The sequence below is a fragment of the Apostichopus japonicus genome, chromosome 16, assembly GCF_037975245.1.
Source record: "Apostichopus japonicus isolate 1M-3 chromosome 16, ASM3797524v1, whole genome shotgun sequence".
NCBI lineage: Eukaryota > Metazoa > Echinodermata > Holothuroidea > Aspidochirotida > Stichopodidae > Apostichopus > Apostichopus japonicus.
In genome coordinates this window covers 16,407,677-16,537,486 of record NC_092576.1, presented here as the reverse complement: position 1 = coordinate 16,537,486, position 129,810 = coordinate 16,407,677, and the positions used below count along the sequence as shown (strand labels likewise).

At 35.9% G+C, this 129,810-nt stretch overlaps 2 protein-coding genes across 11 annotated transcripts; both read left to right on the top strand.

Annotated features, from left to right (window-relative positions):
- The first annotated feature begins 14,353 nt into the window (after positions 1-14,353).
- Positions 14,354-68,283, top strand: LOC139982980 (neuronal acetylcholine receptor subunit alpha-9-like). 4 transcript variants are annotated; one of them, XM_071996277.1, is made up of 8 exons: positions 48,767-48,950; positions 57,049-57,152; positions 57,445-57,590; positions 58,961-59,005; positions 63,685-63,794; positions 64,372-64,561; positions 65,637-65,988; positions 66,966-68,283. In XM_071996277.1, exons 2-8 carry the CDS (start codon positions 57,092-57,094, stop codon positions 67,649-67,651), a joined length of 1,590 nt encoding a protein of 529 aa, XP_071852378.1. In that variant the 5' UTR covers positions 48,767-48,950; positions 57,049-57,091; the 3' UTR covers positions 67,652-68,283. The 4 variants fall into 4 exon arrangements, with proteins under 4 accessions (XP_071852380.1, XP_071852378.1, XP_071852379.1 ...); XM_071996278.1 differs by lacking the exon at positions 57,445-57,590 and having other exon boundaries at positions 48,770-48,950; XM_071996280.1 differs by lacking the exons at positions 57,445-57,590; positions 58,961-59,005 and having other exon boundaries at positions 48,770-48,950.
- Positions 68,284-83,027: 14,744 nt separating this feature from the next.
- On the top strand, positions 83,028-116,600 carry LOC139982965 (neuronal acetylcholine receptor subunit alpha-9-II-like). 7 transcript variants are annotated; one of them, XM_071996215.1, is made up of 8 exons: positions 83,028-83,199; positions 96,999-97,103; positions 97,750-97,895; positions 104,415-104,459; positions 108,285-108,394; positions 108,957-109,146; positions 109,922-110,273; positions 110,891-116,600. In XM_071996215.1, the coding sequence occupies exons 2-8, from the start codon at positions 97,043-97,045 to the stop codon at positions 111,169-111,171; spliced, it is 1,185 nt and encodes a 394-aa protein (XP_071852316.1). In that variant the 5' UTR covers positions 83,028-83,199; positions 96,999-97,042; the 3' UTR covers positions 111,172-116,600. The 7 variants fall into 7 exon arrangements, with proteins under 7 accessions (XP_071852316.1, XP_071852319.1, XP_071852318.1 ...); XM_071996217.1 differs by lacking the exon at positions 83,028-83,199 and adding an exon at positions 83,328-83,636 and having other exon boundaries at positions 97,670-97,895; XM_071996216.1 differs by lacking the exon at positions 83,028-83,199 and adding an exon at positions 83,328-83,636 and having other exon boundaries at positions 97,642-97,895.
- Positions 116,601-129,810: the final 13,210 nt, after the last annotated feature.

The following is a 129,810-nucleotide window of genomic DNA, read 5'->3' as shown; positions in this document are numbered from 1 at the left end:
ATGGTAACGAATCTCCATGATGACCACTCATGAACGACCCTTCGACCGCGGACCGGCAGTAGGCTATAGTTGCTGAAAAACCTGACGTGACATAGCGCATAGGCCGAGATATGTCATGATATTTCAAAGCAACTTACCAGATTGTCTTTTTTCTTCTATTTCTCTAAACTATTTGATGACCATATCAAGACATGGGATCTCAAAATAAAGGATGTTGTGAAACTTTAGAGCAGCTTACAAGGCCTGGGAAGTGTTATTTCCAACGATCTAGGAGGTCTTTATAGCTGAAAATTTCCCGTACGCTGAGCGCCAACCCATGGTGGCACTCCACTCAGGTAGAAACAAGACGCCCTCCCAGGAATTGGTCAACCCCCCCCCCAAGCGCCCACCCCCTCCACTGGAACAATCCTGGCTACTTCACTGCATGTACCACAGGTTTATCTGATATCAAAGTGAAAGCGGCTTTCCACAAGAATAAAGAAAGCAAATCTACATTTTTGTGTAACACCTACACAACTCAATCCCCACGCAAAGAAGACTACCTACGTATAGTTTTCATTGAGGATTCCAATATTTCCTGCAATAACATATGGAAAGTCACTCCTGTTATCGTGGCGGAGCTAGGGTATTGGTAAGAGGGGGTGAGAATGGTATGTATGGGCGCTTTCGACTTTATCGAAGCGGAGCGCCACCACAGGTTGGCGCAGAGCGTACAGAAATCTTTTGAGTAAAGATACTCCCTATATGGCAGGAAATGACCCTTTCCGGGCCTTGCTAATTTGCAGATAAACGAAGAATAAATAGGTGTCATCGCCAACGAAATGTGACAAATGTCAATAGGTAGATGAGAGCGCCATAAAAAAGTCAATAATCGCGAATAAGTAAAAAAAGTGATAAATAGCTGAAAAGGGCGCCAGCAGTCCATATGAGTCCGTTGGGGGGGGGGGGGCATCCGCCCCCTGACTGTATTGACGCTCCGCCACTGTTGGGAGCTCAGTGTAGGAAGAGAAGGGGGGAGAGGGACGGTATTTTTTAACGGTTTGGGTGAGCGTCTGCAATGATTCGTAATGACATTATCGCAAGCGTTCAACATGCTCAAATAAAAAGAATGAATGAGAAGGAATTCATATCACTTTTCAATCATTTTTTGAAACAAATTGAGCGAGTTGATCGCTAGTAATCTTGAAATTGGTTTTATCACGGTCATTGTCATGTTTCTCATATGTACCTTTCACATATAAAAGAATTCTGTACGTAATGTTATCAGAAATACTTTTAAAATGACACCAAAGAGATTAAAAATTCTTTTCGAACTTGTTAATAATATTGTCTTTTAAGAGACACCGTAGAGATTAAAAATTCTTTTCGAACTTGTTAATAATATTGTCTTTTAAGAGACACCGTAGACACGTTGCTCGGTTGGGTTTACTGCAATAGTGGCAAATGGAGACCAATATCCGCACTTAGTGGACCTAATGTTATAGTCGTGCATTGACCTTGAACAGAGGGGCCTACCGTGAAAACGTACGGAAAATTCATCCTTTTATATCTCAGCGAGACAATTCCACTGGATACAATAATACGACTCAAAAGTCCTTACATGTGGTCATCATAACAATCACAATAAAAGATATGTATGAAAAGCAGATTAAAGATATGATGGAAACTCAAATGTGGACCAAAAAACGATGTCCCTACGGATGCCGTTTAGTGACATTTACATAATTTGTGTGTAGTAGGTTTCTTAGCTCTTTTGTGGAAAAACTGTGTAATATGCTTAAAGTTGGGAGTTCATCCATGCTTTAGATTAATGAGAGACATAGATCATCACGTTTTATGAGGAGGGAGGCTATTTTTAAAAATCTGGGTAATAGGTACTGTAACTCTTTTCTTGGAGAAAGCTTGGAATATGCGGATAAGGAAGAAAGTTTCGAGTTCCTCCCACGCATTAGATAAATGAGGGACCTAGTTCATCACGCTTTGCAAGGATATCTAATATAATAGGTGTAAGAGAGTGATTGTAATGAAGGGAAGGGGAGAATGGGGGGGGGTAAATGATGTTACCAGGGGGACCTAATAATTTGTCCTAAATGAGATTTAAAAAATTCATTAATGTAAGTAAATTTCATTACTGCCTGCTCTCGCTGATTTCTTTTAACCCTATAGAGCGGAGTGTGTGAGGTGAAGAAGGGTAGGGCAGGATGGGGGAGGGATGATAAATGACGATGTAACCAGGGGGCTGATAATTCGTTCAATAAGAGATTTGAAAATATATATATAAGTTTATATCATTACTGCCTGCTCTCACTGATTTCTTTCAACCCTAAGTTACGCTTATCGGAAGACTATACGCCGATAATACAATTCTTTAACAAGGAGATGATTCTAATTTATTAAACTGTGTAACTTTCACTAATCTATTTGGAAAAAATATGCTTTTAAGTTGAAAGACTCAGTTAGGATCAATTAAGTAGAACAAAGATCGTTGCGTGCTGCGTGTAACGATGAAGTTTCCTACATTGGGATGGAAGAGTATCAGGGAGTGTAAGATTGAGTGGGAAGTTAAATGACGGTGTAACTGAGAAATTAAAAAAAAATCTTAGTGATAAAATCATTATTGCTTGCTCTTTGCTGATTTAACATTAGAATAAGTGTCTCTAATCATTAGATATTCCTTTAACATACGAGGTTCGGTTGGGGAAGGGGGGGGGGGACACTAGACGGATTGACGGGGAAGAAGATTGGGAGCCAGTGGCGGAGCTAGGGATATTGGTCAGAGGGGCGAGAAAGGTCTGTACGGGCGCTTTCGACTTTATCTAAGCGGAGCGCCACCACAGGTTGGCGCAGAGCGTACAGAAATCTTTTGAGTAAAGATACTCCCTATATCGCCGGAAATAACCCTTTAGGTATAGGTGTCATCGCCAACAAAATGTGACAAATGTCAATAGGTAGATGAGAGCGCAATAAAAAAGTAAATAATCGCGAATAAGTAAAAAGTGGTGAATAGCTGAAAAGGGCGCCAGCTTCACATTTGAGTCCGCTCCCCCCCCCCGCCTGACTGTATGGACGCTCCGCCACTGCCTGTTATGACATTAGAAACAAATACTGATATGAGATGAGTGTGGTATATACCTACTGACGACTGATAACAGTATTATAGTGCATGTTCTAGCCTTTTGACATCGTATGAATCTAGCAGACAACGTACAGGTACCGTCTGGTACCATTATCCGTTTTGAGTGCTATTTAGGGGTTCTAGGACAAAATCCCCCCGGACAAAATCCCCCCGGACAATATCCCCCTGACCCATACAAAGCCTGCCTGCAACAACCAGGGATGGCACAGGTGTGACAGTCAAGGCATGGGACATTGCACTGGTTAGGGTACCGTTCAGGGGATTGGTCAGGGGACTGGTCAGGGTACTAGTGAGGGTACTGGCGAGTGTTACTGTGAGGGCTCCTGTTAGGGTACCTGTGAGGGTACCGGTCAAGGTACTGGTCATGTGACTGGTCAGGGTACCGGTCATCATACTGGTCACTCTACCAGTCAGGGTTCCACTCAGTGTACTGGTTAGGGTACTGGTCAGGATACCAGTCCGGATACTGGTCAGGGGACTGGTCGGGAGATCATTGAGGGTAATTGCGAGGCTACCTGTTAGTGTGGCCATGGGATATAGCTCCATGGTGTGACATTTAAGGGACCGGTCAAGGTACTGGTCAAATTACTGTTTATTGTACCAGTACTAGTAAGGGTACGTGTCAGAGTATGTGTCAGAGTGCCTTTCAGGATACCAGTTGGGATACCGGTCGAGGTACCGGCCGGGGTACGAGCCGGGGTACAGTCCAGGGTACTGGTCAGGGAGGGGTACCGGTGGGGGTAACTGTCAGGCTCACTATTAAGGTACCGGTCGGGGTATGGTCGGAGTACTGGTCCGGGAACCACTGAGAGTACCACTGAGAGTACCAATGGAAATACTGGTGAGGGTACCGGATGACGGTATTGGATGACGATACCGGGGACCGGGATGACACATTTTTGTAAAGAATTGATGGGATTTTTCATAGCTTGGGGAGATTTTGGCTTGGGTGGATTTTGTCCTAGGGGGATTTTGTCCAGGGGGATTTTGGCTCTGGGGGATTTTGTCCTAGGGGGACTTTGTCCGGGGGGATTTTGTCCTGTCACCTTATTTAGGTATTAGTATTGGACCAAAAACAGTATTAATGTCGGCACGAAACAAACGTTAAAGAAAGGTCAAATGTTGTTTGTCCATCTCTAACATCCCTGGTGGAACCATGGAAATATTTGAAAATTGTCAGCACTGTGGCAAGTCCCCCAGACATTTTGATATGTTACCATTATAGTTAACAAATTGGGTAAAGCCTGTTCAGGGAATGATGATAAGCAGCCCCTCCACTTTTATGTTTTTGACAAAATACTATACACTCAAAGCCAGATTTTTAAAGCAAAAAAATTATGGCTCAGGAACTAATGGTATACTGGCAGTTTTGAACTAAAATCGACAGTGAATATTACATGAATTGCATCAGAACATAATTTAAGTAATGCATAAATGCATGCGCAGTTGCAACTGTTCACTGTATGTTTATTTTTTTTTCACTCCTCAGAGGAATACTGCTACAAACAGTCAAACAACAAACAATTTTCAATTGATCAGGAATACAACAGAAAGTGTCCATTTCTTTTCACTACTGTACAGTATACTGTGTTGCTGACTCAAAACATAAACAGAGATAGAGGCAGTGAATGCGATTGCTTAAAATTCATCAAAAATTGTTGACGATTTGTTTTTTTAAACTTCTACCCAGAAATCTGGCTTATTACCACTTACAGTAGTGGAGATTAGCATGATATTAAAAGACGAGACACAATAAAAATTGTACAATCATATTCAAGCAGTTGATTGTATTTTCAATCCCAGTTTATATTTTCCACAAGATTTATTTCACATAAACCAGGATACTTGCACTATTTCATGACCTCAATTTACTGACCTCTCTCATACATGAGAAACATTTTGGGAACGAACTTATACCTCAAGTATTTATCTAGACTTACCAGTATAGGCTGTATCTAATACTGTAACCAATGCAAATTGCCACAATATCATGGAGTTTCCATGCTTGGAGGGACAAAATTATACACTATACCCCTGGATTGCACAATTTCATACCTATAGTTACAAGTGTTGTGGTTTCACAGTATGTTTCATTGGGCTGCACTAGGTTTCCATGACATTGGTGCTAGTTGCATGTGCCTTTGCTGTATTCACTCCCCTCAAAATTTAATTTTGTTTAAAGAATAAACTGGTTCTTGGTGTAATAAAAGACCACAAGCTTTCAGTAATTAAGTCAGGCCTAACATTGTAAACTTTTCCCATAGCATAACCCCTGAACCCCACTTGTAGAATTGTGAAACTGTGGTTCAGAAACAATGCAGTGTACCCCTGGAGATTTTGAGGGATAAAAGTTTGAAAGATTTTTATAATAGTAATCTGCTTAACAAATACCCTTAGTCCTGCACAAGTATCTGTGTGGTGGTTGTTGAAAATTACTGTACTATGGCTTGCAGATCTTGTTTGGAATACAAAATTAAAACATCTTAAAACATGAGAAATGCATTTAAGAACAGTTAAAGCAAGGTACGGCAGCAAAATATCCAGTAACCTCAACACTTAAGCATCAGGACCACTTCAGTTGTATAACAAGTTCCATGTTCTTGACAAGCAGCTGCAAATGTTCCCTAATACTTACAAAAACATGTAGTGCCACAATGTCACCAAACTAAAATATTTCAAGAAGTACATTGCAAAAGAATGAGTCCATTTATACAGTTAAATATGTAGAAGACTTCCCATGAAGACTGGTCTGCATTCTCTTGGTTCTGTCTGCTTGAAGCTTATACTATTAATTTCCTCTATCTTTTATATGGTGTAACAGTGTAACATATCCTGGAACTAGTTAGTTTTCTGTTACTGCTCTGCATTTATGTGAAGCAAATACTGCATTACTGTGCCAATCCAACAACTATTCCCAGCAACTTCCTAACTCCATTGAAAGATGTGCTGTGTCCCAGAGGATATACATGAGATGTGTGAATCTACTTCGCGATTTACAGGACATACTTTTGCTTGGCATCGGCTTCTATGCAAGCTTTTAATTGATAAGCCCAAAAAGGAGCTACTGTATACCACTATGTACAGCATGATGAAAAGCTTGGTTGATGATTGTATTCACCCCACTGTAAACTGTGTGATAATCTTGCCTGGCATTTCTAATTAGAGCATATCCTTTGCTGTATTAGCCTGTAGATCTATCCATCTGTTGGTACAAAAAGAAAAGCTTTCTCTTAAAGATATGCTGATTTGGTCCCAATTATAGCACGCGCAATATAGCTTGGAATGTTTTGCGATTACCTATTAGACCTCACATGACCTCACACTCTACAAATGAAGAAAACAATGAACTGCTTTACAAAACTAAATCTCCTGTAATTCAGCCAATATTTTAATCATCTCACAACCTTTCATATGTACTATTTTCACTGTAAATTTCAATTCGTTTATCCATCCCATTTTGGGCCCATTAATTCTTGATTCATCTTGCCTTGTATACAACATTACACATTTTATTTATGCAGCCATGCATTCAATTCGAGCTGAAACAGCTCCCTACCATAGCAAGTGCTTTTAAAAGTTGCAAGTCATTCAAGCTTTACCAATTGTAAAGGTTTCAAAATTTAAATATGCATGTACATTTTATGTGGACCTAGCCTGACAATTTGGTGTTGTCTTGCATTGACCTTTAAGATTAAAAACCAGAGAGTGGATATAGCTCTAGTGTAGTTAAATACTATGGACATAGAGGAAAAGATACCACCACATTAACCAGATCATACAAAAGTTTTCATCCCTTCTGATTGTTTCTTTCTTCATTCCATAACTTTGGAATAAATTACCTCAGATGTTACTCGTATTTGAGGTAATAGAGTCCTATGGTATCAAGTTTATGCGATGTCAAACCTACAGAATATTAACTTACTTTTTGGTTAATTTAGAAAATATCTTCCATTTTGCTGTCAATGATGCAGTAGGTCACCACATCAGTCTGTCCCAGGCGGCATCTGTGCTCTAGCTATGATTGCAACCGTTCCAATATTGACTTTTTCACTGCATGGCAGCTACATCGTACAGTGTTATTCCCTTGGATAGTGGGCTGTTGTCATTCATCTTGAGATTGAGAATGTTGATCATCAAATTTGTCTGAGAAAACATTAACAGTGCCAATCAAATAAATATCAAATGGTCAGAGTGTAGATGTGCATTATTTCAATTTTTATTGTACACTTCTCTCCAATATATTTTGGGCCAATACAGAGCTCAGATCTTTAACACTGAATATTGCACATTTAGTCAACTTGGTGGATCTAAATAGACTTAACAAAATGACTTACAGTATATGCAAGGGAGGGGATAGAAGGCTTTATCAAATTTTTGTGTTATATATATTTTTGGAGGATGTTAACTTTTAATTAGGTGCACTCAGCTTTTGTAATAGTTACATTATGGAAATGTACTGACTCAATAACCTTTTGGATGTATGGCATTGTTATTTTGTACAAATTTTGGCTAGTTATAAATAAGACACTTGAAACACAATGCATCACTTGAGAGACTTAGATTAAAGGTATTCTGCATTGACCCAAATTTGATGCTGGATTTTCTAGTATTATATCCTTTAACTGTTTTTATTGATACCCTCACTGGGATATTCAGACATCTTACAGTACAGTGGTGTTTAGAATGTCTGAGAATATTTTGGAGAGTAACGACTTCCAAGAACTTTTTGAAAAGTTCTAGCAGTTATAGCATCTCTTATTCAATACAGGCTACTTGTAAGTTGCATTTGCATGGTGACTTCAGTCTCTAATAATCTAGGCATAGCTACTGTACAGTATAGTAAAGGCTTCATAATTGACGCACCCCTGTAATTGACGAACCTTAAATTATTACTAGCAACGATACAGCAGGCCACCTAAACTTTTTTTGCAGTCAAACAGAATTACATATTTCATGAGTTTGAATCCATTTGAGGTATTTGCTGACCAAATTGTGGTATTTTTTAAGCTTTTAACACCCTCCCCCCAGTTTTGCACGTTTTTTGGCCATTTGGAAATCTTACACCCTTAAAATACCCAACATTACCTCAATATGATAACACTACTCTCTGGGACATGACCTGTCAGAGCTTAGAGGCTCAGAGCATAGCAAACAGCATCTAAAGTCAATGGATGTATACTAAGGCCTACACTACAGTTAGCTTATCGACAAATGTGTCAATTTAGGGGTATGAAAGAACTTGACACGGCAGACATTTTGTGGTCAAATTCTGCTCAATTGTACGGTGCATAAGCACAGAACCTTAAATATTTTGAGATCAGAACATTTCTGAGGAACTACACATATGAAAAACACATACAGTTGAGTAATTTGGATTTTTCCTTGATAGATATCATTGATCAAATCCTTAAGTGCGTCAATTAAAAGCCCACCATGCTACAGTATCTGGTCATGATTAGGGCAATGTACAGTAACATAATTGTCCAGCAAAATCTAAGGCCATATATGATACATACTGTACACGCACAGTAGGCTAAGAAGTTAAGCTGACCTACTTGAAATCTAATTTCTCTGGCAGTTGGTATTAATTTGTAGCTCAAACTACAGACCAGTTTACCCTTGACCCAATGCTAAGGTAGTGTTAGGACTTGGACTATGGCCCTAGACTACAGTCGAACGTAGGCTAGGCCTTACAAGTTTTAGGCTAGAAGCTAGTCTAGACTATAGTATTGAAATATGGGTATGAACAAATAACGTGAAGCTGTATGCAACAACGTTATAATATCAACGTTATTAATATCACCAAACTTTATTGACTAATCTCATGGACCTTACCTGAAGTTGTTGGTGAGACGTTTTCGTGTTAACGGTACTTTTTTAAGAAAAAGGCTTGCAACAAGGAAAGAACCTGGGCACGAAAACCAAACTTCCCGGCGAACGACTGACCCGATCTCAAGCCCAGTCCCCTTACATCGGGAGGGAACAGATACTACACATCATCTTATATTAGCCGAAACTGTTATTGGGTTGCATGCAATGCAGCCTACGGGTATGCTTTAGCGTTAGCCCTGGCGTATACAGTGTACACAGTGTAGAGCGTATACACTGAATACAGGCAACTGCGGCGGTCAAGAAAACTACGGATGCCTGTACGTCAGGTCAACTTATATACCAACTGGGGGATATACTTTGAGAGCAAGACTTAGGTTTACCGTAAGGGTTTGACCAATTGGATTTTTCCTTGCCAAATGACCCAAAAAGTAGGTAGCAACTTATAACGACTGATATGCAGTCCTAGTACCATAAGGTATACTGATGTAAAATTTCAAGTTGATCCAATCATTTCACCTCAGGTAAACCTAAGCACCAACTTGGAGAAGTAAACGTAAATACCAATCCAGTGCTATATATATATATATATATATATATATATATATATATATATATATATATATATATATATATATATATATATATATATATATATATATATATATATATATATATATATATATATATATATATATATATATATATATATATATATATATATATATATATATATATATATATATATATATATATATATATATATATATATATAAAAAGTGTGGCTTTACGTTGTGTCTCTCAGTAACCAAAATGCTAAAGTTTGTTATTCAATACTAGTATTCTACCCTGGCACATGTGATTTATGCAGTTCCTGTCTGGTAACATTTTATATTGCGAGAAATCAAAGAAAGAAGAATGAAGTTTCTTAACTACACATCAGCTATATTTAATTTAGATAACAATATACTTTTAGAAAAAGTAAATGCTGCTGCTGCAAAAAAATGAGTTTACAAGAATGGCTAATAAGATTTACAGTGATCAGAATCACCTTCCGTATACTGTACTAAAAAGTCTCCTGCACAAATCGAGCAGAAATCTAAAAAATCCCCACAAAATACCGAACGTAAGGTTACAGAAACTCATTTATTTACCGCGCTGCTTTATACATTCCATTCGAGCACTTAGAATGTTTGTTGTAGAATGTGTGTTAGAACGTTTTATATATAAACTTGTGTATAAATAGATGTATTTTTTATGATATCCTTTCATCTTAACATTTTCCCCTTCTATATTAGTTATTCTTGGACTGTTTGTTGGAGTATGTTTGTTATATCGTTTTATGTGTAAATGTATTGATATGATATCCTATCATCTCAAAAAAAATCACCTTTTATATGAGTTTTTCTTGTTGAGGTATTATATGACTCCTCTCAATATTTTTTTATGTAAACTGGAAGGAATATAAAAACAACACTCACTATAGTACAACTTGGAGACTCTTGAACAATGGCACAGTTGGTCTATATTTTCCTTCTGAGGTTCTCACGAGGTTGGGTTGGATATTATGAATGTGCCGGTGAACGTAAGAAAATTTCACATTCCGTTTAAAGGGATAGTATAGTGGAAAAGCTTCCCAAATTTTTGAAAGATACTCAGAAACTATTGTCAGAGACAACTCACGTAATACCCTAACTTGAAAATGAAGAGTTGTACATAATTTTCCGTAGTCTGTGTGCTTAATAAGAGTTTCGACTTAACAGATCACGTCACTGGAACTATTATTTTTGCAGCTGCATGTGTTCACATTTCATCATATCCCCTGTCTATGTCATGCTTTGTAGAAAATGGCCGGGGTTCTTTTAAAACAAATAGGACCAATATGCTACCCTTTCAGCAGCCGACTCTTCTTGTCCTCCCTACCTCAACATTCTTCTATCCGACACCATCCATGTCACCAAAGTGAAACATACTAAAATACTCATATCCGCCCAAAACCCATACAAATTCCTTGTCTATTTTATACATTGCATAACATTTTGGGCGTTTTTTTTTTAATTGAATAAGACCAATATACCACCCTTTCAATAGCCGGCTCTGCTTGCCCTCTTTACTGCCTCTTCTCATCATATCCGACCCCATTCATGTCACTCAAGAAAAAAATACTAAAACACGTATGTTCATACTTGCGTATAACCCATTCAAATTTGTTGTCTATTTTGAACATTCGTCACTACGCCAGAACGGGGATGAAGTGTTTGGGTTGTGTATTAGTGACGTCTAGAGATCGTGCACTGACCTAAACGGAGTGTGACCACTCCAGATTTGGCAGTTTCCCAAGATCAGGCCCCGAAAAATCCCCCCAAAAAATCCCAAGGACACTGTACTGTATGTATATCTAGCAATATCTAACTATATCTAGGGATGAAAATCCCAAGATCCTCCCTTAACTGAAGACAGATAGCGAATCGAAGCCTTCAATGTGTAATGAACTTGAAACTGTGCGTCTTTCAAAATGAAAGGAATGTAGGGCATTGCGCAATAAACAGATACAAGTTATTTATTTCACTCTCATTGCAATTATTCGAATTTGTAAAGCAAACAGCAGACATCACATCAAATCAGTGAGCATGAAAATGGCGTTCCAGGATAAACAGCATCCAACCTGTCTATGTGTGTAGTGTTCGGTTTCAATAATGTCTTGTATTTTTTCATTTCCTTCAACGAAATTTTCCAGTAGCCGTTATAAAATGTTTAAGTATTTGTACACCAATAAATTTACTGTGTCTTATTTTTCGAAAATACCCTGACGTAGATTCACCTACAAAAGCAATCATCCACAGTATGTATGTATGTGTGTATGACTGGTGACAATCTTCAAAGAGGTTATGGATGACAAAAAAATATTGGGAATACACGGTTCTCAGGCAAAATTGCCAAAAATGGTCATTTTCAAGCCCGAGAAGTACCATTTCCTGGTGATCTTGGGGGTTCTTGTACGCTGCGCGCCAGCAGATGGTGGCGCTCCGCTTAGATAGTAAATCGCGCTCCCTGGACACGAAAATCCTGGATACGAAAATCCTGGATACGAGAGTGGCTGTTGACCAACTTTTAAGGGCTTGGCTCAATTTGTCTACTTTTAACAAAATCCTCCTACAGGTAACATCAAAAACTGTCATGTGTACGTCTACAGAGGCAGGAAAAACATTCATGGTCGTCCAATTAATGTTAACTTTCGTTATTTTCAGTGCAATTTTACAAGTTTATACTTGCTAAAATCCCTTAAAATTTTTTTGCAAAATGACTATTTCTTTTGTAGCCAATAAATCAAAACAATACAACATTAATTAAATTGTATATATTGTTTGTGAAAGATCACACGAAAAGGTTTCTTTAAACGATTCATCTTCCAGTCTTGGTAAATACAATCTACAGACCCCTTTGACTGCAAGCACGGATTGTATAAAGGCAGCTTGGGGTTGAATCGGGATCAGCGATGATATTTAACTTCCGTTGTTGATTAGTTTCGCGCGTTATTTGTTCGGAAAAGCAGCCACTTAGTTTGTCGGAAGGGGCTTAGAATTATGACATGCGGGTGTGGGGTAGCCCCTCCCTTTGAACAGTTTTGCTAAATGAAGGGTGCTCACACCCTCTAAGTAGTTTCAATTAGCATCAGCACTGAACATCAAAAGACTTGTGGTTCGCGGATTGCTTTCCTGTAAGAAAACTCACAATGCAGTTCGATGATTATTGGTTCTTACACCGAGCAAGGGGTCTAATGTAAACGGTCCTCAGTTGCGAAATCCTGTCCTATTCATTTCAGATAGAGCTACGTTCAGATATTAAGAGTTCAAATGGTCATACTTGGTACAAATTCAAGTAGGGCATTACATTTAGGTCTACACAGGGGTTACATCAGTTCATAGTGATGTCGCAGCAGTTGAACCACCTGTAGTAAAATTTGATCTCTGAAGAAGTAAATACACAGAGGGATAACGTTAACCCATTAAAACAACTAAAATGTTATCACAAGCATCTGTGAAGCCGTTCGCTGAGAGACGCCTGCGTATGAATTGTTGTCCTATGTTGATTTTTCCTGATAAAGTATGACACCAGCATATAAAAGAAAGCTATATAGATCGATATCATGTAGCCCATGTTGTTTCATTCTTGATCTCTAAAGTCTGGGGTTTGGATGAGCTGTGGCGTCTTCATAATCGGAGCATCATGTTTTTCACTCACTGCTTTCTGCTATCGTTAATGTGTATTGTATTTACCTTACCTTTCGGTGAGTATATCAATAACTTTCTCCAAATCTATTTATTTGTTGGCTTGAAAAAACTGTTCGTTATTACCAATACATGTTAGCCCTGTTAGAGAATTTCGATGTGGATTTCTAATGCATGGAACACTCAGCTCTTTGGTGAAAAAATAAAATTGTAATCTGTTCGTAAGGAAACTGTTTTGAAGTTTTGCGAAGATAATAGGAGTACTTTTCATTTAAGTTGACAAAACCCGTATAACCATAATAATTAGTATACATAATAAAGATAACTATGATAAAAGCTTCCTCAAACATATAAATAATATAGTATTCTATGTGGAAGTTATCACAGATTTAATGTTCGGTCATACATAAAACGGAGGACGAGCTATTCTAAATATGACATCATCGAGTCATTTGTGCTTCAATTGAAGGGATTTTAGCTAAATAAATGACTGTTTTTTTTCTACCATACTGTATTTCTTAAAATGGTGTTTGTTTTAAACTCAACTATATTTACATACTACCTTGAAAACGTGATATTAAAACCAATGAAAATTAAGTTTCAGAACCAGGCGTCACTATGACACTATGACAGATTTCAAAATGGCATCCCTTAGTAAAGAATTTTAAAGTCGGTTTTCTCCGGGGCATTGTTCAATATAGCTTAAAATGACTATTGTGTATGTTTCCCATTTAATAAATCTTTCATTTTACCTATCCTTCGATAGTGGAGAGTGCTGACATGACCACTCGAAATTGGTTGTATCGCAACCTCACCGACACAAACAAGTATGTGAAATATTTGAGACCTGTGAATGATTCACACCAAACGGTAGAAGTTGGATTCCGATTTGATCCGTTTATACATTATTGGTAATGTTTAATCTATATATATATATATATATATATATATATATATATATATATATATATATATATATATATATATATATATATATATATATATATATATATATATATATATATATATATATATATATATATATATATATATATATATATATATATATATATATTATATATATGTATATATATTTATATTATATATATGAATATTATATATATAAATATTATATATATATATTATTTCATTCATATAAATGTACTAAGACACGCCCATTTGTACAGCGTAGTAGTTGGATCTCTTCTCATCTCACACCCAGAACGTATGGATATATGAATGGATATGGCTATTGAATTACATATATGCCAAATGATGTTAATACTTACAATATTTATATGCACGATTCAAGTGCACATTCTAAACGGCGCTAAGTCAATACTAGCCACAGTTAGCAACAGTTATGCGGGAACGTTGTCTCCGGAACTGTACATTAAAACATGATGGATGTATTGGACACGAACTGTAATGCCTTTCCTTTTAACATATTACGACATACGATCAAGGGGAACTGTCAATTTAAGTCATCATCACCAGGCCTGTATAAAGTATACAGGCCTTTAAACAGCATTCATGTAAAAGTATATATTACAACGCGATGCATGTTTCAAATATTTCACTCGAGACCAGTGGCGGAATTAGGTATTATTTTTACCAGCTCAGTGATCCAGTCGATGACGCTGGGTATTGAGATAAGGGCGTATTCTGTGCCGCAAGTGAAACTAACACTTTTTTACGATAAACTAGTAAACCATTCCGCCGCTGAATGAAGCCAGGAAGAAATTCCGATCCCTAAATGAAAAATCCAATAAACCAAAACATCGCACAACGAAGAGGGGAAACGTATTTGCTAATAACGAGGAAATGAGTAAAAACAGTTGTCATTGGCGAAGGGTATAATGCTGAAATGTTATTGTGAAAATAAATGGTTGCACATTTATTCTTTGTTAGATGAAGTTGAAATCGGCAGAAAATTTGTTGTAGGTACGATATTATATATTAATAGTAGTGCTTACTGTGATGCTAATACTTAACTTTGATTATAGAACATTTGCGGTATTTGTGTTGCTTATTTCTTTCAGGATTACATGAATCAAGAATTGCAGTTAAGAGGCACCATGGTCATGGTTTGTTTGTTTTCTTTATTATGATTAAAACTGAGAAATGTTTCCAGTGACAGAAAAATTGTTAAACATTTTTGCTTATACTTCTTCGTAAGAAGTCCCTCAAACTTATATAACTGACAAATTAGCAGTGTGTGTTTCTACCTCTATCTCTGCCTTGACCACTATCGCTATCTCCATCTACCCTAATATATATTATATATATATATATATATATATATATATATATATATATATATATATATATATATATATATATATATATATATATATATATATATATATATATATATATATATATATATATATATTTATATTTATATACAGACTTGGTATGACTTTCGCCTTTCTTGGAATCCTGATGAATACGATGATATACGTACACTACATAGAACTTCCCGTCAATGAAATATGGCAACCGGAATTGATTTTGTATGAAAGGTAAGATGCCATTCCAAATCGGAATACCTTTTCTCCATTTTCTTTCGTGTGCTGTTTTTTAATTAACTAAATGGCTCCTATAACTTGCAAAATACTTTTCAGAGTTGTTCAAATATATATCAAAGTATTTTGAAGGTTTATCTTAACCGCTGTCTATCCAAATGTAAGGAAATGCTAGGTATAACATAAATCGCTCGCAATCCCTAGAGACTTGATTCAAACCTTTTCATCCAAATCGACTTATATTTGGGCCTCTTTACTTTGGATTTCTGTTGTAATCACATGACGGGCAATGTTATGAAGTAATCACTGACCACAGGTCCTAATCCCTAACCTTTTTTCGTCCTTCTCCTTTCTCATTCTTCTGTTTCATTTTTGGAATCCTCAAAGCCAAGTATCATTATAACAAGTATACTTTGCATACTTTCTCCTTAACCAACAGACAATAACTTTATCACCAAAACGATAATAGAGATACTTAGCAGGAGTGAACAAATTCACAGTTCACTTTATCAAATCGACCCAGTTTGCTTCCAAATGGAGCTTGGATGCTTATATGTTGGTTTCATCAATGTGTTGCCTGTTGTTGTTTATTTTCAGAATGTCAAAACACAACGATGAAAGTTTCCAAACGGAGACCGATGTCGTAAAAGTATATAACACTGGTAAAGTAGACTGGGTAACCATAGCGTCGACGAGAACGTTTTGCTCGATAAACGTGGATAAATTTCCAAAAGACAAACATACTTGTGACGTAACGTTTACAACATGGCTGCACCAGGACAATGAGGTAAATATTGAACTATCTTTACAGGCTTAATGAAAACAGAGAAAGTAATTTATTTGTGAACATAACATACTATTGATAACTCGGTCACGAAATGAAGTACGGTTGCCTAATTCTTCTAGAAATCATAAATATCGTTTCCATTGTTTTAGTTTTGCCTTGTTGAGTACAATTTTGTCTATTTCATTTGGAGCTGTCTTTTTTCTAGTTTTTTTTTTTTTTGGTGAGGAAGAATTTTTGATACAGATAACCACATCATTGCTGAAGGATATTGTCAATAAAAGACATATCAAAAACTTGCATCTTTCCGTCGTTGAAAAAAAGCGTTCCAAAATGTAATTCAAGTTTCGAAAACTGTTTTTTTTTCAAGTAACTCATAGCGTAATCGTTCTAGTACGTACTAACAGAGGAGTGGGGTGTAATTTGGTTTTACAAACATAATCTGTAGTTCAGTATTGTAGCAATTTGACTCACAACGTTATGAACCCTCAACATTTATATGAAAGAAGTCACTTCTTCTTATTATTATTATTTCTTAATACTATATTCTGATTCTCATACTTCTTCTTTATCATCTTCTCATTCCATTTCTCTCCCTCTATCCCTCTCCCTCCACCTCCACCTCTCCCTCTCCCACTCCCTCTCCCTCTCCCTCTCCCCCTCCCTCTCCCTCTCCCTCACCCTCTCCTCTCCCTCTCCCTCTCCCTCTCCCTCTCCCTCTCCCTCTCCCTCTCCCTCTCCCTCTCCCTCTCCCTCTCCCTCTCCCTCCACCTCTCCCTCTCCCTCTCCCTCTCCCTCCCCCTCTCCCTCTCCCTCTCCCTCTCCCTCTCCCTCTCCCTCTCCCTCTCCCTCTCCCTCTCCCTCTCCCTCTCCCTCTCCCTCTCCCTCTCCCTCTCTCCCTTCTATACCTCTTCCTATTCCTATACACATTCATCATTATATTCCTATTCCTATTCCCATTTCCATTCCCATTCCTATTCCTATTCCATTTCCTGTTCATATTTCTATTCCTATACACATTCTTCTTCCTATACATATTCCTATTTCTTTAAAGCATCGAACTTATTTTGATCTTTTATATTTTAACTATGCAGCAAAAACTACACATTTTGGGCAACATGGATTCATGTGAATTTGAGCATCTTACTTGGCGTTTAATATTTACTGATCTTGGAGGTAATGACCCCCTCTACAGATGCGACCACTACCTTAAAAACCAATCATATGTTCGGTACATCGCCACTTTGAAAAGACTTGACCCAACATTCGGCATTTTCACCTTAGTGGCACCAAACATATTGGTATCAGGTTTGAGTGTGATTACTATCTGCTTTAAAAGAGGAGACAGCAACGGACCAGCGTTTGGTATGATGTGCCTTCTGGCTTTAATCATTCAACTTGGGACACTATACCAAGTACTTCCTGATACTGCATTCTCTAAAGTGTGTAAGTACATTTCCCCACTGCACCGTCAATGGTTTCTCCTTGTGATAGTGTATTATAATAGGGTATTTATATCAGAAATATACAACTAAAAAATATGAATGCATTTCAAAAAAATAAATAATATTGCTCAAGTTAGACGAAACATTCCGATGTTTGAAGCGACTTGGGATCAGGCCATTTTTAATGTGGACTAGCACTTGACCACTCCGGAATCTGTCATACTACGCTGGATTCGAACATACGATTTAACATAATATATGGCTTCAATAAAATGACTACTCTCTAATCAAGTGTGTTTATTGAGGTTGAGACATTGAACTCGTTCATCAACTGATAAAGTGAAGTGTCTACAATTCTTCCCACCCTTCATCGTTGGTAGCACTTACCTGAAACTTGATGAATAAATGCGCATTATTAGGTGTGACAAAGTGGTATCATAGTGAGTGTGATTACCCGTTCGGAGTAAGGGTAAAATAGTTGCATTTTAAAGTGTTGCGAAAAAAATAAATTCACCTTTTAAGTCCTCTTAAACCATAAGACCAAGGGACTTGATTTTGCGAGTCTGTCATATGATCAAACTTCAGCCAACATAGGTAAAAAAATAGCATTTTGGTCATGACTCGAAAACAAAATGACAAAATATCGGTACCATGGCGCCCTTTTAGGATAAATGACTTTTAAGATAGCCCTTTGTTGTCATTGAAATTGTTTCCCTTGTTGGTTTGTCAAAATATATTTTTGATGGTATTTCTCTGATTTTTTTCTCTGTTTCTGAGATCTATTTTGGCTTGTCATTTTTTTGTCGAGATATACATTTTGGTGTGTCAAAAATATTCCTACTACATAAGAAAACGGTTGATTCAGTGTGTATGTCAAGAGAAACGAGAAGATATGATATATAAACAGATGTGCCTACAGCAATGTTTTAAGTAACCTTAAATATTGTGTATGTTCTTTTCTATGACTTTTTCAGGTCAATCCATTGCGATTTTAACTATTGTAGTAGCTGCGGAAACAATATTTTCTGTAATAAATATGGGCACAGAAGATGACAGTTGGGTTGTTTCCAAGATGACGGACCTCCATAGCTTTGTCCTCGAGAAGAAGGAGTCCTGGCACAACAGACATAAGAAGAAACAGTATAAGAAATGTCCTAATTCCAGCGACGACACCGTATTGGAAACCAGAAACACAAATCGTGACATCGAAAGTTCTGAAGATATTCCAAGTTGCTCAAACACTCCTGAACATAGAAAAAATACTAATCGTAAGGTCTCACCAAAGGCAATTTCCAGCGAAGACACCGTACCGGAATCCCAAAACACAAATCTTGACAAAAAAAATTCGGAAGATAATCCAAGTTGCTCAAACAATCATGAACCTAATAATATGGAAGACGAAAGTACATGCACTCAAAACGTGATACAAAAGCTAACGTGGTTTAATATCAAGGTAGTTGTAGCAATTGGCTTTTTCGTAGCCATAGGTGTGATCAACGTTGATATGCTTATAAGTCTGAGCAATTAATAACCATGGTACATACAATAAAGATAGACCATATTCACCTACTAGAAAGTTTGAGAGCTCCAGGGCAACTGCAGACAATCTGTTTAAGAGAACTCAACTTTCTGAAACATATGCTTTTTATAATGTAATTAAAAATGAACGAGCCAACAATGTAGCTTTCTGTTGTGTTGTGTGTTTGATGAGCAAAAACGTTACACCGCACACTGAATCAAGGAGAACATTTGACCAAGACCGATTATATGTACTATACTTTTAAATTGTATATAGGTGACAATTCATATGTTCATCGGATAACAAATTTAAGAAATATGTTAGAAAATAACTAATGATTACTTATGCAGTAAGGTTAGTATTAAGGATAACCTTGTTTACTTTTGCAGCAGTTTTCAATTTAGAGTATGCAAATTACTTTATGAACCATTTGTTATATTTGATCAAATTCTTTAAGACCAATCAAAACGTACATTGAAAAGTGAAAAAGTATCTCATTGATATTTTTCCATCAAAATTATGATCTTTCTATTTTATAGAACGTGAAATATTGTTTGCTTTGCTCGCATATATCCCTGTGGTGCACTGTTGTTGTCTCTACCGACTTTGGTTACGTCTTCTCACCGTATACAAGTCCAATACCCCTGCTCCCCTATCCTCCCACCCCCCTCACCCACCATTTTCTTCGGGGGAGTCTAGGCCAACAATACCTACCTGCTGAATCAAGAAAGAGAACACCTATTAATATGTTTTGTTTATGTTATCGCAAGTCACCGTTTGTGGTCCGAGACAGCTGATGATTCCACTTATTATGTATTGATCTACAATATGTTAACGCACGCAGTTCACGAAATGTCAGTTCAAGTGGTAATACAAAATGTTTATCAGGATACCCCTGATATCATTTCTCTGAATGAGACAAAACGAGATGAAAACATCAATGTACGTACCCTAGACTATCATATTTTCCAAAAAACACCTTAATATAATTGCTTGCTCTGATCACATAGCTCCAAAATCAACTCCTTCCATATTATTTAAGAAGACCTTATTAGTGATCACTACCTTATTATCCTCCTTATAATTTACAAGGTGCAGCTCGTAGCTTTCTACTCTATTCAATGCTTGTCAATGACCTTCATTTTCCCCTTATAACTATAGCAATTTCAGCCTATATGCAGACGACACCACCCATCTAAAACACTGGCTACACCCCTACACTTACAGTAAAATATACCCATAAAGCCATTATCCACTTGGAGAATTGGTGCAACAGGTGGCATGTTTAAATCAACCCTATTACGTATAAGTAGTAGCACTCAGTTACTTAAATACACGCCTTAAAAACAATTTGTACTGCTGTATCCTTTTTAATTTTACCCATCATAACACTGTTTAAGCAAATTTTCTCGGTGTCAAGTTTAAACGTCAACATTCCTTCAAACCTCACTGCGACAACAACGTATCTAAAAGATGGCAATTTTAATTAACCGTCGCTCGCTTGCTTTAACATTTGCATACTCTATCAAACTATTTACTTTTCTAAAATATACCGTTATAGCATACTCTAAAATAAACACCAAACTAAAAACCTCTATATTAGAAACCTCCTTCTAAGTCATAATATTACCAACTTTCACTACTGTCCTAAAAAACCTCAGTTATTTTTTTACTTCTTAGAAGGCACTCTCGCTAGCAGCTAGCCCCACCCCTTCCCAATCTAGTCTGTTCTTTTTTTCATTAGTGGTATGGCTGTTAAAATCAAGTTTAAGTAAACATTCAAGCAACTCAACAGGAACTCCCATCTTGAATATCTGTTTCCACCATTCATAGCAGAATGTTTCCCGTCTACCTATCGGCCAAATCCCTTGGAAAGATCGCATCGCGGGATCGGACAGGATGAGAATATTTCTGCACGAGCATTTCTCTCCTCCCATTAAGTTTCGATTTGAAGTTATAGGTTCGTGGTTATTCAGCACAGCTCAGTTGCTGTTTGATAACACGTTAATTGTTTGTCCAGCGAAACGTGATTGGTCACACATGCTGTAAGGATAATCGGACGTCATGTTAAGGGAAAACGAATAGCCTTCAGGTCTAACAACGTAAACTCTGAAAAAGAAACCATGGGAAATAGTGTTGAAAGTCTGTATCAAGTACAGGCCGTCGGTACTAGTAATGATCACTAAGACAATCTTCCACAAAAGCACCCAGCACTCACGCATGTAGCAAAATGTCCGTGGTGTGTGTAATTGCAGTAAATTATATACATGACAGATTTACTTTCTACAAAAGTATGTGTAGTGTAAGATTAGTTAGGTTTCAACCACCTTTGCGCTGTATAGGTAAAGCCTAGTAAGGAAGTAAAAGAAATAATAGGATGGTAATCCATTCAGATAGATGCTAATCAAATCAAAAATTTGGTCCAATGACTTTTGTAATGTCATCACTCCGTGAGGACATTTTACAGCCACCAAAACGAAAGGGGTTTTCTTAATGAAAATGCATTCATTTATCCAACATTCAACATTTTTTCTTACCTGAAAACCCAAACCCTCTCTTTGTTCGCAGAGGCCTTCTACGATACATATGAAGTTGCTTAAGGAACTAATAAAGTTAAACTGAACGCGAAAAAAATGATTGGGGATATTTCATGTTTTGTTAAATCTGTGTACACTGTCAGATTCTAAACCACCAGGGTGAACTCTATAAAATGATAGAGCGTGTGTCATACGCTCTCAATGACAGTTATATATTTTTTTTTAAGATGAAGGCTATTTTAAATAACATTTCAGAAACAAATTCCCAGCAAAGGAGCAGTTGTAATTACATTATGCTTAATGTCTAAATAAAGTAGCAAATGGTCAGGTTAGCGCAACAGCAACATGAGCACTTTTAAGGGTTTTTACAAAACTGGGGGCAGGTGTCTCTCCTTCCCCTTTATACGGCTCTGCTTTGCTCCGTTCTCAAACCTGAATTTAGCAAAAGTGACTAATTTGACTGAAAATGTTCTTGTACACTATGTACTTAGACCTACTTTTAGACCAAGAAATATCCACACAAGTCAGACGTGCATGACATAAAATTTAGTTTAGAACACTCACAGAAAGCTTTATGTTTAGTTGGCCTTAAGTAAGACTAGCATTATGATGTTAAATTTGTTGACGAGTCCTTTCCAGATTTCAAATGAAGAGCAAAATAAAATACAAAATAAAATTGTCAATAACTAATCTTAATTAAATAGTAATCCCAACGGGAGGGGATAGGTGGGTGCGTGTGTGTGTGGGGGGTGGGATTACAGCCTAAGGCCCGAGATATAATGGGGATTAAATAAATAGTATATTTTCTTCCTCATAATATACGGTACTTTACGAAAAACGAGGAGTGGAAAAAGGTGGTGTGATGACGTATTTGTCCCCGGGACCCAACCTGGCTATGGACACATCTGTATGTATGTCTATTAATTGGGTGCAGAGCCTCATTGAATTATGTCATCATCGGCCAGAGGTCAAATATCAATGACCATGCATGAGGTCGATGAAGTTCAAAGTTTCAAAATGGTGTTTCGCCAAATCCACCTAAAGCGGTTACTCACACTCGATACGTGTATGACGGAATGACAACATATCAGCCATGTGACTAAATGTTTGGAAGCGCTATTACAACTCCATGGATTGTTTACGTGTTATTTATTTAATATAATTGCAGACTTTTTATACTTAATGCAATCCGTCATAATACACGAGTTGGAGTGAAGTGGGCTAGGAGAGGTGGTAGGTGGGGAGGGTAGAGAGATGGGGCGATTATAAAGTTTTATAATAACGTTCCAATGTTTCACCATAACGATCGAGTATATGGTATAGTCGTAGAGAAATTCAACATAGAATAAACATTGTATTTTACTGATTTACAATGGAATAACTTTCTATTATTCTACAAAAATAACACTTATACAGTATAAGCGTGTAAGGCGCTTATAAGGTGCCGGGGAGGAAGGGAGCTGGAGTCATTAAAGACAACGTAGGTTTCTTTTTCTTGTTCTGGCAGTTTCATGGCAAAGGACTAAACAGTTACATCTTTGGACGGTTAAATGCTTGGTAATGTAACGGACATGGCTCGAATATAATTAGGTAAAATACAAAATTGTGATAATAGTTACATGTGAATGGTTAATGTACATGTACACTCCACCCCCCCCCCCCCCCCCCATCGATTTTAATAACTTCAGAGAAGAAATGCAGTGGTATAGTGAGGTACTCGTTACAACTCAAATTGCATACATTTAGGTCTATATCTGTATAAATATCAAATCATTTCCCCCAAAGAAGACACGCCCCCAAAATAAGATAGTACACAGTCCTGTGACAGACATACCACGTGACCAGTTTTAGATCAGAAATCTTCTGGTAATTACATGTTAGGTTCATACAGGTGAGCATCCGGGTCAATTGCTAGATTGCCATGTTTAACTGTATCATCCTAAAATTCTTCATCAACTTTGCTTTTCTATACAAATATACACAAAACAACAGAACAATTGGTTGAAATGGAAATATTGACATAAGCATTACGTAATATTTGAGCAGAGATATATATTTGAAACCCTTATATAAAGTAATTATGAATGAGTTTTGTCACATTTTATAGCATTTTTTCTGTTTTCACCGATGAAATTTCACTTTCGATAAAGATGAATATGTCTATGATTTCATTGTAAGCAGCCAGCTTCGAAATAATATCTGGATACATTTATAAATAAGGCTTTCTGAAGCGTTCTTCGTTTATGAAAATACAAGGGGATCTCCTCGCTTAGGCCTACACTGTAGCAAGCCTCGTAATATGACTCTCCGCGCCTGGGGTGTATCCTAACTAACTAGTCAATCAAGCTTTTAGCGTGAACACTAGGGGATCACGCGACTCGAGATTTTCTTTTGCTTGCGCCATCATAGTCACCACTGCAGATAAGCAGAGCGGTGATTGATGGCGGATGCATCTAAATAGTACAAATAGCTACTTGATTTGTAATAATTATCGTTTTCCACGCGCATCCGTAATAATTGTTCGTGCAATGTTAATAATCACTCATTCACATTTGTGGACACGTCCAGGGTCATTTTTAATAACTTCCTGAGGGAAATCAATATGGTGAAGAATGTGGAAAACATATTATCGATTATGGTTTAGCTTATTACATTAATATATGTCCACCCAAAGTAGTTACTCTAGCAGGATATCAGTCAATATGCAACAGTACAACTACAGCTAGGTTCTAACGTAGGCCTAAGCTAATAACGATATCTGCATTCATCATCCGAAGTTCTTTTCATGGACCGGTTTTTTGTGACTTACCCGATGTCTGCGCATCACATGGCTGATACTCCTTATTCTATGATACTTCATTACCGTATGCCACTCCGCTGAGGTGAGCTACCCCAGCGACGTAGGTAGGATTTCCACTTTCAGAGACACGAGCAGAAGAAAAATAAAAAAAACAAGATAAAACAAAGAGTGAAGAATGAAAACATATGCAGTTTGGTGTTATAATTGCGGAAGATCCTGTTAACTCGTCATCACGTGAATCGTTTCAAGGTTCCTCCAATATTTGTGGTAGATTGCTTGGCAATGACACAACCAATACTAAGGCGATAATGTTGACCTGTGTATGTATATGTGCATCCATCGATGGAGCTGTTCAGGCTATGTATGTCTGAGTACGGGTTGAGGACAGGTGTAACATAAAAATACAATATTAAACTTCATACTTAAACAACATTGAAAGTCAATCTTATGAAGTACAACAATAGTCTTAAACTTTTGTGTGCATAACAACGGTTACATTCTAAAATGCATGTGAATAATAGCATCAATGGAGCATTTCTGAAATTTGTATTTTAAAGCTGAGTACTTGACAACAATATTGACAAACTAGTACACAAATCATTCCTTTCCAATTAGACTTTAATATTTTAAAACTAAAATTATGTTTTTTACTTCGTCTTCGTTGTAAATTTCCGCCATTCCTTCTTAAATTTATATGTTGTATTTCAAATTGTGATATTATGACTATATCGCCACATTGAGATATCATGGATATATCTACAAATGTGATATTTTGGATATAACATTTGTTACTATATAACATTTGTCACTTTATAATATGAATAGTTAAATGAGTGAGATATGATGGTGCATTCCATATCATTCCATTCATAAATGTACATTCCCATACTAGCTGTCTTTATTTCTCAACTGCACCACTTATAATTGATATGTATAAATGTTTTAATCCTTGATCATGTTGAAGGTTGACATCTTATTGTGTTTGGCTGCTAGCTTTAAAGCAAGGGAATTTCTTAATAGAACTTTCTGTCAGTCTCTGGTAATACCAATTATAACCTGGTGGGAATATATTATCATATACCAATATTGCTTCATCCTATGCTCATCTAGTTATGTAAAATTCAAGCCCCATATACTATATTCTAAGGATACATTTGAAGCATAGAGGAGTGCTTAAATCACCCCATGTTCTCTTGTATTAAATGCTTGACAAAGTTCAGTGGTGCCTCACCAATCTGTTTCTAAAATGGGTTGGATGAAATGGGTCATGTGGGAATGAGGAAAGTGCAATATAATTCATGCTGGATATGATATAGCATTGACGTCTGTAGTGGTTTTGGCGAGCTTCTTCTTGGTATCAAGGGAAAAGTCATCACCAAGAATAGTGGGAGAACATTTGGCGTCATGGAAGGATGGAATGCTGCTTTTGATGGCTTAATCCAGTGCAGAACATTACACTAAGAAACGTATAGCTAGACTGGTGGGTATCGGTAGAGTCTTGTTAACTTAATCGGGCCTTCAATCCTCAGTGCAGTGATTGTAGTTCAGTCGGCCAAACACAATGGCCAAAGTTTCATGCATTTGGAAAGATACTAAAATGATGATCAAATAAAACTTAACCTTCACCTGCCCATTTTTGTAGTTTGAGGGCCAGGGCGTAGGCACGCCACAGCTAACCACACCCTTCGTCAACCCCAAAACCTTTAGCCTACAAATTACCAGTAATCTGAACATACAACCTCAACTGCAACATTTTAAGAGGGCGCTATTCTATCCTGTTATACACCAATTTTAGTGTGTTTTGTGTTCAGATATCACCAGAACACACTGTTTGAATACATAACTCAATTACAGGACACCTAGATATCCCCAATTAAAAAAAAAAATTGCCACCCCCCGAACTTCTAGGTGTGTGTTCAAACACAGGTCTCTGATGTGTCGGTTCAAGCACATGCACACAAATCATTTGTGCATAACGAATTTAATGTTTTTTTTTTTTTGTACTGTTTGAATGGGTACAGCTTTGTTATTATTACCGTCTCGTTTCAATCTGCTTGACGTTTCACAGTACCCCGTGTGATTGAACTATCTGATATAATTTGTTTCCAGATTATTTCACTTTCTGTCAAAGGCGATATAATTGTAAATAAACAAACTTTTATAACAGGAAAATCAGTTTAATACCTTGGTTTATAAATGACATAATTTTGTTACTTAACTAACCATGCTGTACATTTCGAAGCGGTTATAGATTGATCAACTATAAACGAGGAATTTAATTTATAGTCTTCAATTTTTCTCATTTGGAACACATTAAAGGGATTTTCTTATATTATCATACCTGGTCCTACCGAGGGGATACCATTACACGGTGCTTTTCAGGGACCTTAAATTTCCTCGAAGCGGTCGAGTTTGATATCCCAGATTGCGGGAAAAAATGCTTGCAAGGTTTATTTACAGGAAATGATAATAATGGATGCAAATGAGTCTCACATGGAGGATATTAATGTTCATGTGCATAATGTATTTTCGTCGTTATATAGTCATCAATGAATGTTTAGTACGTGTTACCGGAAGCCGGTTAAAACGCTAAACGTTCACTTTGAATTCTGGACTGCTCACATAGCGTAAACATCTTGTCGTACAGGTTTCAGTAATATGAAAGCAAATGCACCACTTGAATGGTATTAATCTCTCTCTATTGTTATAAACTTGTTTCCAATAAGGAAGACGTGGTTCGTCAATGAGAATCGATAAAGTCCATTAGTGTGTTACGTGTTGAACATAACGGGGGCTACTTGGTATTCCATTAATGACAGTTTTCTTCATCTTATCATTGTTCATTAGAATGTTGTCCATTGACTTGTAAAACAAATAGAATAAAGAACAAGGAATCGGGTAATTTCTTCCGAGATCAAACTAGTTTTATCCTGAGAGTCTGAGACGTGTACAACGAACATATAGATCGAAGAGTTGAAGACATCCCCTAAGATCATGTGTAGTATATGTTCCCTTTTAAGGGGAATGATTATACACAGTCACGGTATCGATGCAAGGGGACTGGGGTTGAGAGCGGATCAGACGTTCGGTAGTTTGGTTTTCGTGCCCAGGTTCTTTCCTGACTTTTCTTAAAAAATACCCCGATAATCAATCATGGGAGAATGTTCGACAGGTAGGTTTTTCTGTAACTTGATAACTCACTTAAATAATTAAGTAATGAATAAGAAAGAATTTTAGTCTTGATATGTTATAACACAAAGAAAACAGACAACTTTTAATCCAATAATGTTTCTGTAGCTATTCCAGTATTTTCAAGATATGTATCCTCAAATATACTTAATTTCTGGAATATTTGTTTAGTCTAACTTGATGTTGAAGTTGGCTCCTCACTGCAGTGCTTATAGCTAATATACGGTTGTTTTTTAGGTTAATCTTCATATAAGCAACAGAGCACCCTTGGATGGCAATCGACATCATTTGTCCTTAACAAAGTTGTAATAAATTATAAACATGTCATTTGAGACCATAATAATCTTACTATCTCCCATTGAGTTTTGTAATGCAACCGATGAACTAGCCTGATGGGCTGTGTAATAAACTAAAAGGTCCAGTCACTTTAAATAGTAAACCTCAACTATTTAAAGGGTCATTAAAAAAACAAAATCATAAAATAAGTAAATGTGCTATACAAACCTATCTAGACCGAGAGCAGTGTTTATGAACGGTCAACGGCACACCAAAGCTAATTTTGTTGCTGAAGTTATCAAAACATAATACGGGGTATAATTTTTTGTAAATCTCAAACAAAGTTCTCAAAAATCACCCAGTTTCCGAAACTAAATATCTTCTGTGAGAGTTTCCTACAACACTGCGGCTTAGAATGGGACCACATTGACACTAGTATAAGTTGGTTTTCTCACACACGTGATATATATTTAATTTTATGTATATTACAATTTTATTTCATGATCTTGCTGGCTTGTATGTTTCTATTATTGCAACGAATATAATGCTTGTTTTAGTGTAGGTTGTGTGAATTTTTACCAACACATTTATGTCAAACAATGAGTTTGATAAAGTTCATGCAAACCCTTGTGAACCGCATGACTGTTTGAATGTGTTTGAATGTGTTCTTGACTTACCACAAATAACCCATTACAATGAAATCCATTCCACCTTCAGAGTGACAAAAAAAAGGGTCTTTTAATGAATTCGATGGCGCTAGCTCGAAGTTTTTAATATTAAATAATTTTATGGCACTTAATGCATCCGTAGATTCACTTTTAGGAGAATAGCGCCTCATCAGGCCACGTATTCAGTGGACGGTGGCTGCAAGCAAGCCGGTCGCAAAGATGTCACCACCTCTGGCCAAAGGCAAGGATTCACGCACGCCACCTAGTACGCTTCTGGTCGATTTGGCCGACCCTCTGCGCATCCCTCCCGGGTTCTTTTGCGACAACAAGGGAGACATGGCACGGGATCCTAGGCCACAAAAAGCACCATACCTACAGCCAATGGTATTATCGCCAGAGGCCTGTCTTGAACCCTAGCCACGATTTACACGACCGACGAGGAATGAGTCTTTCGTCACCCTCTTAACCACATCGGCCCCCACCACATCAGCTAGTAATTTAAATGGTAGAATTAATATATCAAGACTTCAGGGTCGACTACTGAAATAGAAAAAGAAAATTTAAACGTGTTTAACCAACCATTGATGGAGTCGAACTCGGTTGATCAGGGTTACCAGTCCATTGCTCTACCAACTGAGCCATTAGACGAGTTAACGTTCTACGAGCTTAATTTGGTATTGTTGGTTGGCTACAATCTATTGGTAGAAGTGAATGAAACTGCCTTCAACGAAATCTCTATTCATCCTGTTCTACTCTCATTAGAACAACGGATCTGAACATATTTATTAACAACAAGCTCACGTTTCAATGTCTTTGTATACATTGCAGCAAGCAGTAAGAATTTCGTTTCCTCTCCAGACGTAAATGTACAATTGGCTTATGCCCGATACTATCGATGACTTGGAAGCAGGCAGTAAAGAAAAACGGATTCCGTGAAATCTTCTTATTCACAAAAGGTTGCTTAAGTTTGTGCTCACAGGAGATTTCTTGCTGTAAGCTGTTTCCCTTTACATCTATATTCGATGCAGACGATCATGAACTGGGATTAAGTCTAAAATTTCAACAAACAATACCTATTCACAGTTCAAGACCTTTTTGAATGAGGAAGGGACAATACTTATTAAGTCAAACACGTTAACTTCATGTGACTAATCTTATTTAAGGATATGATGGGCTGTAAATAACACAGTAATTCGAACCCGAGACAGGATTCATACGCCTTTGAGTTTAAGCAAGTAGATTTGGGAAACACGGGAATGGGGAATTCGTCAACGACAAGACTTTGTTTAGTCTGCGGTGACTTGATGTGTTTATTGGTCCTCTGAAAATGCGGCATTTTCGTGTATCTGCCCCTTTCAATGACTGTGTTCTACACACATACAGCAGTGACATGGTCGACTCTATCAGCAGTTAAAATCTCTATAAAGTATAAGTTATTAAAATTAAGTTTCCTCCTCCTATTGATTTGAAAAGAGGTATTAGCGTCACCTCTCATAGAGTGTGGGTTCGAATTAATTGACATAATTCATCCTGAACTCTGCTTTAACTTATCATTTGTCTTTCATCCAGAACTCTGTTTTGCTAATTTTTAACAAAAATGTTGTATATGTAATTAGACTAAGGGCCAACAGAGACCCCCTCCCCCAGCTATCTTTAACTTTATCACCTGAGCCAAATGTATTCATGCAACAAATTTAATCTTGATAAAATAGGACATCATTTTACAAATTATTGTAAGTGTTGCAAGTGTCAAAAGGAATGAAAACCAATGAGAACAAGTGAACTATAGAAACATTCTTTGTATTCCGTTTCAAGTCATGGAGGATTAAAGATTACGTTGAAGCCAAGAACTAACCGCCATGAAAGGGAAGGAAAGCTAAAAGGGAAAGCATTCTTATAAAACAAATCCCTCAGAAACTTCACTTGATACAATCATAACAGAGCAATATGCTGCTTGGTCCTTTCTATGGATTTAAAACTAACGACATTAGATAGATAACTGTCATGCTTATACCTGATTTTTGTCATGTCACGCCTATTTCAATGACACAACATCTTTGTTTTTCCCCTCAATATGGGCACTATACTTATAGCATATATCTTACAGTTCTCATTATTTAATTCAGTTGTGTCCGCTGACAGGCTACTGATTTGCTGCATTCCACTACAAGAGAATATACAAAACATAAATAAATGGGAACAAACATAACAGAAAGTAAAATTGAATCAATGGTAAATAACATGAAAACAATTGACTGGACTCTACAATATTTCGCATATAGCCACTCATCGATCTTGTAGACATAATTATATCCTCTCATTCATACGCAAAATGGGGGCAGGGACATGTTTAACGTTTTTTCGGCATATCAAAATTGATTTTAACCTTTAATCAGGAAGTCCTACACCCAACCGTCGAAGCGGAAGATAAAAAATGCCATAGACAACATAAATAACAACAAGTACGGTAATTAATTCATAACATGGCATTCATTTCCGAAGAAATATTGCATGTTCCATCTATACCCGTTGATAACAACTGTATCCTGTGTTTTTCCACCTAATTGATAATTTCCGATATTAGGGTTTATTTTGTTATTCTGCATTCCATTTTTTTGATATATTCAATGTTAGCTCGTGATATTTGGATAAAACGTGATATTTGTCACCAATTGGCACTGTATAGTCCAGTGACGTCGATACTTGTGATGTATTTTTCCAAGCTATTTACTTACTTAAGATTGTAATTGAGTTATCCTTGGTTCAGCTTTAAACAAAATTACACTACCCTTGTTGACACTGTTGAAATGGACGAGGGTTCAGTTTATATATTTATACTCACCGAGTGGACAGCACATGAACTTTACAACCTATCACATTGAAAGTTAAGTGATAGAATTAAAATTATTTCAAAAGGTTTAAAAGGGCAAACTAAATCAAACCTTCGTTAAAAACCCGCAAGGTAGTAGAAAAGAGGGAGAAAAAAAAGGAGGTAATGCATGCATATTCATGCATATGTTGATGTAGCTGTGATAACTCATTAGCAGAAGTTGATTGTTTTAACGCATTAATTACTGAAAACATGGATCTTCACCGTTTTGTCAAAGGGCGCTGTCATACCGTTCCTGTCTAGGTTCTGGGTCCAAACAGAGCCGTAGATACGGCTCCTGTTCCTTATCCGCAAATCGATCTTTTTTATTTTAAGTTCTAACGTTCTCAATCTATGAACTGGTTGTGAAAATATGTTTAAAGAGATCTATTCTCCAATTAATTACGAGAAAAATCCCAGTTGTAAGTCCAGTATATATTTCATTTTGGAGATTGGATACAATTTTAAAGCGGCTCAAAGCTCAAATTTGGTTCAGCAGACGTGATTAAATTTATCTCAAAGAAGCCTTCTGATTGTTTGATTACTGGACGTGCAAGTGTAAAAGTTGTCAAACAAACGATGGGCAACATTTTGTTAGGTAAACTGTGCTCGTTACATGAGTGGTTAAAAAACCACTTGTTAGTTCGAATATGTCCCACTATATGTGAAAAAGGGAATGCACTGGTACTTTGCCCAGGAGTGTTAGAAATTCCCCATAGACATTCTCAAATATTTCAAAGATTGCAGGTCGTCCACATTGGCGGAACTAGATAATACCGATATGACATCGCTTCACCGTTTATTCTAGGCATCTTTTGGCTAAACACGGGCAAGTATACTTAAAGATTATGATATCGCAAAGATATGAATATTTTTTAATTTGGGAATAATATTTGTGAATGCATCTGGCAACAGCAGTGTGAATGATGTAATCATGAAAATTGAGTTGACGTTGTCTTTGTTCTCCTTTATGCATATTAAAAACATGTATTCACAGAGGAATTTAATATGCTTAGAAGAAGAAAGGAAAAAATAACGTTGCACTTTGATGAATTTTTATATACAGACCAAACCAACTTTGCGAATGTATCACATTTCAATGGTAAATAGACAGAAGATGTAAATAGGAGGGTAAAATACTATATGGTATCACATCTATCGTGGTAATATTTCAACACTACTAACTGCTATTCACTTCCCTATACCCTCACCGTCCTCCCACTTTTGCAAAAGTTTTGCAATATGAAATGATGAATTTTCACGAACACATTCATGGACCCCCAATTTCGTACTCACGATCACTGTTGTTTGAGAAACTAATGTTGCGTCACGATATAATGTACGTTGCACCTTTGTTGTTTGGTTGTTAATGCTAATATGTTTCTATATCTCTGTTTTAAAAGGCCATTATCATGCGGTTAAATTAATGTGGTTTCGTAACATCAGTTCAGTCTTCTGTATGTAAGTCCATAATTGTTTTTGGAATTTTAATTACTCAACCAAAGAACATTCTCATAAAATTAAGGATCACCCTCCCCCGCCCCACCCCCTCCATGGATGATATCCGACACCATTTGCCCTAGAAAAATCGTTATTTTTATATTGAATTTTGTTCGTTAAATTTTGGGTTGCTTCTGATGTGCTAAGTAGTCCAACCGTTTTGATAGATGAGACTTAAACAAGTTTCAGTGGTACGTAATACAGTCCTCACTGAGAGCAATACGGAAGCAAATAGATTCTGACGTTTGTTACAATAAATGCGTTTTAGGTATGGGTAGTTGGTAACACTATTTAATATACGTTAAGCGGGTCGACATGCATCCACCACATTTTTGACAGTCATTTTCATTTGTAGTTTTTTTTTCATGAATTATGCTTTATATTCCGAGTTTTCTGAGGGCGAAAACCAAGTACCCATTATTCCCAATTGCTTAGTCATTTTGTATCACTTTGATTTGCCCTGTGCCAGGAAAAGTGGACAGTAGATTGTAATTAGATTACTTGTATAATCCACTCCTGCTTCTCAGACTCTATGTTAGACTATTTATATGGATATTCCTATATATAACCTATTGGTTATTGTATTTATTACTTTATACACAGTACGCACTGTATGAAATGGGTATTAAGAAGCTCCAAATACACATCTTTCACTACTGATATTTTAGGCGATGAGCGCCTGGAACTGTTTCATGGCGTGGTCCAGGTTTCCTAATTATTGGCTGCTCAGTGTACAGAGGAGGTGAAAGCTTTACTGAGACATATTTGGGTTGGTGGTAGAACGATGTGTAAATCATGCTTAACGGGGTAACACATGCAAGTCATTGATCACTGTTTTGTAATTTCATCGGCGTGTGCTCTCCACCGATATATGAAGCGAAATCTTCATCTCTGATACAAATGAACACAGTGACCTACCATGCATGGAAGCACACAGCATAATCTTTCCACTGGTTGTGGTGATGTGTGTGGGGATTCATCTGCTCTGCTGACGAAGCGATGTTAAATGAATGGTGTCAGAGGTGTAGGTTGATCGGGAGGGTTGGGGTGAGAAAGAGGGAAAGCAAATCCCTCTCGGGGTTATAAAATGCAGTGCGGCGTGCTGTTAAGACGGAGAGGACTTTGGGACGTCCTAGTGATGATGTTATAGTTGTTGGACACTTACATCTCAATGAACGGCTGGCAATATTATTGCTTAACGGTATTGCGGTTTACATCAATGTTATAAGACCCATCGAAGATTACTCAAGATAAGATAGTTATCGTTCAAAGTAAGACATACCATTTGAAAAATGTTCATCATGTGAAGGTCAACGAGGAGAATAATAAAGGAAGTTGATTCGATCCTCCGCTCCATTCGCTTTCCCGATAACTCCTAAAACACCAGTTAGTACCGTTTAGAAACAATTCGGACCCCTGGGCGATTATGTCAATTGTCCTCCTTTATGACTTTTTCGATACACAGTACGTTCATGTTTGCTACGCGGATTGAAAAAAAAATAACGGTGGCTCGTCAGGTCCATTTCGTGTCCATCCCCTGCTCTATGGCTATTTCGATCCCAATTTGAGTCTCATCAGATAGACGCAATTATCTCGACATCAGTTGATTAATTTCTAAGAAAATGTTTAACAAATATCTAAAATCTGAATTCAATTACAACTTCATATAAAATATATGGCTTATAACGAAAATAATGAAACAAGACGTTAGATATAACTTTGGACTTGCTATGTCACAGACCAAGAAGATAGAAACTAATCAGTGCTAAGGTTGGGGAGGGGGCTGCAGTCCCCAGCCCCCCTTCCTCCGCCTCCTACGCCTATGAATAAGCCTACAATGGTAACATTCAGTTATGCCTTTAACAAGCAAGAGTCTTAACCTGACAAATATATATATATAACTTCCGCTAGTATGTAAGTTAGAAGAATGCTAGCCTACCGACGGAGTACGAAGCATATCCATGTTGTCAGCCATCTCGAAGATCATTAGTGTTCATCCAAACCTCTAACATGTCAGAACGAAGCTTGAGTGTAGCCTTGTAATGTTCTCGAAGTTTAGGAATGAATCACTGTTATCTGTGTTTCTAGAACATTTGGGGCAATAATGATGACGTTTCATTATTGTCATGCCATTTTCCACCATCAAAATAAATAAATACATTATTATGCGTTGTCATCACATTTACAACCAACTCTACGATCATCGTTTCACACGTTCAGTTTGGTTTGAATCAGCACATTTTACTTCCCGAATTGGTTATTTTACACTTACCAGAAATTTTTAGACACGGTTTATCTTCACTACTCGACGTACCTTCTTCCATATGTAACCTGTGCAGAAGGGAACTATCTGACCCCGCAGCCAAAGCTCTAGTCATGAAAAGAAACAGGAACGCAACAAACATCCTTGCTGCAAACGAGGTGCTAATAAAACAAAGATTGATTAGTTGTGACTGAAGCAGTACGGTTGGAAAATGATACGGTTGTGATAGGGCTTGAACTATGTTAGCTTTAATATATGGAATTCGTATTGGTAACGGATAGACTAACCGTCAGTGGTTCTCCATATGATTACTTTCCTGTGTTACTTCCATGTTCAGTGTTCACGACAACGAAGTGACGTACATTTTATGCAGATCTATCGTGTCTTGCAGTATGTAACTCATCTTCGAACGCCACCACCATGCACGGAGTGACCTCATTGGGGTGTTACATCCCAACATGCAGGCTGGGCGTAAAGAGGTAGGGCGGGCGTAGAGGTGGGGCGATGGTGAGGCGGGTGGGCGTTATGCCGTGTATAGGGTGTTGCTCCCAATAATCGGGTCCATACAGGCTCACGATTTTTCCTAAAATCAAAGATGATTGACTTTGACATTGGTTGTACTTACATCTCTCATAGAATAACAGGACAAGTGTAATCCTGTTTTGACCACGTTCTGTAAACCAATTTGAGATTTACAGTGACACACTCCATTCATGCGGACTGGACATGTAGTTATACCGCATTTTTGTCAGGCTCGACGATGCTGTTTAGCTGCTCACAACACAGTTTACTTTCAAACAGTACATATTATAGTGTCTTGATTGTAGATATTGTTGATATAAAGATCGCTCTTGATCTTATTTCAGGAAGACGTAATGACTAGACAGCAGATTACTAGATTAGAATAAAATCGGGGCAGAGGTCCACCTGGGTTTAGGGCACTTTTCAAGAAGAATTTTACTTTTGTAATATATGCTACGATTGCCCAAGAGTGAATTTGAAATGAAGTCGAATATATTAGTAAGTCAAACTACTTGTTATCTCGAAAAGGAACCGTTATCTCTAAAGGAGAGGAAGGTTTGAGGCTATTTCAATCTCAAAACAGCTCATAGTTAATAGCGAACGCTAATCCTCTTCTTTAGCTGTTAAACTGGCGTCTGTTAAGATTCTCCGGTTGAAAGCTATTTGACTGCATATTGGTTTAGAACTATGGAGCGCCAAAATAAATAACTGTGGTATAAACTGTGACATTTTATAACTCAAAAATTAAAACAAGTTATGAAGCTGGGATCATTCACAAATTATCTGATATACACTAATTAATTATCAGTCTTTTCATCCTTAAATGAGATTCAAAAACGAATAATACATTTTAAAGTTTGTCTCTCGTCTTTAAGGTGAACTCCTTGATTCATATTACAATTTATATCCAGAATCCAGTAACTTATAAATATGGTAGAATAATAGTAAGTATTTGGATGCTGTCAATTTAAAACTTAATAATGCTTCAAGTCACAAAATAGAGGAAGTAACTAACCACCTCTCCCCCCCCCCTCCCTTCAAAAAAGAAGAAAAGGTTCAGATTAGTCAACAACCGCTATATCCGAGGTCATTTAAACCCCCCGGGAAAGATAGGGAAGGAGCCAGGGGAAATATATACAAGAAAAGTGTATGCACATTTTCATAATAGAGTTAATGAAAAATTCTCTGGCTCGTCGCAACACCTTGGATGATATTTTTTTAATTTATGGCTTAAAACTGTTTTGAAATGCTTTGACAACAAAACACCAAAATTATGATTCCTAAACATTTTTATTTTGAATTTTCGCTACACCGTTTACTATTATGATTAATTCCCACACTAATTGTAACCCTGTCTGGCTATAAACGGCAGAACTTAAAATCGTATGCGTAGCGTGTAACATGTATACACAGAGATAAAGTAGAAAGAAGGAAAAAGCATGGTCAGTTATTTTATGGTTTGCGTAGCGTGTAACATGTATATCAACAAGCAGGAACAATCATGATTATTTTTAACAAATATCTTAAAAAGAGTGACTACCTACCACGCACAGCAGTTTTCTTAAAACGGTTGTATGGGTCAGTTCCAGCGGAGCGCTCTCTTTCTCCATTTGTTATGTGTACTGTATAGAGGTGTTTGTTATTAGCTCTCATTTGTTGAGTAGAACAATAAACTGATCGACACGGGTTCTGGAATCATCATACAGACTCCGTGGTACAATAGGTTAAAAATCAGAGCAATTTGAGCTACACAATGAATCACTCAGAAATCTTGACGACTTTAAAATATATTTACCAAATTGTGAATAGAACTTTACTGATAGTGTGCTTGAATGGCCGTTTGATCAAACTCCACCGTTCTGATTTATATTGTTTGAAGTTCTCTGCGCTTAACAGCTTAAGCATTGCTAGATTATTCTAACATTTGTATGACCAATGCAACAATATCATATAGTTACACACATTCCATTATGTATCAAACATCCTTGGACAATTTGTTCTGAGAGCTACAGTTCGCACGACGTGCTAACTGTACAGCACACTGTGTAATTATCAGTACTCGCCTATACCATGAAGGTAAAATTCCTTCCTGGTGAAAACATGAAAAAGAAAAAGAAATGAAAATTACAATCATAGATGCATCTGATTATGGTTTGCTAAAGAAAAAGAATAAAGATTTACAGAGCATCAAATAATGATTCCAGAATTGTGATACTTAGAAAGAATGTCACGGGTGGGTTGGATTTTAGCAATGGCCGCCAACAGCTACCCTCAGATTGCCACGTTCGGCACCATAGCGAGATCAGGTAAATGGTGGTAGATCACATAACGACACGGATTTGGAGTAGCTTTGTGTCAAACTGATTAATATTTACAGCGTTTGAAAATAGGTGGTCTGATTTCTTGCCAGGTTTTAACTATTTCGGTTTCACCAATGCAGACGTCGAGGGTGACCAAGGGTCGGAAATAAAACACTATAACGGGAACAGTTGTGCGGTGACTCAATGACGAATCCCACTTAACCACGTATAAAACCCGACAGAAACATAGTTTTAAGACAAACTACAAATGCTGTGGACACTTTGCTATACCTCCATCGTAATCAATGAAGCTATAGTCACGCCCATTACCCCTCAAAAATATGTTTATAGTGACCCGGTTACCTGACCTCAAATACTATTCAGAACAACACTCGTCCGCTCACGTAACGCACGCAGCTCAGTTATGCATGGTTACTGGATTGTGCAGTCGTACGTTGATTTGTTAAGCATATTTTAATAGTAATCAGGAATATATTAGTAGTTGCTTCGGTGTTAATTGTTTAAACTTATTATTTACAACACTTCATTGTTACACTCTGCAATTATTATACAATTATGTTTTTGTTTTTCCTTCCCATTTTGATGTTGAATGACCGTCAATAAGTCAGCCAAAACTTACTTTCTCGTGTTATTCAATAAATCTTATTTCAGCCACAATATCCTACTGTTGAGAAGGTACATCTTACTAGTTATAACGCTCATGTTTACATAAGATTCTTCAGAGGGTTTGCCAGAGATCTAGTAAGAAGTTTGTACTGTTCCCTTTTGTTTGTTGTTGTTTCTCCATATTGTCTCACCACATTGCCCGAATTTTCACAAAAATATTTGGTTAGGGGGCTGAACCCCCCGCTCCCGTCCCCTATGCCTATGTGTGTGGTGTTCGGTTTCAAAAATATCTGGTATTTTTTCATTTCCTTCAACGAAGTTTCATAGTAGCCGTTGTAATAGGTTATAAGAGGTTGTAATATTTGTACACCAATGAATTATCTTTGTCTGCATTTTCGAAACATCCCTGACCAAAATTTTCCATCATACTTCCCTCTACTCGTGCAATTTTGACCGGTCTGTTAGGGGTTGAAGGAGGATTTTCTATATTTGTAGTCCATAGATGAAATTTTGTGCAACATTATGGGTATGTTTTGAAGTGGATTTATCCAATTTTGAACAAAATATACGGTTAAAACCTTCAAAAGTGGAGCTGACGGGTGTTGTAGGCCGCGGCGTATAGAATCACCAACAAAAGCAAACAACCCACTGGAAATGCGATGAGGTCGAACATGACGTGTGACTGGTGACAGTCTTTAACAAGGTTATTGATGAACAAATAACTATTGGGAATTACTTGGTACTCAGGCAAAATGGTTCATCTGGTTGGTCATTTTCAAGCCCGAGAAGTGCCTTTTCCGGTGATCTGGGGGGTATCAAAATGCATACGATCATGCACAGCATCGTTACCGATTGTTTTTATAGCATTATAAAAAGCTAGCCCAAAAAAACATAATATTTATATTTCAGATTTTACTTTTTAAAAGTTTTTTCTTAACAAATACTGTAAATATGCCTGAAGGAAACTCATTTCATTAGATGTACTGCCAATGTGGCAGGAAACATGCTTGTCTTGTTTGTGAAAGTACATACATTCAGAAAATGTTGTACGAAGGTTAAATGTAACTTAATTTTTATGTCAAATAAGAACACTAAAACATTTAAGTAAATTTTACTTTACTGCTGTTTTGTAAAGTTTTACATTATCAGCATGTAAAGCAACTACAAAATTATTATGTTTAATTTTGCCAGCGATTTCAACATAGAACCCGTTTATTAAGTGTTTTATAGATGTTTTAGGGTAATTATTAAAGGCAGTTTGATTCCTTTTTTTTAAATTGATCACAACAGAAAAGCACATTTAAGGGATAACAAAGAGGAATGACAACACAAATAATTCAGAATATTTGATGAATTCAACCTTTTCATTTCAACACCGAAGAGGGTTTCCTGGGCATCTACAATCATACATGAATAGTGAACTACAGGCGTGATGTTTTAGATCATGTGTCCAGTTATGGATGACAGTTTGCATCATATACATTGGGCGGCCGTAACCACATTGATATCATACTTTCAAACGGTTGAAATCTTTCAGTAAATCCCACTTTTACCTAGTATAATAAACAAAAATACAATAACAGAAACATAAACAAAAGGCAAATAACAAAAACATGATCAAAAGGTACTATGTCTTAAAGGTGCATGCTTACGAAAATTTAAATAATTTACTTTTTTAGTTCCCGAGATGCATGTACAAAAAGCATTGGTCGACTTAGGAATATTTACCCATCTCCCTCAACAAGTACAAATAGTTGTAGGCTCCCATAAATCAGAATCAACTGTATTTGACATATTCACCTTTACCCGCAGCATTAGCTAAAGTCGCTTGCATGGATACGTAAAGTGATCTGTTCACAGTTACTTTAGTTTCAATAACAATAAATCAACCTATGAATATAATCAAGAAACATAATCTGTTATATAATATAAGCTTTGCAACTTAAAAATGCTGGTATATAATTGAGCATTGTAGTACAGTCACAAAATATGGCTTAAAACTGTTTTGTAATGCTTTGACAACGAAATACAGAAATTATGATTCCTAGACATATTTATTTTTAATTTTCGCTACATCGTTTACTATTATGATTAATCCCACACACTCAGTGAAACCCTGTCTCGCTATAAACGGCAGAACCTAAAATCGTTTGCGTAGCGAGTAATATGTATACAAAGAGGTACACTAGAAAGAAGGAACAAGCATGCACATTTAGTAAATGGATTGCGTGTAACATGTATACCAGAAGGAACAATCATGCTTATTTGAAACAAAAATCTTAAAAGGAGGAACTAACTACCACGCACAGCAGTACTATAAAAACGGTTGTATGTGTTAGTTCCAGAGGAGCGTTCTCTTTGTTCATTTGTTCTGTGTAATGAATAGAGGTGTTTGTTACTTGCTCTCATTTGTTGAGTAGTACAATAAACTGATCGACACGGGTTCTGGCATCACCATACAGACTCCGTGGTTCAATAGGTTACATATCAAAGCCATTTGAGCTATTCAATGAATCACTCAGAAATTTTGACGACTTTAAAATATATTTACCAAATTGTAAATAGAACTTTACTGATAGTGTGCTTGAATGGCCGTTTGATTCAACTCCACCGTTCTGATTTATATATTGAATATTATATCGCACGATGTGCGCCTTAACCACATACTCTTTAATTATCAGTACTCGCCTACACCATGAAGGTAAAGTTCCTTACTGATGGAAACATGAAAACAAGACAAAAAAAGAAAATTACAATTATAGGTGCATCTGGTTTTCGTTTGCTAAAGAAAAAGACTAAAGATTAAAAAAGCATCAAATAATGATTCTTTTGACTTTTGATACTTAGAAAGAATGTCACGGGTGGGTTGGATTTTAGTACTAGCCGCCAACAGCCACCCTCAGATTGCTACGTTCGGCACTATAGCGGGATCAGGTAAATGGTGGTAGATCAAATAACGACACGGATTTGGAGTAGGTTTGTGTAAAACTGATTATTAATTACAGCGTTTGAAAATGATAGAAATAATAAAAAATGTCTTCACTGAAGACGTCGAGGATGACCAAGGGTCGGAAATACAATATAACGGGAACAGTCGTGGGGAGATTTAAAGACGAATCCCACTGATAGTGCACGTATAAACCCCGACGAAAACATAGGTTTACGACAAACTAGTGATGGTAATTTTAAGGTCCTCCTGCAAGCAGGAACTTGAGAAGAAGCCATCAATGCCGCAAGCTGACCGAAGTCAGTCTCTTAAATTCATATTTAACGTCCATGATTATGAATTGTCAATTGTCAACAACTCTGTAACTAGACGACATACATTAATCTTGGAGTGACTCGAACTCGGGACCTTATGATTGAAAGGCACCGGCGTTAACCACTGAGCTAACACACTGAGCTAAACTACAACGGTTGTGGAGACTGTGCTATACCTCTATGGTAATCGATGAAGCGATTGCCACGCTCATTACCTCAAACAAAATATATTTATAGTGACCCGGTTACCTAACCTCAAATACTATTCAGAACAACACTTACCTGCTCACATAACGCCAGCAGCTCAGTTATGCATGGTTACTGGATTGTGCAGTCGTACGTTGATTTGTTAAGCATATTGAAATAGTAACCAGGCATATATTAGTAGTTACTTCGGTGTAAATGCTTTAACGTATCATTTACAACACTTAAATGTTACACTCTGCTATTATTATAAAATTCTGTTTTTCCCATTTTAATGTTGAATGACCAAAAATAAGACAACCAAAACTTACTTTCTCGTGTTAATCAATAAATCTTATTTCAGCCACAATATCCTACTATTGAGAAGGTACATCTTGCCAGAGATCTAGTAAGAAGTTTGTACTGTTCCCTTTTGTTTGTTGTTGTCTACTATAATGTAGGTGATCAAGAAAGGAAACATGAATACTTCAACAAGATATACTTTAAATTCTTCGGTGTATTGTTGAGGTGCCATTCTTTTACAAAGTTGAAGTTGTGAAGGAAATGACATCATATATATTTGAAAAATAGGAGACATGATTGTTGGAAAGATGCAACAAATAAATGTTCATTAATTTGTCAAAAATGAGTACAGAAACAAAACTATTGAGTTGATTTTTTAGTACTTCCTCTTGCAAGCATTTACGTTACCATTATTAAGAACATTATTTGTTTACATAGAATCTTAAAAAAGGCTGTCTTATAATAACTCCATCCATAATATGGATGGCAGTTGGCATCAGATACATTGGGCGGCGGTAACCACATTGATATCATACTTTCAAACGGTTGAAATCTTTCGGTAAATCCCACTTTTACCTATAATAAACAAAAATACAATAACAGAAACATAAACAAAAGGCAAATAACAAAAACACGATCAAAAGGTACTATCTCTTAAAGGTGCATGCTTACGAAAATTTAAATAATTTACTTTTTAGTTTCTGAGATGCATGTACAAAAAGCATTGGTCGACTTAAGAATTTTTACCCAACTCCCGCAACATGTAAAAATGGTTGAAGGCTCTCATAAATTAACATAATCAACTGTCTGATTGCAAAATTTGACATATATTCAACTCTACCCGCAGCATTAGCTAAAATCGCTTGCATGGATACGTAAAATGATCTGTTCATAGTTACTTTAATTTCAATAACAAAGAATCAACCCATGACACATCAACATATAACAAGAAACATGATAATCGTTGTATATCATATGAGCTTTGCACCTTAAACATGCTGGTATATATGCATATATACTGTTCCAACAAGTAAAATAATAAACAACTGGCGGTTTTGAAGACAATGACAAAGGTACAACTCTTCCTGTAGTCACCCATATATAAGCAGTATTTGAATAAGTATATGAATAATAGTTTTATTTCAATTAAGAGTCAACACTCAAACAGTACCAATAAAGAAATGAAGAATGAAATAAACCAATATAATCTTCTTGAAAGAAAATGGAAAAATAGTGAACTTTGTGACATGAAACATATTTGCATTAAACTGTCCATTAGCATTCTTGGGACACTAAATGCTATGACATTATATCAATTTCATGTTACTGTTTGTGTAATAAATGTTACAATTACCATGTTAAACACACAATCATCACATTGATTGGATTTATTATTGTACTGCTGAGTATTAAGTACAATGAATTTAACACTCTTAGTCCTCCGATGTGACGGGTCTAAATATGTAATTACACAGAAACAACTCTTCCTGAAGTCAATTTAAAACAAGCAACAACTTTAGATACACAGTGAGCTTTTCATTATTAGTTTGATTTGAATTAGCATGCAAACCAATCAAAACAAGAAGTGGCGAAATGAAGGATAACATTTTCTTAAACAGAACAACTGGAAGATATACATCAAATCGAAATTTGAGATGTGAAAACATGTGGAATGCTGGCTATGACGACTGCTACACGGCAGTTATATTGTCTTTGTTAGTGGCACGGTTAGCACGAGAATCTCGAATCTGGTTGCACTTCACACTACCAGTCCAGATAACTCATAAACAACTTTATGGAAAAATTCCCAGGCACCAATAAATGCCTTTTTGTATTCCAGATTAAACACACAAACGATATGAAGCATACATCAATGGCGTTCATAATTGTTCTCCGAGGTAGAGCATGTCTCTCGATGATCACAAATAACTGTTGATGATGTATTTTGCTTTCTCTAAGAAGTAACACATATGGCTTTTCTGAAATATTTTGCAAAGAGAACTACAAGTTGGTCATTTCCTAAGTAACCACAGAGATAAATACATTCCTTTCATAATAAGGATGTGTAAAAAGCCTTCATGGTTCATAAGCATTTATTTGCATGTACCACTCACAAAAAAAGGTGACATATGCATCCAAAAATAATACAAGTTTAGTGGTTCAACAGAGATATTATCGAGTTGTTCTATTTGTTAATGTCTGTCATAGTAAGAAAAAAAAACTTGTGGTGCATTAAGCCATGTCCACTGATTACTATGTATGATATATGCACCAAACAACAGGGACTATCCTTGGGTTAATGGTTATATTTATATCTAGTATAAACTCAAACATAAAAATAATATTTTTAGATTTTGTGCTTACATGCTAATTTCAGAAAAAAATCTCATTTTGCCCCGCCAATCACCAATATATAATTAGCAACCCCAAAATAGCAGTGAAAACATAGTGATGATGGACCAAACCTCCACACCAAATATTAAGTAAATGTCATGTATAGCTACATGTAAATTGCCTCTTTAATTTTTAACATTAAGCCCCCGCCCCCACTAATCCTATACAAGATAATTTCACTGAAAACAACAGGGAATAGTGGTGAAATTGGTTAATAAATGGCAGAGATATGAGTTTTTTTTCTTTTAGGAGAGTGTATATCTGTGACTGTATAGTATGTAAATACTTAGTACTTTTGCCGGTAATTTGCAAAATTTTGACAAATATTTTAGGAATGTTGGGGGAATTTCGGTCATAATTTCTGCCACACTATATTAGCCTATGCTTGTGAAGATATCTTTGTAATGTATTTAACTTCTTCTGGAAGATCACTGACATTGCTGGGCTGATCTATATTTCAGTTGATATGAGAAAGAAATGAATAGGTCGAAGGTAAAAGTTCCAAGAATTTTAAATGTAACAAAGTTTCAACTGAAGTGCTTGGAAAGAAGTTCAGTATACCCCCACCCGCAAAAAAAATGTATATAAATAATGGGTGAGATCGTTCTCTGGACTTCTTTTTGGTAATTTAACAAAGTATGCAGGATGAAGTATTGGTAAGATATAATGCTTAATAAATGCTCACTCCAACTGTCTGCAATTGCATACACTTCTATGAAAAGGGCTAGATCATTGTTAAATTATATACTTTGTTAGGTTTATCAGTATCACCAATCCACATCAGTCTTGGCCTACTTGTTACCTGCTAAAATGACGAACCAGTAATTATAAATTGCATTACATGAATACGTTTACTCTAAAAAAAATGGTATCAGCGGTACGATAAGCCAATGCTCAGGCCATTTTAAAGTGTACTGCCTAGTATAGCCTAGGTAAGCCCTACTACTACTAAAAGGATACACTAAGTTATGATTAGGCGTAACTGAACTTAGAATACACTAAGTATTAGTATAAATCCTCCGTCTGTCCGTGATTCTGTGACAATTATGAGTTGACTATGAAAAACAGCAGCTAGCCTAGTATGTAACTTAATGTATACATTTAATGTTATGTTTATGTAACGCAAGCGAATCAAAATCAGTCGTCTGCCCAATTTAGTCGTGAGTCTAGAAGCATTGCTCAGTGTTGTCACGTTCAATTATATAATAACGAAACGTCCACGCCACGAGTGATCGCTGAGTGCATGTAGCTTGCGGGTGTATGGCGGTGGAGTACAAGTATATTTAGTAACGATAAATTACTTTACTTTACAAAATGGTACAAGTTAGGTTGCAATATCTAACTCTGCATCTGTTTATTAAGGCTTTGGCAAAAATTACTTGAAATCCTGTTAAATTACTAAGTGGACTTTAACTATAATTTTCGGCAATACATACTCGCATGCATACGCATACCTTTACTGACTGTGGTGTAATATTTACAAAATGCCATGTATTTTTTGCAACCCGTGATTTACATAACATTATTTTACATATTGTTTTGTGTGTAAGATCAACAGTTATTTTACTATTCCCAATAACACTTTTACGACACGTTTTCTTAATATTCAAGTACAACATCAATTTTACTAGCTAGTTCTGTATAAATTTCCTTAAGTTTCCTGTCTGTCATTAATAACTCCTCATCACAATTGTAGTGAGTCCGTCATTGTACTCGCATTACAACATAGTTACATGTAGGCTACTCGCAACATAAATCCGATCTCTGTTTATCATTTGTAATCGTACTCACACCAAGGGAAATTCCTACTTTTACTCGTACCAATGTTGTTTAACTACTATAACACAAGTCTGATCTATGTTTTGAATTTGTAATCTTACTCATACCTAGGAAAAACTCTACTTGTAACCGCAGTCACGTTGTTGTACTCGTAAAATATTAATCTGATCTCTGTTTACTTTTTGTAATCGTACTCATACCAACCTTAGTTTAATACGTGAATACAAATCCGGTCTCTGTTAAGTCATATACAAGAAGTTAACACTACAACACAAATGAAGAGCTGGTACATGTAATCAACTGTGAATAAATACTCGTATAGATGGCCTTCTTTTGTGTACTCGGGGACACCCTTTCGTCGCTACATTGACTTTACCCAGGCTTTACAAAGAAATATCAGAAAATGGCGTACGCAAACATTTGTCTCGTTATCTTTTCTTAGCTACTGGTCTCTTCCCGGGAGGGTGGGATTGTCAGGTCTGGGGCAGCCTCCGAATTATGTTTAGGTATCATAGCTTAAGTTTCTGAATATTTTGCTTGTCTGCCTATTATTATTATTATTATTACAACATTATTTAAAAAAAAGAATTGTCTGATTTGTTGAAAAAAATGTATTTTATATGTTATATTAACAAACTTGCCATGTTGCACTGTTATATACAACCGATACATTAATGCAGTACACCACCGGACCAACGGATACTGAAAATGACGTGACGTCATTTATGTCATAAATTATTCACAATGAAGGTCTTCGACACCATTATTCAAGAAACTGAGTTGTATACACTAAATGACTGATTAACGCATACCCTTTGCCTACTGACAAAGATTTAAATACGTCTACATGTTCTTACTCTTATTAAAGTTTAGAGATATCAATTTTATACATCCAATTATTCACATAACAAACATATTACAATGTTCACATGCAGGGTGTACTTTGTTGTTTAATATGTTTCGATAGTGATAGACTAAGTTCAAAATTCCCCGACTGATTTAAGTTAGGGGCTCAACTCTTACCAAAGGGCATGGGGCGAATGAATCATGTTATAAAGAAGGATGTTTTCCATATAGCCATTGAAGCCGACTTCTTTGTGAGGATCTTGTGATCCTTCCCGGATTTATTCAGATATCAAATGATACATTCTGAGGCAGAGTTAAATTACTTTCAGGTTCTTATGTTCTCGGCGTCTGTCGTCCATTATACTTGACGTATTATATATAACCTTGAACAATACCTCAACGGTGTGTGACGGGACTTAATTGTAAGGTATTATCCAATAACATTCAGAGATAATTAAATTGATATTAGTTATGGTTTTCCTGTATTGTGGTCCTAAATGTAACAGTGAACACCAATGGGCACCATTATTTTCCATATTTTCCATATTTGACTTCAATCATTTTTTTTTTTGAACCAGACAATATTAATTCAGATTTTAATTTATTAGCAACGGAACTAGCTATATAACAGCGAATGCGTCATCAATGTTTTCCTGTTAAGTCATTTGTGTCATTTGTAGTCGTCGCTATCCCGTAAAATCCTGAAAGTTCTCAACTAGTTGAGCTATAGTTATTCATTTTGTTAGTTCTGTGCAAGGTTGTTGAAAATGAGTTATATTAATCATTGGAAAAAATCTGAACCCGATTCGAATTTAACTTATTCTCGGGTTTCATATTTACATACAATGCAGTTTACGTCGAGGTCAAGTTGCAAACTTGGCGAATCCCTGTCGTAATTCACGTTTTATCAGTATTGCAACATCGTTGGTTATATGCAAATTACCCGCATTGCGTTTCACTTTAATGCGCCACATCTCCTCAGTATAAGAGACATTTACACGGTGAAGTCCAATCCAGTAAGCTTTGTTCGGTACCACTTATCCTGGTCTACTTGTAGTGTGACATGACACTGCTGTTTTGGGAATCACGTTTCTTGTAAATACTTACGGTCAGCCGTGAAGCTTGAGCCTCACTCAACGGATAAAATCGGTATAAAACTAAAGGTAGGCCTATTGTTGACTTTTTTGTTCCTTTAGCATAACCAAACAGGTGTACAATCACTGGCGCTCCCAACTTACTGTTTGACTCTTTGAACAGAATAAAATTCTTGAATAAGTAATACATATTCTCATTAATTTACATGAATACAGTTAATCATCATTTCAAGACGTGAACCATATTACATTGTTATACCAATCAATATTTACATTAGAAGATTCATTTCTGTGGCACCCGGACCTTCTCCATTCCTTCTGGCTACAACTGATTAAGCCCCAGCAAATAATAAATGGCATAGAATATACATGAAATTTACCTTTAAAGCGATTGTACGTTAGAGGCTTAGCCTCGTTGACAAAAAGATCACTAAAGACCTTTATATATTTATTAAACAAATGATCATACATTAGAGTACTGTTGATAATACGAATGAAGGAGTTGTTCCAGATTATTTGGCTTCCAAAACTGTTCTTCGGAGGTTAAAGGACCAGCCACAAACGATTCGCTTCGCAAATTACTTTCTTTATGTTGATTACATCGTTCTTAGAATTCTTGCCGTAAGAGTTCAAGTGAATATCGAAAAAGAAAACCTTCCATGGACCTTATTATCATTGCAATATGTTTTTATCCATGTATACTTTAACAGTTCATAAAGCTGTGGACGTGGGTAATCTTAAGCCATCCGTCGCTAATCTAATCAATAACAACTGAACTTTTAATTTGTTCGTGATTATCCGACCAAACAAAGTCAAAGATGACTTTTTCTAATAACCTCTCTAGGAGGATTTGGCAAAACTAGAAAGAGAAATAATATTTGAGACAGAGCAAAAGTCTTTCCAAGTACATTACGAGCCGTATAGGCGACTATACATTAAGGCAAATTTTAAGTCTGGAGAGCTTCGGCACGTAGTTTAAGCGAAACAAGTCATTGCCATGGCATTAATTTATAGACCGGACGCAACTTCCGGTCTGTTGAAGGGATACGCAGAGTTTTGTCAATATATTCTTTGCTACTATCAAGGGAAAACGTAGTATCGTCGGCTTATAGCATAATTGTTACTCCTCTTTTGTTAATAGTGGTACCTTTAATGATATTATTATTCTAAATCCTAAAAAGCTAACATCTCAACAACTAGAATAAACAAGTACGGACTTACTGGGCAGCCTTGCCTGAACCCTCTTTGAACAGTGAAGAAACCTGTAGAGTGCCCATTATTGCAAATACAGGCAGTACTATTATTGTATAAGGCTTTAACTCACTTGTTATAGCTACCTTTAAGCTGGAAGTTGGAGAGTGTGCTGTCAATAAAGTTTCATTTCAGCTTATCAAATGTTTTTTTTTTCTTCAAATTCAACTAGAAATGAAAAACAGGGGTATTATGGTGAGAAAATAACCTAAAAGATGTAGATCAAATCTGATATTTTCTCCTCCAAATTTTTGTTGAAGAAAACCAGTTTCAATCTAGAGGCAATCGCTTCACCACCGATCTTATAGTCGGCGTTTGTGATTAAACGATAATTGTTTAAAGAAGTAAAACCTTTGTTAGTTTTTAGGAAAAATGTTACTACGCCTCTGGTTTATTCAGCACGAAGCTTGCCTTTTTCGAAACCTGGCTTTAGGTAGCCTTTCACTATTTGTCTTATTAAATGTCAAAAAGTTTATAAAAATTAGCGGAAAGACCATCACTCCCGGGAGCTTTAACATTATTTATAGAGCTAATGGCTCGAGGGCATTCATTTAAAGAGAGTTGGTCGTCGACAGATGCCAGATATTTAACTGGTGCCTGCTGAATAGAGAGTTCATTAAAAAAAGTATAAGAAAGCATTCAATGGAACTATATAGGGTCTTTTCATCATTTTTAGTCTCGAGTAGGATATCTTTCTTATCAGATAGGAGTTAACCATCACCGTTTTGAAGTTCATGAATATAATTTAGGGATTTGTTTCTATTTTCTAAATTAAAGAAATATTTTATATTTTCCACGTTCTTCCACTGATCTAATTATCGTACCCGGTGCTTGTAATTGTAATAATAAATGAGTTTACTTAGAGAAATTTTAAGATGAGAACGAACTTCCGAAGACTCCGTTGTATACAGCTGTTGCTCAAGAACAGCAGTTCTATCAATAAGCTCCATTTCTTTGCTGCTACGGTGTTTGGCCCTCAGCTTAGAATACTAACTACTGACTGAACGAATTTTAAATTTTAACAACTCCCAACGTTCCGAAGCGTCGTTACCCATATTGTTAGAAAATTCATCATATTTAAGATCGTCGATAGTAGATAGTAGAGAACTGTTTAGTTTACAATATCGCGGGCCTCTACTTGAAGAACCAGTTGCAAAAGTGACACAAATAAAAAAATAATCTGAATGAATACCGGGAGAGAAGATCACGTTAGTTAGTGCATGACAAGTATTTGTATAAACTAGGAAATAATCAAGCCTGCAATGAATACCGGGAGTGACATTAAAACTCCAAGTGAAATTTGTAAGAGGTGGGATTTTTCTCTCCAAATATCAACAAGATCATGAGTGGCCATGAAATCGAAACACTTTTCCCTTGCTTTAAAATTGGTTCTATGGTTCCATCTTTTTTGTTGAGCTCCAAGTTGAGAACTAAATTTAAATCCCCCACAAATATAATGTTATCACCCTGAAACCTACTTAAGATAATGGACGCTTCCGTCAAAAAGCTGGGTTTGTCAGTATTAGGGGCATAAATGCATGCGAGCGTAAAAATTCGATTATAAATTTGAATATCTGCTATCATAAATCAACGGAATAGACTACGTTCCTGCTTAATAACATTAAAAGTTAAACTAGGATTAATAAGAAATACAAACTCTACGACTTACAGTAGTCACATGCGACAATAGATTAGTTCTACCCCATTCCATTTCGAAGTATTTCTCATCAGTAAGACAGATGTGTGTTCTTGTAAGAGAATTATGTCCGATTTGCTTCTGTAGAGGGCTGTAAATTGTTGTTTCCGTTTTCTTGCTTGCCTGAGCTCTCTTACATAAAACGTGATCAACTTTAAATCGGTGCCCATGAATGATAGAAAAAATGTATGTTGTGAGATTTTAGGGCTCAGCATTATAGAGAACGCAGGATGAAAAATACGAGAACACGGAGTATTTGTTGAAAAGTTCAAACTGAGGGTGAGAAGTGCACGAATAAAGAATCGATCCAACTTGTAGGAAAAGCGAAGCAGCTAAGGAAACGAATCGATGTTGTCACTACTAACAGTTGAAAAAGTACGACACCATATTGTGGCGCAAAAACAAGGGGCACATTGGTGGCAACTGAAAAGGCTCAGGTGGGAATGTTTAAGCGAGGAAATATCTCAGTACAGCAGTAACAGCAAGAGCAAACAAACAGGAAACAGTTAACAATTTAATCAAAACTAAGAAAAGAACCTAATCGGTAAATTTTGAGCCAGACCGTGGGTGGAAGAGGCTACTACTATTCAAATTCGAAAGGTTTTAAATTCTCTGCTAAACGTAATATAATACCCTGGTGGAACATCTCATTCACCTTCACTGTCCATCTTCTCTTTTCCTTTAAATCCATGTTAGTTAAATTGTTATTAAATAGTTGCTCTCAGATTCCAGCGATTGTCTAGCATTTCGAAGAATAACAAATATTTTATTTTGTGAAAAAAATTGGTGAAAAGAAAAGAAAAAATCTTTTTTTTTTAAAAAGTACAAAAAAGAAAAGAAAAGAAAATAAGAAAATGAATTTGTCGCAAATCAATACAGTATAAACTGGAAGTAAGAAATTAGTTTTGGCAAGTTTTAGTATAGCCATAGATGAAGACCTGCCATTCCTAAGACCGTATTGGCTCTCTGCAAGAATGTTATTTTTAGTGATGAGAACATCTAACCGTTTTTCAAAAAGTTTTTCAAGAACCTTGGAAAGCAGAGGGAGCAATGAAATCAGCCTGTGGTTATTACATGCAGTTTTATTACCAGCTTGGAAAAATAGGTATAACTTTTGCGACTTTCATAGCATCAGGAAAGGTACAATCGGAGAAAGACTTACAAATAAAGGTAACATGTTATACTACATATGACATCATATTTTAACAATTAAAAGGTCATATCATTACAATCAAATGATGTTTTACTGGAAAAATTCTTAACAACTTGAAGTACTTCATTAACATCAGTATCTGCTAAAAAAAAAAAAAAATTGTGTTACTATTGACAAAATAGTCAAGAATATACCCAGTTTTGTTCAGAAAAATTAGGAGCTAAATTTGGTCTAATGATTGTAAAGAAAATATTAAATCCATCAACAATTTGATCCCCTTTATCTTCCAAATTGTCAAAAGAGTCAGGATAACTACCTTAACTCAATTGTTTTTATTCATGATACTGTTCAAATTCGTCAATGTTTATTTCAAATTATTTTTGTGCTTTTCAATGAGTTTTGAAAAGTATTTTTTATTTACAGGATTTCAGAATTGAATTTAATCTATTTTTTATAGCTGTTATACTTTTGTTTGGCCTCTGCTGCTCTGTTTTTAAGGAATCTTATAAATATTCTTTTTTTCTTTTTACAATAATTTTTAATCATTTGGTCATCCATGGTTTGTCAATAACCTTCTTTTTTATTGATACCATTTTAATAGGACAACGTTCGGTACAAAACTTATTAATATTGCAAATACATCCCTCACTCGGCGTGTGACTATCTTTTGCATTGGGCCTATAATTAAATACCCACCCCCCCCCCAAAAAAAAATAAACTGGAAGGTGGTCACTAATATCATTTAGGAGTTAACCGCTGCATAACTGAATGCAAAGCACAGTTGTAAAAATATTGTCAATCAATGACGCAGAATGACAGGTTGTACGTGTTGGTCTAGTTATTGACGGAAACAGACATAAGCTGAAAGGTACCGTTATGATGTTCATAGTTAAAAAGATTTATATTAAAGTCCCCACACAAGTACACATCACATATTTTGTGCCTGTATAATTTCTCAAGAGTATCATTCAATATATCAACAGCTGAATCGGCGTGTCTGTACAGCCAGCTAACGATTACGTTCTTTTTATTTTCAACAGAAACATCAATCGATATACATTAAAGCACATCATTTTTAGCAAAACTCATCATATTCAAAATGGTATAGCTTAAAGTATTACGGATATACAGAGCAACTCCACCCCCTCTGTTATATATTCTGTCTATACGACACATATCATACCCATGAATTCGATATAATGCTCTATTTGAATAAGAGTTGAACCAAGTCTCGCTGATGGCTACAATAGCAAAATCATGATCCAACTCTTTCAAATAATTATTAAGTCTAGAGAAATTTGCGTTAAGACTTCTGCAGTTAAAATGTATAATAGGCAATCCTTTATAATCTTGTTTACTACTTTTAAACTGATAATCAGTATAATTTAAAAATTTTACATTATCATTAGGTTTTAAGTAGATTATTTTCCACATCAATATCCAGCTCATAATTAAGAGACCTATAAATCGGTACAGGTAAAGATCTGATAGTGCAGATTGCACTTATCAAAATCTAAGTTACTTATGTTATCTACACTGTCAAAGCTTGATTTAAGTACAAGCACCTCATCAGTTAGACTACTGAATGGAGATAAAGAATCAGCCATAACAGTAATAGAATTTAGAGAAAACAGAATTGCAAGCTAGCCTTTGATTTGTAACCATTAACAAAACATTACTTACTTTGTTCATGTACTGCTATATAAAATCTTTCTCACTTTCAAGAAAATACTTCCATGACGATACAAGAAAACAAAACGGGTCAATACAACAACAGTCATCACAATAAGGATGTGGTATCAAACAGAAAGTAGTGATGCACACACAAAGATAAAGTTATTTTTATGAGTGGCTTGTTTCAGTATTCGTTCAAGTTTACATATTTGTGAGATCCGAGGAAGAGTTTATAGTCATTTTGATTTTCTGTTGGTCATTAGTCTTCACGATTGATGTTATTCTTCCATCTACTGTCCAGCAGTTGGTTACTTTACTGTGTTTCTTGGTTTGGTTGAGGAGCATGTTATTGATCCGAGTTAAATCCTCCTTTATTACAATACATATACCTGTTTAGTTGCGTCTGGCCTCGATAACTTCTGATTTATGTTGGTAAGATGTGAATTTAACAAGTATGCACGATGACCTGCCCCAGGGAAAGCTCTGCCAACACGATGACATCTACCTATATTTTCTTGTTTCAGATTGATTTTCAGTGTTTCTTTAGTTAATTTATTAATTAATTATGTTATATTTTCATATTTGCTTTCTTGTTTACCAAAAATGCGAATATTGTTTCTTTTTGTTGAGGGCTGCTGTATGTCATTTGCTTGTTTCTGCATTTTTTTGGGTCTTCCTCTAATTTAAATATCCTTTGTTTAAGTTCCGAATTTTCTTTGTTGGAACCATTTTGTCTTGGTATGAAGACAATTTTACCAGCAAATGACATCTCGCCCTTGAACATGTCTGCCATCAAAATGGGACATCTCAGGGGTACAGTTTGGGATTTCAGCACTGGCGAATACATTGGTAGCCATTGTCAACCATCTTTGTCATTCTGAGATTTTAGTCCAACAATTCGAATATTATTTCGGCGTGAAAATCGTTCCTGTTTGTTTGACCAACGGGCGTAGATCTAATAATAATACCTTTTAATCTGTAGTCATAGATATCATCCAACGTAGTCCTTAATTCCTCAAGTTGGAACATGGGGTGTTCTGCTGTTAAAGAAAAGCAATCTTTACAATTAACATCTTTTCATCAATTTGTCGTTGTTTAGCTGAATCTTTAGAATAGGCAATTTACACGGATTTTAGGATAATTTTACATGCTTCCCATAGCAGACAAGGGTCGTGATTGTGGCGGTTACTGATTGTTTGCTCAATAGTGTCCTTGACTGAACTGATGTTATTTGGGTCTTCCAACAGCAAAATGTTAAGTTTCCAAACACCTTAATACCACGGGCATTACCAACGTCTGTTTAGGTTGTTGTTAGGTACTTTATTTACTTGATTAAAAAACCAGATCAGTAAATGACGAAAGTAGAACAATTACATTTACGATATATTTTTGTGATATTTTTGTGGAAGGTCGCACGAAATGTTTAGCGATTCATGTGCAGTCTTGGTAAATAGTTATCATCTAAATCCCCATTTGACTGCAAGCACGGCTTTAAAACCCTCGCACGGTGTTAAATTTGTAATGTATAAAGGCAGCTTGGGGTTAACTCGTGATCAGCGATGACCTATAACTCTCGTTGTTGATTTGTTACGTACGTTATTTGTTCAGAAACGCAGCCTTCAAATTTGTACAGAGACTGAGAATTATGACGTGAGGTTATTTTGGTAAATGGAGGCTGCTTGCACCCGAAAGGATTTTGAATTAGCATCAGTACTGGACATCAAAAGGCTTTTGGTTTGGCGGATTGTTTTCCTTTTAAGAAAACTCACAATGCAGTTCGATGATCACTGGTGCTTACACCGAGCAAGGGGTATAATGTAAACGGTCGTCGGTTGCGAAAGCCTGTCCTGCTCAATTCAGATAGATCTACATACTGAACTCGTCATTTAGATGTTAAGAGTTCAAATGGTCATACTTCAATTAAGGCATCACAATTAAGCCTAAAAATGGGTCCCATCAGTGCATAGCGACATACAAGCAGTTGAACCACCTCTAGAAACATTTTATATCTGAAGAACGGTAGCCATGGTAGAAAGTGCTGTCAGTATATCAAAATCACTGTTGACAGAGTAAATACAGGGATAGATTCGGTACAATTGACAGTTGAACCGACTGAACAATTTCTAGTGCTTGTACAAGTCGAAATAAATGCATACTGCTATTGCAATGTCACCTTTAAGTGGGTACATACAGCGTTGGCAGATTGAAGTTGAACCCACTAAACGACTTGAATGTTATCAAAAGCATTTTTCCAGTCGTTTGCTGTGAGACACCTACGTAGGTGTTGTTTTCATATATGTTGATCATTTCTGATGAAGTATGACACCAGCATATAAAAGAAAGCTATATGAATCGAAACATAGCATATCTTCTTTCATTCTTGATTACTATAGTTTTGGGTTTGGATGAGCTGTGACATCTTGTCATCGGAGCATCATGTTTTTCTCTCACTGCTTGCTGCTTACGTTAATGTCTAATGCATTTCCATCATATTTCGGTGAGTATGTTGATTAATTTAGCCGAATTTAATGGAAAGACTTATAATTTATTATCAATACATGTTAGCCCTGTTAGAGAATTTAGATTGGGATTTGTAATGCATGGAACACTCAGCTCTTTGGTAAACAGAAGTTTCAATATTTTCGTTAGGAAACATTTTATTTGTCCCTCACATGTAAGCTCTATCTTAAATATCTTACAAAAAGAAGAAGAGAAAATAAGTCAATACAAGCGAACCTTAAATCGTGTGATATTTATGACCGTATTTCATTTGACGTATCCTTCTAAAGTTGAGAGTGCTAACATGAACGCTCGTAATTGGTTGTATCGCAACCTCACCGACACAACAGAGTATATGAAATACTTGAGACCTGTGAAAGATTCATACCAAACGGTAGAAGTTGGATTCCGATTTGAGCCGTTTATACATTATTTGGTAATGTATACTTTATATATGAATCTATCAATCTTTCTATCTATCCATCTATCCGTCTATATATATATATATATATATATATATATATATATATATATATATATATATATATATATATATATATATATATATATATATATATATATATATATATATATATGAAAATCGTAATGAGTTGGAAAATCAAGAACAGTGAAAAAACTTTCAGCCTCCACCGGGATTCGAACCACGGGCCTTCCGCTCTGTACGCGGACACCCTAACCACTAGGCTATGGACGCTGATTGTATGTCCAGAACCGGTAAGGAAGGTCGTAATTTCACTGTAGGCGTTTGTCACCTGTATCGAACAATACTAGTTCTGTTTTTGGTGACATATTTTGCCTTACTCTAGAGATCAAACATGATGCTGACCAACTCGAAATCATTTGCCGGATCTCGAAAGAGATACTTTGAACAGACTTTATGTTAATGCAATGGAGGTAAACGACAAAGGCAAATGAATATATATAAATGAAAATCGTAATGAGTTGGAGTTTTTCACTGTTCTTGATTTTCCAACTCATTACGATTTTCATTTATATATATATTCATTTGCCTTTGTCGTTTACCTCCATTGCATATATATATATATATATATATATATATATATATATATATATATATTATATATATATATATATATATATATATATATATATATATATATATATATATATATATATATATATATATATATATATATATATATATATATATATATATATATATATATATATATATATAAACAGCACATATGTGAAAGTATATATTGCAACCCGAGGAAAAATCGTACGCTTATACAGTCCATGTATGTCAAATATTTAATTTGGGACCAGGGGCGGAATGAGGTATTAGTTTTACCTGCTCAGTGATCCAACCGATGACGCTGGGTATGAAGGAAAGGGCGTATTTAGTATCGCAAGTGAAACTAGCAATTTTTTACGACCAAGAGGAAATCCGCAACTTCAACACCTAAACCAGTTGGTTCACGGGTTCCGAGCAGGTAAACTGGTAAACCATTCCGCTTCCGATTGAAGCTAGGAACAAATCCCGAACCCTTCATGCAAAATTCATTCAACCAAAACATTGTACAACGAATCGGGGAATTTTGTTTGCTTATAATGAAAGCATGTGTAAAAACATTTGTCATCGGACAATGGTATATTGCTTGAAACATGATTGCGAAAATAAATGGTGATACATTTATTCTTTGCTAGATGAAGCTGATATCGGTACGATTCAATAAATTAATAGTATAGCTGACTGTGATGCTAATACTTAACTTGTGACTACGGAACGTTTGCGGTATTTATGTTGCATATTTCTTTCAGGATTACTCGAGTCAGGAATTGCAGTTACGAGGCACCATGGTCATGGTTTGTTTGTTTTCCTTCTTATGTTAAAACTGAGCATTATTTGTCACATATAATATTTATATAATATATATATATATATATATATATATATATATATATATTCTCTAAAAACAAAAGAGTGAACTTTGCGGAAATTCACTCTATTAGACAACAGGAATCTTCGTATTTCAAAGCCAAAGTACTTAATATTCACTCTCTACAAAGGAGTGAGCAAATGAGCCAATCAACTGCTAAAAACGCTCACTCTTTCTTGGAGTGAAGGATCAGCCAATCAGAATGCGTTTCTTCGAATTAGAAATATTTGTATTTACGCCATTTTTTTACTCGTTTGCCTTCGCTCGTTCTTGTCGTTTTACATCTTAAAACATGTCAGTTTCGCAGTGGCTGGAAAGAAAGCGGATTTGGATGTGATGGTATTCAGTTGATTGGAGGTAAGTTTATCAAGCAAATGTTGAAAGAACGTGAAATCGTATATAATTTAGAAGGTCGCCAAAGCCGTAGGTCGTCGTTGCCTACAGTCGATTGGCTAGGCTCTTAAACGTTACGCTTAACAGCGTACTTTAGCGGAAACATTTAACATTATGCTTGACACTATACACATAATACATTGGCTAGTTGTTTGGAGGTAAGGCCTATGCCTAACGTTAGGCCTATGAGTAATGGGCCAGAAGTTAATGCAGCTAAGGTCCAGGAATTGTGTTTTTTCTTCATGAACGTTTTTCTTTATGAGTTTTTTGTTATTTCACGTATCAAGATGTATAATGTCACAAACTGAAACAGAGACAGCAGAATTACCAGATTGTTTTTGGATGCATATTTTTTCACAGGTGGGAAATTCGGAATAAAGGGAAATTTCCTGAAAGAAAATTACAAAATAATAATAGAAACAATCAAATTCGGACGACAAACAATTGCAATAATCAATCATAACTATCATGAATAGCAATATCAGATAATAGATATGTACACATCACTTTAAGCAAAGTTCAATATATCAATTTAACTTCAACATACGGTAGAACAATACTATACGGCCTTCAGATTAAGCGTTCACCGTACAGACAGCAATGGGTAATACTGTAGAAAACCAGTCAGAGCCAGGAATACCAATAATAAACAAACTTGCCTTTTACCAGTTACTACAACAAAGTTTAACCACTTTCACTGTTTAATTCACAAGGGAATGCAAATATGGACAGAAAATACAATTACATGTTGAACTGTGTTGAAAAATCCGAATGATTGATTACAATTCAGGTATGTTAATGGTCCTACGCAGCAGAGAAAGTAACGCCAAAAGATTGCATGACCTTCTAACCCCTTAAAAGAGAATCTCCTGAGAGAGTTACAAATGCTTACTACACAGTGTATGGACATAGCAAATGAAACACCCTCCAAAGCAAACACAAGATTCATCTACTTTAAGATGGGTACTATCTGTGACGTTGAGTAACTTCTTCATTCACAGTACAGACAGCAATGAGTACTAATGTACAAAACCATTCAGGGCCTTAAAGGAATATCAATAATTAAAAACGTTGCCTTTTACCAGTAAATAATACAACAAAGATGTAACCCCTTTCACTATTTAATTCACAAGGGAATACAAAATTAATATGGACAGAAAATAGAATTAATCTATCAACTGTGTTGGAAAATCTGAATGATTGCTTGCAACAGGTATGTTAATGGTCATATGCAGCAGAGAGAAAAACTTATGCCAAACGATTGATTGAACTTCTAACCCATAAAAGAGAATATCCTAAGAGCGTTTCAAATGCCTACACATGGTGTATGGTCCTGTTAGTGCAATACAGAAAGTAAATACCATTTGTTGTGTATGGTGTTAAGGTTATTACCCTTCCTGCTTCAACTGTTGGATAGTTATAAATAGACAAAAGTTACAGTGATGTAAAGACGTTACTTTTTGTCAACCAAAGTGTACCACAGTATAAGAAACTAAAAAAATATGTCCATTTTATCCAAAGCCACACATTTATCTGGGTAATAATGTTTTGAAATAACTTTGTCGTTTCAGATAGGCTGTGGGCACCAACGTTGGCCAATTTGTTAAGGAGAAGCCCCTGAAATTTTACCCAACCTTTTCTGTTGGGCCTTGGTCCAGACAGAAGGCCAACCCAATTATTTTTCATTTTTGATTCAACAAGCTCACCAGTTTGAGACTCCATCACAGTTGTAATTGGCAGGGTTTTTAAGTTTCATTTGTTTTAATCTTCATTTTGCCCTTTCGTTAACAACATTTTACAATATTTTTGAAGAGGTAATATTTAAGGTGCATGGTAAGACCAGATAAGGTAAGTCCACGTCTATATATATATATATATATATATATATATATATATATATATATATATATATATATATATATATATATATATATATATATATATATATATATATATATATATATATATATATATATATATATATATATATATATATATATAAATAAATATATATATATATATATATATATATATATATATATATATATATATATATATATATATATATATATATATATATATATATATATATATATATATATATATATATATATATATATATAGTTTTAAGAAGCAAATGAAGGTATGTTTTATTCATTACGTACTGCTATGTTAGTAATTAAAAGGTTTAATTTAACCTTTAATGGATGATGCATTCTTTGTAAACGATTTATTCAAAAGCATATTATGAACTCGAAATTTAGACCACTTGACACGCTATATATTTTGATATATTTTTCATTCATCATTATTACGTTATTACTTTACATGGTCCCAATGCATCTGTTTAAAAATTGGACAATCTTAGACTGTTTTCAGACGCCACCATTATTTTTTACAAGAGATTTAGTACCACCCTGTTTGTACAACAAACTTCATGAGGGTCCTTTTGTTATTATATTTTTTAAATATGATCCCTGCCTTTGTTATTCCTTTAATGGTTAAATATTTTCATTCAAAAAGGGCAGTATTTTTATGCTGGCATTATGTCTAGACACTCGTTTTCCTTGATTTCAGACATTCATGGCATATACACGCAGAATTTAATGGTTCACTTGAATATCAGTTGACAAGTTCAGTATTTTTATGCTGGCATTGTGTTTAGCTTTAGTCATTTTTCTTGATTTCGACATTCACGGCATATTCACGCAATATTTAATGCTTCACTTAAATCAGTTGACTAGTGCCGTATTTTTATGCTGGCATTATGTCTAGACACTGGTCTAGACATACTCGTTTCACTTGATTTCCGACAATTCACAGCATATATATAGCCGATAACATTATCATTATTATCGTTATTATTACTTTACATGATCCCAATGCATCTGTGTAAAAATTGGACTCTCTTAGACTGTTTTCAGACGCCAACATTATTTTGAACTTTGAAACTCTGTTTTGAGTATAATATGAAATTCTTTTAGGAGGGTATTGTTTGCAAAACCAAATTGAATAGTTGTGATCCAATTCCCATACTTAAAAATATTTAAATATTTTGTTTTATTTAAATATATTTACTAGTGCCTAAATATGACTTAATAATACGTAATTACTAAGTTAATTTCCTTTCAAATGTTTGCATAAGTTACTATTCTAAACCTAAAAGTTTTGCCATCCAGAGGGTTGACGGGTTTAGATGTAGGCTACATAGGATTGAGCGTTTAATTTCTATCTGTCAGGAATTTACCATTGTGCAGTAACATATCCGTTTCACCAGTCATAGAGAGTAGTATACCAGTGTGATTGTTGTTCTTCATATATTTTTCACAGATTTAAAAAGGCGCCAAAACGAGTTCGAAAATGATAAATGTTTGCATATAGCAAATTGAAATTGTAAGATTACGTTATTTGCAAAACCATTTTTGAGGTATTGCCAGCACACTCTGATACATATTTCATGGACGTAACAAGAATTATTTTTAATTATAAGAAAATCACATTTGTATGAGGGAAACATAGACGTGGGGTGAGTGAATCATTCATTGCATATTTGTGTGTCTTTCTATGTTTGTAATGTTGCTTTAATCTGTGTTTGTATGTGAAACTTGGTATCATTTTTACTGTTTAATATATATTTAATACCATAAACTGTTGTCTTTGTCCTTTTTTAATGTATTCTAAAAGTGTCCAAATCTAGCAAATCGTCTTATCATCAGTGTAGTAGCCCATTCCATTGTCTTGACATTTGGATGCATCCTTGTACAATAGCCATATTTCTTTGAATAGATAAGGCCTTTCCATTGAGTCACAAACTCATTCTATCAATCCCGTTCCTCAAAATCAGCGGTACAATATAATTAACTCTTTAAAGAGTGGAATTCACTCTTTTAAAAGAGTGAATTTCACCCTTTTAAAAGAGTGAATTTCACTCTTCATGGAGTGATCACTCGATACACTCTCAGAAAGAGTGAAATTTCACCCTTTTGTTTTTAGAGTATATATAAATATATATATATATATATATATATATATATATATATATATATATATATATATATATATATATATATATATATATATATATATATATATATATATATATATATATATATATATATATATATATATATATATATATATATATATATATATATATATATATATATATATATATATATATATATATATATATATATATATATATATATACAGACTTGGTATGACTTTCGCCTTTCCTGGAATCCTGATGAATACGATGATTTAGACTACATAGAACTTCCCCTCACTGAAATATGGCGACCGGAATTGATTGTGTATGAAAGGTAAGAAACCATTTACTTGTCGGTTTTTATTAATTCAATGACTGTGCTATAACATGCGACATACGTTTCACAATTGGTCAAACATATATCAAGGAATTGTGAAGGTTTATATCACCCGGTGTCTATCCAAATGTAAAAAAATATGGTAGGTCAAACATATTTCTTCACTGTCATCCTTTGAGGCTTGACTCAATCTCTTTCATCAAAATCAGTTTATGCTTGCGCCTCTAATCTCTTCGAATTATCTTCTGAGGATCTCAAATACTCGCTGACCACAATTCATAATCCGTAAACGTTTTCCGTCCTTCTCTTTTTCGTTCTTCTGTTTTATTTTCAAACTAATTGTGAAATCCTCAATGCCCTGCATAATTGAAACAAGTACAGTTCGTGTACTTTCTCCCAATGCAAACAGACTATTACTATGTCACCAAAACGATAAAAATTTCCTTAGCAGGAATGAACAAATACTCAGTCCACTTTATCACATTGACCCAGTTTGCTTCCAAAGAGTCATTTCTTGGATGCTTATATTTGTTTCATCAATGTGTTGTTGCTTGTTGTTATTGTTTGTTCCCAGACTATCAAAACATAGCGATGTAAGTTTCCAAACGGAGACCGATATTGTAAAAGTTCGTAACACTGGTAAAGTAAAGTGGGTTACCATAGCGTCAACCAGAACGTTTTGCTCGATAAACGTGGAGAACTTCCCAAGAGACAAACACACTTGTGACGTTACGTTTACAACTTGGCTGCACCAGGACAATGAGGTACAAGCGTTATGAACACAGAGAAAGCAATTTAATTATAAACAATAGATAAAAATGATTATTATTTGACTACAATGAGGTACGGTTGCATAATTCTTCTGGAAGTTATAAATACGTTTTCATTATTTTGCTTTTGACTTATTGAAAACATTTTGTTTCATTTGAACTGTTATTTTTGTTTTGCTTCGTGAGGAAGAATATTGATACAGATATAAATATCAACACTGAAGGATCTTATTACTAGAAACACATCTGTAACACTTGTCTCGTAACATCCTTTTCCGTCGTTGAGATAAAACGTTCCAACTTTTCGAAACCTGTTTTGTCCAATAACTCAAACCATAATCGTTTTTGTACGCACTAACTGAGAAGTAATGTGGTTACACAAACATAATGTGTAGTTCAGTATTGTAGCAATTTGGCTCACAACGTTGTAAAACGTCAAAGTTAAAAGGATACTTGCTGATTCTTCTTCTAATTATTTCTTTATTCCCCTTCCTCTTCCCCTGTTCCCCTGTTCCTATTCCCCTGTTCCTATTCCCCTGTTCCTATTCCTATTCCTATTCCTATTCTTATTCCTTTTCATATTCCCCTGTTCCTATTCCCCTGTTCCTATTCCTATTCCTATTCCTATTCTTATTCCTTTTCATATTCCTATTCCTATTCCTGTTCCTATTCCTGTTCCTGTTGCTATTCCTACTGCTATTCCTATTCCTATTCCTGTTCCTGTTCCTATTCCTATTCCTATTCCTATTTATTTTCCTATTTATTTTCCTATTCCTGTTCCTGTTCCTATTCCTACTGCTATTCCTATTCCTATGCCTTTTTCTTTTCCTATTCCGGTTCCTGTTCCTATTCCTATTCCTACTGCTATTCATATTCCTATTCCTATTCCTATTCCAATTCCAATTCCTATTCCTATTCCTATTCCTATTCCTGTCCCTGTTCCTATTCCAATTCCAATTCTTATTCTTTTACCTTCTCCTATACCTTTTCTTTAAATGTTTCTCTGGAATTAAACAAGTTTCTTTGAAACATCGGACTTATTTTGGTCTTTCACACTTTAACTATGCAGCAAAAACTACAAATTTTGGGCAAGATGGATTCATGTGAAATTGAGCATCTTACTTGGCGTTTAACATTTACTGGTCTTGGAGGTAATGACTCCCTCTACAGATGCCACCAATACCTTCAAAACCAATCATATGTTCGGTACATCGCCACTTTGGAAAGACTTGACACAAACTTCGGCATGTACACCTTTGTGATACCAAACATATTTATATCATTGTTGAGTGGGTTTACTATCTGCTTTCCAAGAGGAGACAGCAACGGACCAGCGTTTGGTGTGATGTGCCTTCTGGCTTTAATCATTCAACTTGGGACACTATACCAAGTACTTCCTGATACTGCTTTCTCTAAAGTGGGTAAGTACAGTCCCCCCCCCCCCCCCCATGCACCGTTAGCGGTTCCACCCTTATATTATATATTAGGGTATTTATATCAGAAATATTCATCCACAAAATTTATTAACACATTTAAAAAAAAAAAAGATTAATATTGCTCAAGTTAGACGTAAAATCCCAATGCTTGAAGCGACTTTGGGATCATGCAATTATTTCTGTGCACTATCATTTGACCACCCCGGAATCTGTCATTCTACGCTGGATTCGAATATACAATTTAATATAATATATGGCTTCAATAAAATGACCACTCTTTAATCAAGTGTGTATATTGGGGTTGAGACATTGTGCTCGTTCATCAACCGATAAAATAAAGAATCTACAATTCTTCCCACCTTTCATCATTGGTAGCACCGACCTGAAACTTGATGAATTAATGCGCAGTATTGTTTGTAACAAGTGGTAACACAGTGAGTGTGCTTACCCGTGCGGAGGTATAGGGTAAAATAAGTTATGTTAGTTAATGTGTTGTGAACACAAATTATATCACGAAGTCCGCTTAAACCCTAAGACCAAGGGACTTGACTGTTGCGTGTCTGTGACGTGATTAACTTTAGACAACATAGGTAATATTGCATTTTGGTCATTACTCGAAAACCAAATAACAAAATATCGAAACCATGGCGCCCTTCAAGGATATATTTTAAGATAACCCTTTGTGGTCATTGAAAGTGTTTTTCTTGTTTCGTTTGTCAAGATATAATTTTGCCGGTATTTCTCTGATTTTTGTCTCTGTTTTTTGACATATTTTGGATTGTCATTTTTTTCTCTCGATATATACATTTTGGTGTCTCAAAAATATTCCTACTAGATAAGAAAATGGTTGATTCAGTGTGTATGTCAAGAAAAACGAGGAGATATAATATATAAACAGATGTGCATAAAGCACATGTTTTAACCTTAAATATTGTGTATGTATTTTTCTATGACTTTTTCAGGTCAATCCATTGCGATTTTAACTATTGCAGTAGCTGTGGTAACGTTTTTTTCTGTAATAAATATGGTCACAGAAGATGACAGTTGCGTTGTCTCCAAAATGACGAACCTCAATCAATTTTACCTCAAGAAGAGGGAGTCCTGGCACAACAGACATAAGAAGAAACAGTATATAGAAATGACTAATTCCAGCCACGACAACGTATCGGAAACCAAAAACACAAATCTTGACATCGAAAGTTCTGAAGATAATCCAAGTTGCTCAAACACTCCTGAACATATACAAATTACTAATCGTAAGGTCTCACCAAAGGCAAATTCCAGCGACGACGCCGTATCGGAATCCAAAAACACAAATCTTGACATCGAAATATCTGAAGATAATCCAAGTTGCTCAAACACTCCTGAATATATTAAAATTACTAATCGTAAGGTCTCACCAAAGGCAAATTCCAGCGACGACACCGTATCGGAAACCAAACACACAAATCTTGACAAAGAAAGTTCTGAAGTGATTCCAAGTGGCTCAAACATCCCTGAACCTGTTAAGGTGAAAGACGGAAGTACACGCACTCAAAACGTGATACAAATGCTGACGTGGTTTAATATCAAGAGAGCTGTAGCCATTGTCTTTTTCTTAGCCATAGGTGGGATCAACGTTTATATGCGTTTAAGTTTGAACAACTAATAACCATTGTACGTACAATTAAGATATACCATATGCACCTGCTAGAAAGTGTGAGAGCTCCAAGGCAACTGAAGACAATCTGTTTTAAAAGAACTAAACTTTCTGAAACATTTGCTTTTTATAATGTAATTAAAAATGAACGAGCCAACAATGTAGCTTTCTGTTGTGTTGTGTATTTGATGAACAAAGAAGTTACACCGCACACTGGATCAAGTAGAACATTTGACCAAGATCTATTATATGTACTAAACTTTTAAATTATTAACAGGTAACACTTCATATGTTTATCGGTTCGAAAATTAATAAAATATGTTACAAAATGAGTAATGATTATTTAAGCAGGAAGGCTTGTATTAAGAATAACCTTGTTTACTTTACAGCCTTTCAACGTAGATTATTATTTTATAAACTACTTGTTATATTTGGTCACATTCTTTTAGATCAATCAAAACGTAAATTGAGAAGTGAAAAGTATCTCATATATGATTTTCTATCAATACTATAATCTCTCCATTTTATAGAACATGAAATATTGGATGCATTGCTTGAAGATATTCCTTTGTAAATATCATTAATATTTGTTAGGTAGTATATGTAGCACTAAATAAAAGAATGCAATCTTATAACTTTAATTTATAGTTTTAAACTATCAAATATATTTCTACATTAGTCTACTAAAGGGACATATCATATGGAAAGCAGAATGACCAAATTGAAAGCTGCCAAATCAAAGAAGACATGGTGCACTGTTGTTGTCTCTACCGACCCATGTGTCAATAACTCATTACGTCTGTCTCACCGTATAAAAAGTATGTTCAATATCTCAAACCTAGGGAACAAAAACAAAATTGACAAGATTCATATTAATATTAAAGACCAAAATTAAACTTCTAGAAATCCTTTTCAATAATACCACTTTGACAATAAGTATAAACATGAGATCGATCACAGAATCATCTCAAACCGCAAATTCATCCCAAACCCTTCTGATACTCTCAACTTTTGACTGCCCCAAATGGCCCCATAACCCTTCAGGACTGGAAAACTGCACTAACAAAATACCTCCTCTTCCTTTCCTTGATAGGATTCCCTACCTGTTGCTCAAAATATTCCAAAGAACTGTATCGGCAATAATATAATTACCTTGTTTAACAAACCGCTCCGTTCCGTTTACTGTTCGTTTTACCACCCCTTGGAAGTTTTAAGTTTATTTTCCACTTTCCATATATATATATATATATATATATATATATATATATATATATATATATATATATATATATATATATATATATATATATATATATATATATATATATATATATATATATATATATATATATATATATATATATATATATATATATATATATATATATATATATACAGTAACAGAGCCAATGAGTAATTTACTCAAAATATGATGAAATAACAATAAACAAAGTACAAAATATGCTATAATGGAAGTGGAGGAACCAGAAGTAAGTAGAAACTTTTCGAGTCTGGACTCTTAAGAAAATAAAATAAAATTTCATAAATCACATAAGTACAGAGAGAGTAAAGACATAAGGAAAAAACAGAGAAAAAATATAAAAAGGAAGCGAAGAATGTGAAAGATAAATTCATACAAAGAGACAATATAACAACTCAGCGTGGGTAGTTTGTACTATTATTTAAAAGGTACTGCTTGAGTTTTCTTTTAAATGAGTTGAGAGCATTTGAGTTTTTGATATCTTGAACAAGTGAGTTTCAAACATGTACACCAGTACTTCGTATTTGGGTTTGACTACGAATAGTTCTAGAATATGGTTGACTTAACGGTATGGTATTCTGCCATACTGCATTGAAAGCTTCTGGGAGTTTACCTTTGTGAAATTTATATAAAAGTATCCCAAGTTGATAATATATGATATTGCAGTTGATGATATAGGTCAAAGAGATTAAGTATTGTAGGCTATGTAAAGAGAGGTGCAGTTTTACATGTAAAATGTGTATTACAAATATTACGAGTAACACGTTTATGTAGTCTATATAAGCTTTCCAGTGTTGTTCTGTTAATACATCCCCACAGAAAGAGACTATATTTCAAATGAGGGAGCACACGTGTGTTATATAATGTTAAGATTGCACTCCGGAGTAAAATGGTTTTGAGTATATTTATAATGCCGTTAAATTTTGAAATTTTATTACAGATATTATGAACGTGTTCTGTCCAATTTAAATTGTCATCAATTGTTATTCATGGAAATTTGTATGAGGTGATGCTTTTATCTAATGCCTATTTAATACAACCATTATATAACTAGTGTCATGCCATTCTCATATCCAAAACAAATAAAGGTCTTACAAACCCGACTAAATGTACTGTGACTACTGTATAACTATCAATTTGGTTTCCTTCCTGGCCGCTCAACTACACATGCTATTTTACATTTTACTTGTAAAGTTATGGAAGCTTTCGAAAATAATCAGTATGCTTCTGGTATATTTCTGGATCTGTCGAAGGCGTTTGATACCCTTGACCATAACATTTTACTGAAAAACTTAGTCATTATGGAATCCGGGGAACTGTACTTCATTGGTTCAAAAGCTATCTTGCTGATCGTCACCAGTTTGTTGTTATTAGTAATATAAATTCTGTTTCTAAGCCAATTAAGTGTGGTGTTCCTCAAGGGTCCATACTTGGTCCATTGTTGTTTATAATTTATGTTAATGACCTCTATAGAGCCAGCAACAAATTTCATATAATCTCTTATGCTGATGATACCAACCTGTTCTTTTCCAGTAATGACATTAATTTTCTATTGGATACTATACAGAATGAGTTTACATATGTTCATGATTGGTTTTGTGCAAATAAATTGTCACTAAATGTTAAGGAAACTACCTCTATTGTGTTTAGTACACCTTCAAAGCACTTAAATCCTAACATTAATAGTATCAGACTTTGCGGTGTTGATGTTATGCTGTCTAAGACTACTAAATTTCTTGGGGTTTATATAGATAATCATCTTTCTTGGAATAATCATATTCAGAATATTTGTATGAAAGTGTCTAAAGGCGCTGGAGTTCTTAATAGACTTCGCCAAGTCATTCCCAGAAGCACATCGGTCACTTTGTATAATACACTCATACTTCCCTACCTTACATATTGTAATGTTATTTGGGGCAGTACCCATGCCTCTAGAATTCAACCCCTTTACTTACTTCAAAAGAGAGCCATTCGTTATATTTGTAATGCGGATTACCTCCAGCATACAGCACCCCTGTTTACTACTCTTAACGCTCTTAGTATCTATGATGTAAATCGTTACTATGTTGGTATTTTTATTTTCAATTGGTTACATGATAATGCTCCGTCGACTTTTCGCAACTATTTTCAGTTACGTAACGATCCTTATCCCAACCGTGCGCCAAATCAATTGACTGTTCCTTACTTTAGACTTAGGTCTGCACAACTTGGTATTCGTTATGTCGGCGTAAAACTTTGGAATTCCCTCCCTACTACTATTACTGGTTGTAAAACTCTGAACACCTTCAAAAAAACGTCTTAAAGAGTATCTTATATCAAACTATCATTGATTTTGTATTTTCCTTTCTTTGCCATCTTTGTTCTGTTTTCTCTGTATACTTAAGCTTTCTTTCTATGTTTTATTTGTAAAGGGGTGTCAACGTAAATAAGCTCTGCAGAGCTTCTTGTTGGCACTCCTCAATCTCTTGTTCTCTTGTACATTTACCCACGTCTATTGTCATAATTGCATACTTTAATGCGAGAGATTGAAATAAAGTCTTATGAATTGAATTGAATTGAATTGAAATACCGCCTACTCAATCGTCTCCCATCACTTGATAAGATCTTTGAAAAGAATAATTGATTATCGTGTCCATAATTATTTTGAAATAAACAACTTTACTTAAAGAGGTTATGAAATGAAAAATTTTCATGTCTTGGAATGGTTTATCTACATTACTACAACACTACCCATGCACAACTGTCCGTACATACGGCTTCAAACGCAAGAAATTCGCTGTCAAAGTATTCCCTAGAGACCTCTCGAGCTGCCACTCGTAAAAAAAGCAAAGCTGCCCACCGCAGTTTATCTGACGTCATCAAAGGAACCATTTCAGCCAAAGCCGACTCCCCGCTGTTTACCGATACGGCGTTATACAGTTTACAACATGTAACCACAACAATCTTCTCATCAATTGTCTTCCCCCTTCCGATTCCGAGGAAGAAGGACTTCACCTCTCAGGACATTCGTAAGCTTTGATTAAAATTATTTTCTTCAGGGAGGAGAGGAGGAAATAGTTTTGAGGGTGATAATATCGGTGTTTTTTCCTATCAATTGACATAGGCGTAGGAGCCTCATTTGATTTGGGGGGGGGGGGGTGCTGTAACGACTTGCCCGCAAAATATAACCAAAATTTTTTCGCGCACTCCGCGCACATTCCACATGTTAATGTGCATATCATATAGGCATCCATCAGTTATTACATCACCTGCCAATAACATGAAATCATTTTCCGTGTTATTACCCTTCCATATTGCTTAGAATTATTGGGGAAGTCGTTACAACAATGATAATAATAATAATAATAATAATAATAATAATAATAATAATAATAATAATAATAATAATAATAATAATAATAATAATAATAATAATAATAATAATAATAATATCAGTTTAACCATTGAAAAACACATTGCAAATTCTTCATATTTCACTAGGTGCCAGTGGCGGAGCTATGGGGTATTGGTCAGGGGGGGGGGAGAGAATGGTCTGTAGGGGCGCCTTTGACACTATCGAAGCGGAGCGCCACCACAGGTTGGCGCGGAGCGTACAGACATTTTTTGAGTAAAGTTACTCCCTCGATCGCCGGAAATGACCCTTTCCGGGCCTTGCTTATTTGCAGATAAACGAAGAATAAATTGGTGTCATCGCCATTTGTCAGAAAATTGCACCAACAAAATGTGACAAATGTCAATAGGTATTTGAGAGCGCAATAAAAAGTCAATAATCGCGAATAAGTAAAAAGTGGTAAAAAGGTGAAACTTCGCCAGCAGTCCATTTGAGTCCGTCAGGGGGCATCCGCCCCTTTGACTGTATGGACGCTCCGCCACTGGTAGGTGCACGCAAAATTCTCAGCATATTGCCCAAATTTTCACCCCAAAAAATTGGAAAAAAAATGCAAACTATTATTCTTTCAGTAGGTGCCCGAAAAAATTCTCAGCATATTGCCCGAATTTTCACCAAAATATTGAAAAACACATTGCAAATTATTATTCTTTCAGTAGATGCCCGAAAAATTCTAAGCATATTGCCCGAATTTTCACCCAAAAAATTGGTTGGGGGGCTGCAGCCCCCTCCACCCAGCCCCCCCGCCTCCTAAGCCTATGTCAATTGAGCCCCTTGCAGAAGAATTGTAAAACGATCCCGATGGCCGAGATGTGTCGCTGCAGTGCGAAGTCCCCGAGCAGAACGGTTGGACGACCCTGAACCGAAACTGGTCGGTTGAGCATAAACAAAACCACCGTTATTAAGACCTTCATATGATTTAAATTATCTCGAATGTCGATGATCCTGCTACTTAACTTTGTAGCGAAGCTTCTAGAATTTTGTGTCTTACAGTGCAAGTGAAATGTGACATTCTGTTACAGTGCAACCCCATAGTAGTACTGGTAACATGGCCTAGACCTAACTAATAGACGTTGTAAGACAGGCTAGCCCGTGTAATTGTATCATCCAACTGTTACGTAAAATCACAACACAACGCCAGTTTTACCGCAAAAGAAAACTTGCATATCTAGAATTGATTGTTCTAAAACCAACTGGCTTTACGTTTTGTGCAAAATATTAGGTAACTAACAAAAAATCGTCATTTGATGTATCAAGGAGGCCTAGGCTATGGTCATAACAAGTAATTTAGCAACAGAATATAGGCCTACAGGCACTCATAACGTTGTGTATGTGTAGTGTTTTGAGCGAGTCGTGTTCAAATTCTTCGATTTTTGTCATCTTTTGGAAACGCTTGCAGTATAAATCCGTCTTTACTTGTGGTGGAGCAACCTGATACTACATATCGGATCGGCATATTTAATAGTAACGAGATAAATTTACGTAAAAACAAAACTCCAAACACCAAATCTCAATTATTACGGAGCGCTGCAACAGTGTAATGTTGTGGGTGTTCTCAGACGTTTAAGAATGTAATCATAGCGTCTCGGAAGTGAGCTGAGTTCCTCGACTGACGTCACGCCGCATTACCGTAAATACAACAATTTTTCGAAAGTTTATATTACCCTAGAATTTTTGATCATTTATTCCTCGAGGATGCAAGCTTCGTTTGACACAAATTAAGTATCATTGGAAAGCTACTAGTATACAGAATACAATGAAAAAGAATTGTTTTCCATTTCATAACCTCTTTAAACCATCACCATGTCCGTAGACACAGAACCACTTATATATCGCTTGTCTGAACAAATCCAAAACCGAGAATAAATACAACTTGGCCGTTTGACTAAGGTCATTTGTATCTGCTCTTTACAGAAACAGTCCAGTAAGTAGGTTATTGTGCCTCCACATTTGAGCAGGATTATATGAAATATCTCTTCCCTGTCGAAGGAACTCGTGATACGTCTATTAACGTAAAACCGTAATGATAAAATGGTTACAGTACTAGTCTTGATGTGGACCGGGGGGTCAAGTTGGATCAAGTTGTTTAGTTTTCATGTTTTCATGCTGCCTTTTCTAAAAGAGCATCAAAACAATTTAATCGGAGGCTAAATGGGGGATAGTGGGGACGGTGACTGCGGTCAAATTACAGATTAAATAACATCTTTGTTTTTAAATTCTCCGATAAGGAGTAGTTTAATTGCATTACGCTTAATTTCAAACCAAAGGGCTCATTTTAAGTAACAAACGGTAAGGTTTTACGCACCAAAAGCAGGAGCACCTTTGAGGATTTTCACAAACCTGGGGACAGGTGACCCCTTCACCTCCCCCTTCGCCCTTCCTCCTCCTCTTCCCCCAGAGCCGTATATGTCTTTATACTGCTCTGCTTCCCTCCATTTTGAACTTGAATTTAGCAATAGTGACTAATTTGACTGGAAATCTTCTTGTATATTAGCCTATGTTGTTTTCCACCATAAGTAGCTCAAAACTCTTAGAGAATGCCATATGTTATAATTGACATCCAGTAAGACTAGTACTTATAACGTTAAATGTGTAGCAAGAGAAAGCAGTTAACTATATACAGTTTCAGTATTCAGTTTAAGTTTTAAGTCTTCACCAGCTTACGTTTCAATTTGTATGAATAAACTGCAACTTGTGTTGAATCGGTCATATTCTGGTGTTATACAGATTTCCAATTAATAGCAAAATAAAACGAAATCTACTTGTCGATAACTTATCTTAATTAAACCGTAATCCCGATGTGCTTCAAATTTGGTCGGTGTTTTGAGGCCCGACGGGAGGGAAGAGGTATGTGGGGAGGGGGTCTATACCTAAGGCCCGAGAAATAAAGAGGATGAAATAAATAGTAAATTTGTATCCTCATCATATACGGTACTTTACGAAAAATGAGGAGTGCAAAAAAGGTGGTGTGATGAAGTAATTGTCCCCGGGACCTGGCTCTTGACTAACCTGTGTGTATGTCTAGGAATTGGGTGCAGAGCCTCATTGCATTATGTCATCATCGGCTAGAAGTCAAATATCAATGACCATGCATGATGTCGATGAAGTTCAAAGTTTCAAAATGGTGTTTCGCCAAATCCACCTCAAAAGGTTACGGTTACTCACACTCGATACTTGTATGACGCAGTGATGACAACATAGCAGCCATGTGACTAAATTTTTGGACGCGCTATTACAACTATATGGATTGAATACGTGTTAGTTATTAAAATCTAATTTCAGACTGTATATGCCTAAAGGATTGGTTCAGGTGTTTGACATATCTATTTTGTATGAAAGAGCACAAAAAGACAAAAAGAACAGTAAATAAACTACCATGATAGCAAGCTCTGTTAAGGAGATATGATACTTTGAAGATATCAAAATTTCTTTGAAAACCACTGGTGTAGAAAGGCTTATTGTGAGGGTATGACGTCACATCCTCACTTCCTTAACATTTGTGAATATATTTCTTTAAAAATTATTTATATTTCTTAACACATTTGAAACTAATATAATCAAAAATTCTTCAGATGTTTAATCTCAAATACTTCCTTTGACAAATACGAGATCACCTGACATATCTTTTGGTTGAAAGTCATGGAAATCTCACAAAATATTTAGAGAAAAAAAAACAAAGACTTTTCAGGAATGTGAGGATGTCACATCACAGCTAGTCATATTTCAGCAGTTTCTACACAATCTGATAATACTTTACACTTGAATATCTCTTTAACCGAAAAAGATATTTCAACAGTTTTTTCACCATTGTGTTTCTTTTATTGTCCTCTTTCATATAACATCTACATGTATGACAACTGAACCAATCCTTTAATGCAATCGGTCATGGTACACGAGTTGGACGGTGGTATGGGAGGGGGAGATGGTAGGTGGGCCGGTGAAGGTGGAGGGAGGGGAGCGATTATACAGTCATATAATAACGTTGAAATGTTTTACCATATCGATCGATTATATGGTATAGTCGTAGACAAATTCAACATAGAATATACCATTGTATTTTACTGATTTACAACGGGATTATTTTTAATTATTCTACAATAATAACACTTATACATTATAATAGTGCAGTATATACAGTGTAAGGCGCTCTTCAGCACAAGCATATGTCTAAAAGCTCAAGTAACCGTTATAGAAAAGAAGCATTGAAAAGGGATGATCTTAAATATTTTTATTTTTAACCTAGTTTTTTTCTTTCTTCTCTCCATCCCTTTTCTACTAATCCCCTTTCATATATCTCTTTGTGTTCACCATGTGCATTAACATGTCTCTATTTTGTGAGTGTTTTTGTCCCTTCTGTTACTGTTACTTGTCATTTAGCCTTTGAAGAAAATCCTGCCAGGATCGAAACATCAGGCCAACTTACTTTTACACATATTTTTATCGGGAAATATTTGATAGAAACTGAGCAACCCACACCCTCAAAATAATATCTAGATACATCCATAAACGAGGCTTTCTGAAGCGTTCTTCATATTTGAGAATACAATGGGATCTCCTCGCGTACACTGTGGCAAGCCTCTTAATAGGGCTCTCCACGCTTGGGGAGTATCCTAACTAATTATTCAATCAAGTTTGTAGTGTAGAGCTCTGGGGATCACGTGACTCGAGATTTTCTTCTGCTTGCCCCATTGTCACCGCTGCAGATAAACAGATAGGTGACTGAAAGCGGGTGTATGCAAATCTAATAAATAGCTACTTGAGTTGTAAATTGTTATCGTTTTGTTACGCGTATGCGTAATAATTGTTCGTGCAATGTAACCACCTCATATGTGGACACGTCCAGGGTCATTTTTAATAACTTCCTGAGGGAAATCAATATGTTGAAGAATGTGGAGAACGTATTATCGATTATGTTTTAGCTTAGTACATTTATTTATATCCACCCATCTTGTAACTCTAGCAGGATATCAGTCAATATGCAACAGTACAACTATAGCTAGGTTTTAACGTAGGCCTTAGCGCATAACGATATTTGCATTAATCATCCGCAGTTCTTTTCATGGAACGGTTTGTTGTGAATTACCTGATATCTGCGCATCACTTTCTCTGATACACCTTATTCTATGATACTTCATAACCATATACCACTCTGCTGAGGTGAGTTATCACAAGCGACGTGGGTAGGGTTTACACTCCCAGAGACACGAACTAAAGGAAAATCACACCGTATAACATTGTTGTAGTGCCTCCAACTAAAAGACACAAAGCTGTGGGAATTTTACACTAAAAATACTTTTTAAACACTGAATGAAGAGTTGCTTGTCGGCTTCAGTAAATATAATAACCCCAATATCATGTACAATAGATGTAATAAACGAGGAACTCCCACGCGTATCATACGCCTGGTGTTACTCAAAAACACAATAAAACGAAGAGTGCGAAGTAGAATCAGATACAGTATGTTTTTATAATTGCGGAAGTTACTGTTATCTCGTTTCCTCGTGAATAGTTTAATGGTTCATCCAAATGTCGTTACCGGTATTTATGGCTGATTCTTGGCAATAACAAAACCACTACTAAGGCTATAATTTTAACCTGTGTATATATCTGTGCATGCATGGATGGTGTTTAAGCTTTGTATGTATGTGTGTTGGGGACTGGGCTTGGGGGAGGGCGGGAGGTTTGGGGAGGGCATTTGAAATTGTTACCTAAAACGACAACAACGTAAAGGTTAATATTATGAAGTACAAGAACAGTCTTATACTTTTGCGGGGCACAGCACCGGTAATATTCTTAAATACATGTGACTAATTAGCATTAAAGGAACATTTTAGCAATGCATAATATTTTAAAGCTGAGTATTTGAAAACAAGAAATACTACAGAGACAATTTATTCCTTTTCTGCTTAAAGTCATTTGTGAAAGTTGTTTACTTCTAATATATCCACGCAATAAATATCTATCATTCTTTCTTATATTAATCTGTTGTATATCCTTAAATTTTGATATTTGAATATATCGACAAATTATGATATTATGGATATATCGACACATTGTGATATTATGAATATATCAACAAATTGTGATATTATAGATATATCGACAAGTTGTGATGTTATCGATATATCGAAAACTGTGATATTATCGATATATCGAAAAATTGTGATATTATGGATATGGCAATTGCTTGAGACAACAGCAATGAGAAAACCCATAGAAAGGAGTAGCGTAATAATACAGAATATTCCAATCGGTCTTTATATGTGATTAATTTCTTTACCTCAATTAATCTATGTTGAAATTATTTCACTTTATAACTTAATAAATTGAGCTTAAAAAACAAAATCAGAAAGCTTAGAAACAAGTAAGTGTAAGGTATGTAAACCATAACAGACCCTTAAAAAGTAATTCTAATGAGCATACCCTCCCCCCCCCAAACCACAATTAGTCATAATTAAAGTAGAAGAAAATTACGCCCAGATTATACTGATTAAAGTCTAATGGTCTAAATTGTTTGTACTTTGTAAAAAATATTATAAAAGATTATTGAACAGTATCTATAATATTATAGTAAGTCATGTGGCAAAACCATTGTACAATTGATACTGCAGTTTGTCAGGTGACACAACGTTTGGCAGTTGATACTGCAGTGTGTTAGGTGGCAAAACATTGGACAGTTCATACTAAAGTTTGTCAGGTGGCACAAACATTAGACAGTTAATAATACAGTTTGTCAGGTGGTACAAACATAAGACAGTTGATACTACAATTTGTAAGGTGGCACAAACATTGGACAGTTGATACTATAGTAAGTCATGTGGCACAGCATAGGACAGTTGTTACTACAGTTTTAAGGTGGCACAAACAAGGAAAGTTGATACTACAATTAGTAATGTCGCACATACATTGGACAGTTGATACTACAGTTATTTATGGTTTCACAACATAGGACAGTTGATGCTACAGTTAGTCAGGTGGCACAAATATTAGTCAGTTGATACTACAGTTAGTCAGGTGGCACAAACATTGGACACTTGATACTACAGTTTGTAAGGTGGCACAAACATCGGACAGTTGATACTATGGTTAGTCAGGTGGCACAACATAGGACAGTTGATACTACAGTTTTAAGGTGGCACAAACAAGGGCAGTTGATACTACAGTTAGTAACGTCGCACAGACATTGGACAGTTCAAACTACAGTTACTTTTGGGGTGGGGTGGATGATCGCTAAAGATTGCATATTGAAGTGGTTAAGCCCTTGCAGAAGTATACTTGACCCCCCCCCCCTTCTCCTTGCTTACATAGAATATGGTAACATTGTATCGGGCATCCCGCAGTGATAATGGTACAACCAAATATCATACTTGGCCAAAATGACGAGAATTAAAATATTCGAAAATATTCACCACTGTAGCCAAAATCGGAAAAGATCGGATTCAAAATTTAAGAAGTACGTGATGCAACGTAGCTGTTGCTACCTTTGGAAGACTACTGATGCTGCGTAGCTTTTCGATGTGACATATTTCTGAAGACAAAACGAAGAGGTTACATTTTAGTACGAAGCAATAGACTGAAGTAGTATAGGTAGATAAGTTTTATTTGTAACAAAACATTACATTTAGATATTCAACGTGCAAAATAGGTATGTACAGCATTCATTTTCAATCGTCGTTTCCGGGAAGGCCTCCAGGTGGGCTACACGAGTTGGCGTTTATCTCGGACAGTCAATCGTGACCTTACAGAGGTACTCACTTTCGGAGATACGCGTGTAGCGTATTACATTCCGAGACTACTTGGAATCTTCCAGCAACGACGAGCAATAGAGTTATTATTTAATAAGAATATAAGCTTTATTCAAATCTACAATTAATTGGTATTCTCGTGCTGCATCCCTACGTCCCCTTTCCCATCAATATTTCCATTGATGGAACATTGTTAAGGTGGAACAGATATCATTTAGAGACAGTAATCAACTTTTTTTAGGGAACCTTTATAGGTCTTCTTGCACCATGTACCCACATATACACTAGCATATACATTATATGCACCAGGATATGGCATGTACCCACATATACACCAGCATAAACATTCCACACACCAGCATATTACATGTACCCACATATACACGTGGAGTGTTAGCTCAGTGGTTAACGCCGGTGCCTTTCCTTCATAAGGTCCACAGTTTGAGTCACTCCAAGATTAATGTATGTCGTCCAGTTACAGAGTTGTTGACAATTGACAATTCATAATCATGGACGTGAAATATGAATCTAAGAGTCTGACTTCGGTCAGCTTGCGGCTTTGATAAGCCAATGAGGTTTCTTCGCGAGTTCCTGCTTGCAGGAGGATCTAAACACATACAAACATTCATACATACATGATGCGAATGAAGGATGTTATAAAGAAGATTTCCTTATTGCCATTGGAGCCGACAGCTTTGTGGTGATCTTTTGATCCTCCCCGGATTTATTCAGACATCAAATAATGCATTCTGAGGCATAGTTAATTTACTTTCAGGTTCAAATGTTCTCGGCGTCTGTCGTCCTTTATATTTGACGTATTATATATAACCTTTAACAATACCTCTACGGTGTGTGACGGGACTTAATTGTAAGATATTATCTATTACATTTTATAGAAAGTTAAGTTGATATTAATTATGGATTTCCTGTTTTGTGGTCCTAAATGTAACAGTGAAAATCAATGAGCAGGTTGGTTATTTTCAATATATGACTTAAATCATTTTGCAATTTTGTTTTGAACCAGACAAGATTAATTTCAATTTTTAATTTATCAACAACAGAACTAGCTATATAACAGTGAGTTTTCCATCAAATGTCCCTGTTAAATTATTTTGTGTTATTTATAGACGTCGTTATCTCGTGAAATCCTGAAAGTTCGCAACTAGTTGAGCTGCAAGATCAACTTATAGTTATTAATTTATTAGTTCTGTTCAAGGTTGTTGAAAATGTGTTATATTGATCACCGGAAAAACATTCTGAACCCGATTCGCATTTAACTTGCACTTTTAAGGTGAACGTTATTTTTCTATTTTCGGGTTTTAATATTAACCTACAATACAGTTTCCGTCGAGGTCAATTTGCACACGCGAGGTATCCTCGCCGTAAGTCACATTACATCAGATTCGCAACATCTTTGTTTATATGCAAATTAACTATGTCGTGTATTTTACGTAATTGCTCTTAGTTGCTGTTGATTCGCCTTTGAGACTTTAATGCACAAACTTGAGTCTGAAAAGTAGCTTCATCTTAGGATCCAAGTTGGTTTAGTTGTTACTGTTGCACTGTAATACGGTAGTCCACTGACAAAAATATCATAAAGTTAGCAGGAAGGACTCCTTTTTGAGATCCACAACAATGGCTTCCTACCTGGAAGCTATTATTAACCTATAGGTTCTCCACGTGAGACTGCTAGTAGGACAAACAAAATCAACTAAGAAGCATCAGTAACACAGGGTGTATGATTGTTGAAACGTAATGTGACTGTAAGCTATTCATTAAAAGTACAAGCCACGATAAGCGTTATGAAAGCATGCAAATCACAGGGACATATTCTGCAAGGTATTTGAAAGTAGGGGACTAAGTTCAAAATTTCCCTGACTGATCTAAGTTAGGGGCTCAACTCTTATTAAAGGCATTTAAGGGCAGGATTGTTAGCTCAGTGGTTAACGCCGGTGCCTTCCGATCATAAGGTCCCCAGTTTGAGTCACTCCAAGATTGATGTATGTCGTCTAGTTACAGAGTTGTTGACAATTGACAATTCATAATCATGGACGTGAAATATGAATCTAAGAGTCTGATTTCGGTCAGCTTGCGGCTTTGATAAGCCAATGAGGTTTCTTCGCGAGTTCCTGCATGCAGGAGGATCTAAAACACATACAAAGATTCATACATACATGATGCGAATGAAGGATGTCGTAAAGAAGGAGATTTCCCTATTGCCACTGGAGCCGACAGCCTTGTGAGGATCTTGTGATCCTCCCCGGATTTATTCAGATATCAAATGATGCATTTTTAGGCATAGTTAATTTACTTTCAGGTTCAAATGTTCTCGGCGTCTGTCGTCCATTATATTTGACGTATTATATATAACCTTTAACAATACCTCTACGTGTGTGACGGGACTTAATTTTGAGATATTACACTTATGTGGTCCTAAATGTAACAGTGAAAACCAATGAGCAGCAATTACAAGTTTATTATTTTCCATGTATGACTTCAATCCCTTTGAAATATTTTTTGAACCAGACAAGATTAATTTCAAATTTTAATTTATCAGCGACGGAACTAGCTATATAACAGTAAGTTTTTCATCAATGTGTTCCTGTTAACTTATTTTGTGTTACTTTTAGTCGTCGTTATCCCGTAAATTCCTTAAGTCGCAACTAGTTGAGCTGCAAGATCAACGTATAGTAGTTGATAGTAATATGCATTCATTTATTGTTAGTCCTGTGCAAGGTTGTTGAAAATGTGTTATATTGGTCACCGGAAAAAAAAAACAAACAAATGTTCTGAACCCTGTTCGCATTTAACTTGCACTTTTAAGGTGAAAGTTATATTTTATTACAGGGTTTCATATTTACCTACCAAGCAGTTTCGGTCGAGGTCAAGTTGCAAATGTGGGGAATCCCCGCCAGTATTGCAACATCGTCCATTATATGCAAATTAACCGTATGATGTTTCACTTTATTTCGCCACATCTTCTCAGTATAAGAGGCATTTACACCGTGAAGTCCAATCCAGTTAGCTTTGTTCGGTATCCTAGTCTACTTGTAGTGTGACATGAAACTGTTTTTTTTTTTTGGAATCACGTTTCTTGTAAATACTTACGGTCAGCCTTGAAGCTTGAGCCTCACTCAACGGATTGAATCGGTATAAACTGAAGGTAGGCCTATTGTTGCAAGGTTGTTGAAAATGTGTTATATTGGTCACCGGAAAAATAAAACGTTCTGAACCCTGTTCGCATTTAACTTGCACTTTTAAGGTGAAAGTTATATTTTATTATAAGGTTTCATATTTACCTACCAAGCAGTTTCGGTCGAGGTCAAGTTGCAAATGTGGGGAATCCCCGCCAGTATTGCAACATTGTCCATTATATGCAAATTAACCGTATGGTGTTTCACTTTATTTCGCCACATCTTCTCAGTATAAGAGGCATTTACACCGTGAAGTCCAGTCCAGTTAGCTTTGTTCGGTATCCTAGTCTACTTGTAGTGTGACATGAAACTGTTTTTTTTTTGGGAATCACGTTTCTTGTAAATACTTACGGTCAGCCTTGAAGCTTGAGCCTCACTCAACGGATTGAATCGGTATAAACTGAAGGTAGGCCTATTGTTGTTCTATATAGCACAACCAAACAGTTGTACAATCACCGGCGCTCCCAACGTACTGTTTGACTTTTTGAACCGAATAACATTATTGAATAAGTAATACATATTCTCATTAATTTACATGAATACAGTTAATTATCATTCATTTTAAGAAATATCTTAACAATAATAGTGAAGTGATAAAAATATCATTACTGGTCTTGGGTACAGTTAATTTCATTTGTAGTCTGACTGAAATAATATATATTTCTTTCTTTCCTACCTTCCCCTACACCCTCCCTACAATCATATTTCGAAAACCAACCTTTCAGACGCATAAATCATTTTAGCAAGTTTAAAATAAACCCTAAAAGTACTGTATAGCTTTCTCTTCCTGCAATGTATCCTTTGCCTTTACCCCATTATCTACCTTAGCCTCCCCCTTCCACATCCCCCACTTCCAATTACCATCTACCATTGAGGGAGAATGTTAAGAAACATTCTCTCTTGGCAGAAAACATGGTGAAACACTGGGAAAAGTTGAAAAGAATGTACCTACACAAATTAACATAAAAATAACAGCCTGCGTTCATTGATAGGAAAACAGAAAGTTTGTGACGAAACCAAACATGTATTCCTTTTTTTCTCTCCTAAATTCTCAATTGTGTTTGCCAAATTTTAACTTCGACCTTTCCAGCTTACTGCCCTAAAATAATAACACCGTTCTATGCAATTTTTATATTAATAATCATTCTGTTTATTGAGTTATCAGTCGATAAACATTTTGAGCTGAATAAAAGCCAGATTTTTTTAACGGGTCCGTAGATTCTTCAAACTTCGATCAAAATGTGCAAGCCTCGCACAAAAGATCATGCGCCAATCAAATCTCTCTGTTTTGTTTACGACCGTTACGCCTAGGCTTACTTTCACTTTCGTAGCTAGTCTGTGTGTTAGGTTCATCCTCTCGAATATTATATTTCTTTCGGTCTTACCGATGTAGCTCGCAAAATTGTGTCATTTCATTTCATTGCAAGGAATAATCAGGTGGTTTCAAACGTTTCCTTTGTGAAATTGGGTCAAACATTTGGACGATACGAGTTTATACATAAGGGCAACAGGAAATAAATATCTTTCTTTCGATAGCGACAGCTTTTCACCATTAAACCTACCTGGTAAGAGTGCATTTAGAATAAGTAACAATCTGCTTCGGAAGTTTATTTTCCGAAATTCATCAGCAAACACGTATTGAGACTTTAACGTCCAGGGTTTTAAATTCATTTGTACATAAATTCTAGAATATTTAAAAGGAAACCTTTGAAATACGTTTAACGATTGTATCGTCATCGTCGTCATCGTCGTCATCGTCGTCATCGTCATCATCATCGTCATCGTCACCGTCACCGTCACTGCCACCGTCACCGTCACCGCCACCACAACCACCACCACCACCACCATCATCATCATCATCATCATCATCATCATCATCATCATCATCATCATCATCATCATCATCATCATCATCATCATCATCATCATCATCATCATCATCATCATTATCATCATCATTATTATTATTATTATTGTTAGACCTTTTAATTCAGATTGGATGTAATTTACAGTGATTCTTAATTAAAAGATACAATGATTTACATATTTACAATTGCACTTCACCTGCACCTTGCAGCGTTCTGACAGAAAAAAAAAAACAATACAAATAATAACCGAAGCCGAAGACTGTCTAGCCTCTTTATTTCACACTTCTCGTAATTGAACACAAATTCCTTCTCTCTTGCCACTTGCATGAGCCTGTGGAGATTTTGGTCATGTTCTTCCTCTGTTTTGACATACACACTTATGTCATCAGAAATTCCAAAAGTACCTGGACATAACTCCAAAATTGTATCCAGTTTTGCCTGAAATATGTCCTGACTTACAGACAAGCCGAATGGCAGCCTTTTAAATATATACCGTCCAAAGGGACTATTAAAAGTAGTTAGGAAACTGGATTCTGTATCCAACATGATAGACCAATACCCATGTCTAGCATCCAATTTGGAGAATACGGTACTCTGTGAAGCTCATGAGTAACTTTCTTCAATGTTGGGGTCTTATGGTAAGTATGTTCTATGGCAGAGTTTAAGTCTTTGGGGTCTAGACATACATCCCATTTCCCATTGGCTTTTGGGAGTACACTACACTACACAGTCGGTTGGCTCTGTAACAGATTCAGTTACACCTAGTTTCTCCAAGTCATCTAATTCTCTCTTTACATCTTCTTTTATTTGTATTGGACATCTACGAGCATCATGAACTACCGGTGGAACATGATAGTTCCTTCTAGTTTGCCAATCCCTTCAAATCTTTCAGAGTATAGTTTTCTTAAGTCATCTGCAGTGTCAGGTTTAGTGGTATCAACAGACACTCTACAATGCAAAGTAACTAACTTCAATATTAGGGATGAGTTTAATCCCAAAATAGCTGGACCTTTGACATCAGAAACATAAATTTCAGTTTCTATAGTTCTATTACGAAACTCGCATTTTAGGGTATGAGTACCGAAATGACGTATGATGCTATCATTGTAAGCCATGACCATGGTTTCGATAGGTTTAGTAGATCTAGACAGTGGATTACCACTTTTATCAATACAATGTTGATACATTTGGTTAAATGTACGCAAAGGCAAGTAATTTACTTCGGCACCAGTATCAACTTTGACCTTAAGTGTGCCTAGCTGATCACCTAAAGCTATGTTCAGGTTGACAACAGCTTGAATATCAGCTAATTTTTGAGGACCATTTATATTAAAATATAATAAATATGTATTGAATCATAATGAAGGTTTTTGGCACCTCTGTTTAGACGAGAGTCACTCTGGTTTACAGAGTTAGTGACATCTGTATGTGCATTTGTCAAACTGTTTACCCGTTGCTCACCTTGGGGCTTACGAGGCTTAAAACTGCCTCTCCCCCTTTTTGGATGATCACCTTTCCATCACGTTTCTTTTTTTCTAAATACCAAATCCCAATGGTTTGGCTTTCCACAATAATTACAATTTGTCCCTTCAGCCGGACACTTCCCCCTGTGTGGATAATTTAGTCCACACCTAACACACTTTTGGGTATTTCCAGGATAGAATTTAGTGTAACCTTTGTGCACATAGTCTACATAAATAGAGGGTGCATTTATTTATGCTTCCATATTTGTCCTTGTAGCCTCATATGATCTTGCTACATCTAATGCATCATCTAACTTTAGGGTTTCATCTTTGCCTAACATAATTTGCTGCACCTTCCTGTGTGATGTGCCAATTAGTGATGAAGTGCGCCCTCGTGGCTGCATATCGCTAGCAATTTCAGTGTTTCATACCCTTCGTTTTTCTACACTTTTGGGCTTTCACTCCGTTTCGGACTATTAACATCTTATTGTAAGTATTGTTCGTGTACTTTTTGAGAGCCATCAGTCATTTTAGGTTGGTAGATTTGTTTTAATTCGATTTCATCGTTTTATCATTTTTATTGGACATAGTTAACGGAGCCTATCACTTAGCCTATACTGTGCATTCTCATACAGCCTACATGCATGCCTTTAACACACGTTGTTTAGTGCACTGCGCATGTGCTGTGTTCATGATACTTGTCATGATGGCAAGGCTGACTTACACCATAGACGTGCTATTGAATCTAAGGAATAGCTCGGCTAATCCGATTGATCGACGGCCATTCACACCAACCGATTGGGACCGCCTGAAAGAATTAAACATTGCTCGGAAGACAAAGAGGGGATGTCGTGGTGGTCTGCAAGGCAGAAAATCCCCTATTCACACAGTTTTATCTCAAAGGGACCCAATGCGGAGACATTCTGTTCGTGGTGTGTCTTTTTATAATCTTACTTCTGTTCGGATTTTACTATCTCCAACGCTACGCGATGTAAACAAAACTGGCCCAAAGGCGTCGCTTGCCACATGGAACGCCGGTTCGATGAAGTCCAAGATATCCTCCATCACTGATCTCATTATTGAGGAAAAGTTTGATATTCTCACGATAACGGAATCCTGGCTGAACGGTGATCAACGGAATGATCGTACCATAGCGGACTTACAAAACGCCTTGCCTCATTTTAATATCCAACATCGTCCTCGTCAGCACAGGAAAGATGGTGGTGTGTGTCTTTTATCTCATAAAGGATTCAAAGTCAATGCTAACACAATTGATAACTACTGCTCATTCGAATACATGGACAGCAATTTCACCAGCCGGACATCTGCAGTGAGAATTCTCACTATTTACCCATCTCGAAAGAACAAGCTGACATGTAAATTATTCTTCGAGGAATTTTCATCTCTACTTGAGACCCTCGCGACACACCCCGGCTATATCGTCATAACTGTGACTTTAACTTCCATGTGGATGATCCCTTAAACCAGGATGCTGCCTTCTTCTTGGAGTTGCTTGATTCAGCTGGATTCCAACAACATGTTGATGAACCGAACGGTACTCACCGTCACGGTCATACGCTGGACCTCATCATCTCACGGAAAACAACACCACTTGTCTCCCAGGTCTCTGTTCTCACTGGAATGCCCTCTGATCACTCTCCAGTTAAATGCGTTCTTAATATCACTCGACCGTCTGCTGTTAAGGTCGAGACGGACTCACGTAATTTGAAAGCAATTGATATTTCTGAGTTCAAGAGGGACATTGCTGATCTGCCTCTTTCATCCGGGCCAATTTCTGATCTTGCGGAACGTTACGATACCGGTCTTCGTCACCTTCTGGATGAACATGCCCCTCTGAAGCACCGCACAATAACCCTCCGTCCGCACGCACCGTGGTATAGCGATGAGCTACAACAGGCTTAACAGCAAAGAAGGAGGCTGGAAAGAAGAATGATGAAATCTGGCTCAATGATCGACAGACAGTTGTACTTCGAGAAATGTGAGCTTTATCGTACTTTGCTCGACGGAGCCAAACAAAATTATCATCGGGATCAAATCGAAAATTGCAGTGACCGGCAATTATTTCAGCTTATTGATCGCATGTGCAAACCATCTAGCTCTCATACCTTACCTGATCATGTCTCGGACGCATCACTTGCTGAGAAATTTGCTGCGTTCTTTAATGACAAAGTCCGCAATCTCCGTGACAAACTTGACAACCTTACGCCACCGGATATTTCTGTGAATGTGTCTGCTCATTGTGAAAGCACGTTTACTTCATTTGATCATGTGGACGATGAGAGAGTTCGGAAGCTCATAATAAAATCGCCTTCTTCGTCCTGTTCTCTGGACCCAATTCCTATGGACGTTCTAAAGTCATGTTTGGATCTTCTGCTTCCACACATTACGAGCATCGTCAATTACTCACTTTCAACTGGAGTTATCCCGGAAGATTTGAAATCTGCTCAAGTTGTTCCCATTCTGAAGAAGACAAACTTGAATAAAAACAACCAACAGAATTACCGTCCGATTTCGAACCTGAAGTTCATCTTTAAGACTATAGAGCGAGCAGCCGCTGCCCAAATTAATGATTACCTCCAACGGGAGGGTTTGCATGCTCCGAAACAATCCGCGTAGCGTAAGCACCACAGCACTGAGACAGCTATGCTTCGTATACAGAACGATCTCTTGGAAGCTGTCGATCATTGTCAAGAAGCTTTGCTGGTTTTGTTGGATTTCTCTGCGGCCTTCGATACAATTGATCACGACATCATACTTGAACGTCTTCAGAACCGCTACGGTATTCTTGCCACAGCTCGGAAGTGTTTCGAATCCTATTTGAGGGGCCGCAGTTTTTCTGTAAATATAAGAGGAGCCCGCTCGATCCCGCGTAACCTCAATGACGGCGTGCCACAAGGCTCCGTACTGGGACCATCCATTTTCGCCATGTATGTTGCTCCACTTGGGGACATCGTCTCCGCTCATGGTTTAGATTATATGTCCTACGCCGACAATACCCAACTGTATCTTACCTTAAGTCCTGGTTACCGTGAAATTTCGATATCTCGTCTGGAGTCCTGCATACGTGACATTAAGTCCTGGAGCATACAGAACAAATTAATGTTCAATGACTCTAAAACAGAGGTCCTGCATATCTCTTCGAAATTCCTGAAGTGCCCAACATCACCTAAAATTGCAGTTGATGATTCATTCGTTGACACTGTATTGAAAGCTAAGAGCCTCGGAGTCATCGTTGATTGTAACCTCAACATGAAACATCATGTAAAGAACACCGCCTCCGCAGCTTCATTCGCATTATACAAGATCGGACAACTCGCCAAATACCTCGACCACAAATCTACCGAACGACTTGTCCATTCATTCATTACGTCCCGCTTGGACTACTGCAACAGCCTCCTGTACGGCATTCCGTCCACTGAACTTTCCAAACTTCAGCTCATTCAGAACTCGGCCGGCCGTCTTGTCACACGTTCCAAGAAGCACGACCATATTACTCCAATCCTCCGTGATCTGCACTGGCTGTCCCTCCATCTTCGCATTCGTTACAAAGTTGCCCTTCTTGCCTTCAAGGCTATTCACGGTATGGCCCCTAGTTATCTGACGGACCTCGTCGCTTCCTACTCACCACAACGTCGTCTCCGCTCGTCGTCCGAAACCCTCCTTTGTCGTCCTCGCATGTGCAACACTAGATTCTACGGAGACAGATGTTTCAGCGCTGCAGCTCCCGAAGTCTGGAACAATTTGCCTTGGGACCTTCGTGAAGCACCTCATCTTAACCGTTTTAAGAAAGATTTGAAAACTTACCTTTTTAGCTGTTTTTAACTGTCACAGTCTTTGCTTCTTTTTATTTGGTTACTAGTTTGCTTTTTAGCCTGTTTTATTTTTGTAGGTTCTATAGTCTTATCCTCTTAGCTGTTTTTTTCTGTTTACTGTATTTCGTATCTTTTTGAGTTTGCATCTTTTGGTTTCTTAGCCTGGTTTATCTGTTTTTGACTTTCTTCTCACTGTACAGCGCTTCGAGATTTTTGGGAGGCGCTTTATTAGTAGTATTTATTCTTATTATTAATTATTAGCTTTTCAGTCAGTCTACTTTCAAGCTCAGTTGGATTAGAGTTACATTTACTACCCTGGATTCGGCAGCGGGTTATGAATTCATCAACATTTTCAGAAGGCATTTGTCTGAATCTTTGAAGTTGGAACCTACATAGCGGATAATTTGTCTTCGGTTCAAAGTGCTTTTCAAACAAATTGAAGATTTCATAACGACTTTCACGTTGTGTGTCTGTAATATTCCATGTATCAAAAATGTTAATACTCTGCTGGCCCATCCACAATAGTACATATGTGACTTGTATCTTGCCTGATTTAGTAGATTGTGCCATGGGACTATCAAACATTAGACAACAATGCTTTGTGAAATTTCGAAACGATGTTGGTAAGTCACTTGAATTCCAATCAAACGTTGGTGGGGATACAAAATACGAGTCCCCCATTTTGGTAACAACGTATTTGAATACTAACAACTAGATCAGAATTTCGCAAATTTCCAGATTTGATTATATACCTATGCTTTTTTACCGTAGCTTGTATTGGCCCATGTATTTATGTTATCACTAGTACACTAGCACTGTACCATATAGACAATACTACAACTTACAAGCTTAGGCTACTTTGTAAGAGCTTAGCTAAATGTTACTTAACACTCACCAGGTTTGTTTACCAGGTATGCAACAATATAGTACATGAAAACAATTTTACGACAGTCATAAAATAAATCGTCTTAGTTCATGGAGAGTATCTGTTGGGAACTCCGTCAGTTCAGGTCACCTTCTGTACCCATGAACGGTGAGGTTGTACTCCAACAGCAAGTAGACTGGACCAGAAACAAGTTTTGCACCTTGTACAGCACACTGCGTATGGCGAATATTACTACACTTTCAACGTATGGAAACTGGAAGACCCTCCATTATTGAGCCCAGAACTGAAGTAGCCAATTCCGCTAAAGGAATATGCTGCAGTCTCCTCACAGACGGTACATCGTTGCCTGTTCGTGCATCTTTAGTAATAATGCGTGGTCGTCATCCTGCATTGGATAGAAACCATAGGAAATGGTCTGGAATGTTGATTGTTCTTTGGGCTGATGTTATACACTCAGCACAATACAAGTACCAATTTGAATAAGTTGCATGATTCTAGACTCTGATGCTATGCCAGTACTGTTGTTTCACGTAATTAGTATATGGCAAACTTCCACTGATGAAATAAATATAAGTCCGGTCAAACTTAATGTAACTAAAATGACGTTTTTTGTTACACGTCCGCCTCGTGGCTTGCACCCTGTCTTCCCAGCGGCGCACTCACTATATAGTGTAACTTACTCTAACGTGCTTCGAAGACTTTTATGCCTTAGCGACTATCTATTTCTATGGACTGCTTTCCATTCGCTGGCACCATGTCATGTTTCTTTGTTTAGATATATGAGTTCTTGAAGCGATCAAGTAGAACACAGTCGACGTTGAGTATTAACCAGTTATATTTTATTGCGTTACATAGTCATGCTGTACAGGACAGATGTAGCACAGTTATAGGACGACATGTCCAAGACTACGTGTTGACAGATGGAGAGACAGGGTGAACAAGGACGAGCAGACTGCATGCTTTAATTCTTATATACCGATATGCAAATGCACAGCTCAATAACAAACAGGTGCAGATTCTACAATGTAGTGTATCGTTTGGACACGTACATCTAAATTCATATTCAATAACATTACAAAGACAAGCATACAAATGGGGTGAATGGATAAAAATTCATTTAAACATGATTGAGAATAGACCTTGCCAGTGAGTCAACTTTTTTTTTCAAGTCAGAGAAAGTTTCACGATATTTCCTACATATCTGGACACTCTCAAATTATTAAAACGTTCTATACTAATTGCAAACTTAAAATTAAAATTTAATGATAAATGCTAATTTACATGTTGTACGCGTCTACTTAGTCTGCAATCATAAATGCAGTACTTCATGTGTAAAATAAGAAAATTGTATGGGTGTATAGCACCTGTATCCAAGCCAAGAAAATGTTCTGTGTTGAGAAGAAGAACTGTTTCATAGAAAACGCATTTCTACATCTATGATAAAAGAAGCAGTGACGCGACACTCCTTTATATTTGTATTGAAATGATCATACATTATAATACTGTTGTTAATGCGAATGAGTTGTTCCAGATCAATCGGTTCCCAAAACTGTCCTTCGGAGGTCAAAAAGACCAGCCACAAACAATTTGCCTCAAATATTATTTTCTTAATGTTGATTACATCGTTCTTAGAACAGTTACTCTGAATAATCGATTTCTTGCCGTAAGAGTTCAAGGGAACATCGAAAAAGAAAACCTTCCAGGGGCCTTTATTATCATTGCAATATCTTCTTATCCATGTACATTTTAAACTGTTAATAAAGCTATGGACGTGGGTAACTTTAAGCCCTCCGTTGCTAATCGAATCAATAATAACCGAACGTTTTATTTTGTCGGGATTACCCGACCAATAAAGTCAAAGATGACTTTTTTCTAGGTCCCTGATGAACTCTCTAGGAGGATTTGGCAAAACTAGAAAGAGAAAGAGACAGAGCAAAAGTCTTGCCAATTACATTAGGATCCCTAGACGACCATAAATTAAGGCAAGTTTTAAGTCTGGAGAGCTTAGGCACGTAGTACAATCGAAACAAGTCATTTCCATCGCATTGATTGATAGACCGGAAGTAAGGTTTAGTCTATTGAGGATACGCAGAGTCTCGTCATAGATTCTCTGCTACCATCAAGGGAAAACGTAGTATCGTCGGCATATTGCATACTTTTTAATTCCCTGTTGTTAATAGTGATACCTTCAATGGTATTATTATTCTGAATCCTAAAAAGCCAATATCTCAGTAATTAGAATAAGCAAGTGCGGACTCAGGGGGTAACCTGGCCTGAACCCTCTTTGAACAGGGGAAAAACCTGTAGAGTGCCCATTATTGCAAATGCAAGCAGTACTATGATTATAGAAGACATTGACTTACTGTTTAAAGCTACCGTTAAACTGGAGGTAGGTAAGTGTTCTGTCAATAAAGTTCCATTCCAGTTTATTAAACGTTTTTTTTTTTCAAAATCAACTAGAAATAAACACCGGGACATTATGGTGAGAAGTATAATCTAAAAGATCTAGAACGAATCTGATATTTTCTCCTCTCAATTTATTTTGAAGGAAACCAGTTTCAATCTGTAGGCAATCGCTTGAGCACCGATCTTATAGACAGTGTATAAAAGAGTGATTGTGCGATAATTATTTAAAGAAGTAAAATCTTTGTTAGTTTTAAAGAACAATGTTACTACGCCTCTAGTTTGTTCAGAATGCAGCTTGACTTTTTCAAAACCTAGTGTTAGGGAATCTGCTACTATTTGTCCTATTAAGTGCAAAAATGTTTTATAAAAATTAGCGGAAAAACCATCACTCCCGGGAGCTTTATCATTATTCATAGAGCTAATGACTTGAGAACATTCATCCAAAGAGAGTTTGCCGTCGACAGATGCCTCATCCTCAACTGGTGCCTGCTGAGTAGAGTGTTCATTGAAAAAGTATAAGAAAGCATTCACTGGAACTATATATGGTCTTGTCATCATTTTTAGTCTCGAGTAAGATATCATTTTTTTCAGATAGGAGTAGACCATCACCGTTTTGAAGTTTATGAATATCATTTAGGGATTTGTTTCTATTTTCTAAATTTATGATATATTTTGCATTTTCCCCTTCTTCCATCGATCTTGCCCGCAATCTAATAATCGTACCCTGGAGCTTGTAATTGTAATAAGAAATTAAATCACTTGGAGGAATTTTAGGATGAGAAAGAATTTCCGAAGACTCAGCTGTATACATCTGTTGTTCAAGAACAGCAGTTTTATCTATTAGCTCTTTTTATTTGCTGCTACGGTCTTTGGCCTCAGCTTAGAATGCTTTCTACTGGCTGAACGAATTTTAAATTTCAACAATTCCCAACGTTCCGAAGCGTCGTTACCCATATTGTTACAAAATTCATCATGAATAAGATCGTCGATAAGGGAAATATAGTAGAAAACTGTTTAGTTTCCAATATTGACATCTACTTAAAGAACCAGTTGCAAAAGTGAGACAAATAAAATAATGGTCTGATTGAATAAAGAGAGAAGATCACGTTTGTTAGTGCATGACAAGTATGTGTAGAAACTAGGAAATAATCAAGCCTACAATAAATACCGGGAGTGACATAGAACTCCAAGTGAAATTTGTAAGAGGTGGGTTTTTCTCTCTCCAAATATCAACAAGATCATGAGTGCCCATGAAATCGAAACAATTTTCCCTTGCTTTAAAATTGGTTCTAGGGTTTCCTTCTTTTTGTTCGAGCTCCAAGTTGAGAACTAAGATTAAATCCCATACAAATATAATGTTATCACCATGAAACCTACTTAAGATAATGGACGCTTCCATCAAAAAGCTGTGATTGTCAGTATTAGAGGCATAAATGCATGCAAGCGTAAAAATACGATTATGAACTTAAATACCTGCTATTATAAATCTACCGAATGAACTACGTTCCTGCTTATTAATATTTAAAGTTAAACTAGGATTAATAAGAAATAAAAACTCTACGACTTACAGTTGTCCCATGCGAGAATAGATTAGTTCCAAGCCAGTCTACTTTCAAGTATTTCTTAGTTGTAAGACAGCTGTGTGTTTCTTGTAAGAGAATTATGTACAATTTGCGTCTGTAGAGGGCTGCAAATAGTTGTCTCCGTTTTCTTTCTTGCCTGAGCCCGCTTACATTAAAAGTGATCAACTTTAAATCGTTGGCCATTGAATGGTAGAAACAATGTCTGTAGTAAGTTTGTAGGGCTCAAAATTATAAAACACGCAAGATGAAAAATACGAAAACACGGAGTGTCTGTTGAAAAGTTCAAACGGAGGGTGAAGGGTGAATACATAAGGAATCAATCCAACTTGTAGGAATAGCGAAGCAGCTAAGGAAACGAATCGATGTTGTCACTACTAAAAGTTAAAAAAATACGACGCCATATTGTGGCGCAAACAAGGGCACCTTGGTGACTACTGAAAAGGCTCAGGTGGCAATGTTTAACGAGGACATACCTCAGCACAGCAGTAACAGCAAAAGCAAACAAACAGGAAACTGTTAACACTTTAATCGAAACTAAGAGATAAACATCGATAAATTTTGAGCCGATCCTTGGTTGGAAGAGGCTTCTACTGTTCAAAATCGAAATGCTTTACATTCGCCTATCTCTAGCAGCCTCCGCTAAACCGTAATATGATCCCCTGGTGGGACATCTCATTCACCTTCCTTGTCCATCTTCTTTTGTCTAGCATTTTGAAAATAACTATATTGTCTTGGTATGAAGACACTTTTACCAGCAAGTGACGCCTTTGCCCTTGAACATGTGTGTCATTACGATGACCCTCTCAGTTTTACAATTTGGGATTCCAGCTTTGGCGAATACATTGGTAGCCATTTTCAAACAATCTTCGTCCTTCTGATACTTTAGTCCAATAATTCGAATATTATTGCGGAGTGAAAATCGTTCCTTTTTGTTTTGTAATAATGGCTTGCTCGTCAAACATCTGAATATGCTCTTCACGTGACTCTTTAAATGATGATATTTCTTCCCTTAAGTAAGCGTTATCAGAGTTATGGAGGGTGCTTGCATCCAAAAGTAGTTTGATTTAGCATCATGACTAGACATCAAAAGGCTTTTGGTTTCGCGGATTGTTTTCCTATTAAGAAAACTCACAAATCTAATGTAAACGGTCGTCGGTTGCGAAAGCCTGTCCTGCTCAATTCAGATAGATCTACATAATGAACCCTTCATTTAGATATTAAGAGTTCAAATGGTCATACTTAGAACAACTTTAACTAGGTCATCACAATTAAGCCAACATATTTGTCCCATCAATTCATAACGATATCCAAGCAGTAGAACCACCTCTGAAAAAAATATTATGTCTGAAGAACGGTAGCCATGGTAGAGAGTGCTGTCAGTACATCAAAAATACCGTTGACCGAGTAAATACAGGGATAGATACGGTACAATTGGCAGTTGAACCGACTGAACAGTTGCTAGTGCTTGCATAAGTCGAAATAAATGCATACTGCTATTGCAATGTCACCTTTGAGTGGGTACATACAGCGTTGGCAGATTGAAGTTGAACCCACTAAACGACTTAAATGTTATCAAAAGCATTTTTACAGTCGTTTGCTGAGAGACACCTACGTAGGTGTTGTTTTCATATATGTTGATTATTCCTGATAAAGTAGGACACCAGCATATAAAAGAAAGCTATATGAATCGAAACATAGCATATCTTCTTTCATTCTTTGATTTATATAGTTTTGGGTTTGGATGAGCTGTGGCATCTTCATAATCGGAGCATCATGTTTTTCTCTCACTGCTTGCTGCTTGCGTTGATGTTACATGCATATCCCTCATATTTCGGTGAGTATGTTGATTAATTTTGCCGAATTTAATGGAAAGACTTATATTTTATTTTAAATACATGTTAGCCCTGGTAGAGAATTTCGATTTGAATCTGTTAAGCATAGAACTCTCAGCTCTTTGGTAAAACAGAAGTTGTCATATTTTCGTTAGGAAACATTTATAAAGGTTTGCGTAGATAATATGAGTATTTTTCATTGAAGTTGAACAAACACGTTAACATAATTATTAGTATACGTAATAAAGATAGCTGTAATGAAAACTTTGCCAAACAGCTAAAAAAAAGAAGCTTATTCCATGTGGAAGCTATCACAGATTTGATGTTTGAGTCACTTGTGCTTCAATTGAAATCATTTTGATTAATACATTACTATGTTTATTGTGGCTCTTATAATGACAAAATATTGGTGTTTGTTTCAGTATTAACACTATTACCATACTACCTTCAACATATTATCATCGAGTGTGTTTCTAGATTGAATACATGATGTATTCATCAACGCTTCTGGAATAAACCTATTTGTCCCTAACATGTTAGCTCCATCTTAAATACCCCACAAATAAAGGAGAGAAAAAAGGCAATACAAGCAAACCTTACATCGTGTGATATTTATGACCGTACTCTACTTGACGTATCCTTCTAAAGTGGAGAGTGCTAACATGAACGCTCGAAATTGGTTGTATCGCAACCTCACCGACACAACAGAGTATGTAAAATACTTGAGACCTGTGAAAGATTCATACCAAACAGTAGAAGTTGGACTCCGATTTGAGCCGTTTATACATTATTTGGTAATGTACACTTTATTTATCCACCCATCGTCAAATGCACACACATGAAAGAAGCGAAAAGTAAAAGAGTAAAAAAAGTAAAAGAGTAAAAGAACTTAAAACAAATCGAATTTGAAGTTTAAACCATAAGGGGATAAGGTGCCAAGCCGATCGATATTAGTGCCTCTGGGGGACAGTGCACACGTAACGGAAAAGTCAGTGATCTTACAGGGGAAGGGTGGATTGAAGTGAAAAGCAACAGGGTAACCAGAAAAGTTGGATTTGACGGAGCGTAAATGTTCAGTAATTCGATCTGCCAGTCTTCGCTTAGTTTCACCTATGTAAAGTAAATTGCAACGTTTACACATAATAATATAAATCACATTAGTAGAAATACATGAAAAATGATGTCTGATTATAAAAGAGGTTTTAGGGCCAGTGATACGAAGCACAGTATTAGAAGTAACATATTTGCAGTTATTGCATCTACTACGGTTACAATGGTAGGTGCCGGGAGTGTCGACAGGGGTGGGTTGAGGTTGCGATGCCCTCACCAAATGATCCGCCAGGTTGTTCAGTCGCGTATACGCTGTAATAGGCATCTCCGTGAAAACGTACTTAGTGGTAGGGTCACGTGTGAGGGTTTTGAAGGTCCTGTATAGGATGTGGCGAATGTGTTGTAATAAGGGATGGAAAGGAAGTGTGAAAGGAATGCGATCGGTGTTAGTGACGGCGTTGGTGGGTTCCAGAGTCGATTCTCGGCTGATGAGGTTTTTTTTTTTTCCATCTCATTTATTCAAAAGTATCATAACATATGGTACACACATGTTTAAATTATTATTACAATTACAATTTTTAGATTATTTACAATTCTGATTACTACAATGTTATGTCAGCTCAATGTTACAAAGGAACTATTTACAAAATGAGAAAAATGTTTCCGAACTGAGTATTTCCCTCGCTTCTCTTATAAATATATGTGAACATATAAATACCAGTACACATACATAAATACATAGATATACACATTCATAGATATGTACATTCATACCTAAATATATATACATTCAAATATATGTATATATATACATGCATACACAAATATTAATATGTTACATATTATTATAATAATTAATATTATTATTTTTATTAAAATTTTTATTATAATTATTAAATGTTTATAATTTTTATTATTATTATTAATATTATAACTATTAGTATTAATAGATAACATAGGTTATACATAAATACAATTATAATCAAATAATAAGCAAAATGTAACTTGTGTTAAACAGATATTCTAAAAGTGGACATATTAGTAGCATATCTAGCATATTTGTTCATATGTAAAATATCAGTTCCCTAATATTGCGGGGATATGTTTAAACAGATCTTTCAACATACTGAATCTTGTCTTCGCATTCTTTGTACAACCATTTTTCGAATTTATACAAGACTCCACCTTCATAACAAACTTCATTCTATAATAAAAGTCATTAACTGAAGGAAGAGTTTCATTCTGCTTACAGATATACAGATAATATTTACAATGCAAAATGAAGAAGTTCATAGGGTGGTCCAGGACCAAATTATAACCAAAAAAGAAATCACGATTTGTCAAAATAAATTGTCGTCCGAAGAATAACTGTTCTGCATCTAGCAAAAAACTAGATGTAATATGGCAACTCCAAAACAGGTGTTCCACGCTCTCTGTCTCAATATGGCAAAAATTGCAGAGCGGTGATTCGACTTTATTCATATAGTACAATAACTTATTTGTACCCAATACCCGGTGTAAAAATCTAAATTGGAAGTACTGAATGTTTGTATCAGAGAGGGCAATGAATGGCATCTTGAAAATAACCGCCCAATAATCTTCCGTTAATGTGAAGGAGGCATTCCACTTTACACAGGTACGTGGCGGAAGTGAAATATGTCTGATTAAACGTGGGTATATCAGCCTCGAAACACTTGTGATACTGGATAAACGTTCGATAACCGAATCTTCACTAGAACGATCGATTGTTTTCTGCATCGACCGTTTCCAATCACGGGGAATAGCGGAAATAATGCCTGTCAGCCGAGTGAAGGGAAAACTAGGGATATTGTATTTACGAATGAATTGAACATAATTAAAGAATGACCCCTCCTCATTTAATAGGTCTTTCACATAAGTAACCCCGGCCAAATGAAACCTCCGATCATAGATTGTTGTATTGTCAATTCTAATGAGTGAGTTATTCCAAATGATCTGATCAACAAAATTGCTAGTCGGAATAGTGAAATTGGCAACCCCCAGGCTGTACAAATCTGTTTAATGAAAGTATTCCTAATATGGGCGATATCGGTACCTTTAAAATTACAACGAAATAAGAATTGTTTTCCAAAGGGGGTCAAGTGATAGTCGAAAAATATTTTCCAGAATCCTATAGCTGTAGGATCATAATAACGCTTAATCCACGAAGTCTTCAGAGCATTGGCAAAACTGTCAACATGAATAATTCAACCCACCACGATCAACAGTATTGATCATAGTTAAACGCCTCACTTTATCTGGAGCACCAAGAACAAAGTCAAATATAATGTCCTGTATCTCTTTCATGAAATACTTAGGGGGATTGGGGAGAACTTGGATTAAATACACCAATTGACTCATAGCAAAAGATATAACAATGACGTTCCTGCCAATAGGGGTTAAATCCCTTGAGCTCCAAATCCTAAGCTGGCTTTTCAGTCGTGAGAGCTTCTGAATGTAATTCAATCTAAAAAGATCGTCTCCATTATGTGTGAAACTAATACCAAGGAAATGAATAGGGTCCTCGCTAATACTGAGATTAAAATCACTAAGAAAGCAAGGGGGGGGGGGGGTTCATGATCATATCGCCTACTGGGAAAACCTTTGTCTTTCCATAATTTATTTTGAGTCCAGAGGCTAACTTAAACACATTAAAAGTATTGTTTAGCTCAATAATTGATTCCCTGGTCCCATCAGTCAAAATTACAGTATCGTCAGCATATTGTAACATTTTGAAACACTTATCATAAACATTGATCCCTCCTATATTATTGTTATTTAAAATAGACCTGGATAGTATTTCAGCACAAATTATGAATAGATATGGACTCAGTGGGCAGCCTTGCCTAACGCCTCTCTTTACTGGAAAGAAACCAGTGGAATACCCATTGTTACAAACACAGGAAACACTATTCGCATACAAGGTGGAAACCCAACGACGAAAAGTATGCCCAATATTAAAATAGACCAGAGATCTTTCAATGAAATTCCAATCCATGGAGTCGAAAGCCTTTTCAAAGTCAATGAAAAGCAGAAGACCTGGCCTGTGCGTGTCGGAAGTGTAATCTATGAGATCTAGTATGAAACGAATGTTCTCGCCAATAAATCTATTTGAGATGAACCCAGTTTGATGTTCACCAATTATGTGTGGAATAATACTTTTTAATCCATTCGCCAAGGATTTAGCTCCTATCTTGTAATCCGTATTTAATAATGTAATGGGTCTGTAATTGTTGAGATAACGTGGGTCTTTATCTTGCTTACAAATCAAAGTGATGATACCCCTGCTCTGTTCACAAGACAGTGCTTTGTTGCGAAAAGCATAATTGAGTGAACCCACAACAAGGTCACCAATGGTAGGCCAGAAAAACTTATAAAACTCAGTGGAAAAACCATCTGAACCCGGAGATTTACCATTAGACATTGATAACAAAGTATTATAACACTCTTCGGGGGTTAAATCGCCATCACAATGACTGAAATCGTTTCCATCGGGATTGAAAACAGGAATATCACTGAATACTGTTCCTATGTCGCAAAAAACCCTAGAATACAAACTTTCATAGAACCTTTTCAATTCGATCCGTATATTCTCGTTACCAGAAATATGATGATTGTTAACAATGAGCTTGCTTATAGTGTTGTTAGTTTTATTACGACGTTCCAGGTTTAAAAAATATTTGGTATTCTTCTCCCCTGACTCTACCCATTTCGCTCTCGACCGAACAATAATGCCCTCCAACTTATTACGATACAAAAGATTAAGTTTATCCCTGGCTTCATGCAGTTGGCGGCGTATTTCGGCGGAGGTATCAATGACTATTTTTTGATCAAGGTCAGAAATCAACATGAGCATTTCATGTTCTTCCTTACGTGAAATATATGCCTTCCGTTTACTGTAAGAGATAGTGTGACTACGAATTTTGTATTTTATATACTCCCAGCGAGAAGCAGGGTCAAGATGAAATGTGCTATCAATAAAATTGTCAAAAAGAGCATTTGTGGCCTCCACATACGCCGGGTCAGACAACAGAGAATTATTGAACTTCCAAAAGCCTCTTCCCCGTGGGACGTCAGATAATGACAGCGATAAAACAACTAAAGAATGGTCCGACTGGATAGGGGGTTGGAAGCAAATATTAGTAACCTTGTTAACCAACGACCGAGAAAGAAGGAAGAAATCCAGCCTACAAAAAATATCACCAACAGACGAATGCCAAGAAAAGGACTTATTCAACGGATTTCTCTCTCTCCAAATATCAATGAGATCGTGTTCTGCCATTCCTAAAAGGCACTCATCTCTGGCGTGGAAGTTTGTTCTGGGCTGCCCCCCTTGCTTATTAATACTAAGATTAAAAACAAAGTTGAAGTCGCCACCCCATATAATAGACTGACCATTGAAGCTATGTAATCGGCTCGTAATACTCTTGAAGAAAGAAGGATTATCGAGATTTGGACCATAGCTACAGACAAGAGTTAAAGGAGTATGCTCAATCGAAATATCTGCTATGATGCATCTACCAATATGGTCCCTATAAAAATCGATGATAGTAACATTTAATTTGGGGTTAAACAAAATAGCCACCCCAGTGCTGCAGTGAGTACCATGTGAAAAAAAGTATGGGGCCTCCCCATTCATTCTTCCAAATATTTTCGATATCAATAGTGGAATGAGTTTCTTGAATAAGGGCAATATCAAAATGATGCCGCTGAAAATATGTAAAATGTATTTTACGCTTTGAGGATCTCCTCATTCCCCTGACATTACTACAGCAAATTTTAAGGGTCATCTGTAGTGGAGAACCATATATCAAAGGTGTAATAAACAGAAGTCATGTAATTTTCATTTTTCGTATGGAAATAATGCAGTACATATTCAAATACCACATACCTTGTAGATGGATGGATAAAAAAAAAAAAAAAACATGATGAGGTTAATGCGTTGATTTGCGATAGTTATAACTGAGGGAGGGTATCCCCGAGATCGGAAGGAAACATTAAACATAGGAGATGCTTTGTCGTAATCAGATTCCTTGGAACAGATTTGCTTTGCTCTCAAAAGTTGAGATGAAGGAACTGAGTTAATGCAATTAGGGGGATGGCTGGAGGAATATAGCAAATATCTGTGTTAGTCCGTTGGTTTGAAGTTAATATTAGAAACGATGTTGTAATGCCCGATAGAGAGTTCCATGTCCAGGAAGGTCACCGAAGACTCGGAAATAGTAAGTTGTTAGTCCTTTTACTGTGCTACTTTTCGCTTCTTCCATGTGTGTGCATTGAACCATTTAATCTTTCTTCGTTCGCTGTTTACAGTTTCAGAAGTGTTTTTGCTCACTTTGTTAAAGGGTTTATACCCGAAAGGTCGTGTTTCTTTTCTTCATTAGCACTTGCAAACCTTGCAATTTTTCCACTAGAATTCTCAGTGCTACGCAGGACATTGCCTATATATATATATATATATATATATATATATATATATATATATATATATATATATATATATATATATATATATATATATATATATGTATGTATGTATGTATATATATATATGTATATATATATATATATATATATATATATATATATATATATATATATATATATATATATATATATATATGTGTGTGTGTGTGTTTTTATCAGCAAAACAAAATTCCCCTCTTCGTTGTACAATATTTTGGTTGATTGAATATTACATTAATGTCTCGGGATTCTTTTTTTTGGCTGCAATCGAAGGCGGAATGGTTTACCAATTTTCCTCTATATAAATATATATATATGTTTATATATATATATATATATATATATATATATGTATATATATATATATATATATTTATATATATATATATATATATATATATATATATATATATATATATATATATATATATATATATATATATATATATATATATATATATATATATATATATATATATATATATATATATATATATATATATATATATATACCTTTCCGCCTTTGATTGAAGCCAGGAAGACATCCCGAATTCTTAATGTAAAATTCAATCAACCAAAACACTGTACAACGAAGAGGGTATTTTTGTTTTGCTGATAATGAAAGCGTGTGTAAAAACATTTGTCATCGGTGATACATTTATTCTTTGCTAGATGAAGCTGATATCGGTACGATACAATAAATTAATAGTAAGCTGACTGCGCTGCTTATCATGTAATTACGGAAAGTTTACGGTATTTGTGTTACTTATTTCTTTCAGGATTACTCCAGTCAAGAATTGCAGTTAAGAGGCACCATGGTCATGGTTTGTTTGTTTTGCTTTCTATGTTAAAACTGAGCAATATTCTTATATATATATATATATATATATATATATATATATATATATATATATATATATATATATATATATATATATATATATATATATATATATATATATATATATATATATATCGGAGTTTCACGCGTTTTAGCGATCGTCAGACAACTGATAGTTTCAAGTTATGCTCCATGAATATATAGGTTCCTCGTCGGGATTACCGGAGATTATAGGGTTGTTGATGTATTGTTCTTCTGCCAGCGTATTCTCTTTTGCCTCCGTTCTGTTGGTGGGTTTGTTCGACTTTCTTTGGTGTACGGCTGTTGGTGTATTCTCTTTTGCGTCCGTTCTGTTGGTGGGGTTTTTTGCCTTTCTTCGGTGTTCGCTCCTTAGTTGTGTGTGGTTCCCTTGACTGTGTTTGGTGGTTGGACTGTAGTTGTTTATGTAGAACTTGTTTTCGTGGCGGCACTTCGATATGAGCTCTGGGCGTTTGTTCAGGAGGGTCCGTTTGTCTGCGTTGATGATGATGAGTTTTTCAGTGATACAGAGGTTGCACCGCTTCTACTCGTTGTTGTAGGCTTTGGCTCTGCTGGCGATCCACCAATTGATAGTGAATGGCTGATTGTTCTGTTTCATCTGTCAGATGTGCTTTGAGAGTTCTGTTGCGTTTTGGTGTTTTTCGTGGTTGAAGGAAACCTTGTGATTATCATATCTGAGCATGAAGGGGGGTTCCGTTAGGCCTATGTTTGTCATGCAGTTGTCGGTGGTTTTCACTTCAGCCTTGTATATAATATATATATATATATATATATATATATATATATATATTAATATATATATGTATATATAATCAATAAAGAATGATACACCAGAAAAATCCTACTTCACGACCGGTTTCGTCCTTTTGTGACTCATCAGGCGAAGGTAGGAATCGAACCCGGATCTTCGTGTCACGAACCTTAGCCGTACCACTAGACCACAGTGATTCTACTGGTATGTTATTCTTAATTGATTTACCATATATCTGTCATACCACTTGCTACACATTCAATTCTTATTTATGACTTATCTTGCCTATAAAGAGTGGTTATTCTGTGTAAAATTGTGTAAAGATTGTCAGATTCAAAGCGCCAGAGGTGCACTCTGTACAATCTTAATACTTGGGTTATACGCCCTTAATGACAGTTATTCAAAGACAATTTATACGCTTTAACATATGGAACGCGAAAAGGACCACAACATATGATGATGTTACTTCTGCTTACTAGTCCCGTAACCCGCCAGGGTTGCAGGGGAGCTGCAATGGAGAACTCGTCAGCCGCTTCCATTCCTGTCGGTCGTGGGCAAGAGCTTGGGTTGTAGCAAGGTTCATGCCAGTCCACTCCTTGATGTTGTCGGCCCATATCTTCCTCTGTCTGCTCCGTCTTTTCTTCCTTCGTACCCCGTACCGTGCCTCAGAGGATGGTCTTCGACAGCCCGTCAGTTCTTGTCACATGCCCATACCATCTCAGTTTTCTTTTCTTGACTGTGGTCAGTAGGTCTTCGTAGTTGGCGATGTGTTGCTTGACGGTTCTGCGTACTTCCTCATATCATTTCCACTGCTTGGATCTTCTTTTGCAGCTCGGCAGTAAGGGTCCATGGCTCACATGCATACAGGAAGATCAACAGTACAAGTGCTTGCAAGAGCTTTCACTTGGACCTGAGGGAGATGTTCCTGTCGTTCCAGATTGTTTTGAGCTTTGCCAATGCTGCGGCTGTCTGTGCAGCTCTTGCCAGGACCTCTGCCTTAGAGCCCTGATGATGGCTCCAAGATACTTGAACTGATTTACTGTCTCCAGTTGTTGTCCACTGGCCACGATATTCCTTGTGAATGGAGTTGTGCTGTTTGTCATCATCTTGGTCATCCCGGCACTGATCTCCATGCCATACTTTATTGATGTGTCATCCAGGCAGTTCACAAGGTTGGCAAGTTCGTCCTCGTTACCAGCAAGCCTGTCAATGTCGTCGGCAAACCGGAGATTTGTGATGTTTCTTCCTCCAGTAATGACTGTGCCATTATGATTTTCAAAGGCATCTGTCATGATACGTTCTAAGAAGATGTTGAACAGTGTGGGTGACAGTAGGCAGCCCTGGCTGACTCCGACCGATGTATGGAACCAGTCTCCAACTACGCCTTGTAGAAGTACTGCACTGCTGGCTTTGGTGTATAGCTGCTTGATAGTTTGGATCAGCTTCTGGCCCATATTGTATTTCTTCATTAACGACCAATGCCATACCCTGTCAAATGCTTTTTGAAGTCTATTAAGACATGATGGATGTCTTGTTGATGCTGGCTATGTTTTTCAAACAGGACTCGTTTGTTGAAAATCTGCTCTGTGGTGCTCCTTCGACTACGGAAACCAGCTTGCACTTCGGCGATGATTTCTTCAGCTTGGGGTTTCAGCCTATGTAATAGGATTTTTAGCATCACTTTGCTACTATGGCATATGAGGCTGATGGTTCTGTAGTTCTGGCATTGTTGTAAGTTTCCCTTCTTGGGGAGAGTGATAATAAGTGACTGGGTCCACAATGTAGGCCTATCTCCTGTCTGCCAGATTTTGTTGCAGATACGAGTAAGGACATCAGTTACTGTGTCTCCTCCATGCTTTGTCAACTCAGCGGGGATGTTGTCTACGCCTTCAGCCCTCCCATCTTTCAGTGATGGTATGGCAGTTTCAACTTCTTCACGCAGAATTGGGTAGTCGTCATCGTTCGAAGATTCCTGTGTTATTAGTACATCTTCATCTCCATGAAGCTCGTAGTTGTATAGTTCTGGACAGTATTCAGTCCATCTGTTTAGGATTTCTGTTTCTTCCATGAGGCAATTCCCTTCCTTGTCTTGTAAAGTGTTGCCTCTTTCCTGTTTTTGTTTTGTGAGGTCCTTCACAAGTTGGTAAAATCGCCTAGTGTTGTTGTTGCTCAGGCTCTTTTCAGTCTCTTAACATTGGTTCTCGATCCATCCTTCGTTAGCCTTGTTCATGTCTTTCCTGATCTTCTTGTTGATAAGCCTGCAAGCGTCTGCTCCTGCTCTGGTGGTTTTCCATTTTTGAGGGCCCTCCTTGTGCCACACATCTCCAGGATCTCATCAGTGACCCAAGGTTGAGCTTTCCGGCGGTGTTTGCCAAGGATGTCGCCTGCTGTTTCTGTCAACACCTCATTGAACCTGGTGGTCAGTTCTTCAGCATAATCATCAAGTGTCAGCAGTGGTGCAAATTTCCCGCCAATATATATATATATATATTTTTTTTTTTCACTGTTCTTAATTTTCCAACTCATTACGATTTTCATTTATATATATTCATTTGCCTTTGTCGTTTACCTCCATTGCATATATATATATATATATATATATATATATATATATATATATATATATATATATATATATATATATATATATATATATATATATATATATATATATATATATATATATATATATATATATATATATATATATATATTAATATATATATATATATATTAATATATATATATATTAACATATATATATGTATATATATATTAATATATAATTATATATATATATATATATATGTATATATATTTATATATATATATATATATATATATATATATATATATATATATATATATATATATACATATATATATATATATATATATATATATATATATATATATATATATATATATATATATATATATATATATATATATATATATATATATATATATATATATATATATATATATATATATATTTATTTATTTATATATATACAGACTTGGTATGACTTCCGCCTTTCCTGGAATCCTGATGATTACGATGATTTAGACTACATAGAACTTTCCCTCACTGAAATATGGCGACCGGAATTGATTTTGTATGAAAGGTAAGACGCCGTGTGGAATAAGACTTCTTTCATTTTCTCTTCGTGTTGGTCTTCATTAATTCAATGACTGTTATATACCATGCGACATACCTTTCACAATTGGTCAAACATATATCAAGGAATTATGAAGACATAATCTGACAAACTTAATTCTTCACTGTCATCCTTTGAGGCTTGACTCAAACTCTTTCATAAAAATCAACTTATACGTGTGCCTCTATTTTCTTTGAATTACCCGTGGAGGTTATTAAATACTCGCTGACCACGAATCATAATCCGTAGACGTTTTCGTCCGTCTCTTTTTCGTTCTTCTTTTTCATTTTTAAACGTGTGAAATCTTCAAAGCTAAGCATAATTGAAACAAGTACAATTCGTGTGCTTTCTGCAAATGCTCACAGACACTTACTATGTCACCAAAATGATAAAAAGTTACTTAGCAGGAATGAACAAATATACAGTATACTTTATCAAATCGACCAAGTTTGCTTCAATGAAGCCATTTCTTGAATGCTTATATATTTGTATCATGAAAATGTTGCCTGTTGCTGTTTTTTGTTCTCAGACTATCAAAACATAGCGATGAAAGTTTCGAAACAGAGACCGATGTTGTAAAAGTATATAACACTGGTAAAGTAGACTGGGTAACCATAGCGTCAACGAGATCGTTTTGCTCGATAAACGTGGAGAACTTTCCAAAAGACAAACACACTTGTGACGTTACGTTTACAACTTGGTTGCACCGGGACAATGAGGTAAACATTGAACTATCGTTACAAGCTTAATGAACACAAAGAAAGCAATTAGATTGTAAACAATACATAAAAATGTATTACTGGTTGACTAAAATGAGGTACGGTTGCGTAATTCTTCTAGAAATCATGAATATCGTTTTCATTAATTTGCTATTGCCTTATTGGGTACAATTTTTTTTGTTTCATTTGGAACTGTCATTTTTGTTTGCCTCGTGAGGAATATATTGATATATCAACACTGAAGGATCTGATTACTAGAAACCCATCTGTAAAACGTGTCTCTTAACATCCTTTTCCGTCGTTGAGATAAATCGTTCCAACTTTTTCGAAGACTGTTTTGTCCAATAACTTAAAGCATAATCGCTTCTGTACGTTCCAACTGAGTAGTAGGGGACCAGTGTGGTTACACAAACATAATGTGTAGTTCAGTATTGTAGCAATTTGGCTAACAACGTTGTAAAACGTCAAAGTTAGTATCATACTTGCTGATTCTTCTTCTTCTTCTTCTTTATATCTGTATTCCCATATCCCTATACCTATCCCTATTGATATCCCTCTCCCTCTCCATATCCCTATCCTATCCCTACCATATCCTTATCCCTATCCCTATCGCTATCCCTATCCCTATCCCTATTACTAATCCTATTCCAATTCCAATTCATATTCATATTCTTTTACCTTTCCGATACCTTTTCTTTAAATGTTGCTCTGGAATTATACAAGATTTCTTTGAAGCATCGGATTCATTTTGGTCTTTCACACTTTAACTATGCAGCAAAAACTACACATTTTGGGCAAGATGGATTCATGTGAAATTGAGCATCTTACTTGGCGTCTAACATTTACTGGTCTTGGAGGTAATGACTCCCTATACAGATGCCACCAATACCTTCAAAACCAATCATATGTTCGTTACATTGCCAATTTGGAAAGAATTAACACAAAATTCGGCATGTACACCTTAGTGGCACCAAACACATTGATATCATTTTTGAGTGCGTTTACTATCTGCTTCGGGAGAGGAGACAACACCGGACCAGCGTTTGGTATGATGTGCCTTCTGGCTTTAATCATTCAACTTGGGACACTATACCAAGAACTTCCTGATACTGCTTTCTCTAAAGTGGGTAAGTACAGCCCCCCCCCCCCCCCCCAATGCACCGTTAACGGTTCCACCTTTATTAACATCAGAACTGACCTGAAACTAGATGAATTCATGCACAATATTTGGTGTAACAAAGTGGTAACATAATGAGTCTGCTTACCCGTTCAGAGGTAGGGTAAAATCAGTTATCTTTGTTAATGTGTTGTGAAATTTTTTTTTCACGAAGTCCTCATAAACCGTAAGACCAAGGGACTTGATTGTTGCGTGTCTGTCACATGATCAAACTTCAGACAACATAGGTAAAATAGCAATTTAGTCATGATTCGAAAAACAATGACAAAATATCAAAACCATGGAGCCCTTCTAGGATATTTGGCTTTTACGATAGCACTTTGTTGCCATTGAAAGTGCTTTGCTCTGATTTTTCCTATTTTTTAGATATATTTTGGCTTATTAGTTTTTCTTCTCAAGAAATACATTTTGGTATCTCAAACCTATTCCTACTAGATGTTTGAAAATGTTGATTAAGTTTATACGTCAAGAAAAATGAGAATATATACTATATATACAGATGTCGATACAGTAAATGTTGTAAGTAACCTTAACTAGTGTGTCTGCATTTTTCTATGCATTTTTCAGGTCAATCCATAGCGTGGTTAAGTATTGTAGTTACTGTCGGAACAGTCGTTTCTCTAATAAATATGGGCATAGAAGATGTCAGTTACTATTTCTTCAAGCTGAAGACGTATATCTTGTCCTTGTTCTTTAATCCAGAAGAGTATGAACCTCTAACTGATTCACCAGATACAAACGAGAAACGACACCAATCGTGGTTTAAAATCAAGATAGCTGTGGCACTTATCTTTTTCGTAGTCATAATAGTGATCAACCTTTATATGTTTCTAAGTGTGAGCACATAATAACCATTGTTCATGCAATACAGATATACCATATGCATCTCCTAGAAAGTGTGAGAGCTCCAAGGCAACTGTAGACAAACTGTTTAAAAAGAACTCCGCTTTCTGAAACATATGCTTTTTATAATGTAATTAAAAATGAACGAGTCAACAATGTAGCTTTCTGTTGTGGTGTGTATTTGATAAAAGAAGTTACACTGCACACTGAATCAAGTAGAATATTTGACCGTGACATATTATGTTTCTTAACATTAACATTATAAATAGGTGACACTTCACATGTTTCGGATAGCAAATTAATGAAATATGTTAGAAAATTAGTAATGACTACTTAAGCAGGAAGATTTTCATTAAGAACAACCTTGTTTACTTTACAGCCGTTCATTTTATTTTATTTTATCAATTTTTATGGAACATGAAATATTGTATGCATTGTTCGTGAAAAGTATCTCATATATGATTTTCCAACAATACAACAATATAATCTTTCCATATTATATATTGAATGCAATGCTTGAAGATATCCCTTGTAAATATCAATAATATTTGTTCGGCAGTATATAGCACTAACTAAAAGAATGCGATCTTATAACTTTAATTTATAGTTTTACAACTATCAAATATATTTCTCCATTAGTCTACTAAAGGTACATATCATATGAAAAGCAGAATGACCAAACTGAAAGCTGCCAAATCAAAGAAGACATGGTGCACTGTTGTTGTCTCTACCGACGCATGTGTCAATAACTCATTACGTCTGTATCATTGCATAAAAATCATGTCCAATACCCCTCCCATTCCCTCCTTTTTTCTTTGGGGATTCTAGGCCATCAAGACCTACCGTAATAATTCAAGAATGAGAACACCTATTAACATATTTTGTTTATGTTATCGCAAGTCACCTCTTGTGGTTAGAGAGAGTCGGTGATTCCACTTAGTATGTACTGATCTACGATGTGTAAACGCACGCAGTCTCAAGCAATGTCAGTTTCAAATGGTAATCAAAAAGTTTAGCCAGCACCCTTGATATCATTTCTCTGAATGAGACAAAACTAGATAACACCCAAGTACATACCCTAGACTATCAGATTTTCCGAGAAACACCTTCGTATGATTGTTTGCTCTGATCACGTGGCTCCAAATCCACTCCATCCATATTATTAGAGACGATATTATTTGTGATCTCTACCCTATTATCTTCGAAACCAACCTAAATATAAACCTAAACCAGGCTATTTTGATCTGTAGAATGCAAACGGGGGACATCACTCTTGGAAACATATCCCCTCCCAGGGAGAAACCCTTAGATTACATTGGCAGGACCACCGATTAAATTTCCAAATAATTTTTTAAAACCTGCCACAAGCACTCCTATATGGATATAGTAATTTGCTTGAGACAACAGTAATATGAAATCCATTAAAAAGGAGTAACGTAGTAAAACAGAATATTTCAATCAAGTCCAAGATGGATTTATTACGTCATCTCAATAAAAAAGGAAAATAATTTACGCTCAGATGACAGTGAGTCTACAGTCTAATGATCTAAATGTTAACATTTTGGGTAAAACAAAACATTACTGAACAGTTGATGCAGTTTGTCAGGTGGCACACACATTTGCCAGTAGATATTACAGTTAGTCAGGTGGCTCAACATTGGACAGTTGGTACTACCATTAGTTAGGTGACACAAAGATGGGACAGTTGATACTAAAGTTAGTCTGGTGGCAAAAACTTTAAACTGTTGGTAATTCAATAAACCTGGTGATGACTCTTTTGGACAGGTTATTACATCCTCTGCATAATTACAATTACAGTTAATTACAAAGTAATGAGATATTAGACAAGTAATGGTATAACTCTCAGTCAGGTGATATCTACATTTAACAGATGACGATAAGACGACCAAACACTCTGTCAGGTGATATCTTCATATAACAGATGACGATAAGACGACCAAACACTCTCAGTCAGGTGATATCTACATATAACAGATGACGTAAAGACGACCCAACACTCTCAGTCAGGTGATATCTACATATAACATATGACGAAAAGACGACCCGACACTCTGAGTAAGGTTTTATCTACATATAACAGATGACGAAAAAACGACCCGACACTCCCAGTCAGGTGGTATCTACATATAACATATGACGAATAGACGACCCAACACTCTCAGTCAGGTTTTATCTACATATAACAGATTACGTGTTATCAGCTCAGGGTACAGTTGTTCAGGACAAACGTGAGAATGTCTTTTCTGTCTTGATTCAAAATCTCAGACATCGCAGAATATATAAGCAATGATCTACAACATAGCAAACTTAACTTTATTCCTAAAGTCATCCTTCAATAAAACAATAACTCGTTTGACATTTTAGACACATTTAAAGAAAGCACAACTTATAGTGCAGCATAACATTTATAACATAATATATGCAGTACAGTATAAGAAATATAACATGATAGTATAATATGGTATGTAATAACATAACAAAACATTACACATCAAAGCATAGCATAATATGGTGTACAGTTATAAATTAAGATGTGTAGTTGTATAGTTTACACAAATATCATGAAAGTTTAATATTTTTATCATTTTTAACGCAGCTAATACATACGAGAAAACGCATACAAGGTATTTAGTTGTTTCGAATAGACCATTGAAGAGGCACAAAACCAATATTACCATTACCAATATCATCAATACGATGATAATGGATTATGTCTGCAACACAAACTGTCTTGTAATTCTATTATTTAGCACCGTAGTAGTGGCCATAGATTATGTAGTTTGGTTAGTAGCACAATGTCTTCTTCTTTAAACTAAGAACTATATCAACCGGTGGATCTAAAATTGGTTTCAACAAAAACACTGGGTTATACTAATGACTACAAAAAATATATAGGATAAGCAATGAACGTCTTACACCGCTTAACAACTGCGTGAGTAATATTGCCTGTCAGTCTTGGTGGTTTCGGGTGCGCTTAGAGTGGAGGGGGGCTGGGGGCGGTGAGTAGGGGTTGGATGATCTCCATAGATTACTTATTGCGTTGGTTAGACCCTTGTAGAAGTATACGTGGATATTTCCCTGCTTACATGTACTTTTCATGTGACATAGTAGATGGTAACTTTGTATCGGTGCATCCCTCATAGGAAATGATACAATCAACTTGGCCAAAATGTCGAGAGGTAAAATATTCTATACACGACTGTAGCCAAAATATGTACAAGTAAGATACATCAACGGTTAAATATTAATGTGCCAACAAAATTGTTTTTTTTTCTGAGATCGGATGTACAATTTAAGGAGTACGTATTGCAACATAGCTATTGTTACCTTTGTAAGACTAGCGATGCTGTATAGCTTTTCGAGGTGACTTGTTTCTGAAGACAAAACGGAGAGGTTACATTTTAGTACGAAGCAATAAAGTGAAGTCGTATAGGTAGATAAGTGTTATGAGTGACAAAACATTACATTTAGATATGCAACGAGGAAAAAGGTATGTACAACATTCATTATTCCTCGTCCTTTTCATGGAAAGTCTCCAGATGGGCTACACAAGATCATCTCGGAGAGTCAATCGTGACCTTACAGAGGTACTCATTTTCCGGAAATACGCGTGTAACGTATGACATTCTGAGACTACTTGGAAACTTCCTGGAACAACGATGAATATAGTTATTATATAATAATGATATAAGCTTTATTCAACTCTTCAATTTATTGGTATTCTCGGGCTGCATCCCCATGTTCCCATCAATATTCCCATTGGTGGTACTGAGTTATGGTAGAACAGATATTGTTTAGAGACAGTAATCAACTTTTTTAGGGAACCTGTATAGGTCTTCTTACACCATTGACCCACATCTACACCAGCATATACATTCCGTATATTACATGTAGGATAATCGGGGATATTTGTTCTAAGGGTCATATGGCTAAAATATTAGCTGCACTGGCGTCATTACCCTCTGACTCTTCAAGGTGGCTATTTAATCAGTCCGAATTATGCTTCATTCCAGGAAGGGTCCCTTACCACCCAAGTGTGGACACGCAGAGTATAGTGCCCTTAACATGAGATTGGGGCTTGTCCCCATTTTGTATGTTACTGTCATTTTAGTGTAGGATAGGTACCTGTTACATTCAAATCGAGGACATCCTATTGTTTTATTGTTCCCGCTTACCTCTATCTTTAATCACAAGTTTTAGAAATAAATGTGAGGGATGTCATTGCATGGTTGTCCATATCATGAATTTACATGACAATGTTGGGTTTTGTTAGCCATGCATACATCTGCATGGCAACAAAATGTTTACATATACTGCTTGGCCTCCAACTAGGGACAATGAAGAGAGGGTTCTTCTTTCGAGTAGTCCCCTACGTGCCTATGTATATTTCATTGTCACATGTTTGGTACATTCTGCTACCATCAGTTTATCTAGACCTGGCCTGTTATCTCTCATTGAGACTTGCTGAACATCTTACATGAATAGTCACATTGTGAGATAATTAACTGTGCATGCTCCCAATGAACATTTGGGAGGTAAGCTGTATCGGCCCTCAATGTAGCATGCTACACTAAATAGGAATTTACTCAATGAAATAAAACCAACTATCGAAAGAAGTGTTCTTCGTTCTAGAACAAGCAAACATGTCTTTATTTTAAACTCAACAAAGATAAAAACATATGTTAGAGAAGATAGATAAAGATTGTTTGCATAATCCCATGGTGTCAGAGAAAAAGTCATGGAAAACTCAAAGAAAACACAATTCATAGGAGCAATGACAGAACAAACATGGAAATGCTGAGGATGCTCTTAACAACGATCAACTGAAAACCAAAATCTGATGGATTAGCACCACAAACATATTTACAAGATCTTGCAAGCTGAATAAAACGCTTTACCAATCAATGATAAACATATATTGTGTTCAACCTAAACATCAGGCTACCTTAACTACTTTGGTTCAACACATAATCATTGACTCTTTTTAATGTATGGTTATGATACTTTTGTGGGCCAGTAAAACTGATCTTTTTGCAACATATGTACCTGTGTTGCAGCACCTAAATTCAACTATTACACTGTAAACACTGTTAAATATTGTTCTGCTTTATTGCTTTCAGAATAACAACTTTCCTTCAAACTGTTACTTAAACCATTAAAGACATAAAGTTAATAAGGACCAAGCACATTCAGAAACCAAATTATTTTTTCTTTGACTGCTTAATGATTGAAACTACACGAACACAAACTCAAAAACTGTGTCATTCTGCAACAATGATCAAACATTTGTTATGGGTATTAAAATGTATAAGGTCGTTAAAAATCTAACAGAAAAAATATATACTTTCTAACTTAAACCAACAAATTAAGTCATCGCTAAAATAACAATGATGAAATAAAGAAGTACATAATATTTTTGATCCTGGCAGTTATATTTGGTGTTATGTGCTAAGTGGTTTTGAGGTTTATTCTCGATTCCTTCGAGAGAACATGCATGAATAGCTTTCTTTCCAAGAAAAGTTTGCTGAGGAATGTCTTCATCCAGATGACAGCCAACACACAACTACCTTTATCACCACCACACTCGCCTCACTCAAAAAATCATGAAGTCCTGTAACATATCATCAGAACGTTGAATGTGGCAAAAAGCTTTCAGAAACTAACAGTTAAAATTACAAACAATGAGAGAGAGTGAAGACAAAATTGAAGGGCTAAAAGTAATAATACTGTTATCAGTATATGTATGACCTTTTTGCTCTGTATATAAAGGCCAGGTAGTTGTACTTACTGTGAATTCAACTGAACTTGCATAATTTGTTAACTACTTAAATGGTAGAGAGCAACAATCCTCCTTTCCCAATTTGTTTTCACAAAGTATGTTTGAATCAGTTTACACTGATTCCACCACCACTTCACCAACAATAGGCTAGGGATGACATTAGATGTCTTCCTGCCATTTAAGCTCCCAGAGGTGGTGAAGTGACCTAAGCTGGTCCTTCTAGTATATGTGTTAACTATACTCAAAAGTAGTAAGTCACATTAGGAACACACAAATAATTTAAAGCACCCTGGAAGGCAGCTGGGGATATTAACAGTGCTCCCCATTTCGAGTGTGCAGTGACCAAGCGTGTTGTACACCTCTGGTACATTCACACCAAGGGTAGTTGTAACATCAGTTTAGTCAAAAGTTGCAAAACTGTCCACATGATTCACTCTCATACTCCGTGCTCCTTTAACCCCCAACGCTTGATAATGTGTTTAATTAGCTAAACAAATGTATGCAAAAGACAGACTCATACATTTCTATGAACCATAGCACCCAAATTGGGATACTTATAACAGTGCTTCCTACTGTCAATGTGTGCTCATTCCTCTGATTGGCCCACTTATCATTTGAAGTCTCAACCTCTTAAAAGCCTATTGCTCAAATGCTCAAAAAACCATAGCCATCCGCCAAGCCCATCATCTTAATTTTTGTAAAACTTACATGATGTCCTGTAATGTTAATTACATTTTTTAGAGAAGTAAAGAGTGGAAGGACATTTAAAACGCCAAATTAATGGGACTGTCCCAAACGTATGCCTGTAATAAAATAAAAAATGTTAACATTTTACATTCTCACTGATGAAGTTATAAGTTAGTTTCACTAAGGTAACTATGAAATCAGTGCAAGAGACCTCTTCCCGACTTTCTAGCTCTTGAAGTTATGCTGTTTCGTACAAAGTCCTTTACGTTTCTCCAATATCTTTTCTGAAGACACCTCTCTTTCTTCAAGGTCGCCTGAATAGCTTCCTTTCCTTGCAGCTTTTGCATAGCTATGAAGTTACCCAGGTGACGCTTAACTGCAGCCTGTTTTTCTTCTGACCAAGGTCCTTTTTTTTGGTCTAGAGGGCACTGATGTTTTGAACTAATTGGCTGTTTTGGTGAGGGGTGACTTCTTGAATTTCTTCCTTATAGTCATACTTTCATCACTGATTTTTCTGATCTATATAAGAAAAAAAAAATTAAAAAAAGTAACAAGTAATATTTGGCAGGGGGGAGGGGCAGTTGGTTTTTGTATTAAGTTTTGATAAATTTTCCTTTGCATGGTGAGTGGCACTACTTGTTAAGCCTTGCAAGGTTTCCAGATATTACAAAAGTGGTAGTTTTGCTCTACAAACAAACATTTTCCCTCAATGTAAATTCTCTTTTTTTTTCTAAGAAGTGGCATTTCATAATAGCCTCATATCTGTAACATAGTAAAGGAGTAACACAGTTGAATGTAAAAAAGCATTTGAGTAACTGCATTTGATTGAAATTGACACAGCAAGGGAAATGAAATTAAAAGTAATATTCCTCTTAAAAGGGTTTTGTGAACATTTTTTAGGGATGGACATAATTTGCTCAAAACCAACTTGAAAAAGAACTAGAATAAAACAGAATTCATACATCAAATTAGGAAAAGTATGCTAACCTCTTTGGTTTCATTTTGGACACAATGTTTGGCAAATGTGGCATAAATAGGAAAAGCAGGATAAATTGAATGTATTCAATACTTGCAAGACTAGCTAGGTATTTTAACATCATTAGGAAATAAAAGCTATGCATCCAGTGTTCCTTGGTTGAATCAATGCTGCAAAAATAGCATAAAACATAGCAAATATACTACTTAAAAAAGGTCATTCTGAATAAAACATTAAGCTGCAGTCACACTTGCACTAAAACCTGTTACTGGCATTGCACCAATTTGTTGACCTTTCTGGAAAGACATTAATCAGATCATCTTGAAGTTAATGACCTAATGTAGAGCCATTTATCAAACAGTAGAAGTCATTTTTTAATTTTCGATTAGTAACCAATACCAATTTCAAAATTATTTGTAAATTATTTCTTTGCAAAAAAGAAGTTAAGCTTTAAATGTTTCATGTGAATTAAAGTGAAGCAGCAAACTTAACCCACTAGTCAGCTGTGTTTCATAGTTGATGCCAGCACCAGAACAATTCAGATGAAATGAGTCTTGACAGATTGTTTACAGCCATTTAAAATAATTGCTGAACCACAACTCTACCTAACAACTTTTATTCCTTACTCACAACATACCACATATCGCACTTACCAATACTTTTTGCCTTTACACTGGAAAAAAAAATTGAGACCACTGGAAAGTTTTTCTTCTGGTGCATCTCATTCTTTCCAGCTGCAGAGTTTTCCACTGTATTGCAGCAGAAACTGTCCCTTTGCAAATGATGTGGTGGTTATCAGCCCTCTACCTATAATCAAAATATTGAATGCCAGAGAATATTGTTAATAAGAAAGCAAATGCATGAAATGAACAGCATAATTAAAACTGAAAAATAGAAATTTTACACATAGCAACACTACATACTGTATGTCTACTACAAAATAATCAGTCCATAGTTTGCCCTACTAATGAACCCAGGTAATAGAGATCAACTTCTTGGTGATAGCTTAGTTGTTCCTTGGTAACCTATTATGAACTACTATTTTGTCTAAATTATGTCTGACAGATGCTTAAGTTACTTTAAATAGTTGAAGAATTGTTATACTGTGGATACTTTTTAATGATTACATTGATGAAAGTATTAAATATTCACTTTTCTGTGCTCTTGTTGAACACTGTTGAACACAAAAACTAGGTCATTTGTCTTTGACATTAATATATTTTAATGCCTCCTCCAGTGGACCTCCACCTCTTCTGGTCCTGGTCCTCATCATATTAACTGAAACAAAGACGTAAAAATGTATTCCAGAGTTATAACTTGCATGATGAGACATTTGAAATTTCACTCAAGGTGAAGCGCAAGCAAATGTTACTACAGGAGTTTGTTTTATACATGACCTTGTTACAATATCCTAACTCTATGACAGTAGAGTTAGGCCTTTTTACTCAATTCAATTGAGCTAACTTATACACTACTTCCAGTTCTCAACGTATGGTTCGAGCTCCTTAAAATTTTGACAAGGAAAGTTTGTCTAAATTCAAAATTGCTCACAACATCTCAACCTCATTTCATAGCTTTACACTAATCAGAACTTGCCCAAAACAGTGACACTTCTGCTGTAAAACTGCTTTATTACAGTGCTGAGAGTGAGAACCTATTTTAAAATGTTTGCCAAAAAGTATTATACTGTAGCATGTTCATAATAGTGCCTCTTATATGTTTGTTGGCATACAGTTTGCAGCTTCCATAATTAGACTATATGCAACATTCACATACTTAACACACGCAAACAGACGTTTTGACGGCCAACCAAGGATAGTGCTCAAACTGCCCCTAAAATTCGAGGGCGTGCTCCGAGAAGTCTAAAAAGTACTTTCCGAGTGAAAATAAAAACGGGGATATCCCCGCTTGGCGCAGTAGCCCCAGTTCATGGGTACTTTTCCTACGTGTATCCCCAATAGACGCCGTTTACAAACCCATTCCATACACCAGCATATTACATGTACCTACATATACACCAGCAGATACATTCCATACACCAGCATATTACATGTACCCACATATACACCAGCAGATACATTCCATACACCAGCATATTACATGTACCCACATAAATATTCATTTGGAGTGTTAACTCAGTAGTTAACTTCGGTGCCTTTCAACCATAAGGTCCCGAGTTCGAGTCACTCCCAGATTAATGTATGTCGTCCAGTTACAGAGTTGTTGACAATTGACAATTCATAATCATGGACGTTTAATATGAATCTAAGAAACTGACATCGGTCAGTTTGCGGCTTTCATAAGCCAATGACGGCTTCTTCGCGAGTTCCTGCTTGCAGGAGGATCTAAAATACATACATAAATATATACACACATACACCTCAGTGTTGGGACACCACTCTTGGTATATTATAAACCTATATAGTTGGGGTACATATTTGTATCTTTGGACAAATTAAGGGACCAAGGAAGAAACACATTAACATATGGTTCCACACATGATAATAGGGATCCCAGAGTGCTGATCCTCCCAGTTTCTCTTTCAAATCCTCTTGTGTTGTTCGATGCATGCCTAACTTGGAACAACAAATTTCATACAATTTATTTTTTATTGTTTTAAATGAGAAATGTAATAACAAAAGTACAACATAACTTAATACTGACATTTGTAGGCAATCCTACACATTACTTTCATTGTTAAGACCTTTTGTTCTGGACCACGTAGTGCCCCTTGTACATAAAACCATGGTGAGAAAATATCAAACTTATATATTTTGAGGGGATGTAATTGGACTTGAAGTATCAGGAACCTCTGAAGAGTTAACACCCCAATACCCCAGGTGTGGGAAAGCACTACAGTATCCTTTGAAGCCACTTTACTGGCTAACATTTTGTAACCTGACGGACTAAAAAGGAAACAGAGTAAAATATGGTGAAAATGGAGGGAACAGGCTGTATAATTACTCACATGTTGGCCAGTTTCTGTTTCCGATCTGCACCTATATGCTGTATGTAGTGTGAATCATGTTGTGCTATTATTACTTTTATTTTATTTCGCATGAAACATCAACAACATGACATTCTTCATTAACATTAAAAATATAAATTATTGTAAACAGATTTTGAGAACTGTAAGTTACTGATAGTTTGATTTGAGAGAGCCTGCCTGTAATATTTCTTTCAAATGAGATATTGATATAAAAAAAAGAACTACATAGGCAAAACAATTTTCCCCAGTGAGGCTCAGTAGGGCAATCATGTGGCATCTGCTTATAATCCACCTGATTTGCTTAGAATGAATGGATTTTTCTCTTACTTCTAATATTGAGTAAATAAAACATAATCTAATCAGATTGTTTTGGGGTTATAAGCCATAATGTTTGTTACAACACTCTCATTAATATATGTGGTGTAAAAACATATATTATAATAGGAATAAGGTCTACTATGTTCAGCTGAAAGCAGCAGAGTAGCAGTAGTGTCACTATAATAATGAATGAATCTAGAACATCATTTAAGAACAATATAGTACACGTTCTGAGGCAACACAATGGAAAGTAAAGAGTACCATTGGGATTCAGTAATAGAAGATTTTCATATTCATGTATATTACAGTGTGTACATGTGCAATGATTACTATTAAATATTCAGTATATGAATGGGCATCCTTGTGAATCTGAAAATTCCATTTTAAATAGTTGTTAGTAGGTAATTAAGTTATATCAAATTATTTCACTATGAGAATCTGTAAAGTTATTCAAATGAATGGATTTAGACATTATTTAGGGACTACCTGGGGACTATTTGGGGGATACTTTGGGACTTTCTTGTGATAAAACAAATAAATAAACACAAACTACAAAGCACTCAACTTAAAGTGTCGGTTCAAACAATGATTAAACATACATTAAGCACTGTACATCTCCACATAAATAGCTTCCTATGAGCTTAGAGAATCTAGAGTTTGATATCTTTTAGGGAGGGGGTCAGTATGTGGGTAGGGAACCGAGGATAGGCAATATCAATGATTATGATGCACCTTCACTGACCGATTTTGGGTGTAACTGTACCATTTCACGTTCCATGTTATTCAAATATTGGAATCTGGCAAATTGTTTGAATGAATGGTTCAATCTAGGACATTATTTGGGGACTACATAGCACCCAAACAACACACAGATAACAATATGTAAAATAATGTTTTGTAAATCACGGGTTGTAAGACAATACATGACATTTTGTAAACATTACACAACATTCAGTAAAAGTATGCGTATGCATGCGATAGAGTATTGCCGAAAGTCATAGGAAAAGTCTACTTAGACATTTTACATGATTAGAAGTAACTTTTGCCAAAGCGTTAATCAACGGATGCAGATTTAGATAATACAAACTTACAAATACCAGTTTGTCAAGTAAAGTAATTTATAGGTACTAAATATACTAGTAATCCAAGGCCATACACGCGCAAGCCACATACCGTTCGCGACCACTCGATCTACAATGGCATGGAAAATCACGTTAAAGGACTGAGGCCTGGAAGAGTTGATTGAAATGTTCGAAGGTAAGTTTAGTTACTCTGTAGGTGAACGTGACAATACTGAGAAATGCTATTAGACTCACAACTAAATTGGGTAGAAGACTGATATTGATTCGCTTGCGTTACGTAGACCTAACGTTAAATTTATACATTAAGTATTAATAAGTATTAATAAATTAAGTATTAATAGGCTAGCTGCTGTTAGTCATATTCAACTCATAATTGTCAGAGAATCACGGACGGACAAAGGATTTATACTGTTCCTTAGTGTATTATATTCGTAAGTTTAGTTAGGCCTAATCCTAACTTAGTGTATCCTTCTAGTCCTTTGTACGTAGTAGGGCTTACTTAGGCTATACTAGGCAGTACATTTTGAAATGGCCTTGAGCATTGGCCCATCCCAACGCTGATACCATCTTTTTTTAGAGTAAACGTATTCATGTAATGCAGTTTATAATTACTAGTGTGCCGTTTTAGCTATAATATGGTAGTGATCTAGCCCTAATCATAGCAGTGTATGCAATTGCAGACAGTTGGAGTGAGCATTTTCTAAGCATTGTATCTTCCCAATACGTCATCCTGCACGTACTTTAAGTACCAAAATGAAGCCCAGATAACGATCTTACCAATGGTGTATAACTTTAGGGGAGTTATATTGAACATCTTTCCAACACTTCAGTTGAAACTTTGTTTACGTTAAAAAAATTGAGCTTTGACCTATTCATCTCTCTAAAAATCAACTGAAATTTAGATCATTCAAGCAGCTTCAATAAGCTTTCAGGTCATGTGACATGAAATTCTGAACTTCTCACTTGTCCATTGATATATAGGTTCCTGTACAAAATATTCTAAATTATTCTAAATAACATTAAAAGAGACATCCCCCATCCCAACTTATATTATATTAGTTTGTGGATATAGGATGTGCTTTGCTAAGGGGTCCAAGCTATGCTAAGGCTAGGCCCGATGTGGCTGATAATGCTGTGTGAAAACAAATATGTGTTGATCGCATTATCATCTCATGAGATTACAACTAGTTAAAAATTCTCAAAATTATCACTTTGATATTCGAAGCAAGCCAGATATATGTAAATGTGAGTACGGCCATGCATACCTGTAGTTTAGGCCTAACTTTAACTTAAGCTGTATGCAGTTGGCACACTAGATGTGCCATTTGTTTTCTTTTACTACTTAAATAATTCATTTAGTTGGTATAACACTACTGTCTGTGGTTATCAAGGAAACTTATGTACATATATTCAACACTAACCATATGTAAAACAGGGTGATGCTTTATTAAAACTTGTTTATTTTTCAGATGAGAAAAACAATTATGCAATCCATTTGTTATTCCACATTCTTTTCCTGGGAGACGCAAAGGGGTAAACAATCTGTAAAGGAATCATGTGCAGCTGTCCAAGACTTCAAATGTGTAATTTTGAATGGCTTTGTGCCCACCACATTTGTAATTATGTCAGTTTGTGTTTGAGATACTATGCAACAGTTTGATGCAGATTTATTTTATCTTAATGGAATGAAGAATATTTATCAACTACTCAAATCCTAGTAAAGAGGAAATTTCCCAAAGGTACTGATGAATGTTTTTAATGCTCAGGAGAAATTATATGTTTGAAGAGCATTGTTTTCCATCCCTCCATCACTTGGGCTTTCATTTTGTTTTATTGCCAAAGGCTAAAAGAATCTATGCAATAGTGTGTCCTGTGCGTGAGATGTCTTCTTGTGTACATGATATCTCAAGAATCCTAGATTAATTTGAGTTGATACATGGCAGCATGGTGTTTCTTGTTGTTTTCAGTGAAGATATCTTGTAAAGGAATTGTAAGGCGGGGGGGGGGGGGGAGGCTTAATGTGAAAAACATAAAAAAGGCAATTTCCAAGTAGCTATACATGACATTTACTTAACATTTGGTGTGAAGTGTTGGTCCATCATCACTATGTTTTCACTGCCATATTGGGTTTGCTAATCAAATCTTGACGATTGGCTGGGCAAAATGAAAATTTTTCTGAACTTAGCATGTAAGCACAAAATCTAACAAAATCTATTTAGGTTTCAATTTATACTACATATATTAATAACTATTAACCTAAGTATAATCCCTGTTGTTTTTGGTGAAGATATCATGCATAGTAATCAACGGACAGGGCTTAATGTACCACAGGTCTTTTTTCCTATTATGACAGACATTAAAAAAAAGGCTTGAGAGTATCTCTGTTGAAGGTCCTTGCTTGATAATTAATTTTTCTTACCACTTGAATTGCTAAACGTTTATTATTTTCGGATGCAGATGTCATGTTTTGTGAGTGGTACATGCAAATGAATGCCTAGGAACCATGTAGGTTTTTACACAGCCTTACTATGATGGGAATGTATTTATCTTTTCTTTGTTACTTCAGCCTCAGCCATACGTGTTTCTTCTTGGAAAAAGCAAAATTCATCCTTAGCAGTAATTTGTGATCATCTAAAGTGTTCTCCAAATCATTATATGTGTTAATTTGGAATACCAAAAAAAAAGGTGTTTATGAGTTGCATGGACTGGTAGTGGGAAGTGCAACCAGAATCGAGATGTTCCTGTTTATCGTGCTACCAACAAAGACAAGGTAACTGCAGTGTAGCAGGCGTCATAGTCAGCATTCCACATGTCTTCACATCTCAAAGTTCATTTTGATGTATATCTTCCAGTTTCTGTTAACAAGATTATATCCTTTCATTTCGCCACTACTTGTTTTGATTGGTTTGCATGCTAATTCAAATTAAACTAATAATGAGCAAATAACTGTGTATATAAAGTTGTTGCTGGTTTTAAATTGACTTTAGGAAGAGTTGTTTTTGTCATTACATTTTCAGACCCGTCTCATCGGGTAACACTTGGCATACATGGTTGGTACATTTATTTAGTCAATTATCATACCAAGTCACGTTTGAAACATTATATTGTAAATAACGTGCATAATAGGTTAATTTTCACAGCAAATTTCGATTCTTTCGGCTGGCTGTCCCTGTTGTCACCCAGTTGGGACGACTTATTCTGTACTGTAGTGATATGTCCCGCTTCAGATCACTCGTATTGTCAGTACGAGCAGTATGAACATCATGTTTCTATCAGATCAAGGTTAGAAACTGTTTGTACTGACAACACCAGTGCATTGAGAGCATGATATTGGTGTACAGTATTAACAGTAGGAAATTGTCCCAACTGGCTGGTGGAGTGCATCATTCGTTGGGAGGGGAGGGACACGGAATCGTACTTCACCCCTCCAAACTTTTCAAACTATCTTCCTTTCCATTTGTCTCAGATATTATATAGGCTACTTCACATATACCGCGAACGTGCGTGAAATGCAAAACTACGATGAAGCAGGTTGAGATATTACGACGGTATTATTTAAATAACAGAAAGCAAGTTAAGAAAGGAATGCCTTTGCTCCTAATTAAGAATATAAACTTGATACAGTGGTTTTTACGTTACGTATTTCTGTTTTACGAGAAAGGAATCTATTATGTCAAATTATATATATATATATATATATATATATATATATATATATATATATATATATATATATATATATATATATATATATATATATATATATATATATATATATATATATATATATATAGATATATAGATATATATATATATATATATATATATATATATATACATATATATATATATGTATATATATATATATATATATATATATATACATATAAATAAAAGCACGACACCTTGATAATTTTCCGTAATGGTTGTTACTTTATAAATATATTGCACAGTTGTACTCCATAATACTTGAGATAAAAGGTCAAGTTTTAAGGATGTTGCGGCAGCTGAAGTTAATTATTAACAAGATTGCTAGATGTTTTTTTTTTGTTAAAACAAAGTGTACTTTTGGCTAATATATGCATATGTCAAATAGCTGAAGTGTTGCGCGCATGAGGAAGTAGCAACTGCAATGTTTGAATGAATGCTTTAGAATAGTTCATTACAATCATGAAATGTCAAAGGTCTAATACCAGCATGTTTAACTTGTAAAGCTCTAAGAGACTCTAAGAGCTATAAGAGCTCTCAGAAGATTATGTTTCTTGGAACGTTAATGGGTTGATGATTTATTATTGAAATTAAAGTTAATATGAACAGATCATTTAATGTATGTTTATGCAATAAATTTTAGCTAATGCTGCGGGTAGAGTTGTATCTTTGACAAATTTTGCAAACATACAGATGATTATGTTATTTGTTGGGACATTTTAAATATCTTTACATGTTGGGTTAAAATTCCTAAGCCGACTAAATGCTTTGTGTACATGCATCTCAGAAACTAACAGAGTATATCATTTAAATGTTCGTTAGCATGCACCTATAAGAGATAGTACCTTTTGTTAATGTTTTTGTTATGACCTGTTGTGTATGTTTTTGTTAGTTGTATTTTTTTTTATAGGTAAAAGTAGGATTCACATTGCTGAAAACTTCAACCGTTTGAAAGTATGATATCAATGTGGTAACGGCCGCCTTATGTATCTGATGCAACATATCTGGACACAAAAACTAAAATATTCATGGCTGTAGTTCACTATTCATGCATTCTTGTAGATGCACAGGATACCCTCTTAATTAAGTGTTGAAATAAAAGGTTGAATTCATCAAATATTCTGAATTATTGATGTTGTCATTCCTTCTTGTTATCTCTTAAATGTGCCTTTCTGTTGTGGTCGATTTAATAACAAAAAAATGCATTAAGCTGATTTTAATAATTAACCTAAATCATGTTTAAAACTCTTACTTAAAGGGTGCATTATGTAGAAATCGCTGGCAAAATTTTACATCATAGTTTTGTAGTTGCGTTACATGATCATCTTAAACGTTACAAAACAGCAGTTAAGTAAATTTTACTTAAATATTTTAGTGTTCTTATTTGACATGAAAATCAAGTAACAATTTACTTAACCTGTGTAACAATTTGCTGAGTGTAAGGTGTCGGTTTAAGCAATGATTATACCTACATTTTAATCATGGTACATCTCTACATGAAAAGCTTCCTAAGAGCCTAGCGTACAGTGAATCTAAAGTTTGATTAATTTAGGGAGGGGGCAGGGTGTGGTTTGGGAATCTTTCTGATGGGCCTTCACTGACAGATTATTTTTGATTTTACTATACTTTACAATAATGGGAAACTAATACCATTTCACCTGCAAAGTTCTGAAAGAATTGGAAGAGGCGAGATGAAGTAACGATTACACAGAGTAGCAATAGTGATAAATAATGGACACTTATTCTTAGTAATTTAAATAAGATTTGTTAACATTAATTTATCTTCAACTAACTTTGCTCTCTTCATGGCACCTCAATGGAATGTAAAAGAGACAGTTTGGATTCAGCACTGGAAGATTTTTCATAACCATGTATATCACAGTGTGTACAACCGCAATAATTACTATTAAATATTCAGTAAATGAATGGGCATCCTTGTGTATCTGAAATCCCATTTTAAATAGTTGCTAATAGGTAGTTTAGTTATATCACATTATTTCACTATGAGAATCTGTAAAGTTATTCAAATAAATGGATTTAGTACATTATTTGGGGACTACAAAGTACCCAAATTAAGGTGTGGGTTCAAACAATGATTATACATACATTATAGGTAGGGAACTGAGGATAGACAATAATCAATGATTCTCATGGGCCTGAACAAATTATATTTATTTCCAGTATAAATATAAATATTTATAAAAAGGACATCAAAAGTGAGTATGTAGCAAAAAATTATTTTAAATTGTTAGTGTACAAAATACATAAACAATAAATAAATAAATATATATATATATATACATATATATATAAATATATATATATACATATATATATACACACATATACATATACACACATACATATACACATATGGACACATATATGCACATACACACACACACACCCACGCATACTCACCTCCACAATTATAATGGGACCAGTAACTTGGTACGTTTTGCATCAACAATTGTTGGACTTGATTTGTGGGACCAGAATGTACACCTTATGTGTGAGACCTTAAAAACACACCTTTGTGGGACCAGTCCAAATATATGGGACCACAAAAACACACCTAAGAAACATTATTTGTGGGACCAGACCAAATTGTGGGACCAAAAAAAACACACCTGAGAATCATCATTTGTGGGACCAGACCAAATTGTGGGACCAAAAAAACACACCCGAGAAACATCATTTGTGGGACCAGACCAAATTGTGGGACCAAAAAAAAAAAAACACACCTGAGAAACATCATTTGTGGGACCAGACCAAATTGTGGGACCAAAAAAACACACCTGAGAAGCATCATTTGTGGGACCAGATAAAACATGTTTCAAACTAAATTTGTGGAATCACACCAAATATGTGGGACCAAAAATCTTGCTGTTCCAACATGTCTGGGACCAAAAGCAGACCTTTCAAAAGGTTTGGGTACCAATCCCAAAATGCAGGATTAACTCCTTTGTGGGACGTACCATCTAATGAACACAAATACCGAGTCTCTCTCTAAGACAGAAATTAAAGGAGCTTTGGTAGTTGAAAGATAAATTACACATAAGTTTCTGTACTGTCCCCCCCCCC

Coding starts and splice junctions, on each gene's coding strand:
- LOC139982980 (XM_071996277.1), top strand. CDS start 57,092: ATGTTTTTCTCTCACTGCTTGCTGCTTACGTTAATGTCTAATGCATTT. Junction 63,795..64,371: donor GAATTGATTGTGTATGAAAG/GTAAGAAACCAT, acceptor GTTTGTTCCCAG/ACTATCAAAACATAGCGATG. Junction 64,562..65,636: donor GGCTGCACCAGGACAATGAG/GTACAAGCGTTA, acceptor TTAACTATGCAG/CAAAAACTACAAATTTTGGG.
- LOC139982965 (XM_071996215.1), top strand. CDS start 97,043: ATGTTTTTCTCTCACTGCTTGCTGCTTGCGTTGATGTTACATGCATAT. Junction 109,147..109,921: donor GGTTGCACCGGGACAATGAG/GTAAACATTGAA, acceptor TTAACTATGCAG/CAAAAACTACACATTTTGGG. Junction 110,274..110,890: donor TACTGCTTTCTCTAAAGTGG/GTAAGTACAGCC, acceptor TGCATTTTTCAG/GTCAATCCATAGCGTGGTTA.